This window comes from Gopherus flavomarginatus, chromosome 15 (assembly GCF_025201925.1).
Source record: "Gopherus flavomarginatus isolate rGopFla2 chromosome 15, rGopFla2.mat.asm, whole genome shotgun sequence".
Taxonomy (NCBI): domain Eukaryota; kingdom Metazoa; phylum Chordata; order Testudines; family Testudinidae; genus Gopherus; species Gopherus flavomarginatus.
This window is the reverse complement of record NC_066631.1, coordinates 30,237,093-30,380,559: the sequence shown is the minus strand read 5'-3', so window position 1 is coordinate 30,380,559 and position 143,467 is coordinate 30,237,093. Positions and strand designations below refer to the sequence as shown.

Below are 143,467 nucleotides of genomic sequence, written 5' to 3'. Positions count from 1 at the left end.
CACTCCTGTCCTGATTTTTAACATTTGCTGTCTGGTCACCCTAGGGAGAGCTTCCCCCCGCCCTCCTCTCGCCGATGCTCTTGTTTCATGCTTGCACCTCAGAGAGGGGCCGCAGGGGATGCAGTACTCCTGGCAGGCGAAATGGGGCAGCCCAACTGATTATTGCTGCTACCACCTACTGGCCTCATTAGCCCAGCTGGAATAATGCCGGGTTGCCTGGTCCCCAGCAGCGTGCCAGCTGGCCCTTCTGTGTGGCTTTTCCAGTGGTTAAATTAGCTCAGAGAAGGCCTGAAGTTAGCATCCCTGCTACTTCTCAGTCGAACTGCCAGGGCCCTGGAGGCTCCCACCCTGTGGTGCTGAACACGCAGGCAGCTATAAGGCCTGACCCCACGAGAGTCCAGTGCCGCTGCTTGTCGTGCCTGCTGTCGTAAACACTCGCAAGGCAAGTGCAAGGGACCCGTGACCGGGAAGAAGGAACTGCTGCCCTAGATGACCCCAGCACTTCCCTGGCCCTTGAGGGTCACCCCCAAAGATGGTGTCTACCCTTGGTGCTCGGGGTGGGAGTCCCCCACTTGCAGAGACATACATGCGCTAGCTCGCAGCAAGCCAGCATACTAACACTACTAACGGAGCTGCAGGAGCAGGGCAGTGGTGAGTGGCAGCCACCCCAAACTCAGCCAGGGCCCGTGGGGCCATCCTGGGGGTGGCCACATGGTGCAGTGGCTCACTGCTGTGGCTACGCTCCTCGGTTTAGTGCACAAGCTTGACAAGAGCTAGCATGAGTCCGTCTGTGCGTTCTCCCAGCTCCAAGTGTAGATGTAGCCAAAGTCAGAGGTGAGAGAGACACGGGTGTTAACTAAAGGTGGTGTCAGCATTCAGAAATACTAAGTAGCAGTGCTGAAGCGCTGCCAGGGCCCCCAGCTCCAGTGCTGCAGCACCCTGGTACTTAGTGGGGACGTGCGCTTGGGGCACGGATAACGTGCTGGGTGCCAACGGAATGGGGGCAGAGTGAACCAGGGTGGGCCGAGGGTTCGGCGCTGCACTCATCAGGCTCCACTGGAAGTCCCTCATTGGTCATCTTGGAGCTTGGCCCATCGAGGACCTGTCCTGCCTGGATTGAACCCACATTACAGATGAAATAAATGCCTGCATCTTGCACAGGAAAAAGAAATCACCATGAGAGACTCTGAACTGAGCTCATAGCCCCAGTGAGTGCCCAGGTCCTGTGAAACCAGGCCCCTTTGTCCACATTACACAGGCCTGCTGGTTCCCTGCACTCATAGTGCCTTTTCTTGGGTTCCCACTGGAGCTGCCTGCAAAACGTCAGCCCTCAGACAGGTTCTTTGGCACCCGAACGTCTCGGAGGTGTGAACCTGTCCCCTGAATTGACTGTGACCCTGGCAGTACCTGATAGCAAAGGTTGCCATTCACCAGCGCTCGGGAAGGAGAAAACCCAAGTCGCTAAGCAAATTAGATTGCAAAAAAGGGGACACTTCATCTTCAAACTTGATTACTAGCCCCTAGCATTAACTGCGCTGGCTCTGTTTAAATGTGATTTACACATCGCTCTCATAGTGTGGTGTAAGTATTTCCCCAGGGCAAGGGAATGAATAAGTTTCATTATCACTACTTAGGAAAGGCTGATGGTTTCAGCTCTGAGCTCAGGCTGCATAATCAAATGAGGAGCTGCACCGGCTGCAGATTTCAGGCAAGATAATATTTGAAAATGATCAACTTTGTTTTCGAGTCAGGTTCCCACCCTACCATGGAGGACACGTGCCAGGCCCCTTGCTAGCAAGCACCCTGTGCATGAGGCAGACGCAGCCCTGCCCTAGAGCCGTGCACATGCAAAAGGACCTTTCAGGGCCACGCTGAGAATACCCCCTGCCACGGCAAAGCTGATGCTCTGATCCTGCAGCTCCTCCTTGCCCGGATGCTCATCGCTGCTCGGGCTGTCAGCATTTCGGGTGCCTCTGGCTACGACTCAGGAGATGGGATTTTCCAGCTCAATTGAAAATCCAAACCAATTTTTCCCAATGAAGATTTCAATGTCCCAAAGCTGAGGGACCAGATGTGAGTGGTTTTTTAAATGATTTAGGATGCATTAGGAGCAGATGTTACCTTCTCCCATGCCCCTGCAACATATACACACCTGAACTAGCTACAGTAGAGAGACAGGCACCTTGGGAAATGCAGACTCTACCCATAAACACGGGGGCAGAAGGGTCAGGCAGACCCCTGCTATGGGCCAGCCAAGTCCATGGCTGGCTACTGCCTGCACTAAGGTATCTAATACACCTGCATGCTCTTCACATGGGTACTGAGGCTCAGGTCCAGATTCTGAGGAAGCTGGGGGTCTCCCAAGGTCTCTCTCTCCAGACACCATTTCCCCAAACTGTCTGCACGGGACTGACTGAGGAGTGTGTTGGTTCAGGAACTGGGTGCAGCTGTTTTAGGGAGGGCTCCTGGCTTGCTGGAGACAAGGGGGAGAGTTACGAAGCCGACAGGCTGTACGCCCCTGAAGGTCCTGGCAAGCTTGGGCAGTGAAGGAGGAGTTCCTCTGGAGTAGTAGTTGCTCAGGACAACAGGCCAGGTAGCAGCACAGTAACGATGCATGCAGCTACCGCATCAGGACATGAAATGTATTTCAGCCTGTAGTCAATAGTCTGTAAATTATTCCTGAACCTTGCATTAGCCACAAATGGGATGCTGCAGGAACACCGACTGGGTAATAAACACATATTGATGTATTTTAAGGTCAATTTCAAAGCAAATTGACCTCTGAGGTCCCCATTAACTGAAACAAAGGGAGGATTGAAAAAGCAGTCGATAAATGCATGGCAAAGGGCTCATGCTACACACCCAAAGACCAGCAAGCATATAAGGACCAGTCGCAGATCACAGCATATTCCCACTGTGTGGAGCTGGGTTTATAGTTCTGCCTTGGAGTCCTGGGGGGTGGGGGTGGGGGAGAGAAAAAGCATCCAGGCAGCCCCCTTAATGAGACCCCTCAGCCCAAGGCATCTCTGTGAAGATCTGATGCAACCCTTGAGCATTTCACCAGGCCCCTGCCCCACTGCAGCAAGGCCCTTCCAAACTCATTTAAGAGCTTCCCTTCCTAGGAAGCTGATACCACGATGACAAACCTGCCAGCATGCAACAAAGAGAAGAGAAAAGCACTTGTCATCAGGAATGCAGAGTGCGGAAGCAAATTTATTTTTAGATAAATTTAAAGCTTAATTTGTGAAGCTAATATCAATCAAAATGAGAGATGGGGTTTTTTTTAAGTCCTTTTGTAGCAGTGCAATTTATATCGCCTGTCTCCTCACTCTCAAGGAGTCCACACAGACTCAAAGTTTAATATCAGCTTCATCGGCTCCTTCCTTAAAATTATTATTATTATTATTTTAATGGAAAGATATTTGCAGACCAGAAATGTCATTATTTTCCCATTGACACGTTATTAAACTGCTCGTAGTGCACGTCCTTGCCTCGCAGAGAGCCTGCTAGCACATTGCTAGAAGAGCATGATGCAGACCCCAGGATGGCATTGCTCCTTAATTGCATCAGCTGATTGTCAGAAACAGGCTGTACCCCTGGAGTGGGGATCTCACCTGCTAAGCAGGGTTGGGGCAGTTCAGTGCTTGGAGGGGAGGCCTCCAAAGAAACCCAGGTGTGGCAATGCAGTACAGGGATCCCTTTTCTGTGTAGGGTAAAGGAGTGCTGTGCTCATGGCAGTTCCCCCTTTAGGGTGAGATGTGACACTTGGAGAAGGGAATGCCTGCAAGTGATTAGAAAACCAAGAGTGGGTTAGTTCTGTTGCCACTGTCATTCCACATGGAGCCCTCGGATTTTGCAGCTCTCAGAATCTACCATACTCCAGTTTCAACATAGTATCAAATCCATAGCCACCTCCTCTTCTAAGCTGTCACAGATCCTTAGATGTGAGTTGTCAGAAAGCTGCTGCCTTCCATGCCCGGGGTGGCTGCCTTTCAGTGATGGGTAATGTGACATTTACAAAGTGCTTTGAGCTCTTCCTGGAAGAAGGATCAGGTCAAAGAGATTAATGAGCCCATAGGAAGCCTGAAGATCACTTAACACTACTCCTAGCAACTGCTTCTCATAAGAATTCAGACACATACGCTGAGTTAAAGTGACAAAGAGTTCTGTGGCACCTTATAGACTAACAAACGTATTGGAGCATGCGCTTTCATGGGTGAATACCCACTTCGTCGGATGCATCCTTTTGCAGCAGTGCAATTTATATCTGACGAAGTGGGTATTCACCCACAAAAGCTCATGCTCCAAAATGTTTGAGTCTATAAGGTGCTACAGGACTCTTTGCCGCTTTTACAGATCCAGATTAACACGGCTACCCCTCTGATACTTGAGACCACGAGTTGTTACTGATGGTCACAAAAGTGCCATCTGGTGATGACTGGGATTTATGAGTCAGTACAGGGACTCCATGCACACATGGACACACTGCCCTGGGTCCCGGAACATGTCTGCACTGGGCTCTCTGAAGAGTGTTTCTTTTTGTATTGCCAGCTGCTGTTTCCTAGCTGAGCTGTCTGTATTCATTGTGAGTATCGACTTACTTACCTGATTTGGTGCAGTCTGATTCTCAGATATCCGCCAGAGCTTGTGTTAAATGAATACTTGATAGAGGCAGGCACCTGTTAAAGAGGAACACGGCCATTGTGCATTAAACATTTGAAATCTTCCCATGTACAGTGAAATCTGCCAAGACGGATATATCTGAGGGGAGAATTAAACTGCTAAATAATAAAAACCCAGTGCACCTCATAATGAAATGTAATGACTTCTAGACCTGCAAGATGAATCACGCTGCTCCTTAGAGCTGCTAGCCCCTGATTTATAGCACAGTGGTAAATATGGTAGAGGCCTCTTCACTGAATTCCTTTTACCAAGGGAAACTGGTACCAAAGTAAAGTTCCTGCTGTGCCCACCCTTCCCACGGAGTCCCTGCAGCATGGAGACTTTTATTACACTGAACCCCAGCCCGTAATGTGCTGTGACATTGTACACCTCCATGCAAAACAGCATCCTCCATGCGGCGTGACCTCGTACATATTGTTCATGTGAGGTCACGCTGTGTGGAGGATGCCAGTGTGTTCTACAAAACTGCCGTCCTCCACGTGCATTTGGGGACTGGATGGAATGGTCCCAGGGGCATAGCCGGCCCTGGAGCATGCAATGCATGCCTCACATATGCAGACGGCATGCTGCTGATCCCGGCCCCACAAGTCCCAGCCCCCATCCTCCCTGGGAAACAAGGCAAAGAATCCATTCTCCCCACTTTATGGCCTTTCCCAATGGGAGACTCTCTCCTGCTCCCAGAGGGCCAGTCCCACCAGCAGCTGGCTGGGAGTTTTACTGGCCTGGAGGAGTGCAGCCACTGACGTACCTGGGTCCTGCCCCACTGGAGGAGGGAGTTAGTCTGGGGCAGGAGAGAAGTTACGTTGCCAGCTGGGGTTGGAAATGCTGACCCTACTGTGACGTGCAGGGTTCATGAGCAGGCCAGCAAGCCCCTGATGCATCACACCACTTTGCTAGGATTAGGGTTCAGAGCAGATGCCTTTGCTGGGAGAGGAGGTCAGTGCCCCACTGAGCCCTTTGAAACCTCTCCCTTCCTGGCTAGCACCCCATTGAGCATGCCCACGTTCCAGTCTAGCCACGTGCTGCTCTCCTGGAGAGGGTGCTCGGTGCGTCTGCATTAAAGGAACTCTACAGCTGGGTGTCATGTGTGCTGCCAGGGGCTGCCCTGCCAGCCTTTCACCACCTCTCCCAGGGGAATGGAGCCACTGAAGGGGAGGGAGAGCAGGGCAGATCCCCGGGGGAGGCCGAAGGCAAGGGGCCTGACTAGGGGAATAGGGTGTCCTGCTCCGTAGATTCTTGTCTGTCTCATCTGTCCTGTCAGACCCACTGGGAGCAGATTCTCTGGGGGCTGTAGGAGTCCCACGTGCAGCTGGCAGCAGGGGTTCCCCTGGGAGGAGAGGACAGCCGGCTTCTGCTGCTTCTGACAGGTAACAAGCAGCAGTTTGGATCCATCAAGCAAAGTGGAGAAAAGTCCACAAAGGTGTCATGGTGCCAGCGACCTAGTGCCTGAAGAGTTGGGGCTTGGTCCTGCGCCCAGTGAAACCAAATGGGAGCAGATCTGGGCAGGGGCGCGGGATGAAGCAGATACAGGAAATGTGGAGCCAGAAGTTAATAAGCCTAAATTGGCATGTTGGATATTTGGCCTAATTGGTGGACAAAATAACAAGGGGATGGGCTATTCCCGCACCCCGCACCCCACCACACACCCCCTTTTGGACCCTTAGAAGTGAGATGTGAGTAACGCAGCCAGAGGTCCAGGCTCTGTTACAGGAGTGGGCGGGTGAGGTTCAGGGGGCTGCAATGTGCCGGAGCTCAGACTAGAGGATCACGCCGGCCTTTCTGGCCTTAATGTCTGTGAGATTTTTGTGGGGAATATAAGAACAGAGGGAAAGAACAGATGCAGGCGTCTGCCACTCCCACAGGCTCCTGGGACCCCAGGCCTCAGAGGGGTCCTGACCAGAACGGGCCAGAGAGACGGACTCAGATCATCACCAGCCCTACCAGCTCCAGCTGAATCCCAGACACCAGCAGGGATGACAGTTATTGCTAGATTGTCAGACAACAAGAGATTTTTTTCCTACTAAAAACTGCCTCCAGCTAAAGGGACAGGGACCAAGGGATGCGGTTTGAATGAAAGCCATATTTAATACCGTACATTTCAAATGCTTTCACTGTTTCCTCTTCTTTTCGGTCTTTAATAAAACGTTAAAAGGGCTTTTAATGGGGTGTCTGCCCTGGTACAAAGCAGGCTGTGGTCTCTGCAAGCCACACCCTAGGCCTCGTGTACCACTGTTTAACAATGGACAGTAACAGGGCTCTGTTAATGCCTTTCGCCCCTCTACTCCATCCCAATTATGGCCACGTCCCTGGCTGTACTTTGACTCCTCTTGGACTTGACAAGGAGTCCGCTTCAATGCTGGTTTACACAGACAGAACCACGTCAGAGCTCAGGACCCCGGCAGCACAGGCGCTGCCAAGATGGAGACTGAAAAACTGGCCTATTCCGGACACACAGCTTTGTTTGTGGAGATTGACACCTACAGGGGACACCAAGACTGGTACGAGGAAGCTCAGCTGGCTGAAAGGGGCAGAAAGTCACTAGCCAGCCCATGGGTGCCCCAGTGGGATGACTTGGTTAGCTCCCAGAGCCCCTGCTCTGTCCCATGTTTGCAAGACCTTCTTAGAAGACCAAACTCCACATGACCCCCTTGACTCCCCGAATGGCAAAGACCGATTCCTTTTCTCCAGGGTCCTCATAACAGAGCGGCTGAGCCAGCAGCCTCTGCCTGCTGAAATGCCCGCGCCAGTCACCAAGAGCTAGTCGTAGGGCATGACAGAAAGCACGAGCCCCCAGGACTCCCTGGGCATCAGCCCAATTCTCTGGCAGTCGGATGAGCAACTGAGCACCTGCACAGGCCACGTGGGCAGCGCTGCTCCATACTGTGGTCTGTTGTGCAGCACTGGCCGCTTGTGTTCTGGCCATACGAGGGCCTTCCCAGGGCCCCCTGCACACAGTGCTGAGAGATGCTGGGTAATCACACGTATTGCCTAGAAAGTCAAGGCTCCCAGCACTGAGCTGCTGCCTGTGCACTGAGTCATAGCCATGAAGGGGGCAGAGTTAAGGGTCCCCAGGCTACTTCACACTTGGTATGTGCCAAGTTGAGAGGCTGTGTGTGTGTGTGTGTAGGGGGGGAGTTAATGGACAATACACACACACTTGGATTTTATCTTACTCCCCCCTCACTCTCTCTCTCTCACACACACACACGATCTGTTTAAAACCCACACTATAGATACACAAATCCCCGTAATGTCCCGGCTGGAACACAGTTTGGAGCTGCTTCCCGCACCCCCTCCGGCTGCTGGACCCATCTCCTCATCTGAAGCAAACCAGAGTGGCAGCCCAGGGAGGCCCAGGCTGAGCCCGACTGGCGGTGGGAATGGTTTCTGGGCCAGGGAAAGCCCTTTCTAAGTCTCGGTAAACTCCTGGGCACTTGGCTTGGGCAGTCAGAGCCTGACATCTTTGCCCTGATGTTAATATTGACACCCAGCCCTCCCAATGGGCACAAGTGCTGGCACAAGCCAAAAGGTTTCGGTTTCTCTCTGCAGCCGGAGCTGGGTTTCAGGGTATTACAGTGTGCAGGGCTCCTGCCCTTCTGTCTCCACCTCCTCGGGGAGCTAAGCCGCTTTTCTGGGCTCAAGCAAAGCTGGTAATCCCTGTGTGTTAGCTGGAGTGGACACCTTGCCTCCCGTCAGCTATCCCCAGGCAGTAATGTAGGACAGCGGCTGCGCTGGGGTCCATTGGAGTCAGCACGGGCTGCCTGGTTTTAGCCCTCCTGCTACTAACCCCTCGAAGGCCACTAATCAGATTTCCGGGCATGGAAGGAAGCCAAGCAGTGGGTCGAGTGCCCTGTGGCTTATGGCCCAGCTCCCTGTACTTGAAGTCGAGCTGCACAGTTAGAGTGTGGCCAGGCAGTGCTCAGCTCCATGGAAATCAGTCACCCGGGCGAAGGCTGGGAACCAATGACAGCGGTGGGTGCATAGGCCACTCGATCCTCAATTCCGTCAGCCAGGCAGTTCCTGTTTCAGTCTGAACGGGTGAAATAGGAACACCCAAGCCCCACTCCCCAGCTGCTCCACGATACTGGCACTAGGGTAGGCCCCCCTAAAAGCAAATCAATCCATGTAGGTATATAACCCACCTACCCACACAACATGACCCCCGTGAGACGCCACTGGCCCCACTCTAGTGCTGAGATGCCACATTTACTTCCCCTTCTAGGAGGGGTGAAAATTGTAGCATCTCAGGCACCAGTGTCCAGAGAGCAGTTTTTTCATAGATTCATAAGGTTGGAAGGGACCTCAAGAGATCATCTAGTCCAATGAACATCTTTCTGCTCACTTACCCACCCAGCTCCATGGCAGCCAGGTGCTTGGTGGCCTCCTGGGGAGGAGAAGAGGACAACAGACAGCTTTTTGTCTCCACATTACTAATCCAGCCAGAGACAACAACAACCCAAAGTCATGCCGATCCCTTGTGAAAGGAGTTGGAAGCAGGCGTCTGTGTCTGAAAGGCCCAGTGCCCCTAGTGTGTTCCCTTGCCAGCAGGCCCTGCAGCAGAAAGGTCAAGGAGAGGATGGGATTGGAGAAGGGTGAACTCGTATCTTCAGGGGACATTCCTTCAGAGTTTACATGGCTCCTCTCCATCCTGTGGATGAGCAGAGCAGTCCAGCACCCAGAACTTGGCATAAGCCCTCAGTTCCCTGAAGGAAATATTTGCAAAGGGGCAGCAGAGACTTGAAAGGTTCTTAGTGGGGACGAGCAGAAAGCTCTGGGTTGGTGTGCAAAGCATCAAGAGATCCCTCAATCCCCTAAAGCCTGCAGCAACGGCATCTCCTGGCAGAGACCTTCCCCACCACAGTCACTTCCAAACAGGGCGAGGCTGAAAAACCCACACATCTTCAAGAGCTACTCGCATTTCTCTTCAGCCTTCTCTTCACCGCTGTTTCCCCTGAAGCTGGAGCTTTGTCCTCCCACTCCAGCTCTCCTTCTCCTCCTCTTCTTCCAGAAGCCAAACTCTGGGGCTGGCCAGGGGACACTACAGTCACCACCTGCCAGAGAAAGCTGCACAAATCTCATCCTCCCAAAAGGAAAAAGCAGCAGCTGCATCACCTGGGAGATTAAAGCTTACGACAGGCCCAGGATGCAAAGCTCGGGTCTGGGGTCAGAGCCAGGCTTTGGAGGATGGCTGGCTGCAGCAGCAGCAGCATTTAGACTCACATGAATCTGTATCGAGATAGAAACGAAGCTAGGGGGATGGAAAAGGGTTGGTTCACGCCTGCCTCTGCTGAAATTGGATGAAGCCCTAGAGGGGAGACTGGGGAAAATCCAGTACTGGCTGCTGGGGGACAGGGGAATGGGAGCTTTTTTACCCCTAAGCTCTAGGGGAGCTGCCATGCTCCGCTCCAGAGGTGGCTGCATTTCAGTGGTGGTTGCTCTATGGAAAGCACCCTGTAATCCTTTGGGATGAATGGTGCTATGCAGATGCAAGCTGGCAATATTAATTGTAATCATCCTCCAATCCTGGCCAAAGGGATTCCTCTCTGCAGAGAAGGGCTCACTGCAAAGTCTGCTCCAGCAGGGAGAAGGACCCCCTCAAGGAATGAAACGCCGTGACACAAGGATGTAGAATTTAAGGAATCTTTGGGGGAGGTGAAAGTCTGCAGTGAACGCAGCCTGTTCATACAGATAGATCTGCCTTGACGTGGTGCTTGCTGCAGTATGAGGGCTGGCTCAGGAGGATCTCAGATCATTCTTTTGACTGAAAGTCAATTTTTTTTTGTCTTTTCAACCCTCTCTGTGCACAGAGATTATGCAGGACAGCATCCGACAGAGCTGCTCGGGCCCTCTGCAGCACGGGGAGCCAGCCGCTCCACTAGGGACCTTACGCAGGGAGGGTCAATGGAAGGTAGGTTGCCAAGCAGAACAGCTTCCCCAGCACAGTTATACCACCCTTCTATCTCAAAGGTGGGGAAGTAGTTATCTCTTTTCATAGATGGGGAAACTGAGGCACAGAGAAGGTACCTGACTTGTTCGAGGCCACAGAGCCAGGAACAGAACCTAGTGTCAACAGGTTGCATTTAGCTAACGAGGTAGGGAGAACCCCAGGGCCTATCCACATCCTGCAGGCTGAACAAAGAACCCCTATTTCTGAGTCAGGAGGGACCCCGCAGAACCCAGGTCTTGACCCACTGTCTCATGCACTGGGTCATATGCTAGATTTACCTGCCTAGAGAACAAACAGGAGCCGGTGGGGGGCTGCAGATTGCCCTGTGGGGCGAGAGGTTCAGGGTTTGCTGAAAGTCAGTCGGCAGCCCTGGGCAAGGGCCACACACAGAGTTAACCCTTTGCTTGCTGGAACACAAAGCAGGGCCCCTAAGCACTGCAGCTGTGGCCAGTGCAGTCGAGCCTCGTTCTGACCCCCTTCCCTGCTGGGGTGTAAGCAGAGTGTAGCTTTCCCACTCGCTCCCCGCCTCTACCGTCACAAGACCAGACACGACAGGACAACGCTCACCCAGCACCTTGCCTTAGGAACACTGTTTGCAAGGTTTTCTGTGCTGAGTGGGCCACACCTGCCCTGTGCTTCCTGGCTAGCAGGAAATCACACGAGTGGGTGACGCTCCCTATGTGTGAGGGTGCAGTGCGGGTATCCCTCACTCCGGAACATGGCAGGGCAACCGGTCTCTGTCGTCCCATGTTGGGTCCCAGTTCCTAGAAGCTCTGTCCAGCAAGGCACTCTGAACCTCCACGCTGCGGCACCTAGCCACCAGCCGTACTGACATGTCTGCACTGCAAGGGCATTCACACAGCACCAACAGCTCACCAGTCCTGCTCCCAGATACATAGAGCTCTGGGGTGGATTTCCTGGGGCCTGGTCTCTCCAAAGTCCTGGTCAGGACACTTCGAGCTGCAATCAGTTTGGTACTGGGTGTCCAAAGTCAGCCCTGACAAAAGCAGGTGCGACTCCCAGGAAGTCAGCAGGCACAGCCCAGGCATACGGCAGAAGTTGTGGATAGTGCCACGCACGTGTGCTCGTTCACACGATAAAATGCCCTGACCTCAGTCTGTTTCTAGTGGAGATCAAACAGACGGAATATGGCCAGCCCCTTTGCATTTGATCCCTGTGGATCAAGAAGCAGATCTGTATACAGGCTGGTTATTAATGTTACAATCTTTGCATAATACTAAAAAAAATCCCTTCACAAGTACCATGAAAGTGTGCTAATTATCAGACCAGCTTTTGATCAGCAAGTTCCCTTCAAATAATTTACTGGCTCTTCTTCTTTCACTGCTTTTCCCTCCTTCCCACTCTCTCTGTCCCAAATGCCTATCAGAGAGCGCTCAGCATTAAAAAACCATAATCCTGAAAACAAAACTGCTCTAGAACGTGCCTGCCTAGCATGCTCCTATCTGGACCAGTCACCGAGGTCATGGACACTGGTAACATCTGAGAATGGGCAGGGAAAACCAGGGTGCGCTCAGAGCCAGTTTGTAGCAACAGCAGATAAAGCTTGGCCTGTATCGGACTCAAAGCAACTCCTGCCGCGCTGGGTCTGCCCTCTGAATGCAGAGCAGCTGGTGACCAGATCGGTATATGGTGCTGTGTTTCTGAGCAGACGCTGATCCTACTTCCTGTAACTGACACCCCTTCTGAGAGCACAGCCAGAGAGAGACCAAACAGGGCCTGTCTGCTGCTGAGCGGAGGAGATAAGGAGAGCGGGATGGGGCCTGCAGGGCTATTCAGAATGACAGAGCTCTCCAGTGAAGTGACAAGGGAAGCCAACCTTTGCTTTCCCCAGGATCTGCTCCAACAAGGGGCAGGAGCAGACTGCAGAGAGATTCTCTGTGCACATCTCCCCTGTCTGGCAGGCAGGATCCTGAACAGGTGGGGAGGCTGGAGGGCTAAGATCTGTCAACTCCTGTTGGGTTGCAGATTTCCTGGAGGAGCTGGAGAAATGGGAAATTGAAGAGCTGGAGTGGGTAGTGAGTGGGAGTGAGAGAGCAGCTCCAGGGGCTAACCTCATCCCTTCCCAGTGCGTGCAGTGCCAGGGCCCCCTGGGCTCAAACTCCTAGCCTGGGTCAGCGCTAGCCTTCGCCCTCTAAAATCTTCCAGCCTCGGTGCAACTCCACCTGGAGTAGCGACAGCAGACAGGTGGCCACTGGTGCCCTACCCGCTGCCCAGAGATGGTCTCCAGAAAACAGTTCTTCCTGGTGCTGTCCACACCAGCGCTCTCCCTGCTGCTACCACCAGTAGGGCTGCACCAGCAGCGGGAAGGGGTATGAGGGACAAGAGGCTGTTGAGACACCTCCTGGGATCCAGGGCCAGCAACATGCGCTGCCAACCTTTCCTTGCTGCTCTGCACTGGGCATGCTATCACTATGGATGGGCAGGGAATGCAGCTCCCTGCACAGTGTTCTAGCTGGGAGCTAGGAACCCCTGGGCTCTTCTGCTGGCTCTGACACTGACCCCTCATCTCCCTGCTGGCTGAATGAAAGACTCTAATGGGCGTCGTCATCTCGCTCTCACCTGCCTTGCGGCCTCATGTTCTCCCCTAGCGTGCAGGCTTCCAGCGTGAGCTCCAGAAGAACTCACAGAAGAGCACACAACCCTTCTCCTGCCCACTGGGCAGCTGAGCAGATTGTGAGAAGCCAGTGTGATTAGTTCAGGACAGAATAAAGCAAGCGGTTCTTTGGGAGCCTTCCATGCAGGCATCTCCGAGCTGGACGGAATTGCCTCAGCACAGTCTCTGAGACCAGCACCCGCTGTTAGCGCCAAACAGGAAGAGAGGTGGAGATTTACATCCCCGCAAACAAGAACAGATACTCCGTGGCCACAAGTGCAGTTTGATTTCATCGTCCTTCTGCCTTGTCAACTTGAAATATGCAAAGTATTTAGAAATGTCACGAAGCTGGAGCTGTCCGTCAGGTAATGACCAGGTGCCAGGCAACAGTGAACTAGCGAGGAAGGGAAGGTTTCTGTCTTGGCGAGACCAGCAGATTCTCCATTGCCGTGCACTTGGGTAGCCATTTGCATCTGCACAGGTGGAAGTGACAACACAGGCTACAAGGGCACAGATGCGTCAGTGATTGCAATTGCAACCTCTCCAGCTGGAAACATTAATCTCCACAGCGTAAGCTGAAGAGCAGGCTCTGTAACTAGAGCTTGCAATGGATCCAGACTAGCCTCTGTGGATTGGGTGGAAAGGGGGACACACATTGACCAGTGAGTCACACACAGCTGAGGATACAGGCTCAGAGCATGTGCACATGCATGTGCTCACATGCACTTGCATCAGACCCTGCTGGGAGAGAAAGCCTGCCCAAGAACCATCTAAAGGGACCTTGTTTTGAAGACTCCTGCATTCTTAAGTTGTCTCCTCCCCTGTGTTACTAACAACACCTTTTAGTCTAAAAACTGAACTGTGCTGAGACTGTGCAGCTATTTAACTTCAGCACATACAAAGCAGGGACTGGAAAATTGGGCTGGCCCAGAACAACACAGAATAACGGGCTCTCATCCCCAGTCAAAGGCTACACCACGCAATGGAGTTCCCCTGAGATCTGAACTGGGCCACTGGTGCTGCAGCCTGGAATACAGGTCTTCCCACGCACAGGGGATTTCCACTCTCAGAGGGAGGAAGCCTCATTCTCTTCATGTTTGGCCTTAGAGATCCACGATCAAATGAAAGCCTAATGAGAATTTCTCCGTAGCCAGAAAGGGCTTTAGCGCCCACGTACGCCAATAAATCACATTGCAATCGCTACGACCCGTCATTCATGCAAATCCTGCACACACCACTGAGATACTGCGCTCCAGCTGGACATTGGTGAGGAATGAGACCATCAGGCAATTTGCAACAGCCACGGTTCTGCAGCAAAGCCTGGTCTTGCAGTCGCACAGGCTGCGTAGGAGACAGGATACCAGCTGGAATATATCATCCATAGCTCCACTGGCCTCAATAGGGCAAAATCCTGAGGTGGTGCAAACTGATCGTGGAGTCCAGATCCCCAGCTGGTGTCAGTCAGTTGTAGTTTTACTGGAGTCAATGGGCTTACACTGATTCACACCAGTGGAGGCTCTAGCCCTATTGACGTGAGGGGCTGGACGGAGCGCCCTGCAGACCAAAGGCAGATACAGTCTGGGCACCTGCAGGACAAACTTCCTCTTCCTGCTCCGTCAATGTGTCTCAATCCTGGAGTGAGAGCAAGGGGAGCTCCGTGTCCATGACCCTGCTGCTGAGCCAGGGAAGCAGCTAGGCCAATTCGTGCCGACTGCGGTGGTGCTTCCTGTGACGAGGACGCTGGAACGAGTCCTAACAAACTCATTTCCTAGTGGCCACCAAATAGCTGACAAGGGACAGCAGCAGCTTTTGATCTCTTACTGACCCGAGTCCAGTTCAAAACTGTTCCCTAGACGGGCAGGTCGCATGGCCGATTCCCCCTTGACTCAGCCAGAATCCTGCTAGCCACGTGGAGCGCTCGGTTCACCGTTGGATTTTCTTTGTCAGGAGAACATTCATAAGAGAAGTTGCCCAGATCAGCTGAAGGTTCCACTGTTATAGCCTTGGTTCCCTTCACCGGCACAGTGCCTGGCGCCTCCACTTCCCTTTAACGTAACGACGGCTGGATCTCTCCGTGCGCTTGCTGCTCTAACCCCCAGGAAGGGCAGTGGCTGCTGTCCATTTGGCTGCTCCCTGTCAGCCGCTGCAGTTTAATACGGCTCATGAATGGCCGGGGTGGTAGGAGAGGAGCAGAACTCCCAGGAGAAAAGAAAAAGCTCTGGGCAGTGCCAAGGCCAAGTCCGAGCAGGCCAACATTTCTTCTCATCCTGCAGGCAGACAAGGGGCATGGAGACCTGGGGACGACAACCGCATCCTCCAGCCAGCGCAGAAAGCTGGCAGCACCCGGCTTTCCCGCCTCACAAGCTGCTCCCCCGACAGCCCTTAGGAGCCAGCATCCCATGGTGCTTTACCAGCCTTCAATGCCAGTGCAGATTTGCCTTCAGGGGCGGCCTGTGAATCACTGATAATCACTCACTTGATGCAACATCCCTCATTTGGGCAAACTCACAGAAGCTGCCAGATTGCAGTAATGGTCTTAGATTTATCTGGGCACAGGGTGCACTATCAGAACTTTTCTTCATCTAAGTCATCAGGATTGCTAGAAGTTGGGAAGGCTCTGGTTTCTTAAGTCACTCTCTGCGGGATGAAATATAGGCCCGGCTTGATTTAAGGGGTTAGTGGACAGCTTTATCATACGTGGATCACCAGTTTGCCTCTTTCAATAGTATTCATTACTCCCACGTCCACCTCTCCCTGGTATGTCCTTCAGAAACGAGACCCAAGAAAAGGAAAGAGGCAACCAGGGTCAGCTGTTGTTCTTATGAGATTAACAGTAAATCAAGTGTCACCTGACAATAACATTTCAGTGGACTTGTAGAAAATTGTTTTCTGTCCATTCCAGCCATGCTTGGGAGATCAGGCAGCCTGAAGCTTACTGGTCAGGGGATAAAGCCAGATCGCTCATTTCAGGTTTGATAAGAATATGTGTAACCTTTTGGCACATGTTGCATGACCTCTATTACTAATCCGCAACAGTGAGATTCTCCTTTGGCACTCGCTGCATGGTGTATTTATTTGTTTAAACGCAGGGACCTAATCTAGTGGTTTGAGCAGGGAAGAACTAGGAGCAGGACTCTGGGGTCTGAGGCTCACTTGGGGGTGTGTAAATGTTAGTGTGCACCGAGTTGGGGACTAACTGCCCCACATGGCCTCTCCTGGCAAGCACAAAACGTTCTTGAATGCATGTGAACGCAGCACAGCGTGAAAAGGGTCCATGTTAACTGCATGCTTCGCAAGCACAAGCCACCCACCATGTGGTGCGTTGGGGCAGGGAGCTGGTTCCAGAGAAGCCTGGATCTCCAATGCACAGTTGCATTATTTGCATAATGCAAATCTCTCTCTTTTTTTTTTTTGGTTAAAATCTGAATCACTCTCTGGGAGGCAGGGGACATTTGGTTTCATGACAGTCTATTTACTGAACAGCCCCCAGGAGGCCAAAAGAGGTGTTAGGACCCTGTGTGCGCTGCATTGTGTGAAAACCATTTCCTCCTTCCCCTACCCCAATGTGTCTCTCATAATTCATCAAGAGGAAAATGAAGCATTCAAAATGAAACCAAAACCTCTCTCATTATAGTGTGTGCTCCTTACTTCACTGAGCGGGCCAATCAGTCCCTTTAGCAGAGGGAAGGTGAGATTTGCTCACTCTAGTGTGTAGTAAATCCTGGCCCATGCTGTACTGTACACCCTTAGGTTTCAATCTGTCCCTAGGCTGAGAGATTCCCATTTCCCTCTCCATAGGAAGCGACATGCTCGGAACGCTAAGCCATGCTCATTTCAGCATTGTTCTAGTGACCTGGCTCAGGCAGAAGGATAAAAGCAATAGGCCCTGAAAGGAGAGTGACCGCTCCACTGTGCTAACAGTATCCGGCAGGGCACACAAATGGGATTGCTGTGGAAACCCAGGTCACCAGGGTGGGAGATGTTCAGCTCCAAGACAACAACCCTATTCCAGCAGCCAGAGCTCGCGCACACACACACACACACACACCCCAACAGAACAGCCACAATTTTTCCAGATTCCCTTTCGAAGGCACGAACGTGCTGCATCATCACATTTCTTTTAACGCGGCATCTTTTTAATAACAAAGATCTAAGCAAAGATTTTCCTCCAGACAATTTAATTTTAACGTGCCAGGCAGGCAATTTCGTTCCCTTTCCCCCTCCCTTTCCCAAAGTAGCATTAACCTCTGTGTCCCAATTTCTCTTTGTTCCCTTGATTGGCTGTCATACCAGTTACACTGCATATGACTGAGAGCTCCCCCCCTAGCATGCAATAAATATCAGGAGAAACATGTTGTTTGCAGTTATGGTAAGGGAACAAATAAGACAAATGTCCCTGTTTTACCATTCTGGAAAGAACGCTCTCCAATCCCTTTAGGCAACAGGGTGAAAGCCGAGTGCCTGCAAAAGGAGCAGACAAGGCCCTTCTTTATCATTTGACTGTCTCTCCGCACAGCTGGAAACTGTTCTGTGTTTGTACACGGTACCTAGCAAGCTGGGGTCCTGATCCATGACTAGGGGGGGTGAGATACTTCGGTACTATAAGGAAACTGACTAGTCCAAGGAGAAATGCAATCAAATAGCATCAATTGTGCAAAGGGTTAACAATAAAGGCAAAGAACATTTCTCTCTGTATGGTTCTGATTTCACCGTTTCCCTTTGAGGGTTTTAACTGGGGAACTTCGGAGGGAAATGTCTAGAAATGCTCTGATGGAAAGCTCTCTGGAAAGGTGGAGTGTCAAAGGGACACAGGTGCTAGAACTCAGAACAGCCTCTTGTCTCGGTGAAAGGAAGAAGACAAATGCAAAGATGCAGACTCAGGCCTTGGCTACACTAGCACTTATGTTGGCAAAACGGAGGTCACTCAGGAGGGTGTTTTTTTCACACTTCTGAGAGACAGAAGTTTTGCTGGCACAGGTGCTTGTATGCACAGCGCTACGTCGGCGGGAGACGCTCTCCCACTGCTCAGGGAGCTGGTTTTATTAAGTTGACAGCAGAGCTGTCTCCCGTTGGCACAACGCAGCTACTCGAGTGCTCTTACAGTGACACCACTTGGTCGACACAGCAGTGCTGCTGGAAGCTTGTAAGTGTAGACATGGCCTGAGAGATGGGATTGATTTCTTATTTTTATTTGTTCCAAGTCAAACAATTATGAAAGACTAAATTAAAGAGCTACACAAAATCGAGACTGACAACACACAAAGGTTTGCGCTGCTTCAGACCCGTTTCTAGCAGCAGCAGCAGCAGCGATGCACATTTTTCAGACTCCGAGATAAGAGCAGTCAAAGGGGAAGAAGGAACTGTAGGGAGGTTTGAGAAGAATTAGTCCAAAGGCTGAAGCAATTTCAGTGAAAACAAAGAATAATCAGGTGAACTCTGGAGTTCTTGGAGCTTCCTTAAAAACAACCCAACCCCAAACCCAACCCTCGCAATAAGGCAGGAAACAGACTTTTAAAAGCAAACACAAAGTGGGAAATTAATGCAAATAAGTGGATTTATCTCAGCACTAAATCTGTGTGCTGTGCTCATCACTGGAACCTGGATCCAGCAAGATAGGGAATACAGCCTCCTCTACAACAACGACTGAGCTCCACCAGGATAAGCGATGTCCTGGGTCCTAGAGCAGAGCGGCTGCAGCCGCTGTTTTAAGCACTGGATTGGTTAGGTTAGACCTGCTTGAGGGAGAGTGAGAGGACACACGAGCAGCCTGTCTAAGCTACAGCTCCTGGAGTCACTAACGCAGGTGAACTAGTGTTAGAAACAGCAGGAGACTTCTTGCAAAATGTCCCTAGCACAGAAGGCTGAATTGATTCCGTTACAGGATCAGGTCTCACAGCAGCAGCATTTCTGCCATAATCATGTCACAGCTACCCCCACTAGCTTCTGTTAGGCTAATTTAATTACCTGGCCCACTACCCAAAGAGAAAGCGAGCAACAGCGAGCACGTGACACTGGCCGCGAGGGCTATTAACATTCGACATGGCAGGAAGAGCCATATTCTTAAAAGGCGCATGCAATTTTTAAATTTCATTTGACTGAACTGAAACTGATCAGCTTTCTTACATCCTGCTGCACTCACCAATCACCAGGAACCCACCCACTCCGGATCTAACTCTGCTGGAGCGTTTCAGTAGGGAGGGTGCGTTTGCTGGTTTCTGAGCATGTGAATTCCAATTTGTCAGCAGATGGAATCAAACGCAAATAGGTTTCCTTGAGACAAACCAGCAAAGCAAAACTGTGGTGCAATATCACTCTCCACGTGTTCTGAATAAATCAATACTGGACTGGAACACAAACTCGTTACTCTCAGCGGTTTTGCTTTCCATCCAGCTCTGATGATTGTGTTACAGAAATGCATTTATCATCTATGTATGTTTCATACATAGATCACACATTTGCCGCTGATCATGTAACCCTGAGAGGCAAAATTAGATCAACTTTCTCAAACACTGGGAGGCTGCAAATCATGTTGATGCTGCATCCCCTTGTAGCCTACTCATGTGAGTAGTCTTGCTGATTTCCTTTGCTGGAGGATTGGGCAGGGATGAAAAATGGTGTTGTGTCCCCCTCACCTCTGTTAGCCAGAAGCTGGGAATGGGTGATGGGATGGATCACTCAATGATTCCCTGTTCTGTTCATTCCCTCTGGGGCACCTGGCATTAGCCACTGTAGGAAGACAGGATACTGGGTTAGATGGACCTTTGGTCTGACCCAGTATGGCCGTTCTTAACGTACAGCCAGTACAGAACTGGGGCCAGGAAGATCAGAGAACGCCAGAGGGCCGAGCACCGGAGAGTGGCTGGCTTACGTGGCAGGCGTGCGAGAAGCTGCTTTGCAGCCCAGTGTGTCCCCCGAGTGCAGCAGGAGGAAAGTGTTTTGCCAGTCAAAATCAGCAGCTGGAAGCCGACAGGAAGAAGCCGACTCCCTGACGTCCCCCAGCAGTGCTGGAGAGAGGAACGAATTCGGCCTGCTGCCTCTGCCCCTCTTGAGGATTAGCTGCTCTCCAAGACGCCCATGAAATGCGGATATTAAGACAAGAACAGGCAGCCCTGGGAGAGCGGCTGGCTGGTGCTGCAGACAGGGACCCACAAGGGCCTGGGGACGCTACTCAAAACAACCAGAGGCCTCACTAAGCCAGGAACACCTTGGATGCCTTCTTGGGTGCTTCCTGGTTCGATGGGAGCTTGCCCCCAGCCCATGTGAGCAAGCTGGCAGTTACCTGAGGCCAGGGTCTTATTTCCATTGACATCACCCTCAGGAGGCTTTGGCAGGTCTCCTGCTCTCAGTCTGTCCCAGGTGGCCACTGGCTGGGGCGGGATGTAGATGGAGGGGAGTGGAGCCGGAGCAGCGAAGCCTCCAAAGCACAGGGTGCAAACGGCGATTGGAGGGACCTGCAGAGAGAGGCTGCTGTGTCTGACAAGCAGGTCATGCTGCACGCATGGCTCTGGTTTTCAGGCCTAACAGAGACAGGCCATCAACCTCACCGCAAACAGCCCCGGAATCTGGGGGAAGCTTCAACTCCGCCCCCCGTGCAGCTACTGAAGGGCGGCTGCATTCGATGCTCTCAAGAGCACTAGGACCAGGCTGAGCACTGCAATAGTCCACTCGTTGCTGGTTATTGCATCTATGATTGGGCAGACGTGATTTAAACTCCTGTGCGGCTCCTTGCTGCTGCTCTCCTCCCAGCTGCTTTCGAGGAACCTGCTAGACCAGGGGGTTTTAGAAGCAGCTTTCCACCAGCAGAGGGAATCAAACCGTGTGTCCGGAGGCTCCCTCCTCCCTGCCGCATGCGCCAGGGAGAAACAAATGGAGGCAGTTTGGCAAAACGCAAATGAAGGCTCAGGCAAGAACCATTTCCCCCTAGATCAAGCGAAGGCAGCACCGGGGTCAGCGCTGGAATCACAAGGGCTGAGCTCATGGCACTGGAAATTATCTCAGGCTCTGCGATGAAAACATAGTTCTCCCCCCCGCCCAACTGAACTGTATCCTCCAATACACAGCAGTCCTGTGTGCTAAGCCCTCTCTCCGCTAGGCCAAATCTCATTTGGTTAACAAAACAGCAGTAACAAGATGTGAAATATGGAACCAACCCATATTTTTCCAGCATTTCCTCTGTGTATTGTGCAGAATTACAAACAAATCCTTCTAGGCCTCCGTGCTGAATTTTTGCCCTTGAATGGGAACCGGGCTCAATGCATAAACATCCAACCATTCGGCACAATCAGCATTTTTATTAGGCTATTTCTTTCCCATTATTGGGCGACAGGAAGAACAAAGCCGTCTCTTTCCGCGGGGCTGAGCACCGCAGGGCGAGCAAGTGAAAACAAAATTCCTTTCAGATTTGTGCTCAAATGCCATCCTCAAGTGAACTCGCACAGCCGTCCAAGGCCGCCTCTCTGTTTGGTTAAGCATTAAAGCCTTTTTGCTAGGCCGTAGGCTCGGATAACGGAACACCATATGTCGCAGTGTCTCCACAGCTCAGGGAGACAAGGGGCTGAGTGATAGCAGCCCGGAGTGGAAATCTATTTGGAATTTAATACTATTATCCTAATGCAAGTGGCTCATTGTTTGGGCCAGGAATCTGCTGCCGCTGCCAGAGCTGAGGGTCACCGTAGGTGGAACCGAGTAGTGGGAGCTGAGTGGAGTTAGCAGAGACAGTGGATTCACAGAGTGGAGCCTGCCTTTCTTTCACACAAACAAAGCCCATTGCCCCCGCTCCAGAGCATTTACCCAACACAGCCCCCTAAAAAGGGAAGAACATTCGCCTGAGAGATATGAGGGGAAAACTGGCAGGATTTGCCTGGAAAAGAGGAGGAAAAACACAGGGCTGATTTCTCTACTGGGGCAGTTTGTATACAGTGCACCTCAAGCACCGGACTGCTCCAGGGCAGGGTGGAGAGCCCACCTGGCATGCTGGGCAGGACAGATTATAGCCTTCAGAGCCTTGCCAGTGGCCAGTTCTCCCACGGAGCCAGTTGAGGCCTGCAGGGCAAGCGAGGATTGCCCCAACCCAGCTGCCTCTGCAGCTAGATGCCATGCAGGGGCCTTGAAGAGAACCCCAGGGAGATTTCCATTTCACACCAGCCCAGACAGCTGTTCCCTGCCTCCCTGGCCATTCCCCCAATTAACCATATGCCAGGAGCCATGCAGGGGCCTGCAAAACCTCACTGCTCAGGCTGTGTTCAGCCTTTGCCAAACCCGCCCCCACCCCATCAACTCCAACAACCCAGGCACACTGCTGAGGAAGCCAAAGGCAGCTTCAGCCAAAGAACTTGCACATGAAATCCAAGCCTCCGGGAGAGCAATTTCTTTTTGATAGACCTTAGTCCAGGTTGTGCTCCCTTCTTCCCTCCCTTCCCCATAGCTTGGGTTGCCCAGCGCCGCTCTCCCTTCCACATGGCCCCCGTTAAGCTGGGCTCAGAGAGTGCCACATTTCAGCATCTTGCTAGGCGCGCGTGCTTTGCAAGAGACACAAGTGTCTGGCAGCAAGCGGTGGTAAAAACCTTAAGTACAATGTATGTACACGGGGGTGTGTGTATCCTGGTTTTGTTTAATGCGCTGGTTTGGGTGAGACACAGATGCGGCAGCCCAGGCTGGATTAATGGCTCTCTAGCATTAGACATTTATTTATAGACATTTCTTTGGTGCCAAAGTGCCCTAAAAAATCTGAGCAACTGACATGGAAAAGACCTGTTGGACTATTGCCTCCACACCTGTGAAAGGGTCCCTTTGTGGGACAGCCCAGAGCAAACACGTCCGAAGGACAAGCCTCAGCGGGCACTGTTCTTCAGAAACAGAGTCCCATCCTGGTGCCTGGGCAGCACCAAGGACAAACTCTCTTAATCCGGTTCTGCCCCAAAGCTGAAAAAACCCAGCCCCCAGCCGATTCAACTCCTCCAGCTAAGCCTGCAACCCCCCAATTGAGACGCAGGCGGCTCTGACAACAGGCCATGGCGTTGCATTATATATCCTGGCACCTCCTTGCCCTTTCTCTTTGTTTCTCTTTGCCTTCTCTTCTAAAAGCTACAGTTCCTAGCACCACCATCCTGGCTTTGACAGCTTTTATGTCTAGGTTCCAGGGGAATTGCTAGGGCAAGTCGAAATGATTGATAGTTATCCAGGTGGCACTGCATCCGATTTGGAATCCTGCAGGGGGACAACGGTTATGAACAAGATACATCTTGGCCTGAAAATTCCAATAAAGAAAATTGAGAGCGAGCGCCCGCTCTGCTTAAAGCTGGGGGGAGCGGATGGCAGGAGCAGGTACCTTCCCTCTTCCAGGGACACAGACATGCACAGGGGGAGGGACTGACTTTGTGACTCAATAGGAGAATTGACCCTAAGCAGTGGCCCAAGGGCCTGTCTTTCTAGGTTCTTGCACTGTGTAAAACCCTGTCAGTAATGCACATGGTGCCCTGGGGAAGGGGTGTGAATTAAAGACATAGTTCGAACACTCGCTGGCACTGGGAGGGGAAGCAGGTCACCGAACAGACAATGCGCCAGAGGGACTATACGAATGGACCTGGGAGCTGACATCCCCACAGTCCCAGCCAGTTGTCCTAACTTTGGAAAGACCCAGGCTCAGCAGGACTCCTTAGGGGTGTGAGGCCAGTCAGCACAGGCCTAACCAAGCAATGTTATCAGCTGGTTAGGTCACAGCTGGGCAGTAACCGGACCCAATGCAACTGTCCGGCCAAGATAATATTCAGTAAAAGGCTAGTTCCACGCCGCCCATGACCCGCCCTGCTGGCTGCAGATTGTTCTCCTGCCGCCTCCCCCAAGAGTCAGGAAATTGCTTCTCTTACTTGCCGCGAGTGCCAAAATCCTGAGCATGCAGTGGGGTGGGCACCCAGGAACCTTTGTTGACGCTCTCCACCATTGCCATTCCGGTCCCCCACCCCTGCAGAGGGGCTGAAATGATCCAGGAGAGGCCGCAGCCAGCAAACAAAATCCAGAGCACACAGCCGATGATATCCTGGTTTTACTTTGGGAAAACAACATTCGGACACACAGCTTGTGGGTTTTGTTTTGTTTTTTTTTCCCATTTTCTCTCATTTTTAAAACAATATAGTGCAGACAGCACTTCTCACAGTAGAATATAATGGTCAATTTTAGTATAAAAAAAACATTCTCAGAGATTTCTAAATGCACTTAGTGCTTGAACAGGCCTTTTAAGGATACAGTACCTCTTTTCTGAGCACAATCACATTGGGTTTCATTGGGGTGGGGGTTTTCCTTTAAACATCAAAAAACTTTGTATTTGCTGTAATGTAGAACTGCTTTTTTTAAATGAATAGATCTATTAAACACATAATTACACATACTGAATAACAGACCATAATGAACATTTCTGAACTGTTTAAAAAAAGAAAATAAAGTACGCAAATTACAACCTGGTACAATGGGTAGATGCATTAAATGTGATTCTACTTCTCTTCACCTGCAAGTTGCCTCTGCAACAGAACAAAGGTATAATTGACAGTAAAGAAAAAAAACAACCTTGGAAATCTTAGAATTCAGAACGTTCCTGTGATGGGACCTGGATAGAGGGTGGGGATGGGGCAGGGGATACAGACCACTCCTCTGAGCAGACTTCCCAGAGCCTGGAGACACCATAACGGCTCCCCATTCATCTCCTGATAATAAAAAAAGAAATGGCTTGCCAGGTGCTCAGCTAGATTTACGTTTGTGCCCAGCTAGGTAGTGAATGATCAGCTGGTTTGAGAGCCATGGAGGGAGATCACAAGCTCTTTCATTTGGGATGGGGTGAGGGTGGGTTTGTTAAGCAGGTGTGGGTTCTTTTACAAATTAGAACAGGAGTCCTGCCTCAGATCTGTCTGAGGTAAGTCAGACTCTCTCTTTACCACAGGGGGGATAGGGAAACGCTTGGAAAACCGCAAGAACAATGAGGAGGGTAAAATATCCTTAACTTTGTGCCCTTTTTGCCTACCCAGGTCCCTGGCTCTTTAGCTTAATGTGGATCTCCCCCCACCGTGTGGGCAACTGGGCAATGACACCTTTTCACTGAGAAAGCATCAAAAACGTATGGTTTAATGAAAGTAAGAGACTAGGCCCAAGCAATGGGGGCGGGCAGGGGAGGGAGCGGAGGAAGAGACTCTGTAGCAGCCAACGCGTAAATGTACAGTATATTTAACTAAAAAAAAAATCTGTTCAAGTTTTCAAGTGTTTTTCTTTTTCTTAAATAGCCTCCAGACTGTCCCCAATTATTAGCTTTACTCAAAGCAGTGCAAGTTATGGACTTCAACTAGAAATTAGGCATTAGCTCTTTCTGGTCATGACCAAGCTGCAATGGCATGGAATTGTTGTGGGGTTGGAGCTCTTCTTTTACTTAAAACTCTCCTGGGGACTCAGCGCAGGAGAGAATTGGGGGTTCTCCCACATGCAGATCCGCCTGGCACACGCACACAGACATGCACTCACACACGTGCGCACACACACACACACACGTGCACACACATACACGAGTGCACAGAGCGAAATCTTCTCTCCCTGGATAGCAGCAACTTGTAGCGATTCCCTGTTCACATTCGTGGAAATGAAACGACCATTTCAGAGCTCTAGAAACAAGCATTCCTTCGTCTGTGGCTTCCAGTGGGTTTCAGGTGTATCCAGTTCAATGACCCCAATAAATTCCAGCGTCTTTGGGGACCCCCAGCCCCTTTCATTAACCAACCCCCCCCTCTCCAGCCCTCGCTTTGTTTCGCCACAGACCCTGGTGGTGCCGGAGAGGAGAATGGATGCCAGTCAAGTTCCCATCATGGCCCTTTGTTTGGAAAGCAGCGTCAGGCTCTTATCTGTAGACGGGCAGGCGAATGTGGGCATGCTGATGGTCCAAGAGTCTTGGCACAGACACTGTCTCGTAGCCCTTGCCCAGCATCTGCTCTTTGATGCATGGCGGGTGGATGTCATTGATGAGATACTCCAGCGACTGGAGGCTGCTGCTGAGAATGGAGGTATTGCAGAGCGTTTTGCTGGACAGGCCATCGGAGGGGGGCACACCGAGCTCGCGGTGCCCATTGGCGAGCTCCTGAGGGTTGTAACAGTCGCTGTTGGGGGTGACCAAGATGCTGTTCCAAGGAGGGGCAAGATACTGGCCCACTGAGAAGTTGCCATGCATGGCCACGCAGTTCAAAGGGGAGGAGCTCACCTTCTCCATCGCACCCGTCAGGGTGTAGGGGCGCGAGACCCCCACACACGTCTCTGGGGACTTGCTGACAGCACCCCCCCCTCCGCTGCCCCCGCTGTACATTCGGAGCTGCTGCTGTTTTTGCTGCCAGAGAAGGTAATCCATGCCATCCGGGTAGATGCCGGCCTTGGGGCCAACGGTCATGGCCGGGTTGGAGCTTATGGCGAGTTCGGCCCCTTTGCGGCAGTCGGGCAGGATGGCACTGGTATAGGCCACGGCAGTGCCCGCCGTCGCCATGGTAGCGAAGCCACTGGCCGCGCCGTGCTTGGCTGGACTGGGGTTGGTCACCACCACCCCCTGGCAGGCCTGCTGGGAGCCCTGGGCCTGGCACTGCTGATTGATCTGGTAGATGATGCTCTGGATAGAGGGCAAGTTGGACTGCTGCAGGGCCAAGTTCCGGCCTGCGAGCGGGATGACGGACGTAGCTACCGTCACGTTTGGGGGGACCGGTGCCTCGAGCTGCTTCTGAGTACTGTGATAATTCAAGTGCCCGGCGCATGAGGGGCCTGGTGCTAAAGTGCTTGACACTGGGTAGGGGGCAATGGCCACCTCTGCTGGAGACATCTTAGTCCGCTTGCCCTCCGAGTTCTTCACGATGCTTTTGCTTGAGGCCTTTACGATGGCCAGGAGGCCCTGGTAGCCGCTGGAATGCACAGGGTAGGGGCTGTAGCGCTGCCCTGTCGTGTCGTACCCATTGACCGTCCGGTTAAGGTGCTTGTGCTGAGGGACCCTGATGTTGGTGGGAAAGATCTTGATGGTTAGGGGGTTGTTGGCGACTTTCTGTGCATAGGCATCCAGTTCGGCTGGGCTGGGGTAGCGTGGGGAATGCATGGAGGCCGCCGTTTCACCTACAAGACACAAACGAGGGCAGAGCATTAGACTCGGCCAGGAACGGCACTAAACCGCACGTGCCGAGAGGCACTGGCACAAGGCACTGGCAGCTAGAACTCCTGGGTTCCATTCCCAGCTCAGGGACACGGCTGGAGCCAGGGACCAGACTCATCCTACTCCTACTATTGGCTCCCCAGGCAAGTCACCTTCCCCACCAGTTTGTCCCTTGTGAAACAAGGACCTACCGCCGGGTCTCCCAGGGGCTGCGAGGTGCCTCGTTAATTGCTGTTTGGAAAACGGTTTGGGAACCAGAGAACACGCAGACGTACTTACAAGGGAACCCTTTATTTCAGCATCCTGCTGTTAAACATACCGACACTGACGAGGCTCATTCTGCCATCGGTACCCATGGGAAAATGCCACGCCAGCCTCCTACGGGCACAACCCTTGGCAATGCGTCCAGCTCGCCTCCTCCCCACATCCAGCAAGTGTTAGCACTGGCTGGATCATCCAGCCCCCTGCAGTTACTCCCCATCATGTCAACAAGTGCGGCTAGAGAGCAGCTACCCATCCCGTTTACCACACTCCCAGTGCACAGGCGAGTGGCATGGCCCAGCCCTGCCGCGTGGCATGGCCCAGCCCTGCCGCCTGCTCCCCGTGGAGCACGTTACGAGAAGTACGGCATTGTTATCCGTTTACAGAATGAAATCCGGAGGAGCTGCCAGAGCGTGCCCAGCCTCTGCACCAGGACGGGGAGCCACCAGGCTCGTGCTCAGGGCTCCGGGAACCGCTTACTCTGCATGGTCAGGAACGGGGGGTGCAGAATAATTTCCGGGGCACCCAAACCATCCAAGCTGCCAGAGGGAGCGTCAGCACTGAGCCCAGGGCACCTCGGAGAGAGCCCTCACCCATCCAGACACGCCCCCCCCACATGGTATGTGTGCACACACACGCACACACCCCCTCCCTGCAATGTGTGCATGCATACACACACCCGGCCACATGCGCACGCACACACACACACAAACACTCCCACCACATGGGCGGGCACACTCACCGCCACATGGGCGCACACCCCCACACATCTGCCACCTTCACACACCTCACCACATGCACACACACAACACCCCGCCACATGAATGCACACACCATCACATACACACCCCCACCATGTGGGTAGACACACACAAAACTTGCCCGCAATGTGTGTGCACACACCCACCACCACATGGGAGTATGCACGCAGACCCTGCCACATTCTCACACCTCACCACATGCGTGCACACACGCACACACACACAACCCCCCCGCAACATATGCACACACGCACACACACACAACCCCCCGCAACATATGCACACACCCACACACACACACGCACACAGTGCTACACAGGCACACACACTCCCGCCTCCCCAACATGCACGACACCCCACCACATACCCATCCACAGCCGTCCTGCAATGTCCGTGCACACCCACACACCAGATGCGCACCCCTGCCACAGAGGTGCACACCCACGAACTCCCGCCGTAACGTGCACACACACACACAACCTGCCAGATGCACATATCCCACCATATGCGCGCACACACACACGCCCCCCGCAATGTATGTGCACACATCCCCTCTGCCACGTGTACACAGTAAGTTGCCCATGCACGCACATAGCAACAGCCACACCTACACTTCCCCTGACACACATACTAATCCTTGCACACACAGCGCACAGACCCCTCTCCACACACATACGTTCATACATTAACAGCCCCACATCATCCCCCACAATCCCACCCTTTATACAGACTCACCTGCCCCCCAAACATCCCAACATCTTACCCCCCTTCTCCCCACCCACTAACCCCCAGGGCCCCCACTGCCCCAGCAGCTTCCCCCAATGGCATCTCTACAGCATGGGTCATGCGCAGGCAGGAGATGCGAGAGCAGATTCAGGTGCTGAGTTCCCGCCCAGGGGTGATGCCTCTGTCATGGAGCCACCTGATCTGGGCTTAGGTCCTCCCAGCCCAGCAATGCAGGAGCTACAAGTCCGGAACGTGGCAGTGGGCAGAAATCCCCTCCCCCCCACAGCAGAGGGTCACCCCATTGACCCAGAACCAGCCCAGCCAGGCACCATGCAGCTCCTCCCTCCTGGAGCAGAAGAGATGACTCCAAATGGGAAAATGGACATTTTCAAAGTAAGTTAACAAGGCAAAGCTGCAATTTGATCGGGGATCTGTTATCTTCCATCCATGGGCTCGGGCCATAAAGCCGGGGAAGACAAGATTACAGCCATTAAGCCAGTCATGTGGCAAATAGGCCGAACACGTGTGAGCAGCTCTAGGCTGACGGGGCACCTCTGCCCCCTCTGAACTGGCTCTTTGGGGCCGGCTCCATAGTGTGAGCATTAAGGGGAAGCTGCTTTGGAGAGAAACAAAAAGAAATTCTCTCAATCTCGGCGCCGACTGCATTTCTGAGGAGCTCTGGGACTGGTGTTCTCCGTGCTTGGGGGCCGGGGGCTCTTGACTGAATGAAACCTCAAAGGAAGCCGTGTCCTTCTCGGGCGGCTGGGCTGGGAGGAGGTGCGGCAGTGGGGTGATAACAGAGAGCTCCGGAAAGGCAGAGCCTGCTGCCATGCGGTGCCCGCCTGCTGCTCAGTCAGCAGCAGAGGGGAAGTAAAGGCAGGTGCCTCCATGACAAGCCCCTCGCCCCAGACTCAGCTACATTCACTAGGCTTCTTGCCTCACCCTACCTGGAGCGGCTCAGGAGAGGCCCACAGCTGCCATAATCTTGTGACAGGCCACGCAGCCACTAGATATAAATGGGGCACTGCACGCTGGGAGCTGTCGTTCCTCTGAGCCGCAGGTTGGGGGCCATGGCTACCCACGGTAATGCCGCTGCACTAGGGCCTTGGTCAGGCTGCTGGCCCTCAGCCAGGAGCACCTCTTTGGCATGGGTGACCAGCCGCAGGCGTGCCATCAGCCAGCCTGACAGCTTCCAAGCCTCCAGCAGCTGGAAACGCGACGGCGCGCTCCTCAGGGACAAGTCACATCTGACCAGAGCGCAGTATGATGGGGAACAGGCCTCGGGCCCACAGCCAGGGCCCTTGTTGCTTCCCGCATGGGAAGGAGAACGCACTGTGACCCCCGGGGCTGCATTACACCCCAGGAGCTGCCCAGCATCTCGCAAGGCCGACCCAATGAGGCTACCCAGGACAGAGGCCTCAGATCAACAGGGTCCCTGACCCCCATCCCAACCAACCAACCACTCGGGGCCTTGTGTTTTGGGGGGTCCGATGGCCCCGGCCAATAGCAGCACCCCAGCAGCAAAGGCTCCCGCCTCCGAAGGGAGAAGACACACACAGCCTCAATTTCCCACGCCAGCAGCTGGGGGCTTCGCCCTGTACTCCCTTATCGCCAATGGCTTGAGTAGAGCTGCAGCCCCCGTACCAGGGCAGAATTTGGAGTCCAGAGGAAATACAAGTGGCCTGTGAGGAACATGGGGGTTGGCTAAGGGGGGCAGTAAATGATAGTGTATTGGGGGAACATGCCCCAGCTGCACTGGCCTCTAGATCCCAGCGTGCTAGGCGCAGCAGAACTGCCCACGGCAGGCAGATAAACAAGGTGCCATGGGAGTGGGGAGGCAGCGGTTTCCATCCCTGCATGTTAATTGCAAATATTCATGCCTAGGCCTCTCTCCTGTCCCCTGGCAGCCCCCCACTGCACCTGACTAGTGAGGTTTTATTCAGTTATTCAGGAACGGATTGCCTGTCACCCACTGCTCTCGCCTCGGCTCACCTTACAGCCTGATCATTTCACAATCAATCATCTCCTCTTCTTGGACAATTCAAGGATCCTCACTTGAAAGTTCTTCTGGGTAAATTTTAGAAAAATTTGCACGAACCCTACACCCAGCAGCAGGCTTCAGGGAGCTTCTCGCAAGCAATCCCTAGCGAGTGCTCTTTGTACCTCAGTCTGGCAGAAATGAGGTCACAGCGCAAACCTGCCCCCTTTCTCTTATAAAGTCACTTCTAAGTGGCCTAAAATAAACTCAGTGTGGAGAATGGAAATGTCACTTTACCCAACAGGGGGATCTCTCTCTGAGATTGGATTTAAACTACATTATACAAGCAATTTCATGGGTGCTTTGCGCTGCTACGAGAACCTCACCAAAAATGGAAAAGCATTCCATTTACTAGCTATAAATCAGCACTTCTTATAATGAGCACAAAAATGTCACTTTTATGCAATTTTACAGATGAACAAAACTGGTGAAATTAACTGTGGTAACCTACTATAGTCAGCAAAAGCCACTGCAGGAAAAAAAAATTATCTATGTATATATTTTTGTTCCTCTCAAACTCTTTCCCAAGCAAATTTCTGCCATTCTGGTGTGAAAACTCATTTGTCCTACCCATTATACTTTCATTTGGAGTTTATCTTGAGTATCCAATGAGCCACCAACTGTGAAAATGATTAAATCTACAAAATCTATCTAATAGATGGAATAAATTAGGTGTTTAAAATCTCCACACACACAAGAAGGCACAAAACGATGGTTGCTACTGAGTCATTCATAAACTAAACCCTTTCAGGCTTAGGTAGCTGCCGGCCTTCTCCTGAGAGACACAACGGTCATCCAACCACAGCGCTGACCTCTGAGTGAGTTACACAAAATGGCAGCCTCCAGCCTTGGTGCAAGCTTTTTCCATCATCATATTGCGAAAAGGAAGTTCTCTCTCAGGCATCCAGTTGAGAACTACCAGGCTCTGGAGCCGATACCTGACTCCTGTCAGGACGCACTGTGCTCTACAGGGTACATGCTGAGGCATGAGGGGTCTCTACTCCCCTTGAAGCTGACCCAGGTTGAGAGTGGCTGAATGAGACCCCCAGCTCACTACCACGTGATGGCCAGGTGGAGACCAGGAGGGAGTCTGTTAGACCCATCTCTAGAGGATGTCAATGTCACACAAGCCACCGTGGTATCTCAGGTTTATTTCAGCAGAGGGGTCAAGGACCAAATGGACCCTGGAGACTGAACTCCTCTGTCACCACCCTCAGTGCACGCAAGGTGGCTGGCCCTGAAGGGATGTCCAGCTGCTCCCCTTCACCATTAGCACGTTTACACTGAGGTCCTTCAGAGCCGGCATGAGGTGCAAAGGCTGTTTCAGCCACACGTGGAGCTCTTCGATTCCTCAGGGAAAGCAGGGTTTGTTTTAGGAGAGGCAGTGCGGCCTAGAGGAGAGGGCACTGGGCTGGGAGTACGGAGACCTGGCTCTGCCGCTGATCTGCCGGGTGACCTTGAGCAAGTCAGACAAAGCGCCTCTTTCCCCTCCCCTCCCAATATTGTCTACTCAGGCTGGCAAGCTCCCGGGGGCAGGGCTGGCTCTTACTGTGTGCACATATAGCGCCCCCGAGGTGCTAATCTAATATAAATACACAATATTCGTATCCTAGAGACCCAGGGGCCATATTCACACTCCAGCGGCACTAGCTTGCACCGAGCCTGAATGTGACCCTCAGCCACACCACTGGTCCCATGAGATGCAGATAGGAGCAAAACGCATTGCCGTGCAGGACCACTCATTCTCACTGCATGGAGAATCATCTGGGGCCCGCCTAGAGCAGGGCAACCATCTACCAGTCTCGCACGAGCAAAGGTGGATTTCAAAGCCAGCAGGAGCTTCCCCCTGGGGGTTGCCAGAAGAATCAAATCACCATTACCAGCAGCTTCACTCTCATGTTCCAATGACTCCAGGTGGGGAACAGAGACTGGCCAGAGGAGTGACAGCGCCATCAGTGGGCAAAAGAGGAAGACACCAAAGCAAACCCTGAGCAGCCGAGATCTCCAGCACGTCATACGGGCAATGCAAGTCTTCCGGGGCCCCCGCACCTAATGTGCATGGCTCAGGCCACTGGCAGTCTGAAAGGTCCTGTAGCCCCTTTGCCCAGGAATCAACCAGAGGATTTAGCAGACACAGCACGTCTGTTGTTATTTAGACGTTTCAAAGTGGCCATGGTTGCTGGAGGAGGCTGACACGCCCCAGGAGCCCAGGGGGGTCATTGCCAGCTTCCCACCTGCTGCAGCACTGGGTTAACAACAGAAATGAAAGATTGAGTTCAAAGCCCAGACTAAGAATTCTCACGTCCCATGTAAGTGTCCCAGCGTTCCACGGTGAGCAGACCAGGGTCTGGGCCTGGTGGGAAGCAGGCTGGACACAGGGTTAATAGGGGCCACAGACCCAGCCCTCCAGGAAACCTTAGCGTCAAACTCAAAGTGGACCTTTCTGAAAGCCTCAACACACAAACCCCCCCCCCATTCTGAGTTTCTCTTCAGAACCAGAAGGGCCAAAATGTCTCAGGAAACGCAGCTCTGGCGAGATTTCCAGCACGTATTTGCAGGTGCAAGGGGTGCAGATGCAGGCCCACGGCCAGTGTGGAGGTTCTGGGCAGGTCAGCCATCACCGCTCTGATGTCACTAACAGCCTGGCCGCCGCCAGGAACCGGCTCAGAAATGCCAAGACAGGACCTTGCTTTTCAATGACAACACACGTTGTCTGCCTTTCGGACCTGTCCCGGCATGCAGGGCACTGGGCCATGTCACCTGCTCCAGGCCGCGGTTTTCCTTTAACTGTCACTGATAATTGTACAAACTGCAGAGCAAAGGACTATTACAATACTCTTAAAAACGAGAACGAGCCGTTTTGTGGAAGGGGAACAGCAATCCCACATAACAGAGACATTAGCCAGGAGGACATCTGTTTTCAGAGCATGCTGAGAAACCCTTTTTTTTAAAAGCCACGGGGGGGTTCTTTTTTGAATGAGCACACCAGCATATAATGAAAGCACTAGAAAACAGTTCCCTGTGCAGCACTGTAATGGCTCCTCTGGACTATCCAAATCACAGGAGATAGTCAGGCCACTGGGGTTCTGACTATGTGGGGCAGGCAGAACGGAGTATGCACTGGGCTCGAAATGCAATTGCACACACTCAATTCCAGTAGAAGTAATGGCATGGAAAAAGACATCGTATAAGCATTTCACACATACTTTATGAAGATGGGGAAATTGTTCCACATGACTGGGAAGTGTCCTCATGGCTCAGTTCCCAAAAAGGAAGGGCTGCTCCAGCAGCAGTGGGGCCCGCCGGCAGGTGTGGGAAAAGTGAGCTGGCTAATGAGTGGAAAGGCCCCTTCCCCCTTTAACCTAGTGGATGAAGGAGGGAAGTATACGACCTTCCCAACTTTCACTAGGGGCTGGGATGGGCGCACCCTCACTTCCCTGGGCAGATAATGGAGGTGGGGACATGAATGGGCCCTTCATGCACAAGGTATCTCCCCGTGCCACAAGGTATGCCCAGCAAAGCAGGACAGAGGAGTGCCTCCTGCTGCTGTGTGGCCAAAGGACACCGTGGAGAGCTGAGAGGCTGACAGCACTGGGGGAGCAGAATTAGGACAGAGATCTAAACTCTCAGCTTATGAGCCCATCTCTGCAGCACTACTGCACTTCGAGAGCTACATTTGTGATATACAGATTGCTGTCTTAGGGAAGTTCAATCCCTGGGGTCAGAGGGCAAGGCCTGGATAGCCGCAGGTCCTGGGACAGATCAAGTTTGTTCTCAAAGGCTGCCTGACGCCCAGCCCTCCTGCCTCCCAAAACAAAACAGAGCTGATTTATCTTAACACCCACCAGTCCAGGGCATGTAGAGAGGTACCACATATCCTGGGCGGGGGCAGGCTGTTAAGCTGTGTGTGGAAGGCTTCTATCTTTTAGCAAGAGTCCATGAGTGATGGAGGAGATGCTCCAAACAGAGCTGGTACAGCAGAACTGACAGAACGAGAGAATGGACCAAGCGAAGTGCTGCAAAGCAAGCTCCAGAGAGTGGGTATGAATTACACACGCCACATAAATACCACCCAGGACCTAAACCAATCCTCCAGCCACCCGCTCCCTGCTTGCGGGAGAACAGTAATTACCCAATAAATTCACTGTGCAAAACCCACGTTAACTGTAAACTGTTCAGAATTCACCATTGAATTAAACGTCACCTTTAATTTTAGCTAATTAGCGCCTATCCAGACAATCTGAAATTGTGTGGTCAGCCACCCCTCTGCCATGCGGAAACGACAATTAGTATTCCAGAGACTGGCGAAAGCCCCCTTTTATATTGATCAGAACCCGCAGAGAGCCTGGCGCTAGGAAGAGACTGAGTAACAAGCAGTGGAATCTCACCCACTGGTCAGCTGGTGGAGTTGCTCCAATGGCTTCAAACGACAGCATAGCAAATTGAGATTAAATCTCAGGAAAAACTTCCTACGGGGAGAACAGAAGGCCAACAGAACAGCCTGCCTTGGGAGGCTGAAGTTTCTTCACTGGAGGTTTTCAAAAGGAGGCTGCAGCCATCTGTCTTGGATGGTTTAGCCCCAACAAATCCTGCATATTGGCAGGGTGGATGGTTTAGACTGGATGATCTTTGCGGACCCTTCTAATCCTATGACTCTCTGAACTGGAGAGTTCCCTGGCATGAGAGTTGAAGGAATGCTGGACTCCATGTGTCGGTTGACCCCTGCTTAAATCCATAGCAAGATGAACCCTTCAAGTCAGCTAAAATCCTGCAACTGGCATCTCATTGCTGCAAAACACATAAAACTCTGTAAAAAGCGACAGAGTCCTGTGGCACCTTGCAGACTAACAGATGTATTGGAGCATAAGCTTTCGTGGGTGAATACTCACTTTGTCAGACGCACGCTCCAATATGTCTGTTAGTGCCACAGGACTCTGTACCTTTTTACAGATCTAGACTAACACGGCTACCCCTCTGATACATAAAACTCTGTGGCTACCTAATCAGCGTCTGGGTCCCCCTACAGAGACACGGATTTTCTGCTCTAGCTGTCTCGTAGTGAGAAATATTCCCATGCAGAGAGTCCATCTTAGATGGTGGAGGTGGGAGGTCCTGCAGAGACTACAGGTCTCAGAATACTGAGATTGCTTGGATTCATATTCAGATTTCTTGGATTATTACTGTTGACATCAACAGGGTCAGGCTTGGGCCCAACAGTTGCATGGCAGGGCACGCCGAGATCTTCTGCGAAATGCTCCTCTGTACGTAAGAGGAAGGCAGCTGTTTGCTCCAATGTATGCACCCTAGGCTGCACTCTGAGCCACCTCCCATGCTGTGCAATCTCACCAGAGTCCCTGGGATTGCAGGCATTGTTAAGGGGCCACACTCCGCTGACTATCTGGTGTCTGCTACGTTGGACGGGCTGCAGTTTGGCCTCCCTTGACTTATCGCTTGCTTGCAAAAAGACACATCCTGCTCTTGAAGTCAACGATACAATTGGTGGTTGGGCCTTATGCTGCCCGCCTTGTTTTGGAATTCCCTCGGCATCTCCATGGAGAAGTGAGTTCTGTGTGCGAGGGATGGTATTGTACCATCAGATGCTTGGTCTGTGTCACACGTGGTGGGCACATGCCCTGTGGCCTTGGAGATTGTGACATGGGGTTTTTCTGTCTCTTACAGCAGCAGTGATGAGGGTTGGGTGGTTTTGGTTTTTTAAAGCTGCTGAGTTTTTCCAAAAGGGCCCATCTCAGCCAGCACCTACAAAGAGCCAGGAACTGGCCTCTTGGTTTAGCTTCAGCTCTTCTGGCTCCTGGTGCGCACGTGAGAGACAATAACTTGAGCTAGTGTTGAAGATGAATTTGTGGCATTCTGACCCTAGACCCTTAGCGTAAAGCCAGCTGTGTGCAGACCCACATGCGCATACCGAACAGGACGGCCGATTTCCTTGCCTGTTCATTGTTCTTCCATTAAGCGCATGTATCGGTAATTCAAAAGGCAGAATGGAAGAGATCATTGGCCATTTCTCCCATTAAGTTAATGTTATGGGCTTTTTACAGATGTCTTAAATAGACATTGTTATTAACGAATCTATTAAGGCAATTAAAATCAGGCCCTTCGAGCAAGATTAAATGCAGATGCTGGGAGATATGAGAAAGACACTCCGGATCAGTGGATACCTTCCAGCAGAACATGTGCAGCAACCTGGTTCCAAATCAAGAGAGTGGGGGAGCCGAGATAAACTGGGATTGGGCTGGGGAAAACCAAGGGCTTGCCCAGTCCACTTCCCTGCTGCTCCTATGTGGGATGAATATTACCGACAGTCTGACATCTCTCCATTGGAGATTTCAGCTCCAAACACCGGTGGTTCGTATTCAGACAACAACAAGAAGGGACACATTCTGCCCCTGCGAGATTCAATGCATCCGATCCTAGCCCTGCTGAGTGCTCAAGGGAAAGAAGGAACCTAGCCTTCCTGCCAGCACCCTTGCTTGGGAAAATGACCAGTTGCAGCTGGCTTTCAGTGCTAAACACACCAGGCAAAGGAGCCAGGCAGGCACGTCCCCTCTCAAGACAGAAGGTTTTAACAAAGCTGAATGGCTGAAATTTATCCCTGTGCTGAGGATCGGTATGAGGCTGAGGCTTCACTTAAGTTCTACTTGTCCCTGAGAGGCATCATGCTGGTCTTCAGCACAAGGGTGAATTTCACTGGACAGGAATGGGAAAGGTTTCACAAGGCTGTGTAAGATTGTTGGTGGGAGCATGTTTCTTCCTTTACATTTAAACATCCCTGCAGTGCCACGAATGCCACAACAGTAAGCCACCTGCAGGAGAGGCCAATCTGGTCTCTGGCTAAGGGAAAGGAATTGCAAAGGAAAACAATATATAGCAAAAGGAGAGATTTTTTAAAATGTCCTCAGCTTAGGCCTTCAGCACTAGCACAGGAGAGGAGAAACCCGCCCCCCACCACACACTCACACTCTTTCTTTCTGTTGTAGCGGGGCTGGTAGCACTGCCTAGTAATGTAGCCTGGCAATTCCCTTTATAAGAACAATGAGGAGGAAACAAAATAATTAAGTGTGCGCTGTCCATCTTGTGCCCTGAACGAGTCAGGGGTCATGTGGAAAAATAGTATGTGATCAGATAATTAAAGACTACTATAACACGTATGCACAAGAGGGTTAAATTAAGGTGACAAAGGCAACCTTAACTATGGCATTTCCTAGCTTCTGAGTGCTTGACTTTGTAACCTTCATTTTGTAACATACTACTTTGTGCGTGTAGTATTATAATATGTATATGCACACATACACAAATATATAATATAGTGTGTGCGTGTATTATACATACACATTATATTATATATTTGTGTATGTGTGCATATACATACACAGAGAAATATGCAATACATATACAAATACATACAAATGTGTATTATATACACACACACACACACACACTTCCTCCTCAAGCCCCCCCACCCATTTTGTGTATACAGACAACGTTTGTTTAAAGCTATCTGCTGACAATGACAATCCAGGTGGCTGTGGACATGTTTCAGCCAGGGCCCAACTCCACAGACTTCCTATTAAAAGTGTACAAAGAGAAATCAAAGTAAAACCATGTGGAAAACTCAAAGGCCTAAAATCTAACCTTTCCTCCTGCCATGCACCCCCATGTGCATGGCACAAAAACCCACCCAAAACATAAAAATTGGTGGCTACAAACTGCCATCTGCTCCCTCACACTGGTCCCTCTGCTCATATGTTCCACCATGCTCCTCTCTCCTGGCCGTCCAGTCTATTTAGTCTGTGCGCACTTTGTACAAAAAGCACCCACCACAATGACACCCTGTTCTGAGTTGGTCCCAAGCAATTACTGCAATAAACAAATAACCCCACATGAAATTTCATCCGCTCCCTCCGTGTCCTCACAGGAACACATGCTCCGCTCTGATCTCATTTTAGCAGGTAACTCTCACGAGGATGCTGCTATTGGGCACCTCCCACTCCACACTGTGTCCACAGCGCGGCGGCGGAGTGCCAGCCAGGGAAGGACTGTCTCCAGTGCCACAGTAAGGGATTCAAAACCATGTGACACAGACAAAGCATGGCAGCCTCTGCTCTGGATCTGCCTGAGAAAAGCCACACTCCATCAGTCTTTCCAGCCATGCTCCGGCAAGAAACTGGTGAATTCCAACGTTCCTGCGCCCAGCCAGCTCCAGCATTCTGCTGGCTGCAGGGAGGCCAGTCTGCTCTGGCAAGAAGCTGCTTTGCTGGGCCAGGGGAGCTGAAGAGCAGTGCAGGCCAGAGGGAGCCAGATCTCTGCTTTACAGAAGGTGCCAATCACCAGGACAGGAAGAGCAGGAGCTTTTACTGGAGCCAGTTCTAATGAGCCCCCCTTCACCTCCCAATCTCATCAGCCCCGCCCCTGTTCTTTACACCTAGACTTTAGAAAGGAGACTATTAGTGTGACTGGTTCTGGGGCTCGGGAGGAGCTGGTTGTGTGTGCAGGGTCTAACTTGCACAATCCCCCAGCTGCTGACTCAGGCCTGTGGGCTTTAGGGAGTATTTCGTTTGAAATCACTGTTAAATAAAGCAGGAAGCCGAGATCAGTCACTGCTTGAGCATGCTGAATGCAAGCGCGCCATCCATCCGGCGAGTTCTCTCTGCCCCCAGTGCCCTCAGGCTGGAGGCTTTATGGCAGAGGCAGCTCATGGCTGGGGTGCAGCTCAGAGCACCTTGTTTGGAGCTTCTCATGCAGCATCCCACGTCACGTCCAGGGCAGGGTCCTTAGCTCAGTCTCACAGACATAAGGAAAGGGTGTGTTGGGGGACGATGTAGGTAACCCAACAGGGGCCACGTGGTCATCAATGCTGATTTTAGGAGAGGATGTGACTGAGAACACAGGCTCCCAGCTGCAAACGAGGAGTCCCCAAACCCCCAAGCCCTTTAATCCAGTTCTAAAGACTGCACCTGGCCTGTGAGAAGCGCTGGATGCATTTAATCAGGTCTGGGAGCCCTGCATGATTTGCTTGAGGGTCTGGCTCAGTCAGTCAATATTCCCCACACCAGGTTCTCCTCACGGGGCGCAGGAGGCTGTGCCATGCAGCTCAGGATGGCAACCGCAGCACGAAGACAACAGAGCCAGGACCCCTGGGCCTCTTCCAAGAGTGGAGGTGACATTCTGGACACTAACTCAACGGCTGCTTGGGGCTTGATTCCTAACACGTGGTCATGCTGCAAAGGGCCTCGCTTTCAAAGGACGAGGCACTGACTTTGCCTACCAATGCTCCTGCTGGCAATACCATGTCTGGCTATCACAGGCCTGGCATGGCAGTGTGTGGGCCCAATCGCTGTGTGCGTATGCCGGCAGGAACCCCTGCAGTGTCCATTACTGGAGTTCAGCTCATGCCAGGGTCGGTGGGCAGGGCCCTTTTAACAAGCACAGAGCGGGGTCCACCAGTGACCAATGTCCAGGCCAGAACTTTCCAACTGGTCAACTTGAATGCGGGGGTCTCTTGGGTGGCCCAACCCCCCTGTCGAGCCACCGTCAAGCTGAGCTGGGCATCCTGTAGCCGCTGTAATCCTCCCAACAGACAGGCAGGATGAAAGACACATATTTGCATTCCTCTTCAAGCCGGCACCGCTGTCCTTGGAGGTGGCAGCATTGTGAATACTCAATTAACATGCCACTAATTAGCTAGTGACACTTGCAGAATCCCTAATGAAACTGTTCCATGGAGTGAGGGAGAAAAACGCTCCATTCCACCGGAAAGCGTCATCCATTTCACGGGAGGAAGGATGGAGACGGTGCCTCTGAATGACGCACTGATGGAGGCTTGCCACAGGCCCAGGCGTGCTCCATGCTTCTTATGACCTGGCAGCGAGGCCAGTTATAAGAGATCGAGGGTTTTCCCCGGCTGCATGACTCTGCCGTGGCGCTTGGTGGACGGATCCCAGAGCCAAAGGGAATTTGCTAATTTAAAGGAGGCAGGACCAAAAGTACGATGGTGTCTGCCTCAGTGCTCTCAGAACGGGGCCGCCCTGCAGGGATACAGCTCAGAGAGAAGCGCTTCCTTGGGTGGGCTGCCAGGGAGCAGACAGACTCGGTGGGGCAGACCCCTTTGGAGATCAGCCTGGACAGGTGGTGTTGGGGCAGCTCAAGTTTGCTGCTACCCCTGCCTCACGCACAGTCAAAGCAGGCAAATTTACCACCACAGCTATACCACTCTCATTGGAACGGCACAATTCCCGTGTGGCTCTCTGGAGAACAGCATCCACGGGGGCATTCTGCCGGCAGAACCCCTGTGGTATAATTAGACCAGTGCACGTTCCCATGCAGACAAGCCCCAAGTCTCTCTCCACAAAGGCCGCAGAGCATGCAGCAAGGGAACAGCAGTTCTCAGGGGCAAAGGACGACAGGGGAGCTGTCATGTAGCAGGTGGATGCTGCAGAGCCCCGCAGGGCTCAGGGACACACCTGGGCTCGAGGGATACAGAGGAAACGAGCACGTGAGCACTGCTGGGGGCTTGGCCAGGGTGTCCCATCAGGGATGAGCCCTGCACAGCGCTCACAAGGCAGGGCCTTCCTCGCGGTGCCAGGAAGCACAAAGAGGAGTCAGGAAGGGCCATGAACGTCCTTGGTGCGCTTATCTCCAGGAGTCCCGAGAGGAGGGTCTGCAGGTCCCACGCAGGGCGGAGAGATTACAGCAGGCTCCTGGCACCAGCATGGCATTGGCTTCTCTCTGCAGCCGGGCACCTGCAGCTGACCCCCAGAAGCACTTCACAGAAAAGTAAAAAGGATAAGGAGGTGTCAGGAGGACACAATATACAGAGGAAACAAGGAAAGGCTTTCAAGGCACAGAAGGATGGTGTCCTGAAAGGCACAAAAAGGCTTCGCTAAAAACTCATTTAAGGAGAACAGAAAGAGCCCTACTTTGTCACTTTCTACACACCAGCTGGGTTGGCTATGACAAGTCACAAATTCAGTGTGTTGTCACATATCAGGGTGACGCACCAATCCCCCACTGGGAAAATTACAGAGCTACCAATTTCCAAGAAGTTCCTGGCGTGTTCTTGCGCTCCACTGGTAAGCGGCTCCCCCTCTCTGGAATAATTACTGCTTTCTAACGGGCTGTAATTACTGTGAGATGCAAACTCTCCCAAATCACCGCCATCACCCGTCACGTACAAACAGCTTGCCTGACACTCAGCCGGTCGCTAGCATTTCTTCCCCTCCTCTGAAACCTGAACTGTCAAAGACATTACAGTAAGCCCCTATCTCAGCTCACAGAATATGCCACAAACTAGGATTCCTTATGGGGCCAGGTCAGCAGGGAAGACAGAGAATCTGTTCTGTTTAAAAGTTAATCTGTCATGGAACAATGCACTGCCGGGCTAGATCCTCTGTCAGCTACACTGCTGTCAATCCAGAGTAACTCCACTAACGGCAAGGAGGGCATTCTGGAGCTCCAGCAGTGTCATGAAAGCACAACCTCCATGTACTAGGCCTGGCTGCAGACAGCACTAGCAGCCCCTGGCTTTCACCAGCACTAAATTCACAGAGATCCAGAGAAAGTTAGAGCATGAAAATTCAAACAAGGCTGGGCACAAGCTTGGCTCAGTATCTATCTGTGTCTTATGTCACATTTTGACATCAGCACTTGTAGGGGGAAAAGAAGATACTGCAAATTTCTTGAACTACACAATCAAATGGCAGCATCTCTGTCTCAGATCACGATCAGCACTGGAAAGGCCCCAAATCGGACCTCCCTTCTTATATCAGTCTGCAGAACCTATGTAATTCTGGCTCCGTGTGTGTATGAGTGAACCTTGTGTGTGTGTTTGTGTCTGTGGGCAAGGCTTGCTCTGCAAAACAAATCACTTAAAGCTCTTTCTCCTCCAGCAAAACAATGCCAGCAATCCAGCTCCCACGAGCAACCCTACAACAAACCAGTGGATGCACTCCCAGTGCTCGTTAATCATAGAAATGCAGGGCTTGAAGGGATCTCGAGAGGTCAAGTGCAGCTCCCTGTGCTGAGGCAGGATCAAGAAAACCTAAAGCAACCCTGACAGGTGTTTGACGGACATGTTTTTAAAAACTTCCAGTGATGTGGATTCCAGAGATTAACTAACTTTATAGTTAGAAAGCTTCTCCTATCAGCTAACCTCAGTCTCCCCTGCTGCAGATTAAGCTCATTATGTTGGTCCTTCATGTCCACTGAAGGGAGAACAACTGATCACCGCCCTCTTTATAACAGCCCTGAACATATTTGAAGACTATTCTCAGGTCCCCATCCAGTCTTCTTTTCTCAAGACTAACCAGGCCCAGTTTGCTTAACCTTCCCTTGCAGATTAGGGTTTCTAAACCTTTGATCATTTCTGTTGCTCCCCTCTGGACTAAGTGTGGCCCCCAGAACGGGACAAGCGCCGAGGAGGGCGGGACAGTTACCTTCCAGGTCTTACATACGACACTCCTGTTACTATTCCCCAGAATGATATTAGCCTTTTTTGCAACTGCATCACATTGACTCATTCAATTTGTGATCCACTATAACCTCCACATCCTTTCCAGCAGTATTACCACCTAGCCAGTTAGATAATCCCCATCGTGTAGTTGTGCACTTGGTTTTTCCTTCCTAAATGAAGCACTTTGCACTTGTATTTACTGAATTTCACCTTGTTAAAGTCAGACCAATTCACTGAGGTCACTTTGAACTCTAATTCTGTCCTCCAAAGTGCTTGCAACCCCTCCCAGGTAGTTGTCATCTGCAAATTTTATAAGCATATTCTCCATTCTATGACCCAGGTCATTAATGAAAATATTGACTAGTGCAGGAACCAGGACCGACCCCTGCAGGACCCTATCAGATATGCCCTCCCATTTTGACAGCGAACCACTGATAATTACTCTTTGAGAATGGTCGGTCAACCAGTTGTGCACCCACCTTATAGTAATTTCACCTAGAGCACATTTCCCTAGTTTGCTTATGAGAATGTCAAAAGCCGTACTAAAATCAAGGTACGGCATGCCTACTGATTCCCTCTGTCCGCTAGGCCAGTAACCCTATCAAAGAAAGAAATTAGGTTGGTCTGGTGTGACTTGTTCTTGACAAATCCTTGCTGACAATTCCTTATAACCCCATTATCATCTAGGTGCTTACAAACTGATTACGTAATAATTTGTTCCAATATTGTGGCAGGTATGGAAGTTAAGCTGACCAGTCTATAGTTCCCTGGGTCCCGTTTTATTTCCCTTTCCAAAGAAATGTTTGCCCTTCTCCAGTTCTCTAGGACCTCAGCCACCCTCCAGGAGTTCTCAATGATCATTGCTAACGGTTCTGAGTTAGGATATTTAAGGAATCAGCTGAAGGGAAGATGAAATTCATCAGGTCCTGGAGACTTAAATACTCCTAACATATCTAAATATTCTGTAACCTGTTCTTTCCCTATTCTGGCTTGTGTCCCTCTCCCTTTGTTGTTCATATTAATTGTATTGAGTATCTGGTCACCATTTCACTTTTTTAATGAAGACTGAAGCAAAACAGGCATCAAAACACCTCAGCTTCCTTGATGTCATCAGTTATTAGGTCTCGTTCCCTGGTAAGTAGAGGTGCTACATTTGTCTTGGTCTTTCTCTTGCATTTAAAGCACCTCTTCTTACTGCCTTTTATGTCCCTTGCTAGGCATAACTCATTTTGTGTCTTAGCCTTTCTGGTTTTGTCCCTACCTGCCTGTGCTGTTCTTTTTGTCCATATTTCCACCTTTTGGAAGAGGCCTTTGCGATTTTGAGGTCATTAAAGAGCTCCTGATGGAGCCATACTGGCCTCTGTCTATTCTTCCTATCTTTCCTTGGCATCGGGACAGTTTGCAAATGCAATACGATCTTAAATTTAATGACCTTACAGAACAAACTGTGGGGACTGTGCCAGTGCTCATGTACAACTCTGCAATAATAAACTAGCATTCATAAGAAGAGGGAAAAAATCAAAGTATCCAGGCTAGAACAGACTCCAGTTTCACCCTCCCAAGTGGAGTCTTCTTTTTCTTCCCCTTTATCCCCTCAACTGGGGTCGGTTTGTTGTGCAAGAATCCGCCATCTTCATCTGTCGGAGGTGGCACTCATGTCCTCCTGCTTAGCATCTCCTTCGATGCACTCCATCCATCACTTCTGCAGCTTTCCATGGGGTCTCTGTCCTACCACCGCCGCCTGCCATGCTATCTCCCAAGTGTGTTAGTTTGTAATACCCTGGCAGCAGCCTTTCTGTGCAAGTGCAGGGACGGAGTCCTGGGATGAGACCAACAGTTAAAGGGCAGTGGAAGTGTTTCCAATTATTGCCATTATATGGGTGGGTTCATCAAGGGGAGTGGCTCATTGGTCTGTGAGAAGGAGCCCTCAACGGTCCATCCTATCTGCAGCACTCGGTTCAAATTCTGCCTTAAGCGGGTCCCTAAAGGGCAGGTGTGAATCAAACTAAACCAGTGCACAATTCAGTACGACTCAAAAGCGGGTCAGGACTGGGCTGCTGCAGAGGCCTGGCCTCTGGGCTATCTGAACCTCAGTCCTGACATGCAAAGATACCACGACTCAGGGAGGGCAGCAGGGGTGGGCCTGTGGGTCAGGATTGAGGGACAGCAGTGGAGCGGTATGGGGAAGGGCAGGACCACAACAGGCCCAGGCTGAAGGTTAGGCTTGTCAACTGTCTCATCGCACAAACCCAAACACCCTTGGCTCCACCCCTGTCCCGTCCCTTCCCTGAGGCCCCACCCTGTCCCTTCTCTAAGGCCCCGCGCCCGCTCACTCCATCCCCCTCTGTCTGTCGCTTGCTCTTCCCCACGCTCACCAGACTGGGACAGGGGGTGGGGGTGCAGGCTCTGGGCTGGGGGGCAGGGCCAAGGGATTTGGAGTGTGGGAGGGGGCTCTGGGCTGAGCCTGGGGTGCAGGAGCGGGTGCGGGCTCTGGGAGGAAGTTTGGGTGCAGAAGGGAGCTCACAGCTAGGGCAGGAGTTTGGGGTGCGGGCTCTGGGAGGAAGTTTGGGTGTGGGAGGGAGTTAGGGGTGCGGGCTCCAGCCAGGCGGCACTTATCTCCGGTGGCTCTTGGAAGCGACTGTCACGTCTGGCCAATGGGAGCTGTAGAGTCGGCGCTTGGGGCAGGGGCAGCGTGCAGAGACCCCCTGGCTGTCCCTAGGAGCCAGAGGGACGTGCCAGCCACTTCCGGGAGCTGCAGGGAGCCTACCTTAGTCCCGCTGCTCTGCCGACCGGACTTTTAATGGTCTATTAAAATGTCTTGGATGGTTTCAGTAGCCTCCGGGAGATCAGGTCTGATTCCGGGAGATTTCTGGCCAATCCGAGAGGGTTGGCAATCCTATAAAACGCACTTCCTGGCCTCCATTGGCTCACATCAACAATGGCTTCCTCCCTACACCACTCTGGCTCTCTAGGTAATCTCTCCGCTCGGCTTGTTTTTGAGTGGATAACAATGCCGAAGAACCAGCTTTAGATTGCGCCCCGCCTCTCCTGACCTGTTCTATTTTTCTAGGCCACACTCAATATCAGCTAAATAATTGAATCTGCTCAGCAGCAAAAGATTTGTTTTGAATTTTATTGGAATTTTAAATTGTTTTGTTTCTTCAGTATTTTATTACTGTAAATGGAAAATGCATTGCCTGCAGTAATAATCCTGGGGCTTTTTATATTACTGCAAGCTTCTCCTCAAAGCATTATTGGAACGCTAGGCAGAAATGAGAAGCCATGATAATGGGCAGCATAGACTTATAAGATTACGCCTCCAGCTAAACAACTTTTTACTTTAGCAAATTGGCCACCAAACAGTTCAAGATACAGATTTAACTCGAGACCCAAGAATATTGCAAAATAAATCTTAGTTTATGGATTGAGGGCACCTCAACCTGATTCTGCTCTGAGCAGTGCAATCATTTCAAAATGTCTGGCTCTGATGGCAAGTAACATTTGGTAGCCACAGGCAGACACTGAGCCCAGAAATACAATGAAGGCTTTCAGACAAGCTCCCCTAGAGCGTAGAGCGATCTTGGCCCTGTGCTGAAGGCTGGAGCCCTACAGAGAAAGGGCACAGATCTGAGGTGGCAAAGAGCAGGGCCGGCTTTAGGCCAATTCAACCAATTCCCCTGAATCGGGCCCTGCCCCTAAGAGGGCCCCGTGCTCAAGCCCCAGTACAGTGTACAGTCAAGAGCCCGTGTGCTGTACTGGGGTGGCCTGGCTTCCCCAGGGGGCAATTTAAAGGACCTGGGGCTCCAGCTGCCTCTGCTGCCCTGGTCCTTTAAATAGCCGTGGGAGCCCCATCGCTTCCCCAGGGCTCCTGTGGCTATTTACAGGGCCGGGACAGTGGAAGCAGGGAAGCCTCGGGCCCTTTAAGTAGCCCCCAAGCCCTGGGCTGCTGCTGCTACCGCGGTGGGGGAGGGAGAAGGAGGGGGCATTCACTGTACAGGGTGGGCTGTACCCCCTGTACTCGCACCCCCTGCCCTGCCTGCAGCCAGCCCTGCAGCCCCTGCCTGCAGCCAATCCATCTCCAGCCAGCTCCTGTCGCACCCCCTGCCCTGTCTCCAGCCAACCCCTGCCGTACCCCCCTACCTGAAGCCAGCCAGTCCCGCACTCCTGTTTCCAGCCCTGCCAACCCCTGCGGCCCTGCCTGAAACCAGCCAGCCCACCCCACCCCACATCCCCTTGCCCTGACTGCAGCCAGATCCTAGCTCCAGCCAGACCCTGGCCTGCCTCCAGCCAGCCCCACGTCCACTGGTGCCCTGCAATTCCCAGGGCAGTAACCCTGCACACCTGGTTCAATGGGGGGGCAGGGAGCAGCTGGGACCCACACATGTGCACACACACCTCCAGGGAGTGGCGGGGACCCACACATGTGAAACGGAGCTCATTTCTAGTTCAGGCCCATCTTTTTCCAAAAAAGAACTTTAGGTAGGGTTAACATACAGCCGTATTTTCCCGGACATGTCAGGCTTTTTGGTTCTTAAATCGCCATCCGGGATTTTTAAAATTTTAAAAATTCCTCCTGGGAAAATACAGACGTATGGTAAACCTATTGGCACAAAAAATACATACTGTGACACATCCCTGAAATCAAACTTTTTATAGGGAACGACTTTTTTTTTTACTTTTTTTTTTAAAGTCATCCCTGTCAGGGCCCCGCTGAAAATGTTCGAATTGGGCCCCACACTTCCTAAAGCCGGCCCTGGCAAAGAGGCCACATTAAGTCGGACCAGGGGACAGGACCTGGCTCTTTAATCCAAGACAGAAATCAGCAAAAGCTTCCTTAAAAAGCCCAGATGGTTTGCAAGCTGTGAAAGTCTCCCAAAACTAAATAATGTTTAAAGTTACCAATAACCACCCAGTGTTCCTGTCCCAGGGCAGGGCCTGGGGGAGAACAGAGTTCTCTTATTAGCAGAATTCTGGAAGGGCACTGAGCTGGTACGTGCGCCAACCTTTAAAGATAAATTATACGAGTTAATGTTGGTCAAGTTATTTTAACACTTTGTGCCTCAGCTCCCCATCTTACGCTTGCTGCTGTAGTGCTGCCAATCCTGAGCATTCAAAAAAAAATCACAAGTCAAGCCAGAAAAAATCATGACACTGGCTTAAAAATCAGGAGATTTTAAAATCAATTTGGGGCCTTTCAGTTGTGGTTCTGAACCTCGGGGGTCATGTTTTCAAACTTTTCTCCACAACTATGAAAGCTAGAAACACAAGGAACAACATGACTCCAGGAGCTAGGGCTTTAAAGAAAACATCAAATATAGCAAGAACTAGCAACACACAATTATATTCCTTCCTCCTACCCTGTGTGTGCCTTGTCTAGTTAGTCTGTAAGCTCTTTGGGGCTGGGACTGTCTCTTGCTGTGTGTACAAACAGTGCCTGGCACTGCAGGGATCTTCACCACTGCAAAACAAAACATGAGGGATGAAGCATTACCACCTTTTAGGGGAAGGGTTTGGGGGCTTTTAGTTCATTAAAAACTATAAAGAGTATTGGGGCAACCCCCTCACCCCCCAAACACACCACCTTCCCCTGAGGGCAAACTGTCAGATCTGAGGGATGACTAAATGAATAATTAACAAGCTCATTCTGCAGCCAGATTGACCAAATTCTGGCTGTGACGCTAACCCAGATGAGCCACATGCTCCTGGACGAGAGGTGCATTTGAGCCCCATGGTTCCCAGCCCTAAGCAAAGAGGTTTGTAATAATCTATTGCATGGCGGGTGGGGGGGCATGATGTGCTAAACAAAAATGCCCTTACTGAGGGGGAAGAAGAACCCAGCGCTAATTGGAAGGCTGACAATACCTGAGCTTGTATAATGCAGGAGCCAGCCAGCCCAAACTCACAACAGTTACCAATTAAACCCGGCAGCATGGCAAACACAGTTCCGGTTATGCTCAGAGACACAATAGACCTTGGAAAAGCCCAGCTGCCAGGCCCCTAATTAACCCTGATTTTCACTGTACACTTTGAAATGCGGGAAGGCAGTTACAAAGTGGAGAACAAGGCAGGGTTAACAACAGAGACCTAAATTGCAGGCTCACAGGGCCTAGGCCTCAATTGAAATAACAGACCTGTCCAGGCTGCTCAGCTGTCAGTCAGTCAAACAATTCAACACCCAAGGAGCTTAGTGACAGGAAAGGAACAGCAGCATCTGGGCTCTGACAATCGGTCTCTGCTCATTTCAAACAGCTGCAGGATCAAACTAGCATTTGTAATGAAGTAAGACGGCAGCAGGCTCCAGCCGCCACGACCCAGCCTGGGATCATCTCTGTTTGCCTCCCAGAAAAGGGGAGCGTGTCCCGAGGGCCTCGGACCCCCGGTGGGGAGGAAGGTTCCCTTGCCTGGATGCTGGGGGAAGGCGAGCACAGAGCCACGGTATGGCTTTAAACGTGGGCCATGAAGTCACAGGCGCTGTATGCCGTGGACGCTGGGCTCGCTGGCATAGATACACAGAAAGGATACGACAAGCCACAAGCCTCCAAGAGCTGGTTCCCGTCCTCAGCTGAGTAAGATGGAAAAGATAACAGCCGCCCTGGGCCAGTTCACCCCCTCCCTGCCGGGTTAAGCTGCTGGGGAGCTCAGACAGGCACGTGTGGGTGTCGGTGCTGCCTGGAGAATCGCTTCTAGAGCAAAGGGAGAAAGTCGTAAATTGGAGGGTCCTGGACCCCCGTATACCAAGAATCAGGGGCTTCTGCGCTTAGGGGAGGTCGTCAGCATTTGAATTGGAACTTTACAGGACTGGAGGCAGTAAATTTAAACAGCAGCTTGGCTAGAAAACAGCCCCAAGGCCTAGATGTTGCTTTTGTCTGGTCAGCGGGGTCCAGTCACTTCCATTTGCAGCTCTTTGGCTCAGCTTTCTAGGGACGGCATGGAGCTTGGGAAGCGCTCCTGCGTCAGGGGGCTGCTGCAGAGTTGAAATCCAGTCAGGGAGAGGCCTAGGCCTAGGCCTGAGAGGGAATCTATGCAGGAGAGAGCGCACTCGGCCTGATGTGCCAGCCAACTGTGGCAAGAACGAGCCTGGGGCCAGAGCAGGTGGATGGCTCTGCAGGGCACAAGCGCCCAGAGAATACATGCAACTAATGGCATTGGCCAGCCAGAATCCAACCTGAGTACATACGGGGAGTGTGTGTGCAGCTGAAAAATCTAAGGTCTCCTCACTCTCTCTGCACTCCACAGGCCAGAGTGGTGATACCGATGGGCTACCCAGGAGTGTCCCTTCCAGAGCCTCATTTCCCCATCACCAGGGGTGGGCAGGCACGGATGTCAATGGAACATCCAGCTGCACAGCAGGTAAGCATTCCAGCACTAGTCTAGTGGGCTGTCGAATATTCGGGGTACATCCAACAGGTACTCTCTGCGTGGGGGGACCCGAACTTTCAGCTGCATAGCCGGTGTGTTCTACGCAGACACAAAGGCACAAGCAGCACAGCAGATGTGTTCTACTAGGACACACCTGGAACATCCAGCATTCAAACAGTTAACACGAGGCAAGCAAAATGCGCACTGCCTGCTAGGAAACGGAGAGATTAGCTCCTGGCCTATGAAAAGACGTTTCTCCCCCCCCCCCCCCCCCGATTTCGTCGCTCCTCTGCTGATAAGATGGGACAAATCTTATTTTCATACATCTAACGCATGAAAATATTTTGCGACAAATGAAATTGTAATCTTTGGGGTAAATCTTTATAATACTACAGAAGACAAAGCTCTAGATAGTTATACGCTACCGGGGCCCTGAATCAGTTCCAGCTTCCGCCATCTAGAAATGTGGCTTTTTTAAAAAAGAAAAAGAGTAACCAGTGTGATGAGCAGAGCTAGTGCAGCTCACCAAGCCCATGGCGAGCTGCATGAGAGCTGAGGCCAAGGCATTCTCTATTGAAGGGATCCAGCGACAGAACAAACAGATTTGCACTCAGAGGAGACCAGGCAGACCCAGGGTCTGTTGGTCTTTAGGGAATGCTGCCAAACCGGCCTCTTTGGAAAAGCTTTTCCACCCTAGCAGGAACCACCTTCACCCCCACCATGAACACCCTCGTCTACCTAAACGCCCACCTTGGCAAAACCCTGTTGGTCTTCCCAGGCTCTCCCAGCACCCTGGTTTACTGAAACCAGCCCACCAAGCAAGCACAAAACCAGAGTTCTGACCCTGGAAAGGGGAGAGTCACCCTGCGGGAAGCCCCCTGCTGCTGTTGATGTGGCATGGAAGGAGCTCTGATACCATGGTGACAGGCTGCAGTATAAAACTCTAAACGTAACCGATCCTCATGCCGTGTGGTGGAGCAGCAGGGTATCAGCGCGACACATTCTGCCCATTCAGGACTATCAGTTGCCAGTTGCATTATGGTCGTTTCCTAGAAGTCTCAGCCTGTGCTGGGGGCTGAGAACACAGGCAGAGGCAGACTCTGCTCTGGAGAATTTATACTTCAAAGAAAGATGCTGGACAAACGGGAACTGAAGCACTGATGAATTACGGGGCTTGCCAAGGTTACACAGGGAATCTGTGGCAGAACCCAGAACTCTGGAGTGCGAGGCCACTGCCCTAACCACAGGACAATCTTTCCTAGGATAGACTGTTCAGCTCCTCTGCTCTGCATCTCTCCCTGCAGACGACACTGGGCTGTATCTAACCCACCCTCTTTGCTCAGGCAGGAGCAACAAACTGTTTGTTTCCACTGTGCATATCGTCCCTTCGCCTCCCGTCTAGAGCTCAGGGTGAGCTGCTCAAAGTAGTGCACTGTCACCTTGCTGGGCATGAGCTAGAGCACCGAGAGACGGCAGGATGGAGCATCTGGGGAGCCCGCAGCCGTGGGTTCCTGTCTCTTCTGGGTCGGGGGGCAGGTTCCTTTTTCCAAAACATCCCCCGCTCCGTTTTCCAAGCCGATGCAGCTGGCAGGGGCCGAATGCATGCATTCGCTCCTCTCTCTCTCTCTGCAGACAGGCCACTGGCAGCTTTCGGAAGCCCAGCCCTCGCTTTACAATTGTCCTCCTCTCTTTTGAAAGTGGAGTTTGAGCAAGGGGTTAGGAGCGGAGCCAGCTCAGAAAGGAACAGGGGGATGCAGCAAAGCCCTCAGCTACTACAGCCTGCACTCTGGATTAGGCCTCAAGCCCTTACAGACTCACCCAGGTCCGTCACCCTTACTCCACTGGTACCACTCGCAGAGTATGGTGCTACTCAACTCCACCCGTAACCTCCATGCTTTACTCTCTATTCCTAGATGAGTCAGACCACCAGAACCAGACGCTGCTCTGCCCCAGGGCATACCAATTCCTCTTTCTGCTGAAACGGTCAGCAGAGAATTAGTTAACAGTGGGATCATCACTAGGGTTCAAAGTCAACCTCCTATTGAAATAAGCCCTGGTTTCAGGCTGTCTGCAGACAGTTCTGCACCTGGCTGCAACGTGGAAGGTTTCATTCGCAGCCAAAGGGACAGAGACGTTTAATTTGTGTGTTTATTTTAAACGGAAGCTCAGATTCTGCAGGGACAGCTGGTTCCAGCTGAGATGTGCTGGTACAGTGGGACAGTCAGCAGTGGGCCAGCAGGCCCCCGGCTGGTGCCGGGGGTCAGTGCACCTGGGCAAAAGCGGGAAATGAAAAAAATAATTTTCACCCTAAATCTCAAAAAAGTACGTTTAGGGAGGTGGTTTGAGCAGATTCCTCTTGTGCATCTGGATCTGCAGAAGCAGCCAATATTGTCAATAACCCCCTTTGGGGAAAAGGCCCTTTCAGCAGACCGTGCGTGTGCTGCCTGCTCCCGGGCTTTACTGTAGGAGCATGGGAATCACCAGTCATCCAGCGTCAGAGGAAGGGGTATGACCACGATGCCCACTCTACAAGATACTATCCTCTGCTTTCCTGCCAGCAAATATTACAATAATGCAATTGTGTCTCCAGAACTGGGCTTCACTCCACCCGCCCGCAGGATGCACCAGGCCTCAGTAAGATGCAGGGACAAGAGGGCAGTAATTAAGGAGGATTTTAATTTGAGAAGGGAGGAGGGGTTTATAAGAGGCCACAGGATGGAGGCAGATATTAAAAGCAGCAGGAATTGAGACCCCGCAGTTGATCGATACCGCAGTGATCAGTATGCCAATGGTGGTTATTAAGGGATAATAGCAACCCAGCTGCCTCCCCCGTATTCCCCAGCCCAGCTCACTCCTCCAAAGCAGATCTGATAGAGCGAGCAGGCTCCCATTGCCTGGCTACTATCTCTCTGATCTTTAGCACAAACCAAAGTCACCGTGGCTGTCTCCAAGCACCTATCATGTTGCTAAGGGTATCTCAGGCAGAGGAGTGGAAGACCAGCCCCGAGGTACATCGCCAAACACTGGCCTGGCCAGTCTCCAGCGCTAGCATTAGCTGCATGGCTTGGGACATTTGAATCAGACACTTACAAGCGCGAGGCCGGTCTGTTAAGTGAGGGGAAGGGGAGACCCTAGTGAGGGTCAGGGAGCAACTGCAAGGAGCACAACTTCCAAGGAGATGCCTGGTGCTGCTTCCTACCGGGGTCTCTGAACCTTCCTTTGGGACCCTGTTTTCATCATCAGCCTCTGGCTGATGGGGGCCAGATAAATCAGACGCCTTGTCTGCACGAAAGGAGAAGGCACTTTCTCTGCTCCCCATTCCAGAGCTTCCTGATACGGAGAGGAAACAATTTGCTGCTATTCCAGCCCACCCCGGCCTCCTTTTCTGGGTCATCCTCTTACCTCACTCCACCGCCTGCCTCTGATATTGCTGGTTGCCTCCCAAGGGGCAGAACAGAGAAACTGCCCAGTTTTGTAGCAGTTTCGCTGATGCCCGCAGGCTTGGAATAGCAGCCCACAGGTACTCTAGTGATGCAAAGTGCACAAGGCTGCATAGACGAGGTCATGAAATGGACCAGAGTCCAGTTAACGTCACTCTGGGAGAGCCCTGGACAGCAGGGAAGGTGTTTGAGGTGTCTGCAGACTCAGGCAGCCAGTCCTACACAAAGGGATACTGGGAAGGTTTCCTTCATAACTACCATGACTAGAAAAGGGTCTTTTTTAATTAAAACTTTAAATCTTGCAAAAACTGATGAATCCAGCCCCTTCCCTGGCCAGAGAAAGTTCCGTACTCACCAGGAAGGAGTGGATTTTCATTGCCAATTTATTAGAACACCCCAGTCAACGATCCCCATCTCTCTGCCCTACATATAAGGAACAGATTTGGAATATTTAGCTTGCAGAAACCTTTAAAATAAATAAATAAGATGGGCAACTTTTAAAATAGCAAATGGGTCCCTGAAGTTAGGCTCCAAATTCCATCCACAGGCACCTAAGGGCTTGTCTATATTAGAAAGCTTTGCCTCTAACTATAGCGGCATTATGGTAGTGGCCAAAACAAAAACCCAGCAACTCCACCAAGTGGGAGGGGAGAATTATACTGGGATAAGAGTGCCTGGACTGGTATAGCTTAATCTGGTTCAGGAAGCAAAAGAAGCTAATGTCTGTATATGAGTCAACATGCCACAGTTTACACCGATAGAACTATACTGGTAGAAAAATGATGCCCTAACCGGTACAGTTACAGGACTGCTGTAGCTTTTCTAGCATAGACCAATAAATGGCTTAATTTTTGAAAAGTGATGAGCAATCAACAGCTCCTATTAAAGTAACAGCAAACTGTATTGGGCCCACAAAGAGAGGGGAAAATTGATCTGTGGCTTGCTCCTCTATTATCCCCCTTTCTGTACCGCGCCCTGCGAGAGCGACGAACTGCACGGAATACATATGGGCTGGGAGTTCTGAAGCTGCCTAAGAGCTCGGCATGCCCAATTCCCACTACAGTGAATGGAAACTAGGCTCCCAATTAGTGCAGAAGGCTTTGAAAATCTCAGCCCTGGTCCCCAGGCAGAGGGACACTGAATCTGGGCAGACAACATACAAATCCAGGGGGAGGAAAGGAGGATGGGTCAGGAGGGAATTAGAATGCAGATGTACTTTCACCCAGAGATACACCAGCTCCCTACTGCACTGCTATAGAAGCGTTCGTTGTCGTGAGCTTTGGATGGTCACGTTAATCGCATAGAAGCGATGTAGCACACGAAGCTCCCCCCCTTCCCAAAAGGAGCAAAGGGTATTCAGCGAATACATTGCACTTGTACAGCTCCTTCCACTCAAAGGCCTCCAAGCACTTTACAACGGTGGGTAAATGCCCATTTTACAGATGAGGAAACTGGCTCGGAGATGGGAAGTGACTTGCTCAATGTCATGCAGCAAACCAGCGGAAGAGCCAGGACAGAACCCTGGCTACCAGCCCTCGGGCACCCACTACCTCCCCACCTCCTGGATAGACAGGCTGTTCTATGCCACGTGTGCTCATTTTCTGTCGGGTTCAGTCTTCTTTTCAGCTCCTTTGAAGTACATTTGTTACTATGGAAACCGAGTTATGGGATGGGTAGAGCATAGGTCACAAGCACTGTGAAAGTCACTTGATAAAATGGGTTGCAATGAATACCCTGCTTTAATAGCTGCAGCACTTTATGCCATGAGTATCATGCAAACAGATGCAGTGCGTCAGTATGTACCTCTGTGACGGCTGCCATCTTGGCTGACACCAGGGACCGAACGAGGGACCTCTGGACCTAAAGCCTACTACAGCATGACCTCAAGGTCTCCGTAGCTGAGGGATGTAACAACTTGTATCATCTGTGGATTGGCACAGAGGGGGACTCGTACCACACAATATATAATACAGATAGACATACGCACAACCCACTTCAGTTCATAACATTTCATATTAACTTCTCATCAAGGATTACTGGGATTTGTTGTATCTTTTGGGGGCGGGGGGAAGAGTCTACAGCCTATTTACAACAAAATATTTTAGAGAAACATGACACTGAAAAGCAGTTTTTAAATTGCTGATGCCGCAGTCACAAAAATCTAGCTGAAATCCCATAACGTTGGACCCCCTCCCGGACCCCTCTGTGGTGCAGCTCAGCAAAACGGCCTTGAGACAAGGAACTGACCGTACATGGTTGTGACCCTCTCAGAGCAAGTTCAAAATGACCAGTTCTGAGGAGTGTCTGTAGCAAAGAGGGAAACTACTTAGGTGACGTACAACAAGTACCACACGTTACTGCAATGGCCTGGGGGTCCCCCACTTCCAGATCAGCAAGGAAATTAAACACCCTCCCTCACACCACAAAAAAAAAGATGAAGTGAACTAAAACAAAAGCATCTCTCAGCGCAGGTCGGCTCGAGGAGTCGGGGAAAAATGCACATTCACTTCAAGGTCTTGAATTCAACCAACCACAAAAACAGCCAGAGAAATCCATCTGAACAAACCCAGGCGGAAAGCCTTGGACAGCAAACCCCAGAATCCTTAATGTGCAAAGACAACAACCTTCATGACAAAGCACAAAGAGAAGAGCAGAGGCTCTGCCATCCCAGCATATTCATCCATAAACACGGTCTCTTTTTAGGCTGACATGTCATTTCAGACGGGCCTTTCTCTCCCCTTTATTCTCTGCCTTGAAGAAGCGAGAGGCTTTTCTGAAGCATTTGCTGGATTGGATCACCCGAGGGCGAGCACTTTATTATCTGCAGTCAAAGCGTCATCACAAATACCATTCTACACACACACACGTGTCACTTTCTATTTGTCTCCTCTCGGAGGTATTAGCACTGAGCTCTGCGCACAGCGCCACTTACAAAGAGTAAATGAAAAATAAACATTGCAGGACGGGGAGGGGGGGGTGAGGCTGGGAGGGGAGCGAAGGGGAGGCACTTTTCCTTCAAAGCCTTGCAAGCACAGAACTATTTATCCTCAGAGAAACACAGCACAGCCATCTCCTCTGCTCACCACTACTGTTGGGGCTGGGTTTGACTCCGGAGCGAATAACCTCAGCCATCCATATTCCAGGCTGGTTATGCAATATATCTCCAAGGTAGGCGAGTCTAAAAATACTTACACCTTTCAAAGAATGCACCTGACTTTAAAAGTTGGCATCTTAATATTACTGTACAATCAAAATAACCACTGGCTGGCAGCGACACCGATAGTTAAGGTTGCCTGACACTTCCCCTTACAAGACCCTTTTTTCAGTTGCTTATAACTTTGCCCACAGGCATCGACTTTTTAATTTCCCTGGGGGCTGCTTGATCCTCCGCCCAGGCCCCACCCCCGTTCCCACTCTACCTCTTCCCCCAAGGCCACCCCCCCACCCCCACTCTGTTCCCTTTCCCGAGTGCACCCTGCCCTCGCTCCCCTCCTCCCCCACAGCGCCTCCTGCACACTGCTGAACAGCTGATCCGCGGTAGGCAAGAGGAGCAGCTGATCGGCGGTGCCGTCGGTGGGTGCTGAGCACCAGGAGCATCCACAGAGTTGGCGCCTATGACTTCGCTAAACTTTAATTGTTTGGGCTGAAATTTTCCATGCCAGGTGTCTGCCTTCAACTCCATTTTTCTGGGAATTTTAAGGAAAAATGGTTCAGCCATTTCTGAGATCGAGATTAAGGAAACCTACAACTATTTCACTGAGAAGCTCTATCGCTTCCACACTTTCAGAACAGGGACTTGAAATTTGTCAGGGCGCCTGCCCTGGTGTCAGGAGCGTGCCTTCTGCTCTCCCTGCGAAAAGCTACACAAATTTGGCTGAATTATTTAGGCTTCTGAAACTTGCTGTTTGCACATGCTCAGTAAAGGTTTGTGAGATCTTGGCAGCTAAATTTCTCCAAAGATCCCATCTGCACGGAGCATGCTCAACCCGCACAGCATCCACTGAACAGGCCTTTCCCTGAAATTGCTCCTCCCTGCTCCAGGGGTAGGGGAGGCACCAGAGGCTGAGAACAGGGAGACTGTCACATGTACTCACAACACCTTCCCACCTCTAAAACACAGGCAGCGAGGAGGCAGCAGTCACCTGACTGCAATCCGGGGGGTGTGGGGTACAGGACAGGGGCAAGGGGAATCAGAGACAGACTCGGGTAGGGTGGACAGGAGCAAGAGGAAAAAAGCATGGTGGACAAGCAAAGAAGGAAACAGGTGGCACAAGAGTCTATAAATAGGGCCCTATCAAATTCATGGCCCATTTTGGTCAATTTCATGGGCATAGAATTTAAAAAAATGGTAAATGTCATGATTTCAGCTATTTAAATCTGAAATGTCAGGGTGTTGTAATTGTAGTGGTCCTCCGTGCACAAGGGGCTGAATCAATGTTACACGGGGAAACTTTCTGCATTTTCTGACTTGAGGGTTCGACTTTGCAACCGAAATAATGTTCACTGGAATGCAGGAGGTTTGGCATGTGATAAATCGTAGTAATAGAAAGGAGCCTCAGAGGACCTCAAAGGGTTTTGCACACATTTGTTGAGCCTCCTGGCTCCCTGAGTTCAGTATCAGAGAGAGGACGAAAGAAAGGAACGGGGCAGGCTCATCAATGCCTGGAATCAGTACCAAGGAAGGTTTGGAGATAAGACCAGGGAGATGCTTCTGAACTTGGAGAGTAATTTGGAGGGGCAGCACTCAAAAGAGACCAAGCCTTTTGCTAAAATACCAGGAGTGCTTGCTGCTAAATAGGGACAGTAGGTGTGTGTAATGGAGGTTAAGAGTTTTAGGATGAAATCCTGGCCCTGCTGAAGTCAATGGCCAATCTCCAACTGATTTCAAAAGGGGCCAGGGCTTTCCTGATGAAGTTCACACAGCAAGTCAATGGCAGAGTTGGGAATAGATCCCAGGATCCAGATTGACAGTTTCCCGCTCTAGACAACACTACATCCATGTAATGATGCCTGGAATACGCAGGCTTTGCTCTTGGTATAGTTATAGTTTACAATGGAGAAATAGCATCATTGCACAACAGCTAGAGTGCATATAATGTCTCTGGGTTCAGTCCTGCACACAGACAGCTGTTCGCCATCTCCCCCCAACATATTCCCTAGTCACACTGACGTGATTTTGTTTTGCTTTTTAATCACTGTGCATATTCAGTACTTGCTGTTCACAAGTCAAGCTGTCCTGGCTAGTTGTGATTGGTCACAATGCCTCATGACCCCTGACTGCATGAGCAGAATTCATACAGATTAGGAGCGTCTTCAAGGCCTGCTCCTAAGGTTTTGAATCTCTCAGGGAGAGGGAATAGGTAAACAGATTTAGGGAAGTGTAGAAACTTTCCAATCCTGTCCTTCCACCAGGCACTGTTCCTGGGGATGGGGCGGAGTTTTAAACTGGCATGAATACTTGCCCCACGTTTTATGTGGCAGTCACTCAGTTCACAGCACTGTTGACTTTGCCTCTCAAACTCTCTGGAGAACAGCATCTATCTACTGTGACTGGCAGGGACTGTCTCTTATGTGTCTGTGCAGCAGCGAGCACATTGGGGCCCTAAATTCAGCTGAGGTCTCTAGGTGCTGCCATAGTATAAATAAGAATAAACTAATGGTACCTCTCCGAGCTGGGCCAAAATCCCATGCACTTTTAGGGTGCTGTACAAGCAAACACACCTATCCAAGGGCTGTAGAATTCTCCCTCACACCGTTAGATTTTATGATCTTAATGGCATGGATTGTGCATCCTTTGCAGCCCGTTTTGCACAATGGCAATCCTCACACGCAGTTACATACTAGCTAAATAATCACACATCGCACTACTACACAGACGACAAATGCACAGTCTAGCAAGGTGCAGCACAAAGGCAGGAAATTTATAGCATTAAAGATTCTCCATGTATTTTAGTTACGCGCACCAGGATTTCAGAGAATTGGTTTTGCTGTCCTTGGCGTGGGGGGAGTTTAGGAGATGACCAGACCATCACTGTGAGAGCTGTTCCACCCAAATTCTGGGGCCAGCTGGCCTGGTCTGACAGATTTGTCTCCTTAGTCCCCCAAGAATTCCACAGGAGAGGAACATGGCAGGGCGAGCGCCTCTGCTGTGCTGAGATGAGGGTGACAGCAGATCGCTGTGAGCATTCAGGTTTCAGCACCACACCCATTTCGCTAATTTGCTCCTGGTTTTAAATATTTAATCTGTGCTAAGAGATGCTCACATTCCCTCATGCCCTCTCCCCCTTGCCTGCCCTGCTCCCTCTCTTTAGGGCTGGGTAACCCTCGGATCTATTTCAAACTGAGAGGAGCAGAAAAGCAACGGGGGGCGGGATGGGAAAGGGGAAGGAGCAGCCCCTCAGCTGTCCCAGGGCAGAGCTGGAGCCAGGAGAAACACTCCAGTGCAGGGAGCAGTGGTCAGGCCAGAGGTAGCAGAGCAACACCCAGTACACACACACACCCCTCTCAACGCCCGGGCTCAGCACAAACGACAGAGACGGCGGGCCGAGCCATGACTGGTGCACCAGCAAACGTTGTCAAAACTCGTTAGGATGCCTGGGCGGAGAACAAAGTGCCCAGCGCCACGAGGGGGATTTCGCTCGCTCGGAGATTTACACAAATTAACTTCACAGCGCGTCTGGAGTGTTAAGATCAACAAGAGCGACGGGTGCTCCAGGCAGAGGAGCAGGCTTCCAGATGGGATACCCAGCCCCCAACTCCCCCGAGCCTGCCCGAGTCCCAGGGCATGGGGAGAGGCAAGGGCTGGTACACAGGCTGCATGGAGTCTCAGGGCCTTTCCCCTCAAAGAGAGGGGGGCAGTGCTAGACTAGGCCCCACTTCTGGACTCACACCCATTTCAGACCAGTCCGTATCCCCTTCCGAGGAGCTCTCTGATTTTCCCCACTGTCGGTGTGAGACAAGCAGGCCCATGGACTCTGACCCCCTTGGCTTCCCGTCCCTCTGCAGCGCTCCCGTGAACCTCTCGGCTGGCCCAACAGTAACGTCCCCCCGTTCTGTAAGGTGCAAAAACTGCGGGTTGAAACTTAGCAATGCAGACGGGCATTGAGAACCAGGGCACTGGGTGGGGACATGAGATCGTCAAGGGCCAGCCCCAGCCGACGGCTGTGCAGTGTCTGGTCCCATGGGCTGCAGGTCACCGTCTAGCTGACAGGCCTCCACAGCAGTCAGCATGGACCAGCCTTCGTGTTGGCCAAAAACCAGTAACACCTGGAGAACTAACTCCCGCCGAGGGTCTCTCCAGGTCTGGGTTTGGGGGTCCCTTCAGGTCACTCCTATTGCAAAGAGGAAGCCTGCACTGCCGTTGCTAGGGCCGCTGGCCCTCGAATCCATGGGAAGAAATGACTGGAACGCATGGCAGCTGTCGTCTCCTGCAACTCCCCCATCTCCAGCTCCTGGCTCCCAGCAGAGTGCCAGGGGAGGCAGGCTGTGTCCACAGCGAGCTGGGGCCAAGGGGCTGCTGTCACAAAGCCAGCAGTGACTCCACAGCGGCTGGCGGGTAAACGGAACCGAAGGCAGCTCGCCTCGGGCACTTTCCTGCTCCTCCAGTCGGTCAGTCAGGGGAGACACACTTGACTGATCTCCCATTAATATCAGATCCATTTAAAGACGCTGGCTTTTCATGTCGACAGCCTCCTGCTGGTCAGCACGGCTGTGATGCAGTTTGGGGACTTACTGCTTCCTTCACACACCTGGGGGAGGGCTGGTGTGGGTCTAGGGAGCAGATCCTTCTCTCACAACCGAGGCAGCTCCTCGGCCTGCAAACCTGGCTCCTACAGCTCTCGGACACCAGCAACAGCAAAGAGAGCAAGGCCTGGCACCCTGCAGCACCAGGGCTAGCAGGGATCCCCAAGTAACACCACTGACCGAGTCAAAGCGAATGTCCCCCTGCTGCCTCACCAGCCTCAGACTAGGAATCCAGCTACCACGTGGCTCCTACACCTAAACACAGCCGTACAACGACAGCTCTCCCCTCATTTAACTCACGCCGCGCCTTCCAATGCACAGAGCCCTGCAGCGAGAGGCAGACACACAAAGGTCCTACTCCCCGGCCACACTCCCCTACCCGCACCCACCCCCGCCAGAGCGCAGGCGTTCGGCTCAGCCGGCTCCCCTGCAGTCGGCAAAAGGGGTTGGTTTGAACCATAAAGCTGTTCTGTGTCCATGTCAAACCAGCATCACTCCACAGGGATGGCTACACACAGAGCTGGTGTGCCTGGACCCGGGGAGGGGACGGGACGGGGGACGGGACATTCACTGTTCTTACTGTCCAGGACAGACACAATGCTCAGCACTTGCTTGGCACCTTCTGCCACGGGTCCCCAAAGGCTGCACAAATGTTTGCCAAGTAAGCCCAGCACACACATGTCTTATCATTGGGGAAACTGAGGCACAGAGTGGCCAAGAGCTGGCCATGCAGCAGGGGAGTGTCAGCGTCTGGATTAGAACCCAGGAGTCCTACCGCCCAGTGCCGTGATTCAACCACTAGACACCGCTCAGTGCCAGATCTACTGATGCACAGGCATGGAATTATCTTCCAGGAGGAGAGAGAAGATGTGCAAAGATGCCATGGTTGTGCACTGTGTAATTTCATTTGTGTAGGAAGGTTTTCATGCCAGGCCCATCCCCATGGTATCCAGGTGTCTCTGGGGAAAGGACCAGCCCAGAACTAGGAGTTCTCAGCTCAGTTCCAAGAGCCATGGACTGCAGAGGCAGCACGCTCAGCACGCTCTAGAAACCTCTCCAAGGCTCATGGCTTGGACAGGTGATTGGGGCGCAGTTTAAGTTCCCTCTAAGCTGCGCGGTTGCACAGCAGCCTATCAAGGGCTGCACAGCAGCCTATCAAGGGCTGCACAGATGCTCAGGACTGTGGCAGGGAGAGGCGCCTCTCCCCCAGCCCTAGAGCTGCTGCGGCAGGGAGAACCGCCTCTCCCCCACCCACTCCAGGTGCTGCTGCAGTCAGTCCTCTCAACCCGATGTGGCCCCGGGCAGCCTGCACCCCAAACTCCTCATCTCCGGCCCCACCCCAGATCCCAGTTCCCAGATCCCATCTGCAGGACATCCTCCCCCACCCCACAGCTAGGTGGGCGTTCCAGTAATCAAGGCAATGCCATGGAGCATCTGAGAGGACCCCTCCCTGGGGTGAGGGGGAGGTCAGAGGGCCAGCCAAAAATATAACACCCCAAGAAAGACAACCAAGAAGGAAAGCGCAGTGTGGTGGGCACCACCCAGCGGGGCCAAGCCTTAAGCTGGGGTGGCTGTTAAACGCAAAGAGTGGAATCCTGCTCCATTAGGGTCTATGGCAGTTTTGCCACTGATGGCAGCAGGGCCTGAATTTAACCCAAATATCCCTCATCTCCTCGCTCCAAGTGCCCTCTCTGGCCTCACCATCAAGCCACCTGTAGAACAGAGGCCGCCAGCTGCCCCCATCAGTCAGTCCAGCAAAGCGCACCAGGGCTGTGTCCCCGCGAACAGCTGGAGCGGGCTCCTCGAGGTCATTAGAAAGCAAGGCAGAGGGGCACGGATAATGGGCTGTTTTACATAGAATATAGGTGTGTAACGGGGAGGCAAATGAGGTCAGGCACCTTGTTCAGCAGCCACATAAAGGGAGATTTTATTGGCCTGCTCCTGCTGGCCCTGTGGCTGCAGTCCGGGCTGGTGGGGGCCAGCTGCACACTACCTGCACACTGTTCAGCCCGACCGATCAGCTCCCACCAGCCCCCAGGAGCGTAACTGATGTGAGAAGCCCCAGCGGAGCACCGCGCCTGGCCTTTAACACCCCATGAACATGTTGGGGAGAGGAGCCCAGCTCCCATGGGTCCCCTCCCGCGGATACAGGACAGCTCCAGAAACACAGACAGACGCTGACACAGAACCAGGGCAGGCTGCCAATGATGGGTGAGGGGGCCAAAGAGAAGGCCATAAACCCCCCAACTCCTCTACCTCCATGGCTGGCCAGAAGCTACTGTGTCCAGGCAGCCGGCTGGCCCCACACTTGCGTTTCCCTCGGTGCACATCCCATGGCCCGGATGCTCACTCAAGGGACTCAGACACATCTGCCTTTGCCCCTTGAGTGACTGTCGGTGCTGCGGGACCTGCAGAGAGGCAAGCACAGGCCCTGGCAGCACTGGCCTCAGCCCTTTCTGCCTAAATCTCCAGGTGCCTGACCAGCCGGCTGCCGGACACGATAGCATGCCACGTGTTACTCACTGCATAGAATGGAGACTTGAGCAGCTGCCTTCATTAAAATGAAAGCAGGGGAGCATGCAAGGCCTAGAGAGGTGTCAAGTGCCGCCTTGTGCACAATGCCCCAGAGGGCCCCGTTCTCAGATTTCACACCAAATACTCATTTTAGGGACCATAATATGGATTTAGACACCAAAGCCTGATGCCTGGGCCCTACATCAGGAACGTATCAAGCATGGACCTGAGCTGCACAGTTTGGATCTGGATGCAAATTTCCCTCACGTTGGAGGGTTTGAGCTAAGTGGACTCTGAGGGTCCATTCCCACCACCCAAACAGGCCTCGCGCACCATAAGGCCCCAGCTTGATGTGCTGTGCCGGCGTCCCTTATCCACTCATCTCACACAGGCACACGTGACCAACCAAAGAATGTTTTTGCAGCATTTCCTGGCAAAGAAAGTGCATGTCAACAGTACATTTTGGGCAAGGCAGTTAATTGACTCCTCTTTACGGCACCTATATAAATATAGAGGTAGCATTAACTGATCCCTCGCAGAAGCCGAAAATGAAAGAATTAATCTTATTTCACTCTTGTGTAACCCTTCATGAAATTAAAATGATATTTTGTGCGTGTGTACAAATGCAGAGCTTTGCTGCAGCTCCTTTAATGAAAATGCCCTTGGAATAAGTAGAACTGTGTAATGAGAAGCCATTAAATGTGTTTTTATCCCATATGCAATTAAACAGTTTTATCACTCGTAGGAGAGTTTCCACTGGTGAGTGTCAGAGCAAACACTGCAGCATCCAGGGGATGAGGAGAGAACACAATCTAAATGTCTAGGTTCTACAGAATTTTCATGCTTTAATTACTCCTGTACGAACCCCTGGGCTATCCCCTTCCTGCTGACTTCTGGACTTCCTCTGTCCAATGCTCACAGAGCTCTCTGCTCTTACCAGAAATTACTGGCATCACAAATGGTGAATTAGGAAACAAGCTAGAAGACAGGATAACTAGCAATACAAGTGCTCGCCTCCTTTTCTCTCCTTTCCACAGAGCCTTTTCTCTAGCAAGGATCCCACAGTTCTTTCTGAACTAGAAACCATCGTTGCTCCAGCTGTAACTGCTTAACACCCCACACACACACAACAATGCTACACAGTTGAAGAGTTATCATTGCTCATGGTTTTATTTAATGGCTTTTCTTAATGCACCAGCTCCTGGAGTCTTGTGATTTTTTAAACAACGAAAACTGAAATTCTCAAATAAAGTCACTTTAACCCTCCTAGTTGTGGAGAAAAAAAAAATCCAGAGAGTTTAAGATCAGTAGGAACCACTGTGATCATCTAGTTTGCCTTCCTGTATAGCACAGGCCATCAGACTTCTCTAAATTAATTCCTGCTTCATGTCCAATAGCTATGATTGAACTAGGCCAGATCTTTTAGAAAAACATCCCTCCTCACTTAAAAATGTTCAGTAATGGAAAATCCACCAGGGTTCTAGGCAGATAGCTCCAACGGTTAAAGATTTGCACCATATTTTTAGTCTGCATTTGTCCAGCTTCAAATTCCAGTCACTGGATCTTGCCAGAGCTCACGCCAACAGATTAAAGAGCGCTGTGATTTTCTGTTTTCCATACAGGTAAATACAGCCTGTCATCAAGTCACCCCATCGCCTTCTCTTTGTTAAGCTAAGCAGATCGAGCTCCTTCAATGGTTCTTCTGGCTCTTTACTGAACCCTCTCCAAGTTTCCAACATGTTTCTTGAACTGTAGACCCCAGAACTGGACACAGACTTCCAGTGCCAGTCACACCAGGAAACCTTCCTACTCCAGATTTCCCTGTTTATACATCCCTTTTTGGCCACAAACTCGTACTAGGCACTCACGTTCAGCTGATTATCCACCACAACCCCCAAGTCTTTTTCAGAGTCATTGCTTCACAGGACAGAATCTCCCATCCTGTAAGCAGGGCCAACTGTCTTTGTTCCTAGATGTATAGATTTACATTTGGCTGTATTACAAGGTATACGGTTAGCTTGTGTCCAGCTTACCAAGCGATCCAAATTGCTCTGTATCAGTGACCTGTCCCCTGCATTATTCACCGCTCCTCCAATCTTTATATCATCCATAAATGTTAGCAGGGATGACTATGTTTTCTTCCAGGGCACTGACAACAATGTTAAACAGCATAGGGCCAGGAACCAATCCCTGCAGGGCCCCCTGAGAAACGCAGCTGCTTGAAGAGAATTTCCCATTTACAGTTACATTTTGAGACCTTTCAGTCAGCCAGTTTTTAATGAGCCATGTTGATTTTTTATTGTTCTTCTTTCTTAATCAAAATGTGCAGTGCCAAAGTACATGCCCTACAGAAGTCTATTACCGCGATACTATTACCTTTATCAACCAAACTTCTAATCTCGTCCAGAAATGAGATCTAGTTAGAAGCCTATTTTCCATAAACCCAGGCTGATTGGCATTAATTTTTAATTCTTTATTAATTGAGTTCCCTCTCAGCTTGAGTTTGATGTCAGGCTGACAGGCCTAGAATCACCTGGGTCATCCCCTTTACCCTTTTTAAAATACTGGAGCAATAGCTCTCTTCCAGGCCTCTGGAACGTCCTCAGTGTTCCAACACTTGTTAAGAAACAACATTAATGGTCAGAGAATTACTTGGCCAACTCTTTTAAGACTCCTGGATGCAAGTTATCTGGACCTGCTGATATAAAGCTGCCCAACTTTAGGAGCTGCTGTTTAACATCCTCAGTTACTTTGGGAACAGTAAGTATTTCTTCATCATCATATGATTCTGGCTCTTCTGCAAATACACAACAGAAATAGTTATTGAACCTCTATCGAGTACTCTACCTTTTCTGCATTATTACTGACGATTCTACCATTTCCATCTAATAATGGACTAATACCATTGTTAGGGTTTACTTAAATTTTAAGGCCAGGAGGGACCATCATGATCTGGTCTGACCTGTTGCACACGGCAGGCCACAGAACCTCACCCACCCGCTGCTGTAATAGACCCCTAACCTCGCGCTGAGTTACTGATAAAACCCCTTCTTATTGCCCTCATCTCTGCCATAGAGTTCTCCTGGTATTCTTTTGCTTCTCGTATCAATTTTTGACAATTTCAGCTTTTAATATCATCATCACTATCAGCTTCCTTTTTCCCATTTCTAATTTATGTATTTAAAAAAAAAAAATATTATAGCTGTTTTCACCTCCTCTCTAACCCAGGCTGCTTTGTTTTCAAACCAGTGCAGCAGTTTCTCTCAGTTGTGGCTCTGTGGGCATCCAGTAAAATGCTCCTACAAAAGTTCCTAATTATCATTAACAATTTCCGGATTAAATTCTTCCTCCTAGCTGATCTGGCTCATAATTGTTTTCAGCTTTGTAAATCTGGCCCTGAAATCTGGAAACATGACCCCATGGTTCAAAAACCAAAAAGCCAATACAATAAGTGGGGTTCGTATTAAGTCTCATGTTTTTTGGGCTCTGAATCAAGGTTTCTGACTGCTTGAGAATGCCAGTACTGCAATAGTTTGGGACAGGAAGTGAAGCAGCAGCTGTATTCTCCTGGTTCAATCCACACCGCCTCCCACCCCCCACGTACTTTTAACCTGCAGTTCACACCCTTTCAAGGTCCTTATCTTGTACTGCCTTTGGTGGAAAGTTTGACAGGGAAGCTGCAAAGCTACAGGTTGAAACCCACCCTGTGGAAGAGCCTAGGCACACCTTAAACAGAGCTGTGCATGCTCTCTCCACTAGGACACATTCCCCTACTGGTGGGAGACAGACAGGCACACAGGGGCAAAGCACCTTCCTTCTTTATTTTAAAACACATTACATCTGCCAGCCAGTCTGATCCTCTGCCTCATATGGTTACTGTTTTGGGGGTTTTACATGTAGTCACCTTCCCAGGGCTGGCTCCAGGAACCAGCGCAGCAAGCAGGTGCTTGGGGCAGCCAACAGAAAGGGGCGGCACGTTCAGCTCTTCGGCAGTGGGTCCCTCAGTCCCTCTCGGAGGGAAGGCCCTGCCACCGAATTGCTGCCGAAGACTGAAGCGCCGGCGGTAGAGCTGAAGTGCCGCCAATTGCAGCTTTTTTTTTTTTTTTTTCTTTTTTTTGCTGCTGCTTGGGGAGGCAAAAACGCTGGAGCTGGCCCTGCCTCTTCCCCTCCAAAATGCTATTTCCTGCTAATTAAAACAAGTGTAAACTGCCAGAATCCTCCAACAGACCCCAAGTGACGGCACACTCAGAGCTGCGTTCAGAGCTCTGTACCGGGCGGCGTAACCTTTTAAAATCCAGCTCTTTCACCCTCCACAGCAAACTAACGCACAGCATCCTTCAGAAGGTAGCGAAATGCAAAATCCCGCCCCCCCGCTCACCCCATGGGAGTAATGACACACACACCCCCAGCCTGCTAGAAGAGGTGCGCAGGCTCTGCTGGGCCAGGCGTGAATCCAATCACGCTAAACCAGCGTTTACTGTAAAAGGCGGTGTTTTATGTTAGGAGTCAAACCCCTTTGTTCCTTGGCAGGCTTTGGTAAACAAACAGCACTTGTTATCTCATCTTTCTAATGCGCACCTGCGAAAAAAATAAAACATAACTCAGCAAAGCACTTGATGTGCTGGGAACAGGTGGGTTTATTCCACAAACATTTGATGCAGTTTGTTCAAACCAACGACATGGAGCATCACACTCGGACTTCTCTGCTGTGTCAATGCTTGCAACTATTCATGTGTTTTAGTTTCTGCAGCTCACCCGTTCTCCACCCCTTCCACCCAGCAGCACATGCAGCAGAACCTGCTAGCCACGAACCTGACAAGACTTTGCACTTATCTAGCGCTTTACATCTTCAAAACACTTTGCACACCATTAACTCATTAACCCACATAGCACGTCTGGGAGGGGAGCCTTTAATATCCTCATTTTACAGACTGGGGCCGACAGCTAAATGAGTTGCCCAAAGGGTCTTCGCCTATTCGATCTCCTGGCTCCCAGTTCAGTGGTCAGGCCAGTCTTCTTTCCCCTCCAGGCTGGGGAGCCGAAAGTCCTACAGCGTGTTTCAAATGCATCATGGTAAAAGTTGCAATTGCAGCTGCAGATCAATCTCTGCGCAGAGCAGAGAGGCCATGTGATTAAAAAAAGGACATGATCAGAGGTTCTACCAGGCTGGAAAGAAAGAAGGTGAGTTTTCATTTAATTAAAAAAAAAAAAAAAAAAAAATCAAAGCTGTGAACCACTGTAAGTGCTCACACTTTGAAAAAGCCTATTTATCATTAACATTCTCCATGTCAGGGGAGCTATGGGCCCCATTCTGTCCTTGGAGGTGCATGTTGGCGCAACATTACCTGTGGCTAACAATACAGCCGGTTCCCCAGGTTGTTTCTCTGTCTCCAAAGTAGCAATCTATGCCGCTTCTTTTAGCTGTCAGCATCTTACCAAACGGGAAGCCCTTACGTTTGAATACAGCTAATTTGCTCAGCAGTAAAAAGTGACCTGGCAAAGGGGACCATTTGGTTAATTCATAATCAATATTTTCCATGGTGCTGCTTTAATTTTAGACAGCAGTGTGTAAATTAAAAAATATGTATCAGCCAATAAAAGGAGCAATTCAAACAGGCACAGTAACTACTCCCCCAGAACGGCACTACATCTCCAGCAATCTGAGGAGCCTCTCCTCACATGGGGCTGGTAAAGGCTGGATTCTATACATGAAACATGTAGCACAGAAGACAAAAAAAAGAAAAAAAAAAACCAGAATGGACCCCCCCACGCCCTCCCAACCCTTCCTATATGTAACTAATTTGGAGTGCACAATCTGCTGCTGCTGATGAAAATGACCTTTCTGACCAATGTCACCCAGACCTTCACCTCCCCTGCAGTAACATTGCAAGTGGGAATTACTAGCTAAGACTTCAGCTGTCACAGCCCCCACAAATAAGCTGATCGAGAAAAGCGCTAGTGGAACAAATCCTGGCAGAAACAGGTTCTTTAATTCCCACACTCTACTTCTCTTTTAAGTCAGCGTTCCCTAAAACACCCACCCTAAGATCCCCATGTCCACTTTGAACCCGCGTTCTTCGCCTGCCTTCCTTCGGGGCTGGAGGTTCTGCTCTTTGGGCTGATGCCAGGACAGCAAGAGCTCCAACGCTGGGGGTTCTTGGCTTCATACCATGGGCAGGAATAACAAAGACTTTAGAAGTGGCATCAAAAGCTGAGCTAAGGACTTCAGAAGGCAGACTGAAAACCTGGGCCTGATAAGCAACCGAAATCCTTTAGTAGCTATACAAAGGAAGTTGTGTCAGAAACAGGCATGCACTGAAATGTCTGAACAGTCTTATCAACATAGGCACTCTCTCTGTGTACAGCCCCGCTGTCAGCACGGAGTGCTCGGCCTCCATCCCCCAGCCTGCATCCAGCCCTGGCATGAAGCAGCCATCAAAAGAAAGACAGAGACAAGACCACGACAGGGCGGGCGGGGTGTGGGGGTGGGAACGAAACTTGCTCTGTTGAGAAAACGTTGGCTGTGAAAGATGTGGCTTCGTGGAGCGGCCAAACGATCTCTCAACGCCAAACGCCTGCCGCAGCTCTACTTGCTGCTGTGCACACACAGCAGGGCCCAGACACCCGCGCAGAGGCTCACCCTAGGGCTGCAGCCCCGCTGGAGACAAACAAACCTCTGAGGCCCCAAAGTGGCAACTGCATCTAGCGAGCCGAAATGGAGGCCAGCGGACAAGCAGGTGGGAACTCTTCTTTGCTCTCCCCAGCGGGAACCTCTGTGCAAAGGTTAAAGTCACCTTGAAAGCGAGGTAAGTGCCCCGGCTACAGGGTGAAGCCCAGGCTGATGCAGGCAGCTCGAATCCCAAACAGAGTCAGACTGCATGGGCAAAGAGGCAGCCTCCTTTCCTGGGCTGCCGGAGCTGTCCTGTGATCAGCTCCACCCAGGGCTGTTGTGACATATTATATGAACAGCAACCCCTGGGCAAGGGCAGGGAGATTTAAGGCTCCCATTGAGACGGGAGTTGCACGGACCACTCCTCGAATCCGGAGCCACCAGAGCAGCATGTGCAGGACTCCTCAGCGGTGTCCCGGATAGTCCGTTCAGAGCTGAGGGCGTGCTCCAATCCAGGGAGGTGCTGGGTGCAGAGATCCAAGTGCATGATGCTCGCCCTGGCAAGCCAACGGCACGCAGAGCCCAGAGGAAGGAGGCAGTTGGGCCCCTCATTTAGCTTTATTCCTCGTAACGTATTATAGCAGGGCTGCGATTCGTCTCCTCTCAGCACGGAGATGTCAATTCTCACCGACCAGCCCCTTGCTGATCAAGCCCACCAATGCCCAGGGCACTTGGAGGGAATAACGTACCATCAGTGCACACCCCCGGTGTGTGCAGGAACCAGTGGTGCGGGAGAAACCAGCCCAGTGCCCGGACACTCTCTGCACTGCAATACACACCACAGCTTCACACGCGACCTATAAAGTCCTAACCGTCTGGGGCCAGGTTTTCAAAGATCTTCAGGTGCCCAACGATGCAGATAGGTAGCTAGTGGCATTTTCAAAAGCACCGTAGGCCCCTAGTGCTGTTCTGCATCTTTAAGCATCTAAAGACATTTGATAAATGATCTAAGATACCAAAGACCAGATTATCCATCATAGCAAGTTCGCCTTAGTGCCTCTTTCCTCAGGTTGGCTGCTCTTCTCCGCCCAGAGGCCACAGCATTTGGAGAGCAACAACTGTAAATTTCCCCTTGTCAAACCTGTTGCTTGACTAATGACCTTCACAGTCACCCACTCCTGATGGAAGCTAGTGTCCAGGCTATGGCCACAGATCCTCAGAAACCACACAAAACTCAAGAGTCAATCAGAGCAACCCACCAAGAGTAACCTCCAAAGGGGGTGAGCAGGGATGACACCGGCAAAGGATGACCTGTGTTCCCTAAAATGCTGATGGTAGGCAGACACCTCTCCTCTGAGTTACTTGCTGCAGGAAGTTGTGTTGGGGGCTTGACAAACCTCGCTCTGCCCTTTGCATTAGTGCTGGACGAAGGCCCTTGCAGTGCAGTGAAGGAGGTATGTTGATAGCATTACTGTCTTTCTGACCACTGAAAGCTGCCTGACGTGCTGTCCAGGAACAGAGGTGTTGGCCCCAATGTCCTGGCCCAGCTCCAGTTTGGAAATTACATTTAGTCTCTTCTAAAATTACCCAGGTAACCTCAATAGGATGTGGGAGCCTCTACTTCTTGCTGGCTTTTGTGATCTGTTTACTAAGTAATGGACTGACCACAAGCTCATTTCACACAGCCCACGAGACAGCCATCAGATACTAACAACGTGCAATCCTTATTGACCTGGGCCGGAATTGAACTGGCAACCTAGAAATAGGAGGCTCTGGTACCATTTACTAGCCTCCCGAGCTGTCCAGCCCCGCCACTTGCTATAGTTCAGGCGTCCCTGAGAATCTATTTTTAATTATTTTTTTAAATAGAAAGCGAGCGCCTGGCTCAGGAAGCGCTCCATAACGCTGAGCCAAATATTGATCCCAGCCAATTACAGACGTGCATTTCCTGCTCACACCACCGCAGACGCACTAACAACCAGGCCTAGCAGCAGATGCACTGGCGTCTAACGGAAGGCACATATCAAGTGACATTTAATTAAATATAAGCCACTGCTACATGACTGCAGAGAGTAGGAGAAGACCAGGGGATGGACAAGCTGAGAGGGGTATTATTTGATTTATAATTTAAATAAAGCTCAGAATTCCTGTAACACAAGGAGAGTAAAATCAAAGGGGCCCCTGCTGAAGTTAATTGGAGGTGATATTTTCCGAGGATGCCTCCTTTTGCAGAGCATCCCTGCTCCTCTGCAAGAAGGCCAGGAAAGGAAGAGGGGGTCCGGGGGAGGATAGGGAAGGCCAAGGCATTGGCTCACTGTGCTGGACCCCTCCCTTCCCGGATGTCTGCCCAAAAGCTGGGTGTCCATGCAGGACCTTTTCCTCTGCTGAAAGCAAACAGCCTCCCTCCTCCTTGCTCACCCAGGGAACTGAGCTTGAAACCACAATGCCAAGGGCCTGGCCGAGCGGCTTGATAAATCTGACAGGAGACACACTTAGAGATGGCAGTAAGTGGCCCTGTGGGTACAGAGGGAGGCCGGGACGGGTGGGCGACAGCCTAATACGCTGGCTTTAAGAGCTATTATTGGTTTAAAGTCTAGCTGGAGAACGCTGCCTGCAGCAGCTGCATCCTGGGTGAAATCCCACAAGGCTGCAGGATGTCCCCCAGTGCTCTGGGGCATGCATGACAGCCCTGCTGGGGAGCCCTAGCACTGAAGAAGCTGTAATGAAAAGAATCTCTTCACACAGTAGAGATGGACTGTGCTGTGCTGTCCCCTCAAGGGTACCTTGCCTTCCCCTGTCTGAGAGCCAAGTGCCCAAACGTTTCCAGGAGCACAGGGCTGGAACGTGGGTCTGGTCTGTACAGCCAAGGCACTCCTTAGAAGAGCTGATTGTAGCGAGGGTCCAAGTCAGCACAGGGACAGCACATGGAGGGCAGGGGATATTGGTCAGAGTTAAACTGCAAACAGCAACATCTTCCTGCCTTGGGAAGACAAGGCCTAGAATGACCCACCGGGCATGGGTCTCTGCGGGGGGAGGCACACTGGAGCTGTTCGCCAATGAATTCCATATTGTCCTGGGGGGGGGGGGGGGGGGGGGGGGGGGGGGGGGGGACAACGAAATGAACGTGCGTGAGTGGAAAGCTCTTCTCATCTTCAGAAAGGGAGAAACTCCAGGCCCAGACGAGAGCCTTTGTTACAGCTCGGTGAAGTTTGTAATTCCTGGTGGAATAAAGACGTTAGACCTGCGGCACCAGGCCTTGAAGTCCCTAGGCTGGGGAATTCTAAGGAGCAGACGATAGAGCTGTGTAAAAAAGGGAACGTGGAATAGTGGACAGGACTCTGGACTAGGATTCAAGAGACTTGGGCTCTATTCCTGGCTCTGCTGGGTGACCTTTGCTGAGCGTGCCCTCTTTCTGCAGACTGCTGGCTCTTCGGGGCAGGGATTGCCTCTCACCATGCGTTTGTACAGCACCCAGCCCAGTGTGACCCAGATACTGGTCAGGGCCAGTAGGTGCTACTGTAACACAAACAACAGAAATAGCAGGTGGGCATTCTGGAAGGCTTCCATGAAGGAGATTCACGTGTAACTCAGGCTTCATGTTGCTCTGGCTACCTTGGGCGTGGGAACAAAGGGTGTCTAGGCAAATGTGGCCCAGGTGCCCTGGTAACCTCCAACGTGTCTGGGTAGTGGTGGTACAAGAGGTTTCAGAACTTGCTGGACTGTTTGTTTTTCCAGAATCTCTGGGTGGCTTTTCCAAGACTGAGAAAGAGGGTTTGGCCTCCCGGTAGCAGCCTTGGTGCAGTGGTGAGTCTGAAACTGTCCAGTCAGGACGCGGGATGGCAAAATAGAGCCCAGACGCCTTCAACCAGCCAGCAGCCTTCCCCGCTACAGGCCCTGCCCTGCACCAGGCACGTGCTGGGGCTGCTCATCCAGCTCCGGCTCTCTCCTGGACAAGTGGAGGCGGCAGCATTGCTGGCTCTTGGAGATTCAGATGAGAAGCAGGCCAAAGGCCCAGGAAGTTCCATGAAGGATCTCGCAGCAGATGTGGCGTGGGTCTGGAGAAGCCACTCTTCTCTCCTCTGTAGGAAAGGAAGCCCCTGACTGGAGAAGCCCTGCTCTGTTCCCCAGCCCCAGTCTCTCTGGCTTCACCTCAGCCCAACCCTTATCTCAACACTCGGAACCACCAGCTCCAGTAAGACCCTGCACGAGATCTGGGCAGATTTACACCCCACGTCACCAGTAGCACACAGCTCTTGAGCTCTCCGCCACCCTATCCTCACCAGCACCCGCCACAGGCTGAGGGGTGGTCGAAGTCACTGCGCTGGTCCGGGGCCGACGGGCTCACCTCCACACACGGCAGCACTGCTGAGTGACCGCATTTCAGAGCGCCCCCCTCACTGCCCTCCCATACCAACTAAGCAACTCTCAGAGCCTGTGTGCACAGGTTGCTTTCCAGATGCCACGGGGAAAAGGTTAAAGGGAGAAGAAGCAATTAACCAGCAAGAGAGGGGAAGGGAAAACCTAGGGTGGGGCCACACCTGGGTGGCCAGGGCACCAGGCCCAGAAACGTCAGCGACACACGCAGCTGCCGGCGCAGGCGGGGACATTAGTCAGCTCACCTTTTACATGAAATTAATACAAAAATTAATCAGAGGCGCAGGCAGGATAATAGGATTTCACAGTGGTGCCAGGCCAGGCGGCCACCGTGCCGAGCGCCAGACTCATTTAATATCGACAGAAACAGTGCCAGAGGACAGAAATAAGACCCATAAAGATAATTACTGAGATACTCAGGAGCAAATTAAGCAATCAGAGGCACTTCTAAATTGTGGCTCATTGGAAGAGAATGCTATTTTTTTCGATTACCTAAGCAGGCGTTTAGCAGGAGGCTCATCTGCCCCCACACTGCACGGGACCCGGGCTCGCCTTTCATTCTGCTTCGCAGGGCTGATGGCAGCTTCCCCTCCCCGTTTGCCACAGGTGTAATAAATAAAGAGGGGAAAATTATATTCAAAAACAGATGCCTGGCCCTGGATGTCACCTGCAATTTAATCTGAAATAGCAGGAGGCCTAGAGAAAAAGAGGCATGCTGCATTTTCCCATAACGAGCGGAAACATACGGTCAGCTAAACTTTGATTAAGGTGACCTGGCTGGCGGGCGGAGGCAGCAAGTGCATTGTGGGGGAGTGGGCTGGCAGGAGACTCTTGCCGAGAGGACAGAAAAGTGGCATAAAGCGAATCAGTGGCCTGTGGATCTCTTCTTACCCGCCTCTTGGACTTGGGGAGGGGGCACTAGGAGACTGGAGGAGGAGAACCCAGTTCAATAAAGACGGCGGCAGTGAAAGAAAGGGACAAGCAAGGCCTCTCCCACAAAAAAATGCTATAAGCAAAGAGACAAACAGGTGCGCCTGGCATGGCTGGCCCAGGATAGGGGAGGGTGTGAAGAGCCTCCCCCCCATGCAGTTATCAGGCACAAACACTGTCCCTGCACTGGCTGCTCCCTCCGAGCACCCTGAGGCACCAGCCACCACACAGGCCTTGCTCCTCAGCATTGGCCAGCAGAGCATGCGGCATCCTCTGTCAGGGCTGGTGCAGGCAGCACCCAACACCTCCCAGATTTTTCCCGGAGAGTCCAGAGCTGCACCTGCACACGGCCGAGTGCCTCAGCGGCATAAGCTAGCCCGAGTGCCTGGCGAGCGCTGGGATACTCGCATCTGGGGCTGGCAACGTAAGCTGCTGCTGCTCCTCTGCTCACACCGGGCATCACGCGGACGGTTATCAGCCCGGTAAGAAATGCCACAAACAATTGAAAACAAAACCATGGCTATCAAAAGACGCACAAAAGGTCCCTCCCCCATTGAATTTGTAAAATCCAGTTGGTTGCCTTCGAGCAAAATCAGCCAGGATTGGCTGCATGGCAACTCATTGCTGTCTAGATTTTCAGGGGCCAGAGCTACTGGCCCCAACTGGCAGCCTCGGCAGCGGGGCCGAGAATTGGATGTGCATGGAGGCTGCACACCATTGTCTCCCTTCCGCACACGGGGGATGCCTGCACCTGTGCTGTGTCTGTTCTACAGGGAGGAGGGCAGGACCCCTTGGTGCCATCACTCCAGGGTCTTCTCACACCTGCTCTGCACATGCTCATCTGAGGCTTAGGCTAATAGGGAATCAGGCCCAATCCCAGCCCTAGGAGCCAGGCAAGGTCCCATTCAGCTGTGGTGCGGATTGGAAGTTGGGCAGCCAGCCACTGCACTTATTCACCTGATCGCTCCCTCTCTCTGACACGAACGCTTAGCTTGCGCTGTTATTGCACTTGTCACTCAGTGCACTAGCAGCAGGGTTTCAGACACGTGGGTCACCCCACCACGGGACTTCACTTAATCCACGACACACGGTAACATCTCACACGGGACCGGGTGCACAAAGGCCTATTAACTCCCCCACTTCCAAAGCTCCTTGGTAATTTAGATACATTTCAGACAAGGACGCCTGCCCCAGCCTGAACATCCACAAGGCAGAACACAGGAAGAACCCAGCCCTTGCTTGTGAACCTGCCAGCACTCAAAGTAGATTGTGCACTAATTGATCCACTGAAGGGGCTCGGGATTCCTTGCGCCCCCTCTGTCCCGAATGGGAGGAGGAGGAAGGTGATGGTCTTTCCAAAAGCTTTCCTCCTCCGTTTACTGAGTGCAGCATTAGGCAGGCTGGTGGGTGTTTCCCAGGATCAGCCTCTATGGTTCAGAATCCCTCGCAAATGACAGCTTGCAGACGCGCCTGTTGCCAATTAATATTGGAGAATGACAAGCCATCCTCACCCCCCCCCCCGGCCCGCCCCCAGCCCTGATTCCCACGGCAGTCAGGGAAGGGAACCTCTGAAGCCCTGCACACACATTCCCTGAGCCTGGCTCAGAAGAAACGTAGCTCGGTATCCAGGCTGACGGAATAGCAATAGTTTTACACCACCACCACAACTCAATTGCCTTCTGGACGCTAATAAGAAAAAGACTTGAGCGACGCTGTAAGCTCTGAGCAAGCGTCTACATGCACAGACACACGCTCGGTTCACTCTGCACACTGAGCCAGCAGCGGCCTGCAAGACAGAGCCCTGCGAGAGAAGAGAGGGGGCGGCAACCTTCCCGTTCTGGCACACGGAGCAGTGGGGAAAGCCCCTGGCATCTTTCTCCACTGAGTCTATTGGAAACACTGGGAGGATTCTTCCTCTGGGGCACAAGAGGAACTCAGCCCTGGTCTACATTAGGCAGGGAGGCGACCTAAGATATGCAACTTCAGCTGAAGTCGGCATATCTTAGGTGGACTTACCTGGCCGTGAGGACGGCGGCAAGTTGACCGCTGCCGCTCCCTCGTCGACTCCTCTTCCGCCTCTCACGAGCTGGAGTCCTGGAGTCGACGGGGAGCGTGTTCGGGGAGCGATCTATTCGTGTCTAGACGAGATCCAATAAATCGATCCCCGACAGATGGATCTCTACCCACCGATCCGGCGTGTAGTGAAGACCTGCCCTCAGAGACCCACGTGAACTGAAAGGAAAGGTGCCTTCAGAAATACAAACAAGTTTGTAGATTTTTAAGGCCACATGGGCCCACTCCATCATCTAGCCTTAACATGGATATCCCCCTGAACTAATTCCTGCTTCAAGTCCAATAGCTGTGGTTGAACTTGACTGTATCTTTTAGGGAAAAAAAAAAGGTTCTGATTACTTCAGACCCCACCCACCTCTACTTAACAAGGTAAACTCAGCAGAGTGGTTTGGTTGTGCTGGGGTGCACAGATAGGGAAAATACAGATCATTAACCAAATACCTTGGGGCTGTCACATGCTAAAAAGCAGAGCTTTAGTAGTTGATTTGTCTTCAGCCCGGAACGCTTACAAATCCAACCGAGACCAGTAGAAAAAATATCCACTCCCCTCTTTAAAACACACATTCATCACTTGAGAATCTTAATGTGTCTTTCCCAGCCAGAGAGGTCAAACCCGCCTGCCTAAAGCAGGCTCATTAAATATACATTTAATCATGGTTTGGATTGAGAGACAAAGGCTGCTCGAGACAGGTGCTTTACTGGCGTGACCTTTTGGATCCCATTTTAATGTAACTAGTTTACAGCTTATCTGAAAGGCCAGCTCATCAAGAACAGCAGAGCTACAGCAAAACTGGGAAAAGTAATTATAGGAGAGGGAGGGGGAAGGGTGGGTTAGAGAGATTTAAAGGAGGCTTCAGAGCAGGTGTTTGTCACGGCACTTTGGAGACATTGCTGCAAAATTTTCTGAAGTTCGACTTATCAGCAAAAGCGACTCAATTTAATTTGCTTATTGTGTCTCCTTCCTTTTCCCCCTCCCCTCTCCTGATTTTCCTGTTCTTTTAAATCATCAGTTAAAGAAATATCTTTTTCAATGAGACAAGCAGCATCAAAGCAGCAAGTAGGCAAATGCTTCCTATCAGGGAGGATGGGAACTGGACACGGGCTGCCTTCCGCCTCCCATAGCAGGAGACGCACAAAGCAGAGAGGGGCCTCAGGGCTACCCCGCTCCATGGGACAGGACGCTTGGAAAAGACAGCTCAAGGGACAACCAAGCACGAAGCCTGGCAGAGCCAAGGGAAGTTTGAAGGTCAACGAATAACTTAATACCAGGAAATGAACTGGAGAGATCAGTGCAAGAAGCCCCCCTCAATGCACAGCATATGCCGTCTCTCTGACAAAGTCCCAACAGGCACTTACACTTCCGCGGTTCCAGGGTCTTGTTTGGACATGCGAGGTGCTGGGCTGGTGGGTTCTGGGTTCTCTGGAGACAGGCCAACATGGTCCAAGCGTTGGAGAGCGCTGCTGGAGTCACGACGGGAGACCCTCACGCTGCAGACAGACAGAAAGGGAAGGCGTCAATAAGCAAATGGGATCGGCCATGGCAGCTGAGCAACACACAGCCTCTCTCCCCCTCACGAACACCGCACGTGGCTGGGAAAGCCGGCCTGTGAGTTAGAGAGCATGTGATGGGCGGGTGACGCTGGGTCTATGTGCATTAAAAGCAATGTTTGTCATGAGCCCATTCATAAGCGCCGACTCAGTGGGTGCTCTGGGGCTGGAGCACCCACGGAGAAAAATTGATGGGTGCAGCCAAGCTCCCTGCCCCAGCTCACGTCACCCCCACCTCCTCCCCTGAGCATGCCACGTCCCTGCCGCAAAACAGCTGTTTCACGCCATAACAAGCTGTGGGAGGGAGCGGAGAAGCGGGACTTCGACGTGCTCAGGGGAGGAGGTGGGGCCGGTGCAGGGATTTGGGGAAGGAGTCCAATAGGGGTAGGAAGGGGGTGGAGTTGGGGGAGGGACTTTGGGGCAGGGGTGTAGTGAGGGCAGGGCCAAGCACCCACCAGTGTCAGGAGAAGTTGGCACCTATGAGCCCAGTGACCACAACTGGATTAAACGTTTCCTGTTCTCGTTGGATGGGAGACGACCTCCCTTACACACCACGGAAATTTCATCCCGTTCTCTGTTTTCTCCAACAGAAAATCAAAACCGGAACAATTTGTAGTTTAAGACTGAAAAATTTTATTTTTCATACCCCCTGTCGCTTCAAAATCTTCTCTGCCCCCCAAAAATGTTCCAACTGTTTCCACTCCAGCTCCGCCGGTGACATCCCCTCAGCAGGGCAGCACGAGACACAGCCACATGACTTTCACGCTTATGCAGTTTAAGACCAGCATATAGCAGGGCATTGGCAGTGGCAGCTCCAGAAGGCTCTGCAGGTTACCGAGGTCCTGGGCTCCCAGGCTGTCTTCACTGTAAACCTGGTGTGATTATACTTGGAGATATCTACCGCCAGGTCACTAGCTACATACAAAGTCCTAGTGGAGACACAGCTCTGCAGTTTTTATCTTGATGTAGCCAGGTAAGTGTGGTGGTGGTGGTGGGGTGGGGGGCATCGTGTTGACCTTGGCTAGCTACATGGAGGTAAAAGCTACCTGCGCAGTGCCTGCGCTAGGTCTTTACAGCCTGGTAGTTATTCCGAGCAAACTACCTAGATGTTAGCACACACCTCCTTTGCAGTGACACCCGAGGCCTGGGGCCGGCGGGGCAGGACTGTGTGTTCGCAGTTCCTTTAACTGCGCGCTGCCTTAGGACAGACTTCGGACGAACAGACCAAACCCCATCAGCAAGGGACGTCCCCGTCTGCTGTGAGACGCACTGACATCACACAGAGTGGGCAAAGGGCAACGTGTGTGCGCCGAGCTCGCTCGCTAACGCCTCTAAGATGTCCTGTCCATTAATCATCCAGCCTCCTGAGCTGATTCAGCACCGCTGTCTCCAGGAGCCAGGGTCACACGTGGCAGTGAAGTTACCAGCGTCTAGCTATTACGACCGTGCTCTCCACCCAGAAAATGCAGCGAGAGCTCCTGTCCCGAAGAACTTGCTATCCCACATAAAGGGCAAAAGGGAGGGAAGCGACACATACAAAGATTCTGACATATAAATCAATGAGCCGCTCCCACCTGCCCCTCAATCTAACCATGAACAGTGAGCCAGTTTCCCCCAGGTAGCCTGGCCAAAGCAGATCCCGAGGAGGGAGCCCAAAGAGAAGTGGGTTTCAGTTCCTAGTCTGCCTCTGCGGATGCAGCCTGCATACCCAGACCAGCCCACTGCCGCCCCTGCAACGTGCCGATGCCAATGTCAGACAGCGGGAGACAGGCCGCTTGATTGTTCGCTGGAATGATGTACTGCGAGGAGATGGTGTCCATCATAAAGCATTCGATTACTTCCTCTGAAAGCTGGCCATTAAGATCCCAGTCTAGATCAAACCCTCCATTTCAAGTGGATATTGGGAAAAGCCCCTATTAAAAGCCACTCGAGTCCCAGCGTCTGCCACCAGACCTCTGGCTGGCCTCGAAATCTAGTTGACTAGAGTCAGAGGGGTCAGGCCAAAGTCATCCTCAACAACGGAGCTACAGTAACTGTAGATCCCCTTCAGGAGCCTAGATGGAAGGCATAAATTAAAACTAATTCCTCCCGATGTACTTTCACTGCCTCAAGAGACTCCTGGACCGAGCTTTCCTTCACAGATGGGGTAAGGAGAGGTTGACTCGAAGCATAAGAAAAGCAGGATGCAGTCTCTGTCCTTCAGAGCCAGAAGTTCTGATCCATTGCTCTTGCTGGCTGAGAATTACTGACCGCTGGGTGTCACAGCCGAAACATCACATGGCCCAACGCTTTGTCACGGAAAGTCTGCCCCATCTCAGCTATTCCGAGCAAAGAGGGGACCGTTCTTACTGCCCCAACCCAGACCTTGGTGAGCTATTCCGAGCAGAGAGGGGACCGTTCTGACCGCCCCAACCCAGACCTCGGTGAGCAGGGAGCACCACTTGTCAGGCAAAGGGGCAGGCAGGGCTACAAGGAAGAGGACTCAACAGGCTTTAAACGCATTGGGTTATTTTGTATATTGTGCACTTACACAACCCTGGAGAAGATCACCACTTTCTCCTCCAACAGGGGGCAGTGATGTGTGTGCAAATTCCCGCCACCCATATGCAATATCTTTTTCACAAAAGTCAGGGAGTGCATGCTTTCTGTTTTCCCAGTTTCACTCTCACCCTTCTAAGAATGAATCTCATTCATGGCATTTCAACCTGGGTATTTCCTCTTTACGCAGCGCAGAGCAAGGATCCAGAACCAGGACCTGACCCGGCTTCCTCTGCAGGTCAGGACAGAACATTAGCCAGTCAGTGCAAGCTCTCCCAGCCCGCTGCTCCAGCGCCTCATTCAGACAGCATCCAAAGCTCGCAGCTGCTGTACAGACAAATACCATCTACACCCTGACGCACTTGAGAGGTAACTTGTAATAAAGTAAAATTAACAACCACTCCCCTCCCTTCCGCTGGTTTCTAGTGCCTCCCACCCACACAAGTCACAGTGCTGCACAAGCAGTAGCTGACCCTCCTCAGTGCTAGGGTTGCCAGGTGCCTGGTTTTCGACCTGCCCCATCGAAAAGGGACCCTGGCAGCTCCGGTCAGCACCACTGACAAGCTGTTAAAAGTCCGGTCAGTGGTGCAGCGGGGCTAAGGCAGGCTCCCTGCGTGCCTTGGCTTTGCGCAGCTCTCGGACATGCCAGCCACTTCCAGGAGCGGCCTGAGGTTAGTGCCACCTGGAGTCCGCACCCCTCAAGCTCCATCTGTGCCTCAGCCTCCTGACCCAGCCATAAGCCCTCTCCCACACTCCAAATATCCTGCTCCAATCCTGAGCCCCCGCCGGCACCTCAAACCCCTCATTCCCAGTCCCACTCCAGAGTCTGCACTCCCAGCTGGAGCCCTCATCCCTTGCCGGAGCCCCCTCCTATACCCTGAACCCCTTATTTCTGGCCCCACCCTGGAGCCTACACCCCCAGCTGGAGCCCTAACACCCTCTTGCACCCTAATCCCCTGCCCCAGCCCTGAGCCTCTTTCCACACCCAAACCCCTCATCCCTGGCTCCAGCCCAGAGCCCGCACGCCCAGCCAGAGCCCTCACCCCCTCTTGCACCCCAATCCCCTGCCCCAGCCTGGTGAAAATGAGCAAGTTCGGGGGGATGGAGCGAGCAGGGGCAGGGTCTTGGAGAAGGGGCAGGGCAAAGGTGTTTGGTTTTCTGCAATCAAAGTTGGCAACCCTTCCCAGTACCCTCCTCTTCCCTCGCCACCCCATGGCCAGTACAAACTGTTTCTTCACTGCATTCTCAAAGCTTTGCCCAAGCTAGTTTTATGGCAAGTTCCACCATCCTCCTTTTCCATACAGCTCAGAGCATGCAAAGGACTCCAGGATATATCCTGCACAGGACCTTCTACCCGCCCAGTGCTCAGACCTGAGCACCGCTCCGGGAGACCTGCCAGCTGGATAAGCAACAGAGTACAAACCCACTCTGCTCTCAGGCACAGCATATACATGGGACCTGCAGACGGAGGGCTCCGCTGGTGCCACTAGGGGAAATCTGCTCCATCGCCCAGATCCTGTCAGTGGACATGATCTGCAATTTCTGAACATCTGGGGTGTTGGTTCCCTGCAATGCAAGCCACAGCCAGCGGGACAGGTTCCAACCTCAGGTACTGAATTCCCAGGTCTCACGAGCACCTGTGGAAAATCAGGGCCCATGTTTCTGAAGCTGGGCACCCAAAAATGGAAACACCCCAAACTAAAATGGCAGTTTTGAGAACTTAACCCATACATGAGGGTGTGTGCAGGAGCTGTGCAAGATCCATGGGCGTGGGTGTGCCTGTGGGGAGCAGGGCAGCAGAGTCAGACTAGGACTTTTCTCAGCTGCAAAAATGCCTTTTGTTTAAGAAGCAGAGTCATCCGGGCTGGGGTTTGACGTGACACGGAGGGCACCGCTCATTCAGATGCAACGCTATCACAAGCTTCTCAGCTCTCCCCCAGCTCAGGACGTAGCAGCCAAAGAGCTGATTTCTCTTTGCAGCCTGGATCCATTATTGCATTCAGCTGCTGGGAATGAAGTTAGCCATAGTCAGAGTGAAGCTCAGTAAAGTATTCCAGGCACAGCCTGACCCACTGAGTTGCCTGAGAGCCAGGGGAAAGAAATGCCTGACAACCTGGCAGATCTCCGCTACCTAACAGAACAGGCAGGAGCAAATTAGGGCAGATCGCAGGTTGTTCTCATTTTCACAGCATTTGTTCCCATTATTTCATCTTCGGCTCTTGGATTCTGCTGCAGCATGAAGAATAGACCGAACACATTGGAGTTACATACATGCCACGTACATGTTATTTGTATTGCACACGTCCTGCTATCCATGCTTGTCCATACACATAGCCTGCATAATTACAAGCTGTCCGATTTAGCGGGCCTGGCCCTGTGTCCTACCACATCACAGAACAGTCAGGCCAGTGTCCTGTCATGACAGCAACACCTCAGGCCATGGCTCTGGTACCGTGACCTGGCTGCATGCACATCACGCCACGCACGACTGGCCTGCAGGCCGGACATGCCAGCGACACTGCACTTGCTTATGTGATGCACTTCTCTCGAGGACACAGAGCGAGGCTCAGGGGATTGGAGCCTTTAAATGGTGGGTCACTGCTCCCAGGGCAGATCAGACTGGCAGTGCCAGAAACGCAGTGCCCTTTGATGGCTGCTCAAAGGCCAATGTGAAATGAGCTGCAGGGTCTGCTTCCCAGCAGACAGCTAATGATGTGCCTTGGATCATCACCACAGCTGGCCCCTTGGCAAGTGGCATCTGTGGAAATGGCCAGGAATGAATGGCCCAGACAGACTCAATTCTCCATTCCCCCAAGGGGCTGGAGCTGAGACCTATCTGGGAAGGCAGCATGCAGTAATACTTGCCTGGAAATGCTCGAAGGACCCCCAGAGCAGGCTGCACTCACCAAACTCAGTCCCAACTAATAACTAACTAACAACATCCCGTGGGGGCTTTTCCAACCTGCCCGTTTTATTCCAGGGGTATCTGCTCATGAGCAGAGAACGGACTCAACATGGAGGGTGCCCTGGCTGAAACAGGAGCTGGCTGACCCAGGAAATGGCTCCTAAATACCTGCTATTGTACATCAATGTCTCCTAGGTCACTGCTGGAGCTGCCTGCTCCAAGGGGGCTCCCGGGACAGCTAGGCAAGCCCCAGTCAGCCTCCTGGCAAGGGAAGCACCCATCCAGCTGGGATACAAAGGGCAGATCTTCCTCTGCTGGGACCAGACCTGCGGATCACCTCCGTCCATGCAGTTTCTGCTGCACCGAGTTCCCTCCTCCCACTCTCCGCTCCCCATGTAGACACTTTCCCTCTCATGGAGGCTGGAGCTGGAATATCTGCTCAATCTGCTTTGACTGCAGCGCACTGCTTAATGGTTGTGTTGGAGCAATTATAGAAATATCTTTTTCCTGAGTACAATGGACAGATGTTCTGGGAAGTCGCTTGCTTTTGTCTCTGAACTGAAATGATCTTGGACACACGTGGATTGCTCGCTCCCTGCCTCCCCCCACTGCTCCCTGGAGCTCTCTTCCCTGTGGGAAGGCAGGCTGCAGCGTAGCCTGTGTAACTTCCTGCCCTCTGAGCAGAGGGCAGATGCAAACAGGACTGATGATAAAGTGGGAACTTGTTCTCGGGGACACGTGCCCTCAGATTCGCCCTTCAGAACTGGCCCCACCTCTGGAGCCAGGCAGCAACATGGGGAAGGGAAACCGCCACCTGTTACCGGTGTCACTGATGCAAAACCTCCAAGTGTAGCCATGCTCTGGCCTACGCCCAGCTAATCCAGCCAGCTTTGGCTTCCCGCAGGGACAGTCCCAGACTGCCCAGGCTGAGGCGCTGGTTGGCTACACCCACAGGCTGGGAAGGGATGCTCAGCACTGGTGCACAGAGGACAGCATTGTTCTGCCAGCTGCTTGGTCAGCCTGGCCTTAGCAAGGCCGAACAGGACGCCTTAGACTGAAGCTCATCACAAACAAGCTTGGTGCCTCCCAGAAGTGCCAGAGATGCCTGGGAGCTAAGGACACAAAACTGACATGCAAGGAAACCGGTTGCCAAAATCCCATGTTCCCAGCCTTCTTTCAACCTGTGACCAAGGCCACCCAGGGGGTGGGGGGCAAGTGGGGCAATTTGTCCCAGGCCCTGGGCCCCGGAGGGGCCCCCACAAGAATATAGTATTCTATAGTACTGCAACTTTTTTTTTTATGGAAGGGGCCCCCCAAATTGCTTTGCCCTGGGCCCCCTGAATCCTCTGGGCGGCCCTGCCTGCTACCTCCCCAGGTGGGAAAACACACTGCCCCTCTTCAGCAGCAGCAAGATGGAGGCAAATGGGAACAGTGGTGGGATTGCTACTGACCCTAACAGAGACCACAGAAAAACAGGATCAAGCCCTAACCCCAGCCAGGTTGCCAGCCCAAAAGCAGCTCAAGGGACAGAACCCCCCTCCCTGCTCTAAGCACGGTGCAGGCTAGTTAGAGCCAGGACTAGCTTCCATTTACTGCATGGCCCTCCGGAGCCCCCCAGACCTCCCCACGCTGCTGCATACAACAGGCATAACACCTCCCATGTGCTCCCCAGCCTCGCTAATGCTGGCTTGGTAAGGGCTCCTAGCGCGGCACCATAACCAGCCGCAGGACAATCCAAAGGCCTCCCGTCAGCCTTTGATCAGCACTGGGTAACGCTGCTGGCGCGGGGGGGGGGGGGGAGTAAATGTTCCTCTGTGCCGGCTCCCCACGCGTCCCCAGGGATGTCAGCCCGGGGCTTTTCCTGCACCTAACTGCCCTCGCGAGCCTGCAGTCCCAAAAGTGAGAAGTCTTCACAAAGGAGGGGGCGATAAACAGGATCTCTCCCTACGGAGAAAGGCGACCCGCAAGGAGGGACCTTCCAGCGATGATGGATGAGGAGTTCAGCAGCAGCGACTTCTCCCTGTTGCTATTTATGCATAATGCAGTGCTCGTCATTATGAGCCTCCGGGCTCACCCCCACACCAGCTCCGGGGCCCGGAGGGAAAGCCCATCCCGCAGGCGCTGCAGAAAGCCCAGCAGGTTGGTTAGAGTGAGCTAGTATTTCAGAGATGGCATCGATGTGCCTTTGAGAACAGCCCTCCAGGACTCCAGCCAATCTTAGCTCTCTCCCTCCCCCAGAACTGTTTGGGCTGAAAAGTTCAGCAAAGATGATACTCTTTTCAGAGACAGGTTGGGGTGGGGGGATGGGAAGAAGTTATTTCATGCTGAACAGGTGTCTGGAAAACCCAAATTGGGCTGTTTTCTACTAATAATGAAGTATTCATGAGTAAAAGCCTTTTCACGACTTTCTTAAGATACTAATTTCACAACAAGCGCCTTGTTACCACGCAATTATTTCAATCTTGTATTTTGCTGAGATTCCATCTGTCCTAGCCTCTCTTTAAATGAAAGACAATCATGTAACCACCTTTCATTATTCACTATTTTCCTTTCAGCAAAGGTACCCTGAAAGAAATGATTTCCTCTGAAAGGGACTTTTATTCAGTTTCAAAACCAATTTTCTCCTATTACTGTCTTAAAAAAAAAAAGGAGTGTTTTTATTTCGTACATTACGTATCCCTTGTTAATGCAGCTCACAGTAAAAGCAGCAGTATCCATTTTCTGGCTTTGATTTCTGGTAATTTTAAAATATGCCATTACAATCAGGCAGAAATTATACAGTTTGAAAAGAGAATGAAGTGCTGCTTATTCAGAGACTGAATGCACTTGACTGTTCGCTAGCTCGCATATCTCCGCCGGGACTGGGGGTGCATTACACAGTCCTGCGAGGAGCGAGATTTCAGATTGCTCGCTCACGCACAAACCGCACCACCACCCTCCGAAGTTTGGTAAAAGCCGGGAGGACGATCGATCAAAGCAGGCACTGAAGTAATAGCTCCCTGCTAACTCCCATGAGCATCCCAGTAAGCCCCAGCCCCAGGGAGTTCCCCCAGGAAGGATCCTGCTTTGTCGGTCAAGGAAAGTGCCTGACCTTTGCGACAGGCTGACCCTTTTCAGTGGGAACCAGAAGGGAGAGCTGTCCCAGGGCAGCAGGAGAAACCCCCAACAGTAAGTGTTGTGCATGTGTGTAGGTGAGCAGAGGTTAAGGGGAGGTAGAACAGACAGGTACCAAAGGGAGAGCATGAAGTGGATTAGAACAGTCCTAGCCATCCAGCATGAGAACTCAATGCAGGCAGAGGGCTCTGAGCTGCAACACTCACTGTGTGACTGTGCAAGGACCCTAGGCCGAGATCATGGTAGGCCATACTCAGCCCCCCTCCCTCCTGGAGACCGGCCCCATCTCCCCATCCAGAAACATTCACAGCGCCTCCAGCCCGAGTGCACGCACTGCAGGCCCAGCCCAGGTACCATCCTGGCCCACGCGCACGCCCGGCCTGCAGCCGCTCATCAGCAAAGGCTCCTGGTGCAGGCGCCCATCCAACACTGCGCCACACGGTGCAGGGGGTGACGCGGCGGTGGGAGCGTGGGGTTTGCTGCAGAGATGGGCAGAGCGAAGCGACTGCCCCTTCAGGGATGGACAGGCAGAAGGGACGGACACACAGAGCCAGGGTAAAGAGGAAGGCACTGACCCTGTCTGGTTTAGTGTAGGCGTCCAGCTGACCTGGGTCTGGCCCATGCTGTCTGACGGCTAACCCTAACTGCAAACCCCACCTAGCCGCGTCTCCACTGAGCCTCCAGGGCTGCCGCATAGTAGCCACCATCTGGCTGATTAGCAAAAGCATATCCCCTCCTCCCCCACACAAAGAGCTCTCTCTCCCCTGCTGCACTGTACACACCTCTGCTGGCCTGGTGTCACCTCGGAAAGCCAACTGCAATTCTCTCCTTGTCCTTCCCCCACAATTCACCCAAGGGAGCCGGATGGGGTCGGGGAGCGGGCTCCCTTCCTCCCCAGGCACCCAGCGCTTGCACCTTTGCAAAGACGGCCCGAGCACAGTTGCCCCTGGAGACTCCCCGCTGACTAGGGACCATGTCTCAGGCCTTGGCTACACTGGTGCTTTACAGCGCTGCAACTTTCTCGTTCAGGGGTGTGAAAAAAAAAAAAAGCCCCCTCCCCCCCCCGAGCGCTGCAAGATACAGCGCTGTAAAGCGCCAGTGTAAACAGTGTCCCAGTGCTGGGAGCACGGCTCCCAGCGCTGCAAGCTAAACCCCATCAGGATGTGGAGTACGTGCAACGCTGGGAGAGCTCTCTCCCAGCGCTGGCGCCGTGACCACACTCGCACTTCAAAGCGCTGCCGCGTTTCAAGTGTAGCCATACCGTCAGTGGCAGGCTCTTGGTGCTCCAGGGTTGAAGGGCGAAGCTGGCAGAGGGGAGCTGGCTGGTGCTGGGGCTAGGCCCACTGCAACGCAGGAGAAACGGCAAAAAATGCTGCCAGATGCACAAAGAAAACAAAGGACAAAAGCAGAGGAAAAAGCCATCTTCCTGTTCTAGCCATCGGTGATGCTCCTTGTAACAAAATGTGACCCCACGGAATACAATGGGAAGCTCAAGGCTTTGACTCAGATCTTTGAGGCACTCAACAGGTTGCACTCAAGACACCTAAAAGCTACTTAAAGCTTCAGGCCAAGAGCCAGAAGGAAAACACTGCTCCTCAGGCCGAATGCAGCCACTCACCACAAGGGTACAGCTCGTCTGGGCAGGAGCCAGAGCTTTCTCAGGAGCTGGCCTGAGACTGGACCAAACGCCTGCAGATCTAAGCATCAGCACAACCCTCCCCACCTTCCACTTCAAGTGCAAGTGGCACTTCTTCTGCCTGGCTGGGCTAATACGGACACTGAGGCCACGTCCAGACTAGGAATTAAAATCGATTTTAGATACGCAACTTCAGCTACGAGAATAACGTAGCTGAAGTCGAATTTCTAAAATCGAGGTACTCACCAGTCTGGACGGGGCGGCATCGATGTCCGCGGCTCTCCGCGTCGATTCCGGAACTCCGTTCGGGTTGATGGAGTTCCGGAATCGATGTAAGCGCGCTCGGGGATCGATACACCGCGTCCAGACTAGACGCGATATATCGATCCCCGAGCAATCGATTTTAACCCGCCGATGCCGCGGGTTAGTCTGGACGAGGGCTGAGGCCAACTCACATCCAACATGAAATCACACGGCAACTCCCACACTTGGGAGAGGGAAGGAGAAAGGACCAACCACACGTGACCGATGCCGGTCACATGATTTAATGCCCAACTGGAAGGCGCTTGGATGCTGCAGTGATGAGGGAAGAGAAGAACCTGGACAGAGCAGAATGTTCTTGTTGGACGCTGTCCCTTTAGGAGAACGGGTCAAGGGGAAGGCCTGACGGCAATGTCACCCTGAGGTGTGCACATCGGCATATGGGAAGCAGTGGATAGTCACAACTAAGTCACGTTAACATGCGCAGGAGCTACAACAAGTAAAAAAAGGACAAGTGAAGCAGCCCTAAAATTTTTAAGTAATAACAATGCTTTACATTTCTATTGGCCCTTGCATCTCAAAGCACTTTACAAGCAGAAATAATTTCACCCATTGGTGGAATGCAGCCACCTCTGGGATGGAACACGGTAGCTGTTTCACAGCAGCACTGCACATAGTTGAAATCAGGAAATGAGGAGGAATTGTGTCTCCAAGTGAAACTGCCAGGTGGGAATTTAAGGAGGCCAAAATGTAACGATGGAAATTTGAGCAGGACACCTGGACTGATACCCTGCCTCCGGTGAAGCAGACACATGATCGTAAATAACTGAGTGGGTCAGCGTCTGGGTTTTGTGTCTCATCTGAGTGGCAGCACAGTCACTGTAGGGTATCACGTCCAGAGGGACCACCATGCAACATGGAGCTACCAGTACTGGCTGGAGCAGCTCCCAGGATTCTCCTGGAAAGGCTGCCAACAAAGCATCCCTGCTCTCCATGGGGTCCTAGCCCATGTGCGGATAATGCTGACAGCCCATTCTGCTGCAGCACATGGGACTGAGACGAGACACTTGCTGTCCTTCCCTGGGACCTACAGGAAGCAGGTAACTGAGGCCACGGCTCCACTGGCACTTTACAGCGCTGCAACTTTCGCGCTCAGGGGTGTGAAAAAAACATCCCCGAGTGCTGCAAGATACAGCGCTGTAAAGCCTCAGTGTAATCAGTGCCGCAGCGCTGGGAGCGCGGCTCCCAGCGCTGCAAGCTACACCCGTAAGGGATGTGGAGTACGTGCAGCGCTGCGAGAGCTCTCTCCCAGCGCTGGCGCTGCGACCACACTCGAAACTTCAAAGCGCTGCCGCGGCACCGCTTTGAAGTGCAAGTGTAGCCATACCCTGATACTTCCGTAATTAGCTGCAAGCAGGCAGCATTCTCCCTGCAGGCTCCCAGTCCAGGGGACCAGTGCTGCCTGAGAGCAAACCTCAGATAGGGCATCCCTTGGCCCTGCTCAGAAGCACCGTAACTAATGATTAAGGAACTTTCCAGGCCAGAATGCAGTAGCAACCTCTCTCCTGGAAACCTGCAAGGTCTCCCGCTAAATCCCTCCAGGCTGAGACTGCAGCATCTGAACTCCACCGTGTGCTACCTGCCTGCTAGTGCTGCCATCACCACCACCCCCGCAGCCGGCGGCGTGCCCACCCTAGACCTCAAAGGGCCAAAGCAACCTGGCTGTACAGCAACGGTGGCAGCTCAGGCACAGCTGGAGCAGCAGCGTGACAGGGCCTGGGAAGACAAAGAAGCCACATGCCAGACTAAATAAAGCCACCGATTAATTCAGATCACAATTTTGCCCCAGTCACCCAGTGTCACACAGCTCTTAGCAGAGACAATTTTTTAGACAGCTAAGCTAAGCTTCGCCCCATATTAATGGGCACATTTAATAATGTCTGAGGTTCCCAGCTCGAGATGCTCATCCCCAAGTGCTAATGATTCCACCAGCTCCTCTGTCCTTAAGTGTCTTTGTCTCATCACCCTTTAACCCTTCCCAGCCCAGCAGCACTTGCGGCTCAGGCATCTCCTTGCCAGCTCTCGGTGCAAAGGAGCAGCAGCAGCTCTCCTCCCCAGGCAGCGCCAACTGCTACCCTGAACCTCCTTTGCCAGATCAGTTTCCCCCTATTTGAGAAGTCACCTTGGCGCCTCTTGCTGGGATGTGGCAGCTTTTGCACAGCACCTTACACTTCTAACGGGGAGTCAAATCAGCAAAGGGAAACCCCCACTCACAGTCCAGACTATTCCCCGAGGGCTGAGTGCTTCTCAAAGCTGCACTGGCCTCCACCAGTCTGGTGGCATTGGCCATGTTCCCCAGACCAGCTCCCTGGAAAGGCACAACGAGATCAGCCCCCTGGCATTTACTCTCCAGGTCAGCCGAATGGCGAGCGTCCCAAGGGACGGGGCATCTCTCCTTTCTCTGGGAGCCGTGCCAGTCCAATAGATCTCTCGGCTAAGGACATCACCTTGGCCATCAGCCCAATGTCACCTTGGCTCCTTTCATCTCCTCGTTCCCTCTCCCCTTGGACATCTGCGATCCCGGATTTGGGCCCCAGCACCACAGCCCCTCAAACAGCGATCCTCTCCCCCCACTGTGAGCTGTCACTACCCCACGGTACAGAGATTCAGTGACGCGCCCTAGGTGTCTCAGAGCGTGTGCAGCAGATCCAGGAATCACACCCCGGTCACCTGGGTCCCTTCCTTTCTGCAGCTCACACCCTGCCCGTGCCACGGTTTAACTGCTGACCTGGCAACCGTACCCTAGCCCCCGGGGTGAGGCCTCTCCCATCCGGTGCCCTGGTTCGGGCACAGCCTCACACGGTTTGTGATGGGCCATCAATCAGTGCCATCCCTTTAATGCAGTATTGATGAGCACTGCTGCAGTCAGGCTTAAGGGGCAAGTTAACCGCATCTGCTGAAATGAAAGGGATTTATCTCTCATGCTCTTTTTTAAGGCAAAAAGGCCGCAGCTTTTGACATAAAGCAGCCCTGGCAGCTACGCTAATTATCAAATTAGATTTTCTGCTACAGTTGCCTGTGCATACTAACGCAGCTGGGGAAGCCAACCCCCGCCACCTCCCCCCTGCCAGCCCCATGCTCACAGCAGGTCTGGGGTATCTAGCACAGGAGTAGGGGTGCGTCCGCTGGAGGAGGATTGAAGCCTCTGGCAGCCGAGAGATCAGGCTCCTTCGCTTCCCTATAAGCAGCATGTTTGGAGCTTACGGGGAACCTCAAGTTATCCCAATGTTTGACTGTGGGATTTGCTTACCAAGGAGAGAAACGCCTCCCCACCATGGACCTCGCCCCTCTCGGTGCATCCTGAAGCAGGACTGAAATCTTGAGTCCAAGCTGCTCAGGCTGATTATTCAGGAAGTGAAGCCAGAGGCCCAGGCCTTTTCTTGTGCTTGGACACACTGTGGACAAGCAAATGCACACAGACCTCAGGACTCAACTCTCCAGAGGTCTGATCCAGGATTGGCATTTGAGCCTTTCCACTGAGGGCTGAACTCCCTTCATTTTCTCCCACCTAAATCTCTGTTTTGAGGGTTTTAGGCATTGGCAGCGGCTCTGGATCCCCACTGAATGGAAGGGGCTAGTTCTTAGAGCCTGGAAGAACAGCACTGTCCAGAGCCCAGACAACTCTGCGGCTGCACACACAAACCTCATCACCCCACGCCTCTAATCACCAGCCCAGTCTAACAGAGGGAAATCAGTGCCTCTACCCACACGTGTTACACCAGCGACGCTGACTCCAACAGGTGACCTACAGGAAGCCCAAGAAATGCGGCACTCCGGTGACTCCAAAAGTCAGTTTCAGCCCAGGCCTAGGGCAGAGCCTGAGGTTTATTAAGACTGGACACATGGTCCTCCCACTAGACAGCACCGGCCTCAGCGCAGCCTCATGCCTCTCCAGTGCAGCCCGTTGGCTGGGAGAACTCAGCCCTGCAGCAGGTTATAGCGACCAGGAACCAGCTGGCCCTTCTCCCTGTTCCCCATTAGAACTGCCTGGGTAAAGGCCCTCACCACAGCAATGCGTCAGCCAGCAAGGGGCCCGTGGAGCAGGGCAGCATGGTCCCTGGAGGCTGTCGGAACTGAGCCCGAACACACCGCCACGCTGGGCGCTCTGCACCCGACAGCTGCCTGAGGACGCAGTGGGAGAATGGCTCCGAAGGCAGCGCGGCTGCGCCTGCGTGGCCGAGGGAGTTAGCAGAAGCCGGTGGTGTCAGCCAGCCCATGTTCCCTCCAGTCGCCCTGCCTCTCTCAGCCTCGGAGCAATGCACATTGAGGTAAAGCTGGGACACGCCCTAAGGCGCAGAGGAGCAGAGGGCTGGCGGCTCGGGGGTCAATACTGGATAATAGAGACTTGTGCACCTCTCAGACACTGGTTCAAATGCACAGTAAGGTTGGCAGTGCCCACACACGACCCCCTGCCCTGACGGCTGGATGGGCTCCACACAGCAGGACTCAGGCCAGCCCCCGGCCTGGAGGAAGCTCCTCTAGGGGATGAAGGGGAACCAGTCTCCATGGCCCACTCACATCTTGGCCCCTCCATTAAGCTGGAAACAGAAGGGTGCCAGAGCGTGGAGGAAACGGCACAGGCCGCTCCAGAACCCGCCCCCCACCCAGTCCAGGGGCAGCGACAGCAGGGAACCCGCTGACACCAGCAGGAGCCGCGGCAGCAGAACACACGGCTCCATAACCCCACGCTATGGGCCCCGAGAGCAAAGGCTGCCGGCCCTGCTGGCTAGCGCCAATCCCCAGGGCGACGCGGACAGGCCCGTCTCTCCCCACTGCCCTGAGCGAAGTGCAGGCTGCCCTTGAAAGCCAGGTAGGGCCATATACCAAGGCCATGCCCCATCTCAGTTGGTGTGAGGGGCCATGTCAGCAACTTGGCAGAAGCCTGTGGGCTGTCACACCTGAGTAAGGGAAATGGATGGGACACCAGCCACCCGTGTCATCAGTAGCAGCAAGGCCATTACGGGTACCCACGCGCAAACCAGGCCAGCCCCTAAGAGCAGGACGAGCCATCGCAGCCCTGTGCCGAAGATCGGAGTGTCACACTTAAGGTTCCTCAGCACAGACACGGGGGGCCGGACCGTCTCCCTTCCCCCATGGCTTGTGCCCTGTGGGCTGAAAGGGCTGCCAGGTCCTCACCCAGCAGGACACTGATCCTGCAGATTTGTAGAGCTCTGCATAATAATTGTGCTGCGAGCCAGGCCCACATAATGCACCCGGTATGTGAGAGGGCGGAGATGGCCCCACCGCACAATAGGCATCTGTCCACTTTATGGCATTTTGTTAATGCTTTTCAGAAAAGCCCTTGAATCAGCTGACAGGACTTGGACACTGGGCTGTTCAAATGCTTACCATTAGCTTAGTTAGCTCCATCTGCATTTGAACTAATTCCAATCAGCAGGATCCGATTTAGTTCAAGCTGCTCTGGCTCTTTTGCCACAAGAAAGACGACACTCAGCACTTTTGCTAACCTGCCCTGAGTTTGCCCTGTGCTGAGCATGCTCGGAGGAGATGGGGTGTGAGCAGGAGATCTGCAGGGTTAGCCCTCCTTACTCAGCCTGCGCATGGGGCAGGGGGTTTGTGCATGTTGCAAATTGGGAGCCATGGATGTACAGAAATGTGTTCAGTGCTTGAAAAAGCCACTTGGCTACCGGCCACTGACAGAGGGGAAACTTTCCCTGGTGAAGGAACGGACCAAATCCCTTCATTTAAGCTATCACTGAATGTTCTAGTCCTTACCACTGCCAAGATAAATTTCCAGTGGGACTCCTTCCAGTACCGGTCCCCCAGCCTGCACACGGCCTGCTCCAGAACTCACAGGTTTAGCCAGCAGCAGCAGCGTGAAAGTGGCCAGATGCCGGTCAGTTCCACCCCAGTATTCAAAGCTGAGCAAATCTGGCAGGATTATTCTGCTCCTGCTTTGGAAAGCTCTGAGCAGCTGCCGAGGGAGGCTCTGGCATAGCTGCTCCTAGACCTCACAGCAGGACCTTCCTCGGTCTTGTGTGTTAACCTTGCACTTGGAGAGGCAGGCGTAGCACTCCCGATAGCAGGTGTCTGCTCTTGCCTAGATGTTCCACAGGGCAAGAATTAAAGCCCACAGAGCGTCTGAGCAGCATCACCCTCTGAGCTGATTTAGGCACCTACCGTTCACTGGGAGTGGACTGCCATTCTCCTCTGCCGCACTCTCCAGGGGGAGGGCCTTCTCCTTCCCACAGCAGGGCCCACAAGGCTGCTCTTCTCATCCTGTTCAGAGTCACAAGCCCCACCCACCCGGAGAAATGGGGTTTCCCCGGCACAGGAGGACACGCTGAGCAGAGGCTGTGGTAGCAGGTGCTGTCAGTGCAGATCCCCGCCCCCGTACCAGGAATCGTTCTGACAAGTTGCATTAGGAAAGGTCACGTCACTTTTCATTACTGACAAACAGCTCCTTCCCCATCCCAACCTGAGGGGTGGCTTGCGGGGGGACCTGGAGATTTTAATCCTCTCTTTCCTATTAATCTGTAACCCTCTCCGCACCGGCAGCCCAACCATCCCCTAGTTCTGGGGAAGGGACAGGCTGGTGGGGAAGAACCAATGCAAGACAAAGGCCCGGTCTACACTAGCGCTTTCAGCCATTCATGCATACAAGCTGGGATCTACATTGGGGCTGCTTCCAAGCAGGTATAAAGAGCCCTGTGCACACGAGGGGTTTGCACGGATGGAGCCACAGCAGCAGAATGCTGCATCTGGCAGTAACAGGGGCAAATCCCCATAGAGACAAGGCCTAAGGGGCCCCAAGAGAGTGGCCGGGGGACGGAGGGGGACAGAATTAGCTTGCGGCACTAAGTGCAGGCTCACCTACGTTGGGAGCTGCAGGGTTTCTGGGGGGATAAGCTGTTTTGGAGTCCGTCTGGCTTCCTGCTACTGCTGTTTGCTTTTCTGGGATAACCAAAGAAGTTGTCCCTTTTCCCTGTTTGACTCAAACTGCTCCTGCTGGGCTTTACTTAGGCCAGGGCCCCGAATGATCCTTTTCCATCATGGACAGAGTGTAGAGAGCAGAGAGCAGCCATTCCCCATGGGAACAGGGATCAGTCACTGCTGCTATCCTGCCTCTGATGGAGGGCAATACCCGACGCTTCGGCAGAAAGCAGAGGCCCCCTCCCTCTGCCTGGTTACCTGTGCAGTGCAATGTGTGCATGTGTCCCTTCCTGACCCCTACAGCAATTAGCCAAGACCCTGAAGCACGAGGTTTGATCACTTCCCACCCAGGACCAGCCTGCTTTGGAGTAAATGAGGGAGAACACATGGGAAAGGAAGGAAGAGACTGATGGGATGAGGAGTGGGGATGAAAGCACGGTACGGCCCAGCTCAGTCCCGATTCCCCTAACAGTAGCCTGGCTCTTCCCTGCTGTAACACACCTCGTGACTGAGGAGCAACTAAAGTGCCCCTTCATTCCCCTCCCTGGGTAGGCAGCAGTGCCCTCCTGACCTGGGCATTTCACCATGTATCTCCCCGTGGAGCAAGGCTGCTCCAGCGCCAGAACTGGCCCAGAAATCAACACAATTCACGTTTCCCTCCACTCCACTCCCCAGGAGTTGCACCAGGAAGACACGGTGAGAGTGGAGAGGAGCTGTCAGCAGATTCCATTCAGGATGCGTGCAGCAGAAAGCAGACAGCAGGCTGGGTCTTTAAATGTCCTCTTCCTGATCCCAAGAGAGCCTGGATCTTCCTCCTGGGCCCAGGCCGCCAGAGGCAAATCCAACATCCTCAGCTAAAAAGCAGGGTTTCCGTTCTATATTGTCTGCTCTGGAAAGTGGCCCTGGATGTTTGGCTAGGGCGCTCCCCTCCTTTATTAACTTCATTCCACAGTCTTTTTCCAGGGTCTGCTAATTTTGAAGCCCTATCTCTAAATCAGACTATTTATAAGCCCACGGTCTTTGTGACTTTAATAAAAAAATACCGTATGTCTAAAGCTCCAATGACAGAATGCTTTGGCACCTTCTCTGACATCAGAGGCTGATAAGACCTTCTTATCTCTTCCAAGAGCCTCAGCGAAGGTCCCTTCTGCAAGATAAGGCCAGCGCAGCTGTCGATAGAGGCTTTCATAGGCAAGGATTTAGATAAAAGAAAATGTGACGAGGGGGAGAAATAGGAACTTTCAAAGTCTAAGGCTGAATTGAGTTTGTGCCTCTCGCCTGGAGAGAACAATGACTAAAAGGGATTTTAGAAGCAGGCCTCTTGTTCCGAAGAGAATGGGGCATCTTTGCAGCAAGGCCGGCTCCAGTTTGTCATTTGTGCCATCCTTCCTGAGATGCTAATAAAGCTGGTGGGGGGAGAAGGGGGGAGCATAGATCATTCCAAGGTGGCCCAGGCATTTTCCCCCAACTGCTCCCCCCTCCCCGATTTCAGCTCAGACTCCAGCTGCGGCCCAGCACAGTGACAGGAGTGGACCAGCACTCGCGTGACTCAGCTCTGCAGTGCAGAAAGGACCTAGCGACGGCACTGCCCCCTCCTACAACAGGGCCGACTGAGCATTAGCCATATGAGCAGCCCCAGTGGGAGTTCGCCTGGCATGCACCTTCACCAGCACAGCAGGGGCAGAACTGAGCAGCAGCATCTAACAGGACATGGGGCTGGCAGTCCGGTGTCTGACTGGCGAAGGGGCTCCAGTAACACAGGGATGGGGTGGGATAAGAACCAGAAAAGAAGGGAATTCTGGGAACTGGGAAAGAGAAAAGGAGCCATTACAAAGTCAAGAGGAAGAGAAAGATTTTCAGGAACTGATCAAAAAATATTTATTTTAAATAACTCCCAAGCCTGGCCCTGCATTATTAGGAACCCGCAAACACAACAGCATCAGGCTCACCTGCAAGAATGTGAAAGTGAAACTGAGTCGTAGCAAAGGTGAGGAAATGAAACCCAAGAGCTCTTGACAGCATCCTGTGAAGCTGCAGGAGGGTGCTAGTAAAGACACAGACCAAGGTGGGTCAGTACGTCCAAGGCGCTGCACCAAAGTATCCCCCATTGTACAGGCCAGCTCCGGCTGATTTGAACGTTCTGGGCCCGGCTTAAGAGGCCTGTTCAATTCAGAGACTGTTTTAAAGCAGCACAGCTCCTTCCCTAGAGTAGCAACAGCCCAGCACTGCTGTTGGGAGAGCAGCACCACAGGTTACTTTTCCCTACGAGGAGAGTTTTAGTGGTCTCTTTCCTGTGTTCCTCCCAGCTTGGATAATGAAATCTGAGCCCTTCAGTTCACTTCTACTTACTGTCAGGTTCACCTGCACGCTCGACAGGTGGCTCAGAGGCATCACTCTGTGACTTAGTTTCCCTTGCCAATCTCCACCCGGCCCGTTAGACTGTGGGCTCTTCAGGGTGCAGTGCCTGACACAATGGGGCCTGGCTCTCAATTGGGACTTTTCAGGGTGATGGTAATACAGGTAATAACCAGAGTTCCAATGTCTGGGTTTCAAACAGGGGTGGGGAATGCGTGTGTTTGAAAACAGCTGTTTGGATGGGACCTAAAGAAGCCATTTCCCCCGGCCTTTGGACACCTGCCCCTCTCCTGCAGTCAGTCAGTTTGCCAAGTCCCACTGGTCGCTCGGTTTCCACTGGACAGTGCCCATGGCAGCGTGGGAACAGACCAGCACACCCTACCGTGGCAATGGTGCCAAAGCGGCCAAGCAGCACTGGGTGAGCACGGAGAGACTCAAGTAGCATTGCCTGATGGCCTTGTTCCGTTTGGTGCCGCCCCCTTCACACGCAGGACAGCATCAGGAAAGGTGCCAAGCCCAAGCCACCTCCTCAAAGCTGCCTTCGTTATTTTAATTGTCTTCCATAATCAATGTACATCTTCAAGCACTTTAATCAGGCTGGTAGCTGAGGACACGGTTGCAGAAACCAGCTGTTGCAGCCACAGAGAGCGGGGACGTTCCACCCAGCCAGCCGTTGCTTGCACTGGCCTTCCTCCCAGCCATCCCTCTCCTGCCCTGTCCCGCTGACGGCAGGAAGCCTGCCTGGCACCAAAGCTCGGCCCCAAGAGGATCCATGCTCCCACCAGGCCCAGCAGCAGGCTCAGACACTCAATGAGGCCAGGTCTGTGCTTAGCGGGAGGAGGCTGCCTCGCCCAGTCCCACCGAGGGGGACCAGCACAGTTGCAATGGTCCAAGAAAGGGGAAGGTGGGAGAGACCCACAGCTTGTCTCCAGCCACCTCTGCCAGCCGGTGGCTAGAGCGCCCTCAGCAGGGGAGAGGCCGCGGGGGGAGGCCAGAGCTGTCTCCTCTTGGCGCACAGAAAGCGCTTTTGGCTCGCAGAGGCTCCTCCTGCAGCCAAGTGTCAGGGCAGTGACTGCAGTGATGCACTCCCCTAGCGCAGGCTGAGCCAGCCAAACTCCGTTTGTCTTCCCTGTAATGAGCCCAGCGGGGAAAACCAACGTTCTAGCACGTACAGCCACAGAGCCATCTCCATCGCCACACCAGCACTTCCTGCTCACCACCCGCTCCCCAAGCTGTGCCCCGCGGGCTTTATAGCGCCTGCCTCTGTACCAAAGCAGCAGCAGCGTCCGGATCTCATCCCGGTGGCTCAAAAGCCACCAGGGGACCATGGCGCACAACACCTGAGCCCCAAACCCTGCTGTCTGCATCTGCTCTGCGTACACACAGGTCAAACTGCAGCCGGGGACAACAGGCTCCAGAACGACACTCCACCTTGCCCCAAGCAGCCCTGGTGCAATGAAAGGTGCTGCTGAAAGGCAAGGATATTATGGAGGTAGCCATGCTCCAGACAGCGGGTCAGAGGAGGGGAGGCCAGGGGTTAGGGCCCAGAGAGCTGAGATCTATCAGGCAGAATAACCACTTTGAGAGGAACTGAAAGGTGGCACTTCCCCAGGTTCACCACGACAGAACAGAGCTCCTTCTAACTCCTCCAAATCCCCTCCCCTAGACAGCACGGGCGAGTTGCGTTTGTGCCGCACCTAGCGCAATGGGGTCTCTGCTCTTTACTGCAATACGAAGTCACACGTTATCGCCATTGTACAGAAGGGAAAACTGTCAGAGCAGTTGAGTGCCTGCCTGAAAGCCCCCATCAAGAGTCACTGCGAGCCCAGGCTCCCAGGCCTGCACTCAGACCCCTCCCTTGTCTCTGCTCAGAGCAGCCCCGCTCTAAGGACAGACATGCCGGCAGCGCTGGGGATGGCGGTGGAGGAAGCCTGGCTTCCCGAGCAGCCTCTCTCCCAGATATTCTGGGCTGAAAGTTCCCAGGTAATTTATGCTCACCCATGGCAGGGAAGGGGAGGGAGGCGGGCGAAAGAAGGGCAGGCCAGTCAATTAGCAACACTGACAGTTTGGTCCTGGAATGAGTTAACATGGGAAAGGTCACCCCTCAGTAAATTATGGGAAATAGAAGATAAAATCAAAAAGAAAGTTTGACGACACCTTGCCGAGGGCTGCAATAAAGCACAGTGCGTTACCATCGGCCGCGCAGCGACCTTCCCCTCTTGGCTTGCAAATGTCTCCATCAGGCCTGTCTAATACATTCAGAGCTGCCAGCTCCCTGCCCTCCCCCCCTCTCACACACACAAGCCCCAGGCCTTCCAGAGAGCCCTGTTAATAATTAAATGTTAATCTAAAAAGCAATTTTAGCTGCAGTACTGAAGATCTGGTTAGAGATTACATTAGCATGTAAGAGTCAAGGGTAATTTTCTCTAACCCCTCTTGTGATCTTTAAAACCCATAGCTCTTAAAGCAACATCGGCACCTCTGATTAAAACTGGAGGCTGGGGGTCGTAATGGAGAATGATGCTAAAAGTGATTATTTTCCTGCTTATTATTTAGCTGGTTTCTTTACGTTTTTGGGCCAGCTCGTGAGGTGTTCTCCTGCCCTTCACCCAGCTCACCCTCCCCTGCACTGTGACAGAGACAGGAAGAAGAAATGAAAGCGCCTGGTAATAGCTAGATGGATTTGCATATTGCCAGATTCTGCCCCAGCTCCTCTCTTGCTTGGTCTTTAAAGGACGATCTTTGTGCAGGGAGCTAGCTGATCCTGCCCACTGACTGTCCCACCCACCACAACCTGCAGACCCACTGCCCAGAGAGAGCAAACGTCTGCCCCATAGAGCAAGTGACTGACCTGCCCCGCATGCTGCCAATTCGGAGAGGGAGCAGCTCAGCAGGCAGACAAGCTCACAGGCAGATTGTTCAATCCCAAATACCCCGTGGTAGATGGGGAAGCCAACAGCCCTGCCCCCAGCCAACTGGAAACTAGTCTACTGAGACACCGGTGACTCCTTGGGGAGAGGCTAACACAGGATAGCCCTTTAATGCACATCTGTCTGTACCTAAGGCCCTGGTCCCACCACCTGTGCCCAGGCAAGAATGCGTACGCAGCTCTGCCAAGGCAATGCCAGCAGGGCGCAACCACTGCAGTGAGCCGGTGCTGCCTAATCCCACTCTCCCCCTGGGCCGCAATGGCACCTCCATTCTGGGGGGCGCAGTCCCTGCTCCGGCTGGAAGGCCTTGGCGAGGCGACCCCAGGAACGGAGAAGCCAGTGAGAGCAGCATGGGGAACTGTAGCACAGACAGCAATACGCAAGGGCCCCTCTGCGATAGTCTCTGCTGCTACCACTTGGGCAGTGCCACGGGCCCGTTTCCTAGCAGAGACTGAATCCAAAGCAATGCTTGGCATGAAAGTCACCAGGGGGAAAAACAACTGTGTGCTCTTCTCTCCCCTACGGTTCTTGTACCGCACCCGTGTCTGCCCCGCTGGACGCAGTATCTGGATGGCATTTGGACACAAGGGACTAATCAAAGGTTTGAACAGCCATGACCCAGGCTTCATCTAGCACCCCCACAGCTGAGACACTCCCCACCAATCAACCTCTCCCCACCCCCACCCCCCGGCCAGTAATACCCTCCCTCTCTTCCCAGCCTGCACTGCAGTTTTGGTCTAGTATGCCTTTGTTCAGACTGAGGACAGGTCTCATGCATGCCAGCAAAGCACCGTGTGCATTTATAGTGCTGGTAATCATTATAATCAAAACTGTGCAGCAAAAATAAATTTTTGCAGGGAATATTAATTCTGCGCAAATTCTGCCTTGTATAGTGGTGCAGAATCCCAGCAGGAATAAGTGTGTGACCTTGTCGAAGGCTTTCTGAAAATCCAAGTACACTCGATCCACGGGATCACCTTTGTACACACGCTTGTTGACTCCCTCAAAGAATTCTAATAGATTGGTGAGGCATGATTTCCTTTTAGAAAAGCTGTGTTGACTCTTCCCCAACGCATCTGATAATTGTTTACTACAATTTTAACCCATTTGCTGGTACTCTGGCCTGTCCTGAGCACCTGACACTCCAGCACCCGTTAAAAAGTTAAAATTCAGCTGAGCTTGTGCCCCCACCCTGAGAGTGCCAACCCCCAGGCCAGTCACCACAACCCCTCCCCCATGAACTGAAGCCCATGTCTATCCTCCACAGAGCCATGCAAACAGAGAACCCTAGCAGCATGTGGGGAGCTTGTTCTACAGCCATGGGTCCGTCTCAGGGGGGTACTTGGTCACCAGACCCCCAGCTCGTAAATCAAGGGGGGCCAGCTCAAGCATCTCTGCTGAGCACATGCTGGCCTGAAGAGAGGGGTAGCCTCTCAAAACAGAAAATGTCCATGTTGGCCTTGTGACATGGACCATTTCCTTGGCACCAGCTGCAGAGCTACGGGTCCCAGAATGGACTAGGGAGAGGGAGAATGGCTGTCCCTCCTCCTCTTCTCGGCAAGTCTCTTTGGAGCACAGAGCGAGACACACTGACCAAGGACATGGCCACATCCTCCAGTGAGGTTCACATTGTGACACAGCGCCTGGCCCCACTATTCTTCTTGAAAGAGTGACAGCCCTCCGCTGCCCTGCCTCTGAGATCTGTCCCTCGTATAGTAAAGACCACCTGGCTCAGGATCAAGAACCCTTGAAACCAGTGGTCCACGTGGCTGGTGTCACCCCAGGGGCTGGGCTGCTCCCAGGGGCAGGGAGCTGGGCCCACAGTACTTGAAGGACACAAAGTGAAATGCACCTCTCAATGCGAGTTGTTAATTTGGCTGTGCTCCCCCACCTTTTAGCGGGCATCCTTTGGGGAGCGTGGGGACGGCCTCAGAGTGCAGAAACGGAGAAAGCCCCAGTGGTTGGCAGCACGGCTAGGGCCCCACTCATGAGCCAGTGTCCCCCCAAACCAGAACATTTAAAAGAAATGAATGAATTTGGGATCTGGTTATTTGGTTTCTACCTTTTAAGCTTCTCGGGGCCACGTTTTCAATCAAGCTTTTCACCACAACACTGAAGGCAAGAAACTTGCAATTTAAAAAAAAATTAAACAGAAGCCAAAATTTCCCTGGACTCTCATGCCTCCAAGAGCCGAGGCTCTGAGAAAAACACTCAGTGATAAGCTCCCGAGCACAGTGATCTCGGTCATGACTAGACACAAGCAATGGGCTTCCCACTGCCTCTCACAGGAGCGTCCGGGAAGCTGGCCCGGATGCCCCCACAGCCAGAGTCAGAGGCCAGGAGTCATTAGAAAGCAGAGGTGGCAACGTGACCTCTGGAGTCCTGGACTGGGACTCAGGAGACCTGGGTTCCATGCCCAGCTGGGCAGCTGGTGAAGAGCACGGGGCAAGGGACAGTTACACTGAGTACAGCAGTGCCGGGCAGTGCCCAGCCGCACAAGTCCAGCCTCACCGTATCCCAGCCTAGCCTGATGCTTCCATCACTAGTTCTCCCATGGGTCAGTGCTCACATCACCTCCGGCAAGAGCCAGCCTGTGTCTCTTCCCTCCTCCCTGCTGCCAGTGGGGACAGGGAGCTAACACTGCAGCACCCAGGTTTGGCTGCAGCAGAAGGAGCCACCAAGCCCCTCCTTGGGGCTCAGGGAGAAGGTCACATATTAGCGCGCTATTAAGGGCTGGGTCCCTCTCCCTCTGGCTGGGGGAACGTCACATCCTGCAAAGCAGGCCCCCAGCGGGCATCAAACCGACTCCTTTGTACAGCTTTCCCCCCGGGCCTTTATACAGCGAGGTAACGTTTGGCTGCCATCTCCCCACTCCTCTTTCCATTGCCTTTTAACACCATGGCAATAAAAAGACAAACTGCCCAAGGTGGCCGCACAGACCAGGAGCTTCACAGCTCAAAAACCCGGGGAGTTGGGGAAGGTTATTTTATGCAAAACACCCATCAAAAAAAACCTGGCAAAACCCCAAAGCAGGTCCCTGCTGGAACGATTCTTCAATTAAAAGAGCAGCAAAGCAACCAGCACGGCTTGGTGGCTTATCCTTTGTCCTCCTGGAATGGTTCTTTTAATTAAGATAGCAATAAAGTGGAAGTTAGGCTCTGCCATGACCTCTTTAACACGGCCTTGGGCTGACTTTGAAAACTATTCATACGTCAACTCGACTTAAAAGGCAGAAGAATCCAGAGTAACTGCAAAAGCCACACTCTTCCGCCCGCCTCCCCCAGTGCTGGGCCTTGCAGGTTTCTCAGCACAGCCTCGTTCCCCAGACCCGTGCCCAGGCAGATGGGATATCACCCAGGATGCAGGCACCTCCAGGTCACCTGCCCCGTGTGTGGAAGAGGAGCAGTACCCAAGGAGATATCACCCTGGGCTGGTACCTCGCCTGGGACAGTGCAGCCGTGTCCCATGCATACGGCCTTCTAGGAGGACGGGACGGGCCCTTGAAGAAGGGCAGACTAGGGGAACAGCTCGCAGATAGGGGCACAAAGAGAAACACTAGTGACTAAGGTGGACGCTCATGCCTCCCCTCTACACCTTGCCAATCTCTACTTTCCCCCTACCCTGGGCCAGTTGTCCTGATGTTGGCTCCCCACACACCTGTCGAGGCACCTCAGGCTTGGCCCATGCTTCTGCCAATGGACCCCAACCTGGGCTTGTCAGACCCCACGAGCTCCCCACGCCCCTCTAAAAGCACCTCACACCCAACCTGCAATTTTGGCCCAGGCCTGCTCCAGAAGAGAGCCCACTATGCTGCATAGTGCCATGTCGGGTGGTATCGGAGCTGCAAGCACTCAGTGTCTGCACCGGAGAACAGAGTCCGACAGGGATTCCCAGAACAAGACCTCAAAGGACCTAACCCCAAGGAATGCCTATTGCCTGTGCTCAGCCCACAGAAAGGTCTTTGTGCCCTGCAAGACTTGGCAACCTGCAGTGCATGGAGCTCAACAGCTGGGGAGAGGAGAGGAGAGGTGGGAATACAGGACCTGTATCGGACAGCCTCCAGCTTGTTAGGTGGAGAGTGCTGGCGAGAGCTAAAAACACCACAGCCTCCCTAAACAGAGCCCCGCTAGAGAAAAGCCAAACTAGCTTTAGCACCACAATACACCAGCTGAATTGGCCAGTGTGACAGCTTCAGCCTATGTGATCTTCAAAGCCTGGTTATTACCTATTTCCTGCACTGGGGTGGGGGGCGTGTCTTACACTCAAAAGCCATTTAACAGAACCTTGTTCTGAAACAAAAGCCTGCCACAGGGCACCCCCGGCTCGGGCAAACACCAGACACAAACAAGCCACAGTTTATAGCAAAAGTTGAAGTGCTGAGCCACTGCCTAGCTGTGCTGGTTCCATAGATTCTGCTCGCCTCGTTTGGGGGCCAGGCTCTGAAGTTTTTCTCACAACTGTCAGCAGAGGATTAAGGCTGCTGAACTTTGCACATCCCCAGCAGAACCAAACCACCTGGCAGGGAAGCCATCAAAGCCCAGGTTTGCTATTTCTTCACCATTCCCCACGCAGCAGCTACAAATAAAGGCCAGAGGATCAAGGCGGGGGCGAGGTCTCGGAAGTGAAACTCACCAGTCTAATTTCACTGTCCAACTGGAGAGGGACAAAGGAAGTAAAACAAGCAGCATCAGCAACAAAAAATGGATGGATTCAACATTCGCTATTTTTTCAATTCCAAGAAAGCTACACGGCTGTTAGTACCAGGCTCTGGTTTCCCACTCACCCTCAGACGATAAGGACTTTGCTAATACAAACTGACACCCGTGGGAATTTCCACAGAATCACCAAGCCACTGATTCTGTCCTGCTCCCCAGCTTCCGGCAAAATGCTTTCCCTTCCAACCCTGCTTCGAAAAGTGCTGGTTTTAAAAACAAACCCAAACTCTTTTGCTTCTCAATGAGGCCCCAAAAGATGGGATGAAGCCTTTAAAAATTCAGCCCTGCACAGAAAAATGGCTGTGACAGCACAAAGAGTAAATTGAATCAGCGAATGGGAGTAAATTGCCTAGCGACTGTTACAAATGATCTGATGGAAGAAATAAGGTATCCGATGGGTACATAACAGAATTAAAAAAACACAACCCAAGTGCTACTGAGCATTTGCAGACACCAAGATGGGGGCTGGGGCAGCCTGGTGAAATTTGTGTGTCAGCTTTAAAGAGACCTCCCTTCAAATGAGCTATTTTGGGCAGAGATTAAAGATCTATTTTAGCTGTGAGCAGGAAGAGCTCTTTAACAGGTTAATAATGAGCCTCGAAATCAACATGTCTCAGATGCCTTCGTAATGGCTGCTGACTTGGGTGGACCGAGAGAGAGACTACAAGAAAATTTGGAAGAAAATTCTTTAGCTTGGTTACTAGCAACACCTTTGGCTACAAGGAAGATCTTGGCCATCGAAGGCCCCAGTTCTGCAACGCACAAGGAGGCACAGGAGGGCAGTGTACTCGGAGCACCACAGAAGACCAGCCGTTGAGTCACATTCGAGTCACCACAGGCCCACACTAGGTACTGGGGTATGGAGCCAAACTTTTCCACACTGAAGCACTTTGATTTTTGTACTTCTCTCGGGGCCTGTCACACGGACAAGTTATATTGGTGTGAGCGGAGGTGTGAATTTCATGGCTATCGTTAGACTGGTATACAACTCCCTGGGTTGACTTTTCTCCTGGAATAAGAGTGGCTTTTGGGTTTAACTTATGTTGCTTTGGAAAGGGATTTTAGCTAAACAAAAAAGCCATGCACTCATGTATGCTGCGTTTGCATTTACAACACTGTTGTGGAATCTTTAAATCCAAGAGGTCTCATTTTGGTTTCTTTTTATTGCAAAATGCTCAAGGAAGATACTTAAAAAAAACAAACAAAAAGCTTCTTTTTTGGTTTTAAAACCACTGCAAGAACACAAATCTAGCAATTCCTGGAGTTGATAAAACCTCTTTTAAAAAGTGACTATATGTTGTCCTTTACGCCACTTTACAGGGCCATTTCGCTTCCTTTGGAGGAATTGCTGTAAGCTCACATAATGGGGTCACAGCCTTCGCTTTGGCAGCCGGAGCAGGGTATGCAGATGCAACCCCAGGTGAAACGGCCAAGAATTTATCAGAAAAAAGTGCAATATGACAAATAGAGGCGATATTACTTTTGAGAAATCAGCGCACTGCGCTGAGTCCAATAACACTGCCTCCAGGCCTCGCTATACTGATGAGCTACAATTATTACTTCATTACAGGCAAATGCACCACCGATGTCCAGTAGAATGGGTGGAAATAGCATGCCCTGATTTCTTTAGTCCCACATCACTCATGGGGGAAGGGCACAACTCTACTCCCATGGCAGCCCCCTGCTTCCTCCCCGCAGCCTGGAAATTACACCAAGGAGACATTCTGAATACGAGGTGTTGATTTCAGGTAGGCAGATAGAAGATTTTTGCTCCTTGAGTAACCTTAGATTCCTTGAATGTCACTCCCATCCCCCAGCCTCAAACGCCCAAACTGACATAAAGGAAGATCACTGGGAAAACAATCAAAACAACTGGGTATGGGGCCCACACCCTAGACGCTCTGTTGAGTGGCCCTCTATAAATACCAGAGAGAAACGTGCTGCCATTCAGTTGGTATAACTGTGCAATGACACACTGACTTCTCACAAGAGAGAGACACAGACATCTGATGGAAAAATTAAAATTAGAATTATAAATGAAGCCCCTCTGCAGCCCATTGAAACGTCTGGTGAGAGAGGAGACTTGTTTAACACGAGCTGAATGCATCTAAAACACCATCTTGCATTTATATAGGACAATCCAGCCTAGGGTGACCAGATGTCCCGATTTTAGAGAGACAGTCCCAATTTTTTGGGTCTTTTTCTTATATAGGCTCCTGTTCCCCCCCCCAGTCCCAATTTTTCACACTTGCTGTCTGGTCACCCTAACCCAGCCTGAAGGATCCGCAAAGTGCATCACAAACAGCACAGTGAAATGCAGCCACCTCTGGGGAGAAAAGCAACAGCCAATCGGTGCTCAGGAGACAGAGGAGAAAAGACACTGGGGCCAACCTTCACTCAAACAGGGATAAGGGCTTTTTAAAGGGCATGCGGTATAGATCGGACTTTCTGCCATTGTTGGGGTGGAGCTGGAGCAAAGCTGAGTCAGCAAATTGTGTTTAATGTGAGAAGGTCTGAGCCCAAAGACAGAGTAGTTGGAAGCAGGAAGGGACAAGTCACACCTGCCTTTATTGGAACTGATGGTTCCAGGGAATCTTGATATTTTAAATGGGGGAACTCGTCCCACGACACTATTAGCTGGCACTGGCCACCGTCAGAGACCAGATACTGGAGCAGGTGGGTCCTGGTCTGATCTGGTATAGCCACGCCTACCTTGGAATAGATATCAGGGCTCAGACACCACAGGGATGGGCACGGCATAAAACCATGAGGGAACGACTTCATGCAGGCCCTTACACTTAGGGGGTTTGCTCCCCCAACGATCTTGACATAAATCCAGATTGTGTGATTTCCATTTCCAATGTGAGCAGGAGGCCTTGGGAGTTGGGTGCCACGTTAGCTTGCCGAACAGAACTAATTGCAGAGACAGGCCAAGCCCAGAGCACCTCGGCTGGGACAGAACTGCAACTTGGCAGCACACTGGCCCCTGCTTCAATCAGCCCGTGGCACCACAGCCAGCGGTGCTTAGACGCAGCTCTCCTTGGCCAGTGATCACCAGGAGGGAACAGCTAGTATGCAGCAGAGCTGCCATGTAACCTTCCCCTGGCAGGATGACTTCTTGCAGCACCAACTCCTGGCCAGCCTCGCTGCCTCTTCTGTGCTGGATTCGGAAGCTGCTGCCTGGCATGGAGAGGTCTGGGGGCAGTTTGTTAGTGGCTCTCCACTTAAATAGGTACGTGAAGGGGATAAACATGAGGCCCAAGGTGACACGGAGAGCAGCCACGTGCTGCTGGGGGCTAGATTAGAAGGAGTGCTTATCTCCTGCCGGCTCATAAAGAGACACACACACTGCTGGGATGCTGTCTGCTTCCATTTACAAAGTCATGCTGGATGGGGAGGGGCCAGGAGCAGCTCGCCACGAGACGGAGCGAGGTGAAAAGCAGCTGAAAGAGGCTGACCGGGGTGTCAGTAATTAGAAGTGGCATGTGCACACACATCTCTGAGGAGAAGGTCAGTAGGTGGGACCAGGAACAAAATGTCAGACCCCAGCCAGGCAGGAGATACACTAGCAAAAGGTCAAGCGCCGACTTGGGTGGTTTCATTTTGGGGCAGGAACAGGAAGGAGCCAACGGAGTCGCAGGGCCAGGGCGCGCACGTTGCTAACTGAGCGTCCCGGAAGAGCGGGCGGTGTTTAAAATATACAGACTTCCCCTAATTTTTACACTTGCTAAGTCACGTAGGATCAGGGTGCGCGAGAGGAATGCTGCCTCTGGGGCAGCCTTTCAAAAAGCCGCATTGCCATCACTTTGAAAAGAAATCACGCTTGTCGGACACAATTACACCGCGCTTCAATCCCGTGCGCAGCTCTGGCTCCAGCGGCCGCACGTTTATAGGAGATCAATGGGAAGAGTTTTCAAGGTGGCACCGCGCTCCTGGGGGCTTCGCATCTCAAGGGCCAGCCAGGCACTGTGAAATCTCAACTGCTTCCTGCCTGCGCCTGCACTGCTCCGCCTCCTCCTCCTCTCCCCTGGGGAGGTGGGTTTTCCCACTGCATTGGGACCCTGACACTGCCACACAGGAATGAAGGCTCAGGACAGGGAGCCTGCAAACATAGAGGCATTTTGCCAAGCAGCAGGGAAGGGTCAGAGCACTGGGGATCCCAACTGCCACCCTGCACTGGCCGCTCAGGTTCAGGCTGCAGCCAACAGGAGACACAAACCACGTCTGTTCAGACAGCCATAGGAAAGCGCTAACTGCTCCAGCCAGGCTTCCAGTCCTGAATGAGACGCTAACCCAGTTACTTTCACACACACCACTACTTCCCTTTCCATGCTGTGTGCAGTCATCCCCATTCCAAGCTGTGCTGCACGCATTTCAGCCTGCACTGCATGGCTTTTCTGCATGGGACTCGCTGAGTTTCATTTCAGTAGCACAAACCCCCTTCGCCCCTCTGCTCCCATCAAACATGGCTCAAAGAGCGACGGGGGCTCAGCAGAGCTCGGCAGGCTCCTGGACTGCCGTTTGAGCAGGGCTCTAAGCCAAGCCACTGGATCCCTACAGAGAGGCCTAGAATGGCCTGGCTCTGCTACGCCTACACTCCCGGTACTTGGCCCACTGTGTGTCCAAGAGCTGCTCACTCCGCACATCTCACGCGCTCCTGAAGCATCACACCAGAGACATGCTGCTCACCTGCCCAGATCACGGGCAGCAGCTGCCAGAGGGCAACTAGCCCAACTCTTTCCCAGCTCCGCTGCAAAACAAAGTAGAGCTGCACTGGCTCATGTAATTACAGGCCCCAAGTGCCTGAATGGTGAAAGAATCTAAGGAAGGAATCCAGGGTAGATCACACTGCTGAAATTACTATAATCAAAGGCTTTCACAAAGACTTCAAATGCAACCAATTATCCTGAAAGGCAAGGGAAGAAAGAAAACAAATTAACATGTTTGCATAGAGCCTTTGCAGCAACACACACACTGCACAACCTACACACGTCTGACCCTGTTAATGCAGACCACAAATTCACCCTGTGCTCCAGCCTGCACCGTCAGAAAGGCAAGTGCCCCAGCCGGCCAGCACACCTGCCCAGAACCACGACACAGCGGCGGCAACACAGATGGCACGCTTAGGTTACTCTTTCCGGGGTAGCACTTGCTGCTCGTCTCTTGCCCTACGTGCTTCCGTCTGTAAGTGGCTGGCACCGTCTTCATCAGAACTAGCCTGTGCTGGGGAGCGCCCTGCTCCAGCCTACACAGACCCCGCGGTGGACATCAGACCCTTGCCTCCACGTTGCCACTTTGCTCTAGACTCTCTAGTCTTTACGGTTCCACAGGAGAGTTCGCCACAGCCCTAGGTTGGCACCCACACTTTGCTCTCTTACTACGCTGCTGGATACACTAGAGCTCTCAGCAAATGGAAAGCCCATTTTTCAGCCTGCTCTGTATGTTTAGGGGCAGCACAATACCCCCACATCCCTTTTCCCGCCCCACCTCCCCCACTCCCCCTTTGCCCTGGGAGCAATGAACACACACAAAAGGCCTATCTCACGTTGGCTCACTCCTCCTGGGCTTGCCAGGATGGCCCAAGGAAACCTCATTCTCTCTGGGAGACGGCTCTTTTCACAGCACGAGGGGAGGCGGCAGGGCCCCGGCATGTAATCAAAGACGTGCATTGAGGAAAGCGATACATTTACCAGTCGACAGATGGGGAAGCTATTCAGGGCGGTGATCTCCTAAAGCTGCAGCGGCTCTTGTCCCCACCATCCTCGCCTAATTAGGTTACGCTTCGTCTGTGCTGCAAGTCTGCAAAAAAAATAAAAATCAACTCTCTCTTTTAATATTTAAAAAAGTCCATCACCCTAAGTCTATTTTGTAGCACAGAGCTGAGGAGATTTAAACCCTTCTCACCCAGGGAGCCGGAAATGAATGGTATTCTTTAATGAGCTCCTTCCGCAGAAAAGATAGATTTCTAAGATTACAGTAGGAATTCTTATAATTGATGTGGACTTTTGTACCAGGGATTATACCACCATCCGGTCAAATTCCAGCTTTCCCCACCCTGCGCTCTCTCCTCTGAGATTTCCTTCAAGAGGAAACACACGCACAAAACAGCCCAAGTTCGGAGCAGAGACAAAAAGCTCCCTGCAAAAGGGAAATTAACAGGCTTTTCTTATTCAGCTGTAGATAATCCAACATAAGGGCTGAACGGGAAAATAAGGGATCTATCAAGATTTCTATATTTGTTTTACAAAGACCTACTTTCTCTTGCTGTTTGGCGAGGCCAGATGAGCCTCTGAATGCAAAGTAATTAAAACGAACACAGAACAATACAAGAGCCCTCTGAAGAATGTGGAGTTTCCCTTTTATGTTTATAGCAATTGTATGAAAATGTACAACACAGAATGGCAACAGCTGACAAATGAGATGAAACAGACATGATTTCAAGTTGGCTTATTCCTGAACCTGATTGGCATTAATTGTGAGCGTTTGCAAAACAGAACACAAAGTCTGACATTAGCTTCAAGCGAACGTTTCCTTCTAACAGTCTTAATGATTACAATGCGAGCTGATGATCATTGTGGTGCGTTAATAGCACGGCTGTGCTGCCTTCTTCCTTTGCTCCGGACTCAGCTCCACCCAACGGTCTCCTTTCTGGCTGAACAGCCCCTTGTGACCCAGGTGGCAGAGCTCCAAAGATGGAGACAGGGTTCTGCAGGATGATCTGGCTGAAACCTGCAGCAGGGTTCCCCCACTTGCAGCTGGGAGGGGACATGGGAGTTTTGCTTCCTGCAGTGATGGAGGTGCAGAGAAGGGAAGGGAAGGAAAGGAGGCGATTCAGGCCAGCACCTCTGGGTTCAAGAACAGGTGCTCCCCCCACCCCCTGCCCCTCTGTGACTGGAGCCCTTGGCCACACGAGAGCTGAAGCTGAGGGTGCATATTCCATCCTGAATCCCTTGGCCACCATGCTCAGGATAGGCAGGAAGAGAGCATGAGGGCCTTCCCTGGCGGACTCTGCATGAGCCGACAGGCAAGCTTAGCATCAGCCCAGACACCATGGAGATGGGCACAGCATAAGACCTAGACAGGGAGGGTGGGGAGTGAGGCAACGTGGCTCAGCGGCCTGGTCCTCCTCCCCGACGGTGTTTTCCTGCCAAAGGGTTACCCATTGCTGGCAGCTCCAGCAGGGGCTCTACATGGAGCCCGGCGCTGGCATTTCAGCCACCACATCACAGTGCTTTGGGTGCAGTGATTGGCACGACAGCATTTGATCTACACTAGTGCTCCCGCCGGGTAGCAACACCTGTGGAAGATTTTTGCCAAGATGTCATATTTTAGAACACCCCCCGGTGCACATGCTCCTCCGTACAACAGATCAGCAGCGTGTGCTATGGAGCCCTCACAGAGCTCTCCGGGCCGGGAGCGGGCTTGGCCCCCAGCTCTCAGGAGTGCTGCTCTAGGACAGTGTGCCATTGGCCAGACCCCGCTGGATGAGAGAGACGCGGGAGCAATGCGGTCACTCCCATTCCCGCAGATGGCTCTTCCCCCTCCTCCCCCTAAGCTACAGGCCCCAGTGAACAAGTGAACTCTGCTCGGGTGGGTTCAGAGCCATGGGGGCGGGGTTCCCGCTTGCCTGGGCAGTGCTGGCAGCAAGGCATGCATGAGGGGTGCCATGTTTGGGTACCGCATCGCTCACACAGCTACTGGCACTGCATGTACGAAAGCAAATGGCTGGCAATTGGCTCAGCAGCTTCCTTTGCCCTCGAGCACCAGGGCGAGGGGTGAAGAACGCAGCGAAGCCACTCTGCACTGGCTGAGGGGAACCGACTACACTGGCCTCCATTGTCCCCCATTCCTCTCTATAGCAGTAGCAGCCCTGCCACCGCGCTCAGCCCTGGGGGTGCAGGGACAGGGGAAACAGCCACTCAGTGCCTCCTCTGCCAACAGGGTGACAATTAGTGACAACTGTCTGGGGCTAGGGGGTGAACAGCTAGTTTCTCCTGTAACGGACGCACAGGAACATTGCAAGGGATCAGGCCCCCTTCACTTTAACACCAGCTTCAGGGCTCTCAGCATCTCTAATCCAGCCCAGCCCGTTCCTGGTCACTCCTGGAGCTGCATTTCCAAGTCCCTTTCAAGGGCCCAGCAGCCCAACACTGGTCCCAAACTGGGCCCGGCCTGACAGGAATAGAAACAGGCCACTCTGGGTTTCAAGGGGAGTAGGGCCTGTGTGGATTTAGCCCTCTCTCTGCGCTGAGCTGGAAACCCGCACAAACCTGCTGGTACACTGCAGCCAGACAGGCCCCACCGATTTTGTTAAGCAAGGAGCGAAAAGCAGCAAGAAAATACATCATATGAACACAGGCTCAGACTGTAAGGCCAGAAGGGACCATCGTGATCATCTAGTCTGAGCTCCGACACATCACAGCCCGTTGAACCTCACCCTCCAACTCCTGTAACAGAGTCCAGACCTCCAGCTGAGTTACTGATGTCCTCAAATCATGGTTTAAAGACTTGAAGTTCCAGAGACTCCACCATTTACACTAGTTCAAACCCACAATCGACCCGTGCCCCATGCTGCAGAGGAAGGTGACCCCCTCCCCTCTCCCCCCCCCCCCACGGTCTCTGCCAATTGGAGACAGGGGAAAATTCCTTCCAGACCCACATGTGGTGATCAGTTAGACCCTGCACATGTGGGCAAGACCCACCAGCCACCTGGGCAAGAATTCTCTGGAGTAACTCAGAGCCCTGCCCATCTACTGTCCCATCACCGGCCCGTGGAGTGGTGTCGGTTATTTAAAGCACAGATGAATTAACCCAAACCCAAGCTTTCAGCACCGAGGTTTTACTAGGCAGTTTGTATTGTGGGTAATCTGTGAAAGCCCCAGTTTTTAGGACAGTCCCAACCATGGCGGGTGGAGCCTGCGTTTGGGGGCAGAGTCTAAGCAGAGGCAGCAGCATGGGGGCCTGAGGACCCAGAAACCAGGCCTCAGAAGAAAAACGAAAGGAGAAGAGCTCGAGCTCTCTCTGAGCACAGAAAAAACCCTCAGCAGTCCTGACCACTTCAGGTTTACACAGGAGGAAAATCAATTGCCATCGACCAGCAATATCGAGTGGGAACACAGCGCTATCAGATGGCAGCCATCTGGTTATCTAGCCGATGCTGTGCAGGGGACAAGACTGGAGGTCACAGAGTAGCAGCGTCTCACCGAAGCTACAGAACACCCGTATACCTTTCCCTTAAAAGGAAAATGCAGTTTAGATTAGTGACAGTCACACGCCAACCAGCCAAAACAAATAGCCTGCGCTGGTTCCAATGACCCCAGGCTCACGCTCTCCCGTGACGGATGCCATGTCTGCGACAGCCCCGTAACTCAGCCGCCTGTTCGACCCATACACAGATATCGAGCACCACACTGCTGAAAGGGGGTCCCGGCTTTCCAAAGAGCACAGCAACAGCCACTCTGTGGGCTGCCTGCCCCTACCGGGGGCACCAGCTCCTCATGACGCGCCACGTGCCCCCAGCACGGTGGGATTTCACAGTCACCATGGCCCCGTACAGAATCTCAGCCAGCTCCAAGGGGAGTCTTCCCTGGGCGAGGCATGCCAGCTTGGGCTCTGCTGTCTCAGAAGCTGCCACCGAGGAGAGGGGGCTCTGATGCTGCTTGAGCAAACCCAGGCTCAGTCGCAGCAGGCAAGAAGCGTGGTCCCACTGGTGCCCCAAGCGGAAGCCATGCCCCTGAAAGTGCTCCTTATTGCAAGCTCAAGGAAGGTAACTTGGGCCCTGAAAGCTACTGGGCAGCTCACAGTCACATGCCACACGCAGTCCCAGCACTCACACCCAGCCAGGCGTTGCAGGCTGGGAAAGGTCACGTTTCAGTTTCAAGCAGACCTTGAAAGGCACCACAGGGCAAGGGCTATTTTCAAACACGAGGGCCACTGGTGTCCTGCTACCCAGCGACGAGAGGGCACCAAAATCTATTTGCACTGCTCTCCTGAGCCAAGGGGCACCTCCTGCAGCTGCCGGGCAGGAGCCAGCTCCTGGGTGAGTGACCAATAGAGGACTGCTCCGTACCCTAGGGAACAAGGACAGTGGAGCCCCCAGTGCCAACCCAGACACAAGCTGGGCCTTGTGCTTGGCTATGGATGAGGCTTCTCTGAGACAGACTCTGCTAGCCCAAGAGAGCCAGGGAGGGAAGGTTCAGGGAGAAAAGCAGCAGGTCTTACGGTTAAGTCATTGGGGCTGCTGGTAGAACCCAGACTTGCGCCCCTCGGAAAGGGCGAGGGCACCGTGGCATTTTGCTCCTGGTGCTGGCATACCACAGAATGTAAAGCCATGTCCTGCCATCCCCGGGACAGAACGTTGGCACTGGGGGTCTCCCTTCTCGGGAGATGGAGCCTCCTCTCCAGGAAACAAGGAAAAGGAGAGCGTGGCAGACACAGAGCTCCCTCCAAGCCCAGCTCTGCACGGGGTTCGGGTTTCCCTGTACCAGCAACATGCTGCTGCTCACAGAAGCCTGGAGCGTCCCTTCCGCCAACACAACCAACCCCACTTGAACTCCTCTGCCTAAGGAGGAGACAGACATGAGGTGCCTTGGAATCAGAGCAGCACCGTTAACACCTCTAGCCTGAAACAGGCGCTCCGGAATCCTGCCCTCCATGCCATGCAGTCAGAGATGAGGCCTCAAAAGCTGCTTCCCAAGTGGAGAAGGGAGCTTGCTTAGGAGTCAAAAACCCCTTACAGGCCTCTAGGGCAACTCAAGGCAGTATATTCAGCAGAGAGCAAAACCGGGGAACCCTCCGGCCAAGGACACGGGGCAATTTGCCAGTTAATGGGACATAAATCCTTATCCTAGCAGATAAGAAATATTCACTGCACACACACATCCCTCGTTTTATTGGCCATCATCTCATAAAACTTATAGCCCACACGACTAACTAGAATCAGTTTTTAATGTAACATTAATAGCACTGCAACAAAAACACACACAACAGGAGATGAAGCCTCAACAAGCTGCCTTCCACCAAATAATTTCACTGTCAATCAGCCCAAACCATGCACGGAGCTGCACTGAATGCCAGGCATAGCCATGGAGCCAGAGTCACTCCGTACCCGTGAGCATCTGCAGCCCAGAGCTGAGATCTGCTTTGCAAGGCAGGCAGAAATATCTCACTAGCTCCTGATTTGAAGCCGCCAACTGTGTCTCTTTCCAAGTGGATTAGTTGGGGTGGAAAAAGATCGGGGTGATTTTGTTTTGTTTTTTTGCATATGACAGCACAGATGTGAGCACAATCCATAAAAACTGTTTGCAATTAAACTCTCACTTTGCATGACTTGATTTGTCAGTTATCTGAGATAAGATTGTACTATTCAGGCGCTGACAAGGGAAGGTGAAAAAGCAAAGGCCGATTCCATCCACACTCAGAGAGAGACCGAGATCCGGTTACCAATACAACCCAAGGGAGGGTGGGGGGAGATCCCATTTTACACCAAAAAGCCTGAGGTGTGGGCTTGAAAAAGAAATAACCATTTTGAGAGGGGAACACTCAATCTGTAACAACAGGCCATGGTTGCCAGCTACAGCACCCAGTCGGCACGTGGAAACAGCCACTGGGCCTTTAGTTTTGTGAACCAGGACCTGGCCTGCTCCCCAGGAGCTAAAGGGGAATCTGCATTAGCTACAACCCTACTAGATCTTATAATTCCCTATAAACATCCATCCTTGCCCAGTCTAACACTGCTGCCTAGCAAAGGACAGTGACCACACACCCCTACTCCGCCTCCAATTGAAGCCAGCTGTTCACCATGTTATTTAAGGTACTGAGTAGCAGGGAGCACAGTAAGGTACCAAGAGTCTGGCCATAATGTAAAACAATCAAATATAGGGAGGCAGTGTTTCCTAGTGGATAAAGCACTGGACTTGGTCCTGACGACCTAGGTTCTATTCCTAGCTTGGCCACTAGCCTTATGCAAGTCACCTCCCTTCTCTGTGCCTCAATTTCCTCATCTGTAAAAAACAGGGATGATGAAGGTTACCTCCTTTGTAAATTGCTTTGAGCTCTGCTGATGAAAAGCCCTGCAGAAGAGCTAGGTGGCATCACTATTCTATTGTGAGATATACCAATGCAGCAGCTGGACTTGTGAGGTCCACAAGACTTCAAGATCATGCATCTCACAACTCCTCCAGAAAGCCAAGCGTACGCCAAGGGGAGGGCTTAAAACATGGGACTCTGCAGTCCAGAGGAAGCCTAGTGAGAGATTCCTGCTGTGCAAGGTACAGGGCAGAACACAGCCAGCGAAGATGGGAGGGACTGAATAGGCATCAGCCACAGAGTCAGACGCATTCAAGTCCATGCAGGGATTTGAGGGTGGATTGGAAAGATAGCAGAGATGCCCCTCCCCACAGTATCAGAGGAGTAGCCATGTTAGTCTGGATCTGTAAAAGCAGCAAAGAATCCTGTGGCACCTTACAGACGTTTTGGAGCATGAGCTTTAGTGGGTGAATGCATGCATCTGACGAAGTGGGTATCTGTATTCATGCACGAAAGCTCATGCTCCAAACGTCTGTTAGTCTATAAGGTGCCACAGGATTCTTTCCTCCTCCAAGTGAGATCTCTCTACCTGTGCACTGAGGACCCTGTGCAGTTTAGTGAGCAAGGAAGCCATGCTGCATGGAAGGGCAGCAGTGGCAATCGGAAGCCATGAAGGTGCAGCTAAGGACATGCAAAGCCAGCGTCAAGACCTGGATGAACCCCAGCAGAGCTCCGAGCAGGTGACAGGCAGAGTTATGAGAAGGGACTTGGAGCAAAAGCGAAGCTCAGGAACAGGGCTGGCTGCCTGTCACCGTTTAGAGCACAGAGCACCGACCTTTCCTCCCCTCCTATCTCTTCATATGCAGCAGCCTCACCGTGAGCATCTGCTCGGCATCAGCTGTAATGGACCAATTCTCAGCCAGGATCTGCCCCATCCGTGCTGGGAAAGCCACAAGGCTGTTTCCAAAGACCTGCACTGCTTGAGCACCACTCAAATCCTTGACAGTAACTAGCTCTGCACAGGGCAAGTCATTCGCCGAGTGTCAGCTCAGCAGCAAGTTCTGTGTGACCAGCTATTCTGTGGTGGCACCAGAGTCCAGCGGGGACAGCGCTGCTCTGGTTATGGAAGCCAATAGGAAAATGCAATAGAACGGAGATGATCATGCACGAGTCATCAGGCGCATCAGTGATGGCTGTTCGACCTACTGAGCCATTTCCTACAGCCCACCCTCCAGCCCAGCTTTAACTGACTCAACTGCTGGACAGAGATTTACTACTCAGCTGATCGGAGTAACAAATTTTTATTAGTGAGACAACACATGAAGTGATTTGGTAACTTACCTGTGGGGCACTCACTGGCACACGCTATACACATCTCCAGGATCAGGCCGGTCACAGTAACCCTACATTTCCCACTACCACCTTGTGTACTTTTTGCACGTGCCGTACAAGTTTCTTAACCCACTGCTCTGTTACAGTGCCCCACGGAGTTATTTTAGGCACTGGGTAATGAATACGTGCTCCGTGAGTCCCATCTCCCTTCCAGTCACAGCCCCAAATGCTATCCTTCCCTGGTGGCCATCAAGACAAAGGCTCACTTAACATACCAATTTTTCCCTGAGTTGCTTACCAGCTTACTAAGAAGCCCCGTTGTTGCAGTGCAGCGGGCCCATCCCACCAATCCCAAGCTCTGGGGGTAGTAGGGAACCTCAGATCAAGTTCCAGTATCTCAAACGTCCCAGGGCACCTTTCCCACAAATGCTGGACCATTATCACTCAGCCTTAGCAAGACCCCACCTGAAGAACACGTGTTCGACCTTGGTTGCCATGGTGGCTGTACTATGCCAAGTTGGGATGGCTTCTTTCCACCTAGTAAACACACCTACAGTTACCAAGAGATATTGGTTCCCTCTCACAGTTGAAGGTAATGCTCTGGGGTAGCTCACCTGTATTTTTTCCCAAGGGTCCGTCAGAGTTTGCAACTTTAACACTGAGCAGTGAGACTCCCAACACTTCCAGCAGGAGCCAAGACTCAAGATCAAAGAAGAATGCAACAATTCTATTGCATTAATATCCCAGCTAGCCCCTAGTGCTACACTGTCATAGGTCATGAGTTATTCCCTACAGGTGTTCAGCTGACAGCCAAACACACTGGGCCTTTGGAGAACAGCCCTTGGGCAGACAATTCTAATAGGAAACAAGGGCACTTGCTGTGGCAGAGTTCCTCCAGCTATACAGGGCTGCATGCAGCCAGCCAACAAGCAGGTCAGAGTCATTTAATACAGCTCCCGTGTCCCGCGGGGAACAGCCAGCATGGAGAGTAGCTCCGAGCGACACCTCATATGGGAACTGGAAGGCTGCGTTAGCAGGAGCCACCCGCCACTCCACCCCCAGGCTGCCAACGGCTGGATTTTAACCATTCCGCTTTTTATTGTTTTTGTTAACAAATGTATCATTTGGCTTTGGAAATTCCTAGATCACTAATAATTGTTCCCTGGAGAAAAGAAATAAAGACTTGATGCCCCCTTGTTTTGTAAAGTCTGTAAAGAAAAGTCATAAAAATAGCTTGTTATCTCACCTATTCAAGCTCTGACTGTATGTTATTGCTAATTGGGTAGAACATCCTTGTCTTGTTCTGCTCTCTGAAGCTAAATCAAGAAAGCGCCACTGCTGCGAACTAATTATATCTGCGGACTGCAGACTCCAGCTCGTCTTTCCCTTTATTGAGTTAAAAAATGGTCACCAACCTTAATCTTTCATATCCCCAAGCATTAGGGCTGTAGAAAAGCTGCCGCTTCCATCTGTGTTCCTGGCAGACACTGGGAAAGACAGAGCACATGGCTGGGAGGGGCACAGGGCTAGGGTTGGCAGGCCTCCAGGGGCAGACTGGCCCAGGTGACCAGCAATGGGAGCAGGAGCCTTTTACCAGTTTCCGTTCAGCCAGCAGCATCCTTCATTGCCACATGGCAGCTGCCGGGAAGGAGGGGCATGGCAGCTTAGCTGGCAATTCCTGTCCACCAGGAATGCTTACAGCTCTGACCCGGGCCCCCTCTGAAATACCCAGGTTCAGTTAGGGTGTGTCTGCACCCTGTGCCGTGGGAAGCATAGTCACGCTGTACTGCCGGGGAGAGCTCTCCTGGCGATAAAAAACCCACTCTGAATGAGAGGTTGTCGCTTTATCATCGGGAGAGGGGTGGGGAGTGCAGCTCCTGGCGATAAAGCGGAGTTGATACTGGCACTTTTCAGCACTAAAACTTGTTGCTCGGGGGGGTGGGGGGACGTTCACATCCCTGAACAATGAAAGTTTTAGTGCTGAAAGTGGCAGTGTAGACTGCTTTGGTGAGCACCGACACTGACCTACCTCTCACCTTCAGGGGTAGCGAGAGGGAAGAGTACAGCTCAGAGCGAAGGCACTGGGATATGGGAAAGCTGGCATCATCATGGCACATGGTACCTGCCCTGTAGGTAACAGGGTTTCAGCCTGCATATGTCCAATGAAGACGCAGGGAAGGACACTGGAAGAACCCCTGCCATGCTGCAGGGCAGGACTGAGATGGGATGACTGATGTTACCAGTGCTGCCCAGTGGCTGGGAGTCAAGAACAGAGGAGGCAGTGCACACATGGCCCCAGCCATGATGCCAGATAGCCGACTCTCCCCTTACCTAGCATTTAGTCCGTTCTTGGCACCGCTCTCTTCCCAGCCCAGTGCAGGGCCCCTTTGATGCAGGGCATCACAGGGCAGAGGCTGCACGAAGGATTCTATTGCTCCTGCTTGAGCCCCTGCTCTCTGAACGTCACACAGGGCAAAAGTCTGTTCAACAGAGGGTCTGGATCCAGGGAGCGATCCCTGCCATGATGATTCAGCCAATGCTGGGAGTGCCAGGCTGTGGGGGCCAGAGGCAACTGACCTTGGCTGTGCTGTTATCCAGAAAAACCTGACTGAACCTTTCATACTTTTCCAGAGCACTCCCGCCCCGCAGAGCTGTTTGCTTTGACAGAGCTACAACCACAAAGCTGCTGACACACAGGACCTTTCAGCTGACACAAAAACCATGAGAACCTTCTCTCAGCTGGGCTCCCCTTGGGACACAGCAGCCCAAGAGCTGTGCTGAGAGCTGTAAGGACTGTGTGTACACACCACCAAACGAGGGGTACTCAGAAGGACCTAGGATCAATATGGAAAATCCCATATTCACCCCATACCAGAGTTTTAACCCCTTTTCAAAGCTATGGTGAAGAATCGCGCCTCAACAGGGGCAGACAGGAAACATCCTGACCCCAGAGCAGAGTTCTGCTGGGGATCTGTCACTTTTTCAGCAAGCATTTTCCTTTATTGACTTCAGCAGTTGCTTTTATACCCAGCTCATTAGATAGCATTAACATACAGATATTTCTTTCCAGGGCTAGGACCAGATGTTATTTCTGGATTGCTGTAGATCTACATACAGGGAAGTGGTTAGGGTGTTTTTCCAGTATATTTTATTCATTCTATCCCCAGTGATTTATTCTCACAGAAACTCATTGCCGACTGTCTAGATATTATGCGTCTACTCTGGTCTGTTTAATTCCCAGTGACATTAATGGGAATTACACAAGAAAAGATAAGCCCTCCAAGATTGTAAAACTACAACCTAGATATTAATGGAGTATTTCTATTGCACGCACTCCAATTCAGTACTTCTGAAGCCAGAACGGGGCTGCAGAACCCTGGAAGCAGTGAACCAACAAGATGACAAGATAGAAAGGTAGCCAATGAAGAATATGCATAAACCAACTCAAATGCCATATTAAATGGGAGTCAGTAGAACTTAAATGATTCCTTGACCTGGTCTTAACAATTTATGGTTGTTTAAAAAAAAAAACAAAAAAAAACAAATGAACAAACACTTCTCCAATTTCCTCCCCCACTCCGGTTGTTACGCATAACCCCAAGATCAGGAAGACGGCAGAAAATAATGCCCCAATATCTGAGTCTACTTTAGGCACCTGGCAGTACCTTGTGTCAAGTCAAATCTGCAAGTGCCCCTCTAGGAGCAGTTTCCCTTCCTTGTGGATTTTCTAAGAGAAACATTTTTTAAAAAGCTAGGAAAATACAATGGTGAAAACATGAATGTTCTCCAGGTGACTCACAGGAAGGTCCTGAACCTCAAGTTGCCGGCAACTCATTTTTGGAACTGACTCCACAGTACATTGACGATGGCCCTACAAGCAAGACGGATTTCTGACGTGCCATTACTTAACTTTCTTTCACTCACCTTGGACAGAGGAATAGGCAGCTCTGTTTCAGTTCACTTTGTTTATGTTTTCTGATTCTCAGGCACTAATACATGCTGCACTCCTGAACCGCAGAAAAACGCACTGGACCTAAAACTTGGCCAGCGTTTACTTAAAAAGGGAAAACTGTCCTATTCTATATCAGGTTTTGTAAACCTCTTGAGGAAAAAACCCAAGCTTTGATGCTCCAAACTAGCCAAGGGCATCCCTTTAAAAACTGATATTCCCCTGACTACTAATAATTAACCTGAATCACTTAAAGCCTCTTTCAATTTGTCAGTTTTAACTGCCGGCTCTACCCAGTAAATCAAACCAAGCACATATATACAGGCTGTGTGTATGGGGATAGTGGAGAGATATCAGAGCAAGAGACTAGGTCAGTAAATATTACCCAACACAGTGGCCCTGCTTCCGGCTGTATCAACAACACTACAGGCACGCACATGGACCAAGCCGCATGATGCTAACAGTCTTGTAATACAGTAGCACTGACGGGAATATTTATATCATGCGATTAGCAACAGTGTAGTCTAAAACTGACGGCCAAACACCCGAGCAGGAGCTCACCCTATCGAAGCAGTGACCTACAGTGGCTAGCAGCATTACCAACATTAAAAACCACCCGGCAGTATTTGCATCTTTCCTCCCCACCACTCCCTTGTTGTGGAGCTGGAGCTGAATTACAAAGCAATATGAATATTTATCTCTGACAGCTAAATGTCTTCACTGCAGAGTATTAAGGCTTTATTAGTGTTTGGTTACCACTGATCATAAGCCAGCTTTAGTTTCAGCCTGAAGCATGACAAAAATGACCTACAACAGGCAGCTGGTAAAAGCGTAGAAGATTCCTTGATTCCAGGAGTGGGGGGAACCCCGGAAAAACACACACACACACACACACACTCACACTCCATCTATCTGTTGGCCAGAAGCTCAATTCAGACCATCAATAACCGGGTAAAATCCCTGTTTCTGCTGCCGCTCTTCGATAAGCCCTGGTGCCTTCACAGCTCCTGCTCCGGAGCGATTCTGTTCCAAGGGGCTTGGGGGGGCGCAGCTTGCCATTCTGGGTTACAAACGCTGATCTACTCTCTCTTTAGTAAAAGGAATCCCAGGGGCTATAAAAATTCCCAGCAGGCTCTTGTCAGTTTCAGGTCATTAACTTTCTTTCATTGGGAGTTTGTTTACAGTGAGCCATAAATAGATGTGTTTGTGCTGCTCACTAGCAAAGACAACCAAAAACCCCACACCACCCAGAGCCTGAAAAAGGCTTTCAAGATGCTACGCGGGAAGGGGGCTGGGATGGAAAGAAATCCACATTAGTAACTTCCTACTCACCTTGCACAGCAATTTAGAACAATCTGGGGAGCACCACCAGGGAGAGAGCTGGTGCACGCTCCCCAGCTTGTCCTACAGGGACTCTGCTGGTTTCTTCCTCCCCTCGACTCAATCTACCTTTGCTAGCTCTGACAGCCCCAAATGAAACAGGTGCATCACATTTTACACTGATTTTTGTTTTCACCTCTACATGTCAAGATAGAGTTGGCAGAAGCAGGCTAGGCACTGGGTCATGGGTCTGTGCCAGCCACATTCTTCAAATGCCAAATTCAGGAAAGTTCACTACTCCCTCCTCCCCCACTCCGTTGGCAAGGCCAGTGGTATTACAACAGTCTTTGTATGCTATCCTTTGAGCCCACGCGAGCCCTGCAGGGCCACAGGGGCAGTTCAAATTACAGGGGCAGCGAGGGATTGTTCTCAGAAACGTGGTCAAGTCAGGGCTAAAGCTCCCATGTTAATTGAGATGTTGGGTTGGGCTTAGTTGATGCAGTTCATGGAACTGTGGCATGGCCCCCACATGTGTGCGCAGCCCAAAGGGCACCAGACATGTGACTACCAGCAGGAATGCGTGGGGCACCTAAGAATGCACCAAGAGCCTTGCTGCAAACAGCATCGGCAGGAGAGTCTTTGCCAAGGGCAGCACGTGGCTGTTTTCTCGGAATCCCTGGATTTCAGAATTACTGCATTTCTATCCAAGCCCTCAGTATGAAAGCCTGGCCAGGCAGATATACAACCTTTCCGGATGCCAGTGCTGTCCTGCACAGATATGGGCTGGGAAGATCTCCAGTTGCCAACGTTCTGAGTAGGGGATGTGTCCAGACTTTCCCTAAATGAAGACTGCATTAGCAACTGGCCAGAATGCCAGGGTCACTTATGGTCTTCAAAAAGTAACCTGACTGCACTCACCTAGTCTGTAATATGAAGGACTGGAGTTCAATGCCAAGTGGCCAGTTCCCTGTGCATGCTGGGATCTATAATCTCTACAAGCCATAGGTCCATATTAAAGGAGAAGATGGCCAAAGCTGAATGGCGGAACATTAATGCATACGTGGCTTGCAGGTCACGCCATGCAAACCTCAGATCGCTATCCAGGCCCCATGTATTCTGTCGCAATGGAAGCAGATTCTCTTCCCCCCCAGAAAAGAAAGAAAAAAAAAGATGGTTCCAGCCTTTAGGGTAGTAAAGAAAGCCCCAACTGCAAATAGATGCAGCTATCTCTGCCCCATCGTACAGACAGCCTGTTTGAGAGCTGCAAACAGCCCCAATTAACTCATTGGAAATGGACTCTGAAACCTAAAAATGGGAAAGGAAATGTCAACATTGTTAACTATTTCACAGTCAGCTTTTTTTAGAGAGACATTTACAAAGTGTTTTGTGTTTTCATCCCACAATCCCAAGACACCTCATTGGGTACCAAAAGCCCCTAGGGTCCCCAACTCAGCTTCCAACGTCTCCAGCTTCCCTCTGGGAACCCCTAAAATGCAGCTATGCATTATCACCACAAACACTTGCAGCCATGGGAGAGTGAGAGCCTAGGGGGAAGAGTAAGATACATGGAACAAATTATCTAAACCCAACACCCTGTGGATATTACACAGGGCAACGGCTCATCCATTAGTCTGAGTTCCAAGGAAGTATCTGGCTAACCCAGTGGTGACTGGAGCCAGGCTGTATGTGCAATTAATTAGTCATGTGAGTTTGCCTCATGTCGATGTGTTTGCTGCATTCCATGTTTTAGCTTCAGCTAGCCAAACCCAAGTTCTAACCTCACGTGGCAGATCTTCAGTCAGTTCTCTCTGCACACGGAGCAGCTCAGCAGGCTAGCAATCTAAGCTCGCTCTCCCACCAGTGCCGCTATACCCGTAGCAGCAATAGGGAGGGAAGTTTATAAAAGGAGTGGAGCATCCACACAGCTCAGGATGAGCGGCAGTCTCTCAGAATGGCGCTGCTACAAGCCTGCTGCCTGGGGATATTTGTTAAGAGAAGCTCATGGAGGAGTGCAGAGGTCCTAACATACAAAACTTCAATTTGTGAACATTGTTTGAAAGGAGAAGCACTCCCCTGCCCTTAGGGAAAAAAGAGACCATAGAAAGCGACTAACATCAGAGGGGATTCAAGGCCCAGCAGCCGTTATTGGGACATACAGGACAACCTGAGTGGGACACGGAATCAGTCATGCTTTCACTACAGGCAGAGGTTCACTATAAATGAGGCCACAATGTGCCCAGAGGGCCACGACTTTTGGGCTCATTCTGTTTCTCTGCAGGATGGGGCCTTGCCAGCCCTAAATTCCCAGGGAGCCGTTTCCACTTTACATGGAAAATATTTTTTTTTTAAACAATATACCCACGCAACCTGTAGTCAGAGCAACGCAAATAGCCCCTTCTCCCCATGTAAATTAAAACACCCATTAGGCAGATTTCAAAAGATGTCAGGAGGCTTATAATTATCCACGACATCCTTCTGAGATAAAAGCGATTACCGGGGATGCAAATCACTTAGCAACCAATCAGTGCCCCCAGAGTGCAAAGCACTGACCAGCCATCCATTTTCGCCTCGTCCTTTTCTTCCCTGCACCGAGCAAATACAAACACAGATAAAAAGAGGCACAATAGCTCTTGACACGCAAATAGGTTAACATAATAAAGCCAGCTTTAGCCAGCTCACTCGAGGGAGAAAAGCAATTCTGAGGCAAGCAGGAGGTAATAAAACAGGGCTTTTGTGTTCCTGGCTTCCATTCTCACCCTGTGCCAGCTTTGCTGCATTAGCTGATAGGAATCACCGTTTGATTGAATTACCTTTCATGAATATTAGGTTTTTGAGGAATGTGCAGGCAGAAGAGAAAGGAGAAATGTCTTATTTTCGCATATATGCGTGCTGCAGATGAACATGCGATTTCCACAATTACTTGCAGTAGGACGGGCTCCCTCTTTGGTAGCATGGGCTCTGCTCAGAAAGACTTGTTTCTGCGGATGCAAATCCAAATACCCACAATCAGGCAGTCGGGTGGCACAAGCGAAAAGGCCAACCCGATCCCAGCCCAGCTGCAAATCAACCCTGTAGATACACATGTATTGTAAGCATGAGAGATGTGTATTTTACTAGTGCACATGCATTCTACTCTGCATAAAGCTCCAACGAGACTGGTACTCTGTAAACAACTTTCGACCACCCAATTCTAACTAAGATCAGGGAGGGGAAAACTCACTGGCTTTAACAGAAGCTACAGCCAAACAAACCCCAATATCTGACATTACTGGGGAAACAATGGAATATGCAGGGACTTGCACTTTCCCTCAGACTGGCTTAATAAAAATAGAATCTCCCCCTCTAAACCTACAGCTACCGCTCAGTCACAGACACCCACAGGGTGCAGTGTAAGAGCAGGGTGGTATTAATTATTATAGAGATTTGGCTGCTGAGTTTAGTTACAGGATTTTAGAAGAGGCCAGCGTTTTACTTACAGATGTGTGAGATGTAGCTGCCTCTGTGCCCCAGGCTCTCCAGCATTTCAGCCTTGCACTCAGTGATCTGTGACTCAGCCAATGCACCTGGCTCTAGGGACCCTCTCAAACCACTCCTTGAGACAGCTGTTCAAGCAGGTGGGGGGAAGAGAATGAGTTGGGGGAACATGTGCTGGTCCCTACTGGACATATATCCAGATTGTCAGATCACCCAGGTTTGCCATGCCACTGGCCAGGACTCACCTGCAAAGGGCATGCGAGCGTCAGGGTGTGTGAGGGTGAGGGGGCCTGGCACCTCTGACAAAGGAGTTCAGGCTACAGCTTGCTGCATCAAGACAAGCCATAAAAGTCCAACCGTTACTGCAACAGAAAGGCCCAGAGCATCAGGCCTGTGAAGAAGGCACCCTACATTGGCCCTGCTTGAAACAGAAGAGTACACGGTAACTGCAAAGAAGGTCACTGCACACCCATCAGCCACAGGTTCAGGGCAATTTCAAACCAGGCACCATTCCTGCCTGCAGGCTGTTTGGTGGCTTGTGAGAGAAGCATTTGGGGTCTCAGTCAGTGCCCAGGGAACATCATCTCTCCAGCAGAGAGGACAAGGAAGAAGCAGTAAACTCTCCTCATGCTGGCCTCTAGAGGACATCCCCTCCAGATAAGGCTTGAAGCTGACTGGCAATGCAGGGAGAATCTGGCACTGCTGCTGACCATGCCACACCTGTGCTGTATGTCACTGGGGAACTGCAGATGCCAGCACCTTTCACAAGGGCTACATTTACTCAATGATACCAAAAAAGTACAGTCATGGTAATTAGAAGTTCTTAATTCATGAGGCGTAGACATAGGTGCTGGAACTGGGGGTACTGCTGCAGCCACTGCCTTGAAGTGGTTTCCATCATATCCAGGGTTTACAGTCTGGTTCAGTGGCTCTCAGCACCCCACACCACAAACTGTTCCAGCACCCCTGGGCACAGGACTGTTTGATGCAAAGACCTGCTGTTCGAGATCACCCTCAAACTCCTACCCCCAGTCTCAGAACGGATGGCCAATTGAGATATTGACCCACACACAGAAAGCCATGAAGAGAGAGCGCCCAAATTGGAGATTCCAATCTCCGAAAGCTCTAAAGAAGGCCAGTATATCTGAAGAACAACACAGAAAGCGGAGTACACAGTGCAGCTACAACCTGGGCTCCAGGGCTTCCTAATAGGGACCTTTTGTTCTCCGCAGGTAGATCAGTGAGAAAGAGATCAGCACCTAGCTAAGAAAGTGAGCCATTAAAAACACTCACTATGCAAATTCAGCTATTAGTTTCTATTCAGAATAACTGACCAATCACATCATTCCATGGGTTTATTTACTCTGGCCTTGGGATAAATATTCAGAGACTTAGATGTTTAAATTTTTAATGATTGGTCTTCTGTCTACTGAAGATCTCTTGCAGCTTGAATGGAGAAAAGAACTTGCACTGGTATTTACTGAACTGTTCAACTAACAAGAAAGCTGCATGCAAGGACAGGAACGAATGCCAAGTTCCTAAAGACCAAGATTGGCTTCCTCCCCTTTTAGCCAGCAGGGACTCAGAAAGACAAAAAACAGATTCAATGGCTTTTCTAATCTTTTCCTGCTAATTGGATCAAAGCGCTCTTACCTAAATCAGACACACACACCCCAAGCACCTCTGAATCCCTCTCTCCAAAAAGTCAAATGATTTCCTAGACTAGATTCAGATGTTCCCCAGCACTTCAATTCTATTTGATAGGTTTGCAGCTTCTTAAATTGAGAAGGTAAGTGAGGGAACCCACATACTGGAAAGCTGTTTATCAAACTCAAATGCCCCAGCCAATCTTTCCCCTTAACGAGAACATCTGACAAGCCCTCTTGTGCATAAATGGGTTACACTTCGGCTGCATTTCCTGTTTTCCTCCAGTAATTGGCCATGTCTGTTAGGAACATTACAAGTTCCTCTTCCCTCCCTCGCAGTCACACCTGTTATGTGAAAGCTATTGGCAGGTTACATGCACTTCTAGCAAGCAATGTACTTTGGAGAAGTACAATTAATGTCAGCTGTATATTATGACTTGACACTGCACAGAGAGAAAGCCACACCCCTCTATTAAATGGGTCACTTGCAATTTTGTTATGTGTATCACTTCTGCATGCCATTTCCTAAGGAGTGCATTACAGGGCTCCCTGAAGCAGTGTATGCTCAGAGTGGGAACCTGAGAGGTGCCTAAGACATGTGACTTGCAAATACATTTTCTAACATATGCCTTTCACTGCATTTCATTCAAAATGTGACAAGATTTGTTTGGTCAGAATCAGAGTGAGCACACACACACACATCTTTAGTAATAAATGAAAACACAAGCCCTATAGTCAAAAAGTCTACACTAGAGCCGAGAAAAGCCATGAACACGAGACCGTTCCTTTAAGCTCAATGTCAGTCCCACTGCAGTAACTGGCGACACTTTTACCGAGCTGAAAGAACAGAACTGAACCTTGGAATTTTAAACATTCACTGCCACCACCCCGAACAACAGAACACTATACAGTAGCTATGTGCGCTCTGCCCTTAGGAAATGTCGTTGTGACAGCCAAGCAACAAGAGGTAACTTGCACATAGGTAAAGTGTCAGAGAAGCCACACAAAGGGAATGAGGCATACACAGTGCTGTAAGAGACGAAATACTGTTGGTATCTTGAAGCATCAAGCACCAGAAATGTCCTGAGTATTTGATCCAGTCAGATCATCACCCCTACATTCTGCACACATTTGGCACAGTACAAACACAAGATACCATTTTAAAATTACACTCCTGTTCTTCCTTGGAACTACATTTACAGTGATGAACAAACCTTTAGTATTTTGCTTTGGACATCCTAAACATTCCCCAGTAAGCAAGCGCCATCAGATATCGGACCTCTGACTTGGACTGCTCAACATTAACATGTTGCATATTTAGCATTTTAATTGCCTTTATTTGGCAGTTCTCCTCAAAGCCAGATTTAGATGCTCTTACAGGTTCTTTGTACCTGGCACTAGCAATACCTCTAACTTTCTGTTCTCTGCTCAGCCTGATAGGAAAGATTCTGATCATCCTTGGTCATGTGAAAGGAACTGACTTCAGCTTAAACAGCAGGAAGCCCTCAAATGCCCAGCATTATTAGCCATTTAATTCTTGCAGACTGTTCTGCTTTGCCTCTGGCAGTTCAAGTCTCTCTGCACTGAAGTTACAGGAGATATTACGGGGGATTCTCTCTCTACCCAAGAGCTAGTCTGAATGCACTGCAGGAAATTCATTGTGTTTGAAGATGGGTCCGTCTACACCCACGTGGAGAAAGCTAGAAGTGTGAGAGAACAGCTTCTAAAGAACATTTCTCAAGTGTTTTGTTCTTCTGTGTTACCGGTGCTATTCATATAAACACAGGGGCTGGCATTAAATATTTCATGTTTCTGCCCTTTTCATGAATTCTGTTTGCAACAGCCTAAGTGTTTCCACAGCTACCAAGGGATCAGGATGTTAGGCAGAAAAACAGCAGCAAGAACAGGTGGGTTATTTTCCCTGTAAGAATCCAGTGCCATGCCATCAGGGTCAGTGATGAAACTAGAAATATATATATGGAAATAAACTATTCATCTCTGTCTCATGGGGAAACTCAAGAGACGTGGTCCTTCAAGGAGAGAGTTCGCATCAAATATATATCCATAGTTCAGCCAACACAAAAAGGGAAAAATATGTTCTGGTTTCATCACTGAATTGGCAGATTAAATTAAGAGGAAAGAAATATATAACTGCTGCTTGCTGATGAAGCAAGCAATCCTGAGTATGCCAGAACTCTCCTTGAAAGAATCTAAGCAGGTAAATCTGTCAGGTCCGTCTGAGCTGTCTCTGTGTCTCCTAATATGTCATTGGGGTTTATTAGCACTGGACTAACCTTTCAACTGCTCCTCATTAAGCTGAGAAGCCCCTTTCAGAGCTAAAAATACCAGGAGATCATTCTCCAGTTCCCAACAGGAGGGGCTCAACCTGTGTCAGAGCTCGCCTGCTCAACCACACAAGAATTTAACAGAAAGAGGACATGGCTGGATTCACATGTGCCCCGTGTGTGTGTGTGGGGGGGGAGGTTCTTCCACCCCAGATCCAAGCCAGTCCCATGCTTTGAGCCAGTGGCAGGTACTTAGAAGAATCCATCACACACAGCCCTAGATCCGACGCCTGGTTGGGTTTCCAGGCTTACATTTCAGGCTCTGCAGTCAGTCAGGGCTCCCGGGCTGGGTGACACCCTGGGGCAGTTCACAGCAGTGTGGGAAGAGCGCTGCCCTGGGAGCCAGGGGGAGTTATTCTCCAAGTCAGCACTCCCTGACCGGGCCACTGCAGACAGGGAGAAGCCGGAGCAGCGCTGGTGCATGTGGGGGTGTTGGGGGGCCTTGGCTGGTGGCGCCCCGAGGCTACAAGCGATGGAGGGAAGTCACCCCCCCGGCCCGCTACAAGTCGGGGCTCTGCGCCGCCGCCGGCCAGGAGTCCTGCTTGTCCGGGCAGGTCTCGAGCAGCGGAGCCGGGGACCCCTTGCCCGGGAGGGGCTGGGACCCCTTCCCCCCCCGCTCTCCCCGCTGGCCGGCTGGCGATGGAGGCGAGCGAGCGCTGGCCCGACAGCAGCCACACGGCTCCCCCCGACGCCGAGCCAGCCCAGCCGGGCTCCTCCTGCCCTGCGCGGCGTCTGCTCGCGGAGAGCCCCGGGGCTGCCGGTGCCTGCCAGAGGAGCGAGATCCCGGGCGGCTCAGCCCGGCCGCGGGCAGACACCCACCCCGGGGGAGCCGCCGCCGCCCGCCGCTCGGCCCGCTACTCACCATCCGCGCCGCGCCGGGCGGCTGCCTCTCCGGGACGCTGCAGGCCGGAGCGAGCCCCGCGGCCATGAACCGGCGGCGCGGGGGTAAATCCCTGACAACAGCAACCAAATCCCGCCCGGGGAAGAGGCGAATCCTGGCCCGGGGCCCGGCCGGGCGCTGGGTGTCACGCCGGGGACGAAATGCCCATCCCGGGCTGCGCTGGAGCCGGGGGCAGAGCTCGCCCCACCCCGCACCGGGCAGAGCCGGGGACCGCTCGGGGAGTCGCTGCGGCGGGTGCACGGACGGTGTCTCGGGGTCCCCCCCTCGCGTGTCGCCTCCGCAGCAGGGGGTGGTTACATCCTGGGGCCGCGGCAGCAGCTGCTCCGGGGCCGGCTGCGCTTGGGGGGTCCCCGCGCTCTCTGCAGGGACGGGGTTTCTTTGTGTGCAGCCCGGGAGAGCCCGAGGATCCGGCGCGCGTCTCTGCAGCCCGCTCCGCCCGGAGCCTTCAGCCCCCGCTGCAAACCCGCTGAGCCGCTGCAAGCGGCGGGGAGGAGGCAGCGGCAGTTCCGGCGCCTCCGCGCCCCTTTAGCCCTTCATCGCGAGGCGGCCGAGGGTGGAGAGGATGCGCCGCCGGCTCCAGCCCCCGCCGGCCCAAGGCAGAGCCGGCGCTCCGGAGGGGTGGCGGCAGCTCCAGCCCCGCTCAGCCGCGGCCCCGGCTCCCTCAGCCCTTCCTGGGGCGCTCTGCGTGCAGCGCCTCCTGCCCGGGCTGCTCCGAGCCTCCCGGCTCCCCGCTGCAGCGGCGGGGGATGCACCAGCTCCTGCTCCGGCGGCGGCTCCTTCCCGCACCGGGGCGAGCCCCGCACGCACGGGCTGCAGCGGCCCCGGCCCCGGCCCCGGCCCCGGCTCCCTACGGGCGGCTCCGGGCCCGGCTGCGCCCCCTCCCCGGCCCGGCGGCCCCGCTCGCTTCTCCCCTCCTGCCCGGCGCGCGGCTCCGGCGACACTGAGCGACTGAGCCGGGCCCCGGCACCCGCACGCGGCTGAGCCACGCCCCCTCCCCGGCCCGTTACCAGGGTGACGCCCTGTAGCGTCCTGTGGGGGCGGGGCTGCTGCCACGCGTTCTTTTCGCGGTAAAATTCAAAGGGCGCCGAGCCGCGGGCCGCCTCCTCCAGGACTACAGGCCCCGGCATGCACCGCGCCATTAGCGCCCCCACCCTCCCGGGCTCTGCCTGTGGGGCGCGGGGCAATCTGGGAGTCGTAGTCTGCAGGGGGGCTGACCCCTGCCTTAGGGCCGGCCCATTGTATTGACAGCGCTGGGGCTGGGACTGCTGGGCAGGTTGTCCGGTGGGAGGGCTCTGTTGGTAGGCTCCTGGGAGGGACACTAAGGGACATGGGATCTTGAGGGGGGACCCGCTGGGGATCACCTGGGAGGGGAGCGTTTGGGGAATGCTGAGGCATCACTTGTAGAACTCCTTCAGGAATCTTGGGGGTCCCATTGTGGAGATCCTTTAGGTCCAAAGGGGTTGCAGGCCAGCTGCTATACTATTCTAGCATATGGTTTTCTGGCATAAGGGATGGCTGCAGCGCCTCCAACCAGCATCCATCTGCTCTAGTCTCCCATTGCCCCGTTATTCCTACTCTCTGATTTCTGTGCTTTAGACAGTTTCTAATCTATGACAATACATAGTCAGGGGGTGAGAGGTAGTTTCCTTAATAGACTCTTGTGACTGAGAGGGGACATGATAGCAGTTTTCAGGTATCTAAAAGGGTGTCATCAGGAGGAGGGAGAAAACTTGTTCACCTTAGCCTCCAATGATAGAACAAGAAGCAATGGGATTAAACTGCAGCAAGGGAGATTTAGGTTGGACATTAGGAAAAAGTCCCTAACTGTCAGGGTAGTTAAACACTGGAATAAATTGCCTAGGGAGGTTGTGGAATCTCCATCTCTGGAGATATTTAAGAGTAGGTTAGATAAATGTCTATCAGGGATGGTCTAGACAGTATTTGGTCCTGCCATGAGGGCAGGGGACTGGACTCGATGACCTCTCGAGGTCCCTTCCAATCCTAGAGTCTATGAGTCTATGAGGGACTTCTTCATAGGCTTTTGACAGTCAGAATAAATTATATCTACTGAATTGCCATTATCCACTATTTTGCTAACATTCCAAAGAACTCTAGTAGATTGGAGAGGCGTGAGTTTCCTGTACAGATGTCATGCTGATTTTCCCCATCACAGCATGACCATTTAGGTGCTTTATAACCCTTTTCTGTAATTATTATTTCAAATAGTTCTTCACAGTGAAGTAAGACTGATTACATAGAGATATAAAGCTCTATAACCCATTCCCAAGTCCCAGAGCCAGCCATTTTCCCGAGATGATGTTATAGTCTCATCTGCATGGGTCCCTCCTTGACACTTTTCCCCATGCAACTTCATGCCATTGACATCTTGCTGGTAAAACACATAAGGTCTGAACTAAGACTGTAAATCTTCTGCTCTCATCTTACAGACAATTCAGATATTAGAAGCAAGAAAGACCTAGCACAAAGATCCTGGAGTAAATGAATGACAGGCTCAGCTGTCTGCCTTGATGGGGCTAATCATTTCATGATGGGCCAACTCATTTCTCCATGAGGTTTGGCAGCAACATTTTCACAGTGAAGCTGTACAATCACCTCTGAGTGGCCAGTGTTTTCATGGATTTTAAGACCAAAAGGGACCCTTATTATCATGCATAGCACGGGTGAAAGAATTTCAGCCAGTAATTCCTACATGCAGCCCAACTAGAGTGTATTATTGAGAAAAACATCCAGTCTTGATTTAGGGCCTGATGATCCAAAAGCTCATTGAAGTCGGTGGACAAGCTGTCATTGAGTTCAATAAGAGATGGAGGATTTAGCACATCCCTTATAAATTCAAGGCATTCTAAGCAGGTGCAGGCAAACATAGGTATAAAGTCCTTCCCACCCCCCAGAAAGTCACCCAAACTCATGCTGCACCTTGATGGAGGTGCTAAATAGTTCCAGTGACTTTCTCAGTTTTTCCATTACTTTTTGTTTTCACTGGAACTCTGAGTTTTCTTGTTATAGGTCAGAACAGGAAGCAGACGTTTCAAAATACCTTGGCTTGTCCTCTCAGTCTTTCTAGCTCCTTTTTCTCCATGAAGCCCTGTTCATCTTTGTAGACTTCAGGGAATTAGGATAGTTTAGGTACTGAAATTTTGGGCATATTTTTATAAGGAACCAAATCTCCAACCTCTGGAGATTCCCTTTTACTAGTTCCCATCCAGGGAATGTTAAGGTTGAGAAATTATAATAAAATAATAGCTAGATATGCTTTCAGGAGAGTGATTCCTCTGTGTAATTATAACACATATTATCCTCCCTATGAAAATACATTATACTGAATACATTATCTTTGAGCACGGCTATTCATACTAGTCATTTGTTTCATTTCTTTCTTTCTTTCTTTCTTTTTGCTAGCATATTCACTAGGTTCTTGTGCAACTTTATAAATCTGCACTTGCTTATTTATCTCCTTTCTATGTTGTAGTCTAGGCTAGAGATTAGGGAAAAAAAAACTATTATACGTTTGTGAATAGGAAATAGATTGTTCAAAGATAATTTAATCAAGGCTATTAATAAGTCAGATAGAAAGAGCTTTTTATATTCAGTACAAAAAAAAAAGGAAACCATTTTTCCACAGAAATGTCTTAACTACCTGGAGTCACTTATTGGCACTTGGAAGCATTACAGTGTGTTTACTGGGGAAGAAGTCTGTTTTGAATCAGGTGAACATTTTAACTCTGCATTAGTCTGTCAAGCAGTTTCAACCTAAAATTTAGATGTGCAATACAAATGTTTTTACAGGATAGAAATGATTCCATGATTAAAAAAGAAAAATGAATGAACTATTTTTTACATAAATATTTCCCAGCAATGTTGGGAACCTACACACAACATTATCCTGAGACCCACAAAGTGCAATTGATTATAAATGTTAAATGAAACTGACCAGTTTAATTTCAATGTTCAAGCTGAGTAAATTGCAAAAACAAGCAAGCAGGATCCATCAATGGTGAAAGATAAAGATTTTCGGAAGTCCTTCAGCTTTAGCACAAATAATGTATGGGCCAGATTCCCTGCTGGCGTAAACCCCCTTTTATCAGTTGGGAATCTAGCCCAAAGGTTTTAAACACATGTGGTCAGATTCTGATCTTGATTCCACTGGGGAAGTAGTTACACTGGATTCAACTGAGAACAAAATCTGGTCAGCAATCTGTAAGATGCCAACATTCCTTTAATTTAATGTAATTATTTTTGACTGGCATAGGAAATCCAAACTGCTGAGCATTTTCAACTCTCATTGTGACAAATGTGTGCTGTAATTCTTTGACTAAAATGTCAGTCAGCTCTGAAAATGACTGGCCCTGGAATGAGAGAGATTTCCAGGGGATTAAAACCAGGCCATTACTCTCCAGTTTAAATGCATTCAAGCCTCTGAAAGCCTATCTGCTTTGGCTCCTTTTGTACGAAAAGTTATTGACTTATCAAGGTTAAAATACATTCAGTACGGTCCAATAAAACAGGGATATCTCAGCATTCATGCTGTCATTTGGAGGTCCGTTTTCATGGCAACAGGGCTCTTTTCTGCACATTAAATGGTTCAGTTGTGCAAAGTTCAGACATTACATAAACAGAGAGGTAACAACAAAAAAAAAAATCAATGCGCACATAGGCATGGAAAAAGGAGATAGCATTGATTTGTCCCACCATCGATATTTGGGATCACTGCTTCTTGCCCTGTACAAAATCCTCACATACTGGCAATATAGACACAAAACAAAGCCTGAAGGACACGCTGGGAGAGAATGTGCCTTCACTTCACAGTCTGCCATCTCCTTCCCTTTAATTAATATTGTCTTTGGTAGTCACAGATGAGGAGCTACAGGCCGGGCTGCTGATTCCTGCAGGCCAGGCACAGTGAGAAACTGATCCTTTCAGAAAAGAAATGGAAAGAGACCTTCTACTCTGACAATTTATTATTAATAATGCCTTGTGCTGCTACAGCTCTTCATGCTGGAGGGCCTCAAATGCCTCCAGGCACTAAGTCAACCTCACAGCATCGGCTTGTGAAGCTGGTAAATACCCCATTATGCTGCTGTGGGATCTAAGGCACAGCGCAGTGCAGGGTCTTCTCCTGCCAGGCCCTGAGCACTTTATGTTCCCATAGAAGTCAATGACAGTGGAGGGCTTAGCACCTCACTGGTGGGGCCCAAGAGACATTGGAGTGACAGTCCTTGGCTAAAACACCAGACTGGGTTACAGATCAATTCCAGCTCAGCCACAGAGTCCTTGGGTGAGTCACTGCATCTCTTTGGGACTCAGTTCCCCCTAGCAACAGTAATCCTTCCTTTCCCCATCTTATCTGTCTTGTCTAGTTAGCTTTTTGGTTCTTCTACGAAAAGGTGCACGAACTGTCGCTCACTAGGCGTCTATGCAGTGCCCAGCACGTAGGGGGCCTGATCTTGGTTGAGGCCTCTAGATAATTGCAGGAGTAGCATTACTGATTGATTTGTAACAGCCATGTGTGATTTGCTATAGTATTCTCTGGATTGCAGGCTTCACTAGCTCCAGGCAGGGGTGCAACCAGGATTTAGCTAAGGAAGGGCCCAGGTTACCTTCCCAGCTGCCCTATATTTGAGTGGCCTTGTGACCCCATGAGCCAGGTTGCAATGGCAGTTGCTTAAATTTGCCCTAGCTGCTCCTCCATTTTCTGGTCAGGGGCCAAAGGGGGTGCCTGGTCCCCCTCCTGCCTTGTTGCACCCCCGACCCTGGGGAAAGCCTTTTGAGATCTCCCTCATTTCCTGGGGGGTTTCCCAGAAAACAGAGCAGTTTTGCAGACACCTCTGTGTGTGCCATAGTGAAGGACAAAGTGTCCTGAGAATGTAAGACCCTGCCATACCCTCAGCCCATCCCAGAGGGCTGGGAAAGTTCAATCGATGGTCTTCAAAAAGTTTCTCTCTTTGCTTTAGTGAACTACCATGAGAACAGCTCCTCTTGTCACATTTCCAGCCCGGGGGAAACCGGGATAGGTTGGAAGGCCCCGTGTGGCAAGGTTTGAAGTCAATGGGAATTGCAGGTGCTCAGTGCCTCACAGGATCGGGCCTGGAGTCTCTCACTGTCCCATTGCAAATCTGTCATCTTCCATTATGTAGTGCTCGTCAGGTGGTGCCCTTTGAATAGCCCTGGAGCCTGACGCCCTCTCATTATGCTCTGCATAGTAGTGACAGGGGGCCTGCTTGGTAAGGCTCCCTGCAGAGCTCTGTCCTGATGCATAGGAACCCCACTGGAGCAGGGCCCGGGGAATCCAGTTTCCATGGCCCATAAAGTCTTTGGCCTCTCTGCCAGTCAAAGGGCTGATTGTGGTGGGTGCTTGCCCCACTCGTCACTGGGGCTGAGACCCAGCAGCTCATCACATAGACACCAAAGACTCCTGGGATGGCCCAGGCTTGACTGACCCTGTTGACCCGGAAATGGAAGCCTGCATATCCCATTCCCAGCCTGTCGAGCCATCCAGTCTCCCTTCTCCTTATTATTAATGGGCCAGATCCTTTCTCTGCGCCGGCTTATGTCTTTTTATATGCACGCGAAGGCTGCATTTCTCAGCTGTCCCCTTGCCCTCCGTGGGACCTTTCATCTGAAGGGGGGAAAGCCGTGTCCACTGTGATGCTGTGGCTCTGTGCTGGGCTGGACTGGGGAACCTGTCTGAGCTACAAGCAGGGACTTGTGCGAGAGCGGGAGGGTTTTGTCACTCACCTGATGGGCCTAGAATGGAACTCCTTCTCCAACCCACGAGCTCTGTAAAACATCTCCATGCAAATAGCTTTCCAGTTCCTTGCAAAGGCAGCTTCTGCAGGAGACATGCTTCCAGCCACATGCTGGAGATGGATGGTCTTTGGAGTTGGGCCTAGGTGAAGATACAACCGAGAGGCCTTCAACTTAATTGGTTAAAAGAATCTCCTAGTAGTGGAGGGAGAGCTCCTGTCCGGTGTCAGATTTCCTGAATCCTCAGGGCTGTCTGGAGAAAGGGCACAAGATGAAAATAAGCATATTCCAGGGGACACTGCACCAGGCTGGTAGGTGGGCACCCAAAAGTCAAATGCCTTCATGTCAGTCCAATCAGCGTGACCCAAGTTCTCCAAGAATCCCACTCTCCCTAAAGAATGCTGATACTACCAGATATGTGAGAAGCAGATCTCCAGCAGTAGCAGCCGGCTGACAGAAGGCAAAGGGGTTTGGGTTTTTTTGGCATGTGACTTTGATGCTGCTGCTGTGTGTTAAGCGTTTTGCTTTCCGGTCGAGGGGGTGAGAGAGATTCCAGTGTTAAAATGCTCATTAGAGGAGAGACACCAACATCTGCTGCGAAAGCAAACAGAATGCTAGCCGAGGAAACAGGATGACCGTAGCGACCGAGCGTGAAGAAAGGAGGAGACATGGGGACCCTTCTGCAGCTGATGCTGCTGCATCGCGGAGACACTGAACCAGAGACAAGCTGCTGCTGCTGCTAAGTTCTTACCAGAGGATGGGCCAGAATCAGCTCTTGCCTGCCCCAGAGAAACCCTGAGTAACTCCGCTGAGGTCATTGCAGATCTACATAATTGGAACAAGGAGTCAGGCTTGGCCCATTATTCTCTTGAAAGCCGGAGAAGGCCCCAGCTCGAGGGCCCTGCAGAGATACTGCTTCTCCTCTGCCCTTCATCTAAGAGCATGCCGCAGACTAGTTAGCCAAGCCCATCACACCCTGTGTTGGAGGCCAGTGGCGTTACCCCAACCTTACAGATGGGGAGAACTGAGGCATGGTGCAAGGAGATACCTCATCTATGGCCACACAGAGAGTCGGTGGCAGAACCTAGACCTCCTGCTCCCCATGTGTCAGTACAATCACCGAGAGAAAAGCATTTTCCCCCATATCAGCCACCAGCACTGGGTCCAAGTTACTACTGATACATGGAGTAGATGGTAAGCCCTTGGGGCAGGGTCTGCTTCTACCTCACAGGCTGTGTGTTCTCTAGAATATTGGGTTGTGAAAGAACATGACTTGGAGGAGTCGTGCTAAGTAACATGCTGTTAAACATGACTTTGCAGTCTGTGTAGACAGGACAAGTCATGCTGAATTTAACACTATGAGCCGGGCAGGCCCAGGATGCCAAGAGGGCTTACCCTCAGACAGCTGACACAGTGTTAACCCTGATACTCCCTGTCTACACTGATCGCTGACACAACTGCATTATCTAGAGAAGACAAGTCCCAAGTCATTCAGTACCCAGTGCTGACAGGTGCCTCTGGGCGCTAGGAGTCTTCTGTAACAGCACTGGCAGCTCTGTAGTTATCTGTGGATGCTCAGAGCACGTTGCAGTCACATGACAAGGCACCTTTGCCCCTCTCCCTGTGCCTTTCCCCAGGTCTCCGGCTAAGTGCTGCTGTGGCAATAGCACAGCAGCAGGAAGACAGCACACCCATGGCGGTCCTGCACTAGTGAGAATGCAGAAAACTTGGGGTGGGCAGAAGGCACAGGCCATCCCAGACGACCTGAGCTCCTGGCGTTCCCGTGCAGGTTCCCATCCAGGCTTTGGAAGGGGAGAGGTGCATGAGAACAGAGCCTCTCTGTGACATTTCAGTCACTCTGCTCCTGGCCCTGGCTGAGGCCCAGACCTCCAGAGCCCTGGCAAGGGGAGCCTAGCACAAGACCCGGGAGCGCTGACAGCTGGATGTGGGTAAAAGCCTACATACATGCATGTGTCCAAGGCAAAGAGTTCTCCACTCTTGTCAATCTCCAGCTGGTGGCAATGGGGCCAGGATTTGGAGTTCAGCAAGGCAGTCCATGCT

General features: G+C 51.8%; 1 protein-coding gene across 3 annotated transcripts; it reads right to left on the bottom strand.

Annotated features, from left to right (window-relative positions):
- Nucleotides 1-24,284: 24,284 nt before the first annotated feature.
- Nucleotides 24,285-134,822, bottom strand: FAM222A (family with sequence similarity 222 member A). Of its 3 annotated transcripts, XM_050924280.1 has the most exons (5): nucleotides 134,603-134,822; nucleotides 113,338-113,446; nucleotides 112,337-112,553; nucleotides 80,048-80,179; nucleotides 24,285-27,359 (listed from the first exon to the last, which is right to left on the bottom strand). In XM_050924280.1, exons 4-5 carry the CDS (start codon nucleotides 80,127-80,129, stop codon nucleotides 26,116-26,118), a joined length of 1,326 nt encoding a protein of 441 aa, XP_050780237.1. In that variant the 5' UTR covers nucleotides 80,130-80,179; nucleotides 112,337-112,553; nucleotides 113,338-113,446; nucleotides 134,603-134,822; the 3' UTR covers nucleotides 24,285-26,115. The 3 variants fall into 3 exon arrangements, with proteins under 3 accessions (XP_050780237.1, XP_050780236.1, XP_050780238.1); XM_050924279.1 differs by lacking the exon at nucleotides 112,337-112,553; XM_050924281.1 differs by lacking the exons at nucleotides 112,337-112,553; nucleotides 113,338-113,446.
- Between the last annotated feature and the right edge of the window lie 8,645 nt (nucleotides 134,823-143,467).

What these genes read in the sequence shown, in the direction of transcription:
- FAM222A (XM_050924280.1), bottom strand. Translation starts at nt 80,129, where the DNA reads ATGTTGGCCTGTCTCCAGAGAACCCAGAACCCACCAGCCCAGCACCTC. An exon ending in GACCCTGGAACCGCGGAAGT is followed by an intron (nt 27,360 to 80,047) that starts GTAAGTGCCTGT and finishes TGTGTCTTGTAG; the next exon opens with GTGAAACGGCGGCCTCCATG.